Raw genomic sequence first — 144,179 nt, 5'->3', positions numbered from 1 at the left:
TATAAGTTACTTTGCAACTATATGTCAAATAACTTTCATTGGAGTATAAGTAGACTGTCTGCTTAATATCTGCAAACACTTCATTGTGATGGTCCTCCAACAGACACTACTAACTATAAGTAATTTTGCAACTACATGTCAACTTAATCTAACCCTAACCCTACCAGTCTATTAATACTTAACTAACACTTTAATGAGAGTTAGACATGTAGGTGCAACGTTACTTATGGTCAACAGAATGTGTTATAGGGACCATCAAAATAAAGTGAAACCGGATTTCCTTGACCAATGATGAGTGTCATACTTCCTATGAAATGTAAAAGTATTTTTGTGAGCATTCTGTTGGTGGAGTTGATGTTCCTATATTTCGTATGTTCACATTTAGGATAATTACGTGTATTTATAAATGAGGCCCCAGTTTCCTATCTGGTCCCCCAACAGAGATACCCAAACAATAGCAGTTTTTTTTTTTCAACACGTTTTCACCACCATAAAAAGTCTCAAATCTGAAATGCTCTGCATGGACACTATACTTAAAAAAAAAAAAAAAAAAAACGATTTAGGACTTAAAAGCCTCCCATTGTAAATTCACCCTAAAAAGTTGAACTTTGAGCAATATTGATCAAAAATTTGGACTTAAATGTCTATATGTTCATGTTCCTTAGAAATGTGCTACTGTATATATCAGCTATAACAGCTGTAGATCAGTTTTTGGTCCAAAGACCTAGGACCATTCTGAGCTGAGATAATATGGTTTCCGTAAAACATTCGTATAACCTAGATTTGTTGTTGGTCATGACAGCTTCTGTGATAAAATAAAATAAAATGTAAAATAGAAACTTGGTGGTTTTGCAATACCAATACATAGCATTATGCATAGCATTGGTAATCCTAAAAAAAAAAAAAAAAAAATGGTATTATGAACATTTCTTTGTGAACAAGTCCAGGATGTGACCAGTTCAGTACAACGTCTGAGTTGTCATCTTGTGATTATGCTATTTTGACATTACATGGCCTGGGGCATAAGACCTTCAACATAACAGAATAGAGAACTAGGACTAGGGTAAGTTTTGATTTATGTTGACTTAAGGTGTGTGTCTTAAGGTGAAGTTTCTTTAAAGGTTGGAGAGGATACAATTTTATAAATATACGATTTGCTGCTAGTGCAGATGTCTGCAGTTTGCTGTACCTCAGCAAAGGCTGTGTCCTCATTTAGAAAATAGCAAACCTTTTCTCATTGAGGAAAGGGGAGCAGATAGAAGCTACTGGAGGGCTTAGCTCTGAAAATAGATGGCACATTTTTCACTTTGGTTTCCTTTTCGTTCCTTAATGAGCATGTGCTCAAGTGTAACTGTGGAAGTAACTGATTAAAGCCAAATTTTCTTGTGAGAAGTGAATTCTCATAGTGCATCTGTGCAATTTACTTTCATGTTGAAACTGTTCTCAGATCTGTTTCTCGTGAAAGCCGGTAGGAGAAGCCAAGGAGCGAACTGTAAATTCAGCGTTTCTTTGGCGACTAGTCTGAGAAATGGGATGAACTGTGTCGGCAGCCACGTGTCACATGCTTGATAATTGGGTCAAGAGTGCAGAGGACTCAGTCCTTAGTACAGAATGGCACTATTATGAGTACCCTGCAGTTAAACCTCCGAGCACGCTCACATTTCTGTGACAATCGCTTTGGATCTGTCTGAGAATGCATTGGCAACACAGATCTCCTAGATGGATGTCTCTCTCTCATGCAGACACACACAGTAGGAAGCTCCCTTAGGATGAAGACTGTCAGAACTGGGATGTCAACCCCTCAGTCACACTTACAAAATAAAATCTGTGAGATCCCTTAGGCTCAGCTGTGTCAGTAATGGAGGGAGGTCTCGCTAAATATACACATGACCAACCCCTTATCAGACCCCCTCAAACCATGACCTATTTCCCTTAGCTTCTGTCTCTCTTCCCCTTGCTGTCTTTTTTCCCTTTTTTCTCTACTTCCGCTATATCTCTCTTATGCAGTCTCCTTTTTGGGAATGTTTCTGCTGTACAGTGCCCCCCAAAAATATTTTAACTTGTTTACAGCTGTCCAAAACAATATTGGACCACACTGACATGAAAATATACTGTACAGAGACTTTTTTCGAAATAACAAAATATCAAACTAAGTGGCATCATGTTTATCTCTATTATTGCTTATTTAAGAATTTCTTAAGCATAATTGAATTGAAAAATGCTAACATAATAACTGGCCGCCACTCTCATGCAATGATGATGATGTCACGTGACAACAATGTAGCATATAGTATTACTTTTTGAGACTTTTGTTGTTGCATAAGGCAATACTATTTTACATACTATTTGAAAGTAGCAATGAAACGAAAGTGGCGACAGATATTCCGTATTGTGACACAGATTATTGAAAAATAAGTGTAACATTATTGAAAAATTTAAAAATGTTGGGCAGGGACTTTGAGGTTCTGTGAATCGGTTGTTGATTGGATTTTGAGATGTGGGTGTAGCACTCAAAAGTGTGGGATTTAAGAGGCCTAAATTATTTTTAAATGACTAAAAGTCCTGCATATGTCATCAGATCAGAGAGAACAGTTTCACCAGAAGGTCCAGGTAGGACTTTATACAAGGTAAAAAAGCAAATACGTACATGGATGAATCGTTCATAAGAAGATATAATACAATTAGTGTTGTATTATTTTTCAGCATGTTGTGAGCTAATATTCCATGTATACTTCCTCTTTCTCTCTCTTATTATTCATTCCACGAACTCATCTCACATTTATCATATGACTATTTCACACTTTATAATAAGCAGCATCAGACCTCACCATACATGCGCTAAAAAGAAGCAGATGCATTATTAAGCCAGTATTATTAGCTGCTGTCAAAATAACTTCCTCTATAACACTGTGCCTTTGAGAATGCTCTGTCTTTGACTCGGTTTGTATGTTAGAAGCACAGATTGCTCCCTCAGAAACCCTCAGGCTTGCTGTTCTACCCTCACTCTCGCCCTGTTTTCTGGAATTTGCCCGGGCTACTGCAGAAGGGCCATAGGGCAGCATCTGTCCTCCCAGAACTGCTTTTACCCCAGTGATATTGCTATTCCACAGCCATGTGGCCATGCACATGTTTGACTGTGTGTGTGAATACATGTGCGTGTGTTTGGAAATGTGTAAGAAAATAATAGTGCTTGCATGTATTATGCGGTGTTGTTTCTTAAGTGAATTAACACGTGTCTGTGTACGTGGGTCTGACTGTTGGTGTTGCACATCTGCATTGTGCTTGCTAATCCGGTCCACAGAGCTGTGTGGACTCGGGACGGCTTTTGTACCTGGCCAGCACATGCAATGCTTTCTCTCAAGCATTTCACACCTTACGTAACCAACAAATCACACTAAATAGCTAATTCTTTTGTTTGTTGTTTCTGTTTTCTTGGCACATTCACACATATTTAGGATTTTTGTTTTTTTTTGGTATTCAGGTTGCAGTTTGTCTTGCATTTAAGTTGAGCTTGAGATTCAGTATTTTTGCATTTGGCATGAAAGTGTAATCGCGCCATGTCCCGCTCAACCTTCCCCTCCACATCATTTCCCGTCCTGTGTCTACTCTCCTGTCTATAATGGCAAAACGCCAAACCAGAATGTACCTTTTAATGATCTTTTAAGCCTACTGAAACATTTTGTTCATGTCATGCTGTCAAGATAATGGTCCAAGTGTAGGTTTATCCGCGTGCTGTGTGAGTCATCTGTACCTGTCTTAATTGAGTCTCGTATGAAGTGCTTCATTGAGTGCTTCAACCACTGAGTCAGTCAATTAATGTAATTTCCCTTTCTATTTCAAGCCTTGTACTGATTTCTCTTCCACGTCGCTCTCAGGTACTCAGTTGAGGGTTTTCTTGAGAAGAACAAGGATCCGCTTTTCCAAGATTTCAAGCGACTGATGTACAACAGGTTTGTGGACTTTAAACTTTCTTTCAATTAAATAATCAATGTACCCAAAAAAAGAACATTCTATTCTTATTTACTCACCTTTCATGTAATTTAAAATCCATTTGACTTACTTTTTTTTATTTTGTGTGTGGAACAAAACACCAGAACAGTTGCTCATATTATATATTGGGCAGTACACAAGTCTTCTGAGGCCATATGATATTTTTGTGACAAACAGACCAAATTTTTAAGTTTATGTAACTTAGCCTGTAATCAGTCTTTTGAAATAAGAGTAAATGAGTCCTTAAAGGGGGGGTGAAATGCTCATTTTCACTCAATCTCCTGTTAATCTTGAGTACCTATAGAGTAATATTGCATCCTTCATATCTCCAAAAAGTCTTTTGTTTTATTATATTTTTAATTGAAAGATTGGCTGTACCGAGTCTTTCCGGAAAAAAACGAGCGGCTGGGGGCGGGCCGTGTGGGCGAAGCTAAAGCTGTGCTAACGCGCCGAGCTAACAACACACAGAGACATTTGTTCAACAGTTTTACTCACCGTTCCAACGCACGACCGCGAACCTTTATCATTGTGACTGCTCGATCCTTAAGCATTAGACGATCTGGGCTTTGTTTATAAAACAATCATCGTCGAAATGCAGGGAACAACAGTCTTGCACAACTCCGTTTATGCTCAGGAAAACAAACTCCATCCACGGGTGCCTTAACGCTGGGTTCTTTGGGAATCTGTGCAGGGTTGTCTTGCCCTGGCAACCAAAAACACACTTCTTTGGTGACATTGACTTCCCAAAAGCCGGGCAGGGCGCTTTGATGGCGAACTGCTTTCACTCTCTTGCTCTGTTTTACAAGTGCGCGTGCGCCCGCGATCTTACCGGAGAAGTGCCCTTAGGACCCATATAAGGAAATTCCGCCCTCTCTTACGTCAGACAGAGCCATACTCGAAAAAAACTTTCCGAAACTTGTGACAAACCGGAAGGACAATTTTTGGAACAAAAATACTCCTTCAAACGTAAAACTTAACTTTTGAAACTTTGACCATGTTTAGCATGGGAATCCAACTCTTTAACAGTGTAAAAAACTCAGTATGCATGAAACAGTAATTCACCCCCCCTTTAATGATGATAAAATGCTCATTTTATGGTGAACGATTTCTTTAAAATAATGCATAAAGACTGTGTGTTCAAGGACTTGTTAAAGTAGGGCACTTGTTTTAATATTATTTTTTATATTCCTTTTCTGGTTTGTTCTAATTTCTTTTTTACTAGCATGCTCTTGCTTCTTTTCTCCACTTTATCACATTATTTATCTCCCTCTTTTCTAAACCTGTTTTTGTAGTTCTGACCCCGTCCTCAAAGAAATGTGGCCTGATGGGAAAATGAGTATCACAGAGGTGACCAAACGGCCTCTAACTGCAGCTACACTCTTCAAAAACTCTATTATTGCTCTAGTGGACAAATTGGCCTGTAAGGTAAGAAATGACTACTGCAAATGTCATACAGTGACCCCAATGGGAAAAAAAATAAAGAATTTGGACACTTAAGCCACACTTAAATGTATAAATGTCATTGCATTCAATCAAATGTCAAACCAGGTGGCATCTGCACACAAATGGAGAAAACTGGAGCTTTTCTCCAAACTAATTTCACTTTCTGAGCCATTATTACACAGACTTATAAGCAACTAATCTCAGAGTATTTTAATGGCTGTATGAAGTTCAGAAAGGTGTGTTTCCTTTAAAAAAAAGCTTCTTGGTTTGATAATTATTATATATTGCAAAAGCATTCATCTTTTTTTTACAAGTAAAAAAAATCTTTTTGAGGTCACTGTATTTAGATTCCACTTAACCCTTTTCATTCATCTTTTTTATCATAATCCAAGGCAATTATTTTTTATGCACATTCTTATTTTAGGATTTCATCTGAGAACATTGTGTTTGTAGTTTTAAAATCTAATCACAAATTGGTGTAGATAGGGGCCCATTGTGGTACATTATGTCTGCAATAGCATTTGTTTATGTAGAAATAAGCATGAATTTAATCTAGACTTAATCTACACAACTACCATTTAATACTCTTTGCTGTGAAAAGATAAAATAGGGGTCTTTCAGAATAGCTCAGGTAATCTCTTATGTAGAAGTGTTGAAAAATGCAATCTTTCTAATGGAGACGGTCTGTATTTGATAAAAACAGTTAGTTAACAGCAGAGGAACACCTGCTAAATCCTGCTTTAGTTTGGATGGCTCTCCTCTCCTCGTCTCTCCTCTCCTCTAATCTCATCTCCTCTTCTCTGCCATGCTGCACGTGTGTGTGTATACACGTGTGCTTGCGTGGTAAAGTGGGACTGCACTCGGGGCAGCTTCTGTTTTTTTAGGTCACATTAAAGGACTGGCTGCCCTCCCTCTGGTCCTGTGGGGACACCTGTACCTCATCTGACCGTTCACCCCATCCATCCTGTCTTCAAATGCTCTCTACACTGTAAAATAAAAAAAATTGTGCATTTGTTACCTTACAGAGCTGTTTCTGCCTGATTTGAACCTTAAGATTACTTTGTGCTCAATGCAGTCAGTTGATGTAGTCATCATGAAAGACATTTCAAGTTACCTACTCTAAGAATCTCTCGGATGGATGGATGGAGGGAGGGAGGGAGGGAGGGAGGGATGGATGGATGGATGGATGGATGGATGGATGGATGGATGGATGGATGGATGGATGGATGGATGGATGGATGGATGGATGGATGGATGGATGGATGGATAGGTAGATCTAGGCTGTTATGTGAAAGCTCATTGGGTAAAGAAAGGGAACGATGTTGCTCTCAACTCATGGAAAACTCTCAGTTCTGAGAATTGACGTAATCACTGTAACACTCTGCAGTCTTGATGAAGTGAGCTTTATGCTTCCAGGAAAGGTCAGCGAGAAAAGGTCCATTTGATTCATTCTTCTTTCTTCACACAGCAAATTGTGGTGCTTTACATAATGATACTTTATATTATTGCTGCAGTTGGCTTTCTGTTATAATTAGAGCCACTGTCAACGTCAAACCATAATCATAAGCGTTCAAATTGCCTTTATTAAATCTTTTTTGGCCACTAAGCTAACTTATTAGTCAGCGGCAGTTCAATTTCACCAGTTCACCTTTGAGACTTTTGGTAAATGCTTTAATTTAGCAATTTCTGCAATCGAAACTAAATGAAATTGGTCTTACAGGAGCCCTACTATGTGCGCTGTATAAAGCCAAATGAGGTGAAGTCCTCCTTGTTGTTTGATGACGGACGCTGCCAGCACCAAGTGGCGTACCTGGGACTGCTGGAGAATGTCCGTGTTCGCCGAGCTGGATTTGCCTACAGACAGCCTTATGCACGCTTTCTGCAGAGGTGAGAAGTCACATGTACTACTCTTCAATGAACTAAACTTCACTAGTGCTGAAAACCTCAACCTTTTTGATCCCAAGGTCCCATATTGTCCAAGACAATATTCAAAGACTCCCATTTAGGATAAGATATTTCTGATATTTCTGCTGTTATGACAAAGCTGTTTTTTTTTTTTTTCAAACTTTTATTTTACTGATTGGTAATACAATTAAATAAAATTATTTATAATTCAGAGCTTTTTTAAGTGGCCTTTAAAAATTAAATTGTTTCAAGAACAGAATTTTCAGTTTATGAAAGTATTTTTTTATACCAGGGTAATTATAGTTTTAAAAAAAACTTTTTTGTTGCTTGAAATAAAATACTTATGGTGCCCCGCACATAACATGCAGACAAAAATACATATATCTCGTAGCCAGGAATTAAGAATCCTATGTTTTAGTAAATCGTGGCCACAAATTGAAAGTTCGTTCCCATGATTTAATAAATTGTTCCTTTGTTTTAGAAAATCATGGCCAGATTGAACTAATTTGCTCCCTCATTTTGATTTAAAAGGGAATTAATTTGTATAACCTGGCCATAATTTAGTAAATAAAGGAAACAAATTATTATATCATGTGCACGATTTACTTTTAACAAGGGAACCAATTAGTAAAACGTGCTGATGTATTAGTAAGTCGTTTGAACGAATTGTTAATTTGTGACCACAATACACATGTGCTGGGCTCTGTAAATACTAAACATTAAATGAAATAAAATAAAAAACTTAAACTATTTTTTATTTCTCACTTTAATTTAGTTAAACTTGATGTACTAAAATAATAAAACTGAAATAAAAATGTATTAAAGAAATAGATTTTCCCGCATGTCATGTGTGGGGCTCCGTACATACAGTACTAAACATTTAACTGGGGGGAAAAGTAAACTATTTTTTATTTCAGCTAGTTTCAAATCAGCATTTCTCATTTTAATTTAGTTTACCCTGATGTACTAAAATAATAAAGCTAAATGCTAATTTAGTGCTGGTCTGTTTGGTGAACTTAATTAAATTAATAGTTCTATAAAGATTCACTTAAAGGATTAGTTCACCTTTAAAAAAAACTTTTGCTGATAATTTACTCACCCCCATGTCATCCAAGATGTCCATGTCTTTCATTCTTCAGTCGAAAAGAAATTAAGGTTTTTGATGAAAACATTCCAGGATTTTTCGTATTTTTTGGATTTTTTTCAGGATTTTTGCGTATTACATGACGTCACGAACGCGCATCAGAGAACAGAGCAAGGCGAGCATTTGTGCTTATAAAACTTAAACTTTTTTATTTATTTTTGAAATGACCGATCGTTTCGCTAGATAAGACCCTTATTCATCGTCTGGTATCGTTTAAAGCCCTTTGAAGCTGCACTGAAACTGTCGTTTGGACCTTGAACCGTTTGGGTCCCATTCAAGTCCATTATATGTGGAAAAATCCTGGAATGTTTTCATCAAAAACCTTAATTTCTTTTCGACTGAAGAAAGAAAGACATGGACATCTTGGATGACATGGGGGTGAGTAAATTATCAGCAAAAGTTTTTTTAAAAGTGAACTAATCCTTTAACAGTGGTGCCTCATAGCATGTGTAATTTCAGTGTAAACGGCATCATATTCACTAGGCACCTGCAGTCCAAAATGCTTAAAGTGCAAATAAATGACATCAGCAATTCTTTCTTAGTAAATTTTGACTGCATCTTTATGCTCAGGTACAAGATGACCTGTGAGTACACGTGGCCCAATCACCTGATGAGCACTGATCAGGAGGCTGTGGAGGCCATTGTGAACCAACACGGCTTTGAGGATGATGTAGCGTATGGCCACACCAAGCTATTCGTGAGAACGCCTCGCACGCTCTTCACCCTGGAGCAAGAGAGAGCCGCGCTCATCCCCATTTTAGTGCTGTTCTTACAGAAGGTGACAGACACTCTTTTCACTTTTCTCTCTCTATCTGTCAATTTCCTAGGGCACTTTAGGTTTCTGTCTATCAGTATTGTTTATTGTTGTTCCTGAGGCTTTACCTCTTCTGCTTCCTGTCTTTCTCTTCCTTCTCCTCTTTCATTTCTTTGTTTTCTTGCTCTCTAGCTGTCTCACTTAATCATTTTTGACTTGCTCACTTTTTCATGTACGTGTTCAGAGGTGACAAGAAAGCACAGTGGGATCATAACACCTAGACGGTAGATCCCTCTGCAACTCCACTTCAGTCAGTCTTTATAACCTGTTTTGAACTTGCGGAACATAAATCTATATTTGCATTCTCGTCTACATGTTTTATTATTTATCCATTCTCATTTTTCAAAGCAGATGTAAATAAAAATGTATCTGTATATGTAAAACAATGTTTATCTAAACATTTTTAACCAGTATCTATATGTATGTTCCTATTATTTTAAATCTGCTTTGAATGATTAGACTGTGCTCATACGAGGAAATGGACGTAAATATAGGTATGCTCATTATTTCTAGTTAATTATTTCTATTTCCCACTCATTCATCCATTGTGTAGGCTGTCTGAAAACAGTAATTGTGATAATGTTTGTGATTGGTGGATTATTCTAGTTGCATTCAATTATTTATCTGCAGTGCAAGTTGTCCTGATTTAACTTCTGTCCCACTTAATGCTGCCTGACTTAAACTAGAGTCAAAACTCAGCAGGGAAACTCAGTACGGCACAGCAGATGAGAAGACCCAGCAGCTGGCATGATTCTGTCCACCTGACCCTCTGTCACTCACTCGCTCGCTCACTAAATCATTCCATCATTCACTGACTATGTAGTGTGAGGAAATTACCTGAATGAAGAAATTAATCCTCTCTTCTTTCTCTCTCACCCTTGCATGCATCTCATTGCATCTAGAAAACTTCACTCTATCTATTATAGTTGTCATTTGTGTTATATGTCACACTGAAATACTTTCCCACCCAATTCGCATTCTTTTTTCCCCATTTATTTTTTTTACAGTACAAAAAAAATATTACATCCAAAATGTTCATATTTAATATTTATATATGCAAGTATGTAAATTATATTATAAGCAATTCCCTCAACACCATCTGCCACCTTGCATGAACATTTTCTCTTAGCTGCATTCTGGGATTGCCTTATTCATGTATGTTTATTTATTTAATTTTTTTAAAGAAATTATTACTTTAATTCTGCAAGGATCCATTAAAGAGGACCTATTATGGCCCTTTTACAGGATGCAATATAAGTCTCAGATGTCAGCTCAAAATACCCCACAGATCTTTTATTATACAATGTTGTTAATGCCCATTTTTGAGTAAAAACATGCTGTTTTCGTACATGTATCTTTAAATGCAGATGAGCTGCTGCTCCCCACCACGCTTGCCAGAAGTCGGAGCCTTTATAGCTCGTGCCTCAGATACTCTGCCAAAAATCTGTTTGGTTTTGATTGTCCTCTTTATCGTGGTCACACTCAAGTCACATTGCAGTTCTTCGTCATCATGAATTATTTTTATCTGTATGCGTTTTAAAGCCATATCAGTCTAAACTTCTGATATATGGTTTTCCGAGCGCACACATTCAAAGTATGCGCACAGAAAGCCGGCTGTCAGACGGCACGTCCTGCAAGTATTAAACTTTTATAGCTTTAATAAGAATACTTTTCTTACTTGTTAAATGCACTGGCGAGAAGATACTCATGGCGGGGTCTATGCTAATAGGGCAGAGTCCGTCAGCAGTCGTGGGCGGGGCCTAAGCATTTGTGATGTCACAAAAGCTGCATCTGCAAACGGCTTGTTCTGAGACACTACTTATGATTTATGGGGATTAAAAGAAGAAGAGTGGGTGGATTTTTACCATTATAGGGTTGTGTACACACTGACAACACATTTATGTTCGAATTTTGCATAATAGGTGCTCTTTATATTGTTTATATTTTTGTCTATATTGTTGTAGTCACATCACAGTTTACAGTGTTTGGTGTCTTCAAAGGGTTTCCCTCATATTCAACCTGTATTTGTGTCTTTTGTGTCAACTGCAGGTATGGAGAGGTGCATTAGCACGTATGCGCTGTAGGAAAATTAGGGCGATCTATACCATAATGGCATATTATAAATGCTATAAGGTGAAGGCTCACTTCTGGGAAGTGGAGAGACGTTTCGCCAATGTTCGAAACATGGCCGACTATGGGAAGAGTGTAGAGTGGCCGGCACCACCTGCGGCCCTGGTGCAGTTCCACAGAATCACACAACACCTCTACCACCGGTATTACCTTGGCTTCCATCTTCATGTCTTTTTCTTTATTGTTCGGCCTTCCTCTCATGCTTTCACTGCCTGTCTCTTAGATGGTGGGCAAGGCAGCTGATCAAAAACATCCCCCCATCTGACATGGCGGAGGTGAGGGCTAAAGTAGCTGCTCTGTCAGCCCTGAGCGGGGAGAGAGTGGACTGGGGATACAGCCGTGCCTGGGAGAGAGACTACTTGGCCAATGTGAGTTTTTCATTAGGCTACTCATTTAGAACCTTCACTTTTACATTAGATTTTTACATCGATTAAGCTTATTAAAGTTTTCAGTTTAATTAAGCCTTAAGCCCAGTGGTACAGTAAATCCATTGACTCCAGGAATCTTTGACAATCTTAAAGGAATAGTTCACCCACAAATGAAAATGTATAGCTTTCTGTGAGAAACAGACTGATGTTGTTATTTGCTAAAAATCTAATTCGTGTTCATGTATATTCAAATATGAAGAAAATCTGTTTGCTCCCGTTGACCGAAACTTGTAAATTCATGTAATTTGTCAATTTATTTTCGCTGAAATTTTTACTTTTTAAATTCACATAAACAATTTTTTAGCTATTTTTAATGTTCATTATTGTGGTATTTTACAGAGCCACACACGGCATGCCAAAAAAAAAAAAAGAAGTTATTAGTTTACCTCGTTTTAATTTAGTTAATTCATGGCCAAGATTTGGCACCAAATCACGATGTGACCACAATTTACCTAAACCAAGAGAAATAATTGATAAGTCCAGGGAATACATTCTTCTTTTGAGGCCTTTTTTTTTATCCTGGGATTCTTATTTAAAGCCTGCATGAGCATCATGACATTAAGGCTGTAGGAGACATAAAACATTAAGCCCATCATCGTTAAGCACCACTTTATGGTTCAGTCATAATTTTGTTCAAACAAGTCTCTTTTTGTTGTGTGTAAATAAACAGTGGACACCATGCATATGACTGTTGGTGACACCAAAACAGCTGGTCAACAGATCTCAACTACTGTTTGCATCCACTCGCTTTACTTTAGTCAAATCATGGCCAAGATTTTCAATCGTGGCTATGAGGTTATTGTTGGTTATCACTGTCAATCTTCACAGTTTCTGATTTGATCGCGCATTTAAATGCGGCTGTCAATCCAGAAACTTTGTAGTGTACATATCAGAAGATTGTGTTCAGATTGTGGATGGACAATAAACAGAAAGCAAGAGAAGAGCCCTCCCTTTAGATCACTAAAGATCACTGAATTATGCACTTTACATTAGTTAACATGAACTAACAATGCACAATACTTCTACGGCAGTTACTAATCCTAGTTAATGTTAATTTCAGCATTTATAAAAGGTTTTTTAAAATAGTAATTTTTAAAATAGTCACTTATTAGCATATTACTTGGATATTGGCTGTTTATTAGTACTTTTAAAGCACACGTTAATGCCTTATTCTGCATAACAATATTCTACATCCCAATCCTACCCAATTCCTAAACTTAACAACTACCTTACTATTAATAAGCAGTAATTGTAAAATGAGCAAAATGAGACCTTATTGTAAAGTGTTGTTACCAATTTTCTTTTTTCTTTTTTACCAAATCCTTTTTGTGTGTGTGTGTGTGTGTGTGTGTGTGTGTGTGTGTGTGTGTGTGTGTGTGTGTGTGTGTGTGTGTGTGTGTGTGTGTGTGTGTGTGTGTGTGTGTGCTCAAGGACAAGCAAAAAAATATATCTTGAAATAAAGTCAAGAGCCCTGGAGGTTCATCTAATTCTTCCTCCATTGGAGTGAAATGAAGAGAGTGAGTCCTTGAGCTTGTGTTAAATAAAGAAAAATTCTTTTTTTTCTTTTTTTTTAGGAATTCTGTGGAATTTTTCCTCTGCAGCAAGAGATTAATTGTGATTTCTGTATTTCATAACATATTTTTAAAGCTCAAAAGATGCATGCTGAATGCTCGCTCCTGTCACCACAGTGTATATCGGCTATGACAGATGAGCTTTCAAAGACCTTTGAAGTTTTCAGATCATCTAAATGAGTCAAAAGCTTATTCATGAAGCACAGTTGAGAATCTGTTGTTGCAGATAAGGTGTCATATCTGTTTGACGCATTAGTCGAGTGGGCTGGTGACGATGATGACTGTTTTTAAATCCGTCATGGATTGATTTGAATTGTCATCAAGGAAACCATGGAAGCATAAGTGTGCATGTTGTTTGTGTTGCTTGTGTGACTAAGCTTCTCATGTTGTCATAAATCCAACGTGTCTCTCCATTGCAGGCAAAGGACTCTCCCTTGACAAGCACCAACTTTGTGCGCATCACTAAAGAGCTGAAGAACAAAGACCAATACGCCCAGGTCCTCTTTTCATGCTCTGTCAGGATGGTAGGCTTTTTAAAATTATATTTCACTGTTATTAAATGACAAAAACTGTGCATTTGTATTGTCAAAGCATTTGCAGAGAATAGTGCGTAAAAGTAATAATGCGCTTTTAAAAAACAACAGTGCAAAAAAAAAAAAAGCTAACTAATATTAATTAATAACTAATATATATTTTATTAACTAATAAAATAATTAACAATAGTGTTATTAACAGAGTGAACAAACAATATTAGAAAATACAATCAAATAACTTTGAGAAAACAGTTAAATTGAGAAATAATGTAAAATAACAATAGTGCTAAAGGAGTAAACAATGGCATTAAGAATTTAAATAAAATAACCTAAAATAACCAGAGTAAACAAGCAATATTAACAAATAAAGTAAAATTACAATAGCGCAAATGGAGTAAACAAGCTAAATTAAATAATAAAAATAACAATAGTGTGAATGGAGTAAACAAGCAAATTAGCAAATAAAATAAAATAAAAATAGTGTGAATGGAATAAACAAACAATATTAAAATAATTATAATATTGTAATAATGTAGTAGGCATATAATAATGTCATAATAATTATAATAATAAATAAAGTAAAATTACAACAGGCCAGTATTATCAAATAAAATAAAATAACAATAGTGCAAATGGGGTAAACAATATATATTAGCAAATCAATTAAAGTAACAGCAGTGTCAATGGAATACAAGCAATATTTGCAAATAAAATAACAATGGTTACAAAGGAGTAAAAAATGATATTAAAAAAGTAAAATATAAGTGTGAATAGAGTAAATAAGTACTATCAACAAGAAAAACAATAATACAAATAAAAAGTAACAAAAAAGTAACCGTTATTGAACAAGTTTACCGTATTATATGTGACTCTGGACCACAAAACCATGTCACATGGGTCAATTTTTTTAAATTGAGATTCATACATCAACTAAAATCTGAATAAATAAGCTTTCCATTGATGTATGGTTTGTTAGGATAGGACAATATTTTGTCGAGATACAACTATTTGAAAATCTGGAATCTGAGGTTACAAAAAAATCAAAACATTGAGAAAATTGCCTTTAAAGTTGTCCATTTATGTTAGCGATTGTGCTGCATGCACTCACAAAAATAAATGTTTTATATATTTACGTTAGGAAATTTACAAAATCTCTTCGTGGAACATGATCTTTACTTAATATCCTAATGATTTTTGGCATAAAAGAAAAATCGATAATTTTGACCCATACAATGTATTGTTGGCTATTGCCACAAATATGCCCGAGAGACTTATGACTGGTTTTGTGATCCAGGGTCACATATAGGGTAAACATGGCAAAAATATTCTTGGACATGAAAAGTCTTTCTCCAAGTCACCAAGTGTCATTCACTTTCTCATTTTCTCACACCTGAGCTGCTTTGACCGTAGAGCAACGTGGGACAGCACAAGCACAGCAGAGTTCTCAATGTTTTAATGCCTTAAAGGTGCTCTAAGCAATATCATGCGTTTTTTAGGCTGAAGCGTTTTTTAGGCTGAAACATTTTTTGTCACAAACATCTCCTCACTATCCGCTAGCTGCCTGTTCCCTGAACACACTGTAAAAAAATGCGGTCTCTACAAACACCCCAGGCTCCACAAACGGCAACAAAAACAAACTGGCCCAGCCTGGACCACGAAACATAACAGTGTTCCAGCCAATAACCGACAACAAGAATGATTTGGTGGTGGGGGTTGGGGGGTTAGTGCGCGTGCACATGAAGGGGAGTGTGTGGGGAGTGGAGGAGAGAGAAGCATGAAGAGGGAAGTTGGCTAGAGGAGAGATGTCCTAGACAACGACAAACGTTAGAATTATATTCTCTTGAATTTTTATATGGCCGACACACGACCAAAGAAACCGCAAAGAAGAGGGAAAAAGAGAAGGAACACGCAAAGTCCCGAATTTACATCGGAAAAGCCTGTTTCAGGAAGCACGGAAGGGAGGGGCAGGGGACGGGATGAGGAGGAGGGAGGGTCGAGCTAGCCTCCGTTTTGTTTGACAATACTTCGAACGTCAACAAGAAGTGACATCTCCCAACATCGCTTAGAGCACCTTTAAGCAAAGACTGTAAAATACACTCTATCATAGCGCTGCAGCTATGGGTTTTGCTGTCATTGGTCCAGTTTATCTTTCCTTCCCAGCGAGACTCAACCACACCACCAACCCAATTTCACAGGCTATTTTTAAAGGCAGGAACATGCAGTACAATAGTAGAGCAGTACATAAACCTATCAACAGTGCTAATGCAAAGGTTGAATTTCATGAATTTCATTAAGCCCTGAATAAAGTTATTATTGTAGTCAAGCTCAGACAGAGGCAGACAGTTTACCCCATTTCTGCTTTTTCTCTCTCCTGCTCTCTCTTTTCTTCAGCTCAACTGGTTCAACAACACAAAGGACAGAGCTCTACTCATCACTGACAAGCATATTTACAGACTGGAGCCCAAAAAACACTTCAAAGTGCAAAAACGAATATCTCTTGATTCAGTAAGTATTTCACACACATGGTCACCTACACTTCTACATGCATGCAGAAATGCATATAATATAACAGCAAAGACTTAAACGAAGCCCTCAAAAGAAAGCAGACACGTCTTGGTATCTATAATTGTCTGGGTTTTTTTTTTTTTTTATGCAACCGTGCAATGTGGGTCAATGCATCTGTCTGCTGCAGTCACGTTTTCTCTTTGGATTTTTGTTTACATCTACCAACTGGTCTCTCTTATTAGATGACAGCACTAATACTTCATATGACCGGATATGATGTCAGATGGCTTAACAGGGTCATTCGCAAACTTCTGGCTGCGTCTGAGTGAATTCAGGGACCAGAACAGTCTGTGTGTGAGGTGTCTGACCTACATTCTGTCTACGTTCTCAGATGCAATATAGTGAGAGAGGGATTTGGTCACACACTGCAGCACTGCAGTCTAAGCTCCCCTTAGCATAGACTCACAGACACTCACACACACACACATTAAACCTGCTATTTTATCCATATCGGTATGTTTTACACGTCTCTAACGGAAGCAGGGCCAGACGTCTCAGAGAGATAGAGAGAAGCAATTGGGCAGTTCAGCAAGAGCTGCATATAATACTAAATCATGCCAATTATGCACACATACTCTTTAACACACCATTTTCACGTCACAGCTGTTATTGTGATATTTACAGATTTGAATATTCAAAAGATACCAGATCAACACCAGAAAAAAAAATATTGAGTCAAAATAGCCTTTTGTGTACTCAAAAACGTGTGTAGACAACAACATGAATCACATTTCACACCAAATTCTAAAAATCAAAGAAATTATATTTTGCATAAAGAAAGTAAAGTTTATTTTAAGGAGCATTAAGATTGTTATGGGAGTAGACGGGAAATACACTGGTGTATTTTTATTTATAAAGTCCTTTTAGGTCTATTACCCAAATATCTGCAAGATATTTCTGCTCTGCTTTTGCTTTCGCTAGTAATTGAAATTGGAGTCATTTATTTCACTGCATTTAAAAAACTATTAGGGAGTGTTTTTATCACAGCTTGTGAATGTTTAAAATGAATGTATATGTGTGTGTAAATTTTTATATGTAAGTATGTCTTTCAGGAGATTTTAATCCTCCTGTCAGGCTGTCGTTGAAAATAAGAACTCTTTAGTGCTTATAGGTATAGCGGAGGATTTTTTACTTCCGGGTGGATCACCTATACTATTGGTCCTCCTAATTGTCAATCATTCTGGTTAATCAATCAAACTTTTCAAAAAGTGGAGAGGGCGGGTCTTATCTAAAATTCGGAAAGATCCTCCGCTATACCTTTAAATAAAGGTTAATAATAATAATAATAATAATAATTGTTACATTATTTTTATGACTAATGAACACATTTATCCCCCAAATTCTCTTTACTTTAATATGTGTCTGGATTTTTCACTTTTTTGTTTGATGTATGATCATTTTTGATTTCATTTTATTTCAGTTAACATTTATTTTATAAATGAAAATGTTTTTCATTTAGCAATAATAACCCTAATGCTACCACGATGTATAAATGCTTTAATAAGTAATTCAATTTAAATAATTTAAATACAATTTAAATAATGAGACTATGGAAAAGAGTGTGCTTAATTGTCATGAAAATAATGTCACGATCCAAAAGAAATCTTTGCGGCCTAAAAATAGGCTTCAGTTTTGTTAAACAAAATATATTTCTTTCTTTTGATTTTGGACTGCAATATAATGCACATGTCCTGACAGGCTTTATGAGATTTACTCTATTATAATCTCACAGCCTTGCCGGCAGCCCTTCACTTAATGGGTCACCATCCAAGTGCGGTGAACTTTTCCAACCCTCTCCGGTCAGGCCAGACCACACTGGATGGGTTCATGCAGTCCCAGACAAGGATATTGTTTTGTGACAGCCCAGTACATTGTGGTTTTAATCTCATTTCACCATAGACTGACGCACGCACAAGGACTCTGCACAGCACAGGGGCTGATTGTGTCAGATGATATTCTAGAGCAGCAGACACAGACAGGGCAACCTTACGGCCTGTGCACACTTACAGTAATAACTATAATGATAAATAAGCATCTACACCAATGAACAATAACGCTCTGTTTATTATAAGCCTGTCATCTGTCACTTTAAATGCTTCTGTTTACTTAAATTCTGATTGGCTGTCAATATTTTTATCGTTCATCAGCTGGAAAAAAAAAAACATTCTGAAGGTGATTCCAGCGATATTGTTCCTCTGTGTCATTATCGCTATAGTTGTGGTATGGACTCCTATTCTCATTGAATAAGAATTCTCATAGAATAATAATGAAACGATATAGTCAAAAGTTATCGTTAGAGTTTTCATCTTTGGTGTGAATGGGCCTTTACACATCTTATGGTGTTTTTACACATCTTACGGTAATCTGTTATATTCTGTGTGTGTGTGTGTGTCTGTTTGACTTGAACACAGTGCAGTGTTTCCTGGCCCACCCTTATTTCTCAAAATCTCAGACAGCAAGGTCTGCTGCATGTACCACAGGGCACAAAGTGATTAAACCTGTGTTAGTGTGTTTGTGTGTGTACTGTACGCACATGTTTGTGTGTGCTACTGTGTGTTCATCCGAGTGGCAGTAAAGAGGCTTAACGCTGCCTGATCACTCTCTTCCTTTCAGGCACAGCGGTGACGCACCTACTGCTGTTCATAACCACTCATGTTTTTGCACACTTAGAAACACACACTAGCCTTTAATGAACCCAGTGCACACACACACACAAAAAAAGTAATAAAAATGATAAAAGAAATGAAAACAGAAAATATAAAAATGAAAGCTTTTTCAAATTATTCATAAATACTATTGTATATTCATGCTCTCGAACATTCAAACAGCATCCCCAGGACTGTTTCTATTCTCAGAGTCATGCGTACCAGCCAGGCACACACACAGTTTTCTGACGCACAACTTCAATTGGTCACACGTTTTGAGTAATTGAAACAATCAAGTCATTCATTCAGGATTATTTCCAGCACATTACTCATTCTCAAGGTTACTGAGTCAATCACGTGCTGAAGCAGAGGAAGCTTTTTTTTTTTTTTTTTAGCTTTTTACTGTGGGTTTGCAAAGGCAAAGGTTGACTGAATGCCAGTAGTTGGTGGACAAATTAATCTGTTGGACTCAGGAAAGATGGATTTATTGGACACAAATGCTTTGACTTAATTGTGCACCAACGCATGCTATGGAACATGTTAACATGGTTTCATGTGTTTGTATTGCTGTTTTACACTCTCTTCAAACCCACAGGTGGTTAGTGTGAGCGTAACAAGTGGCAGTGACCAGATGGTGGCGCTTCATACTTCCTCTCAGGATGACATTCTGGTGCATTTGCAGAGGGGTCAACTGAACCCAAATCAAGACCGCGTAGGGGAGTTGGTGGGCGCCCTTACAGACCACTTTAAAAGGTAAGAGTCCATGTCAGTAATCTCCACCTTGCACAGTTTGCAAGTGATGTGCAAGTCTTTCTGCGAGCATCACTATAACTATTGCTTATTCTTAGTGTTCAGGATTTAAACAGGGCCAAATCACATGCTGTCACATCACAATTTTTGTAAAGAACCCGTATAAACCGTATAACCGTATATTTTTATTTATTTTATTTATTTATTTATTTTTTTTACCTTGATTTGTATATAATGTAATTGTAATATTATAAAAATTGATTAAGGTATGCATACTCGTACACAAATATTCAAGGTGTAAGGAATATATTTTACTTGATGGTTAAACCACATGAAATCTTTAAACATTTGCATTCAACATTTGCTGAAAATTGTGGCCGAGAGAGCTCAATGCAAATTAATCATGCAAATAGAAAAAACACAAGAAAATTAAGATTTATAAAATGAAAATGTCTCGCTTCCGGCAACGGTCGACGCGCATTCACGGGAGATGGATGCCGGCGTATGACTTGGACGTAGCGTTTGATTTAGCTATACTTCATTCTACGTCACAACGCTTCTTACGCTACGTCCTACGTCATACGCCGGCATCCATCCATCAATAACTGAAAATGTGTTCGTCTGAAAAAAGATTGACATATGCATCTCGAACGGCTTGAGGGTGAGTAAATCATGGGTTAAATATCATTTTTGGCCGAACTATCCCTTTAAGCAAGGACGCATTAAATGAATAATAAAAAATACAATAAAGATTTCTATTTCAAATAAATGCTGTTCTTTTCAACTTTCTATGCATCAAAAAATCCTGAAAATATTTTAATCATGACAACTCCCAGAATGAATTATTTTACCAGAATTTATTGGCGGACAAGATTTGCTATATTGCTGGTGCTGAACAAACGTAAACATGGTTTATGAGGACACTTCCTGTGTCCTCGTGAACCAAATGGCTTAAAAAAACAAAACCATACTAAATGGTGTTTATTGAAATTCAAAAAATGCTGAGAGTTTTTTGTGATGTGTTAAGGAGTAGGGTAGGGTTAGTGTAGGGGAATAGAATGTACAGTATACAGACCATTACGCCTATGGAGAGTAAATCCCCGTAAATCACATATTCAAGTGTGTGTGTGTGTGTGTGTGTGTGTGGCTGGTGTGTAAGTCACTGGGTGTCTGCAATCACTGCTCCTGCACGTCTGCTTTAAACCCATTGTGCTGCCATCTGCGAGTCAATGCATGGGGTCATGCCCCCTTTACGACATCATCAAAAGGAGACGTCAGAGGGGCCTGTGGAAGTGTGGAGGAAGGCAAATAGTGTGTGAGCATGTGTGCGTGGGGGTGGGTGGGAGAACAGATGACCATGCGCACACGTGCGTTTCACTCTATCCCCACTCGCCAAGACCACAGCGGAGATGCAGCACCCAGTACAACTTCCATTGCTTTATAAAATATGTTGGATTTTTCCATTTTCATAAACGTCATAAGGATAAGGAGAATGTTAAGCACAAAAAAGAAGACAAGATGGACTTATCTTCATTTAAAGCATATGTGAGGTTTCTGTTGAACAGATGTAAAAATAACCTTCGCCAGCCCTAAATAGAAAGTAACCATAATTTTCCAAGTAGGAAACAACATTCCTCCAAACTAGCATAGTCCTAACCCAATATATAACCAGATAAAAAGTAGGAATATTATACGAATAATTAGAGGTTAAGTGCATATGTTTAAAAAGACCCAAGATCATTGACATTGTGTCTTCACAGTAAAAATATCCTGTTAATTTTATCGTTTATAGAAACACTAAAATAATGCAAGAAACATTCACTAAACAACAGAAAATGTAACACAAAACACCCTAATGTACATTCTGTTTTTAAAATAATATATATTCATGTGATGTCACTCAGGGACTTCTGGGAGTATCCTTTCACAGTAAATTATGACAATTCATAGATTTTACTTCCAAAACCAGAAAATTGCATTTAATACACATTATGATTTTGACATATTTTATTACATACTACTTGTTTTTCACTACTCAGTTACAGTATGAGGTAAGATAACTTACACTTAACCAATTAAAAAAAATGTTTTTCTGTAAAATTACAAACATTTTTAATGGCTTTATTATTTCAATGCATTTCAGACCAATGTTTCTATAATGTAAAATATGGCAGTGGATTTCAATACTTAATTCTGTTGTTCGTTTAAAGCATTTGTGAAACTGACAAATAAACATAAAGGTTTTGATTAGTATTAATGCATGCGCTATAAAACATAATTTTCGTAACAGTTAACATCCTAATGCTATTTCACTTATTCATGTAATCATTGAGTGAGATGAAGGTAGACATCATTTGCTTGATGAAGAGTACGCTCCACATCTTCCCCCAGACTACTTAATAACGATTATACAATATTTCATATTCAAATATTAATGGAAATGAATATAGATGTAAGTGTTGGGGTGTTGGAGAAATCACAGATGATTTGTCACAAAAGTGACAATAAAAGCTTTGTGACTGACAGGATTAGATGAACATGCTCCTCATTAGCTTTCATCTACAACTCAATTTTAAGAGAACAGACAAATGTGCCAAGACCTGTAGGAGTAATGTAGGCAAATGGGTACACAAAATATGTATGAACTTTAGAAAATTTTCAAAAAGTTTTTAACCAAAACTTTTAACTTGCTGGTCTCAGGGTGATTTTTAGTGGATGTATGAAGTCATGTTCACACAGGTGTCCTATCAGAGTAACCACAGGTGTTGTAGAGAATCGCATTAACTATGAACATCGTCCATTAAAGTTTGATGAAACCTCTCACATGAATTGGGAGTTCGTAAAAATTGAATGAATTTACATTCCACATTCTGCTTTGCATGCATGTTGAGAGCTCTTGTCTGCATCTCAATTCAAACAGTGATTCATTTCTGTTATGATGCCTCTTTAAACTCTGTGACCTTTCCTCTGGGTCATGCACCCTCACCTGACTTAAGCTTTAAGCAGTCAACATTATGACTGTGCCATGTGTGTTTGTTTGTGGATGCGCCAATGTGGATGTGTGTGTGTGTTGGGTAGTTTAAACTCCTTTTTGGCCATCTGCTGAGACAGCTGTGTGTGTGTGTGTGTGTGTGTGTGTGTGTGTGTGTGTGTGTGTGTGTGTGTGTGTGTGTGTGTGTGTGTGTGTGTGTGTGTGTGTGTGTGTGTGTGTGTGTGTGTGTGTGTGTGTGTGTGTGTGTGTGTGTGTGTGTGTGTGTGTGTGTGTGTGTGTGTGTGTGTGTGTGTGTGTGTGTGTGTACATGTTTTTCTACACCGGTGGGGACTTAATCCTGAATGCACACAGACTCATGGGGACTCGTGTCACTGTGGGGACCTAAATTGAGGTCCCCATGGGTACAAAAGCTTATAAATCATACAGAATTAGTTTTTTTGAAAATGTAAAAATGCAGAATGTCTCCTGTGATGGGTAGGTTTAGGGATAGGGGCAGTGTAAGGGGATAGAATATACAGTTTGTACAGTATAAAAACCATTACGTCTATGGAGAGTCCCCACAAAGATAGTGCACCAGACTGTGTGTGTGTGTGTGTGTGTGTGTGTGTGTGTGTGTGTGTGTGTGTGTGTGTGTGTGTGTGTGTGTGTGTGTGTGTGTGTGTGTGTGTGTGTTGGTGACGGCTTGGCCAAAGGCAGTGTTAGGTTGGAGCTTTTTGTAGCTCTGGCGTGTGAGACTGTGAGAGCTTCTGGAGCCAAAGGGGTTAGCAGAGATTGTTTGTCTTCTTAACCACCCTCCAAAAATTACCAGTTGTGAATTTTCTTTCACCTAAATAGATCAACTTTAACAAGCAGTATAGTAGGGTTACTTCGGAATTTGAAGTATTAGTATGATCAGATGATGATGATGGCTGCTTTCATCAGCGGTATAGTCTCAGGTATAGAGGAACGTTATTATAAACAGGGCTTGACATTAACTTTTTTGCTCACCAGCCACTGTGGCTAGTGGTTTTCCAAAGTTAATAGCAACTCAGCATTTTCACTGGCCACAATTTTGACATAGATTCCATGGGGGGAAAACTGTCATATAGATATTTTTAATATGATCTCATAATGCTGCAGCTGGTATATTAGGCTGCTGTCACTTTAAGACCTGACACACAGACCCATTATACTGTTTTATATAACCAATATATTTGGCTTTATGTGCGCACACTTTGGGATGCGTACAATTATGCACAATACGTGCCATCAAATTCAGGCCCTGTAACAGCAACAGTATTCATCAGGAGGCGGAGCAAATGAAACGAGTGAGTGAGAGGAGGCGGGTGTGACAGTTCACTGGCGGAGAGATGAGAGAGCGAGAAAGCGCAGCTGCTATCATGTATCTGTTCTGCGGAATATGAGAGTATTGGGAGTGTTTCAGATATTTCAGTATCGATATGTACAGTACCAGTCAAAAGTTTGGAAACATTACTATTTTTAATGTTTTTGAAAGAAGTCTCTTATGCTCATCAAGCCTGCAGTTAAAAAAAAAACAGTAATATTATGAAATATTATTACAATTTAAAATAATGGTTCTCTTTTTTAATATACTTTAAAATGTAATTTATTTTTGTGATGCAAAGCTGAATTTTCATCAGCAAGTACTCCAGTCTTTGGTGTCTTATGATCCTTCAGAAATCATTCTAATATGCTGATTTATGATCAATGTTGGAAACAGTTGTGCTGCTTAATATTTTTTTTATAACCTGAGATACTTTTTTCAGGATTATTTGATGAATAAAAAGTTAAAAAGAACTGTATTTATTTAGAATAGAAATCTTTTGTAACAATATACACTACCGTTCAAAAGTTTGTGAACAATAACTATTTTTTAAGAAATACTAAAAAATTAGTACTTTAATTCAACAAGGATGCGTTAAATTGATAAAAGGTGATGGTAACGATTTATATTGTTAGAAATGTTTTTATTCTGAATAAATGCTGTTTTTATGAATAAATGCTGTTAACGTTTTACTCATCAATGAATCCTGAAAAAAGTATTCCAAAAAAATATATTAAACAGCACAACTGTTTCCATCATTGATAATAACTGAGTATCAAATCATCATATTAGACTGATTTCTGAAGGATCATAAGACACCAAAGACTGGAGTACTTGCTGATGAAAATTCAGCTTTGCATCACAAAAATAAATTACATTTTAAAATATATTAAAAAAGAGAACCATTATTTTAAATTGTAATAATATTTCATAATATTACTGTTTTTTTACTGCAGGCTTGATGAGCATAAGAGACTTCTTTCAAAGGCATTAAAAATAGTAATGTTTCCAAACTTTTGATTGGTACTGTATAGAAAAATCTATATTTTTGACAACACTATATTGCACTTAGTTTATTATTTCAGAACGAATATTTATTTATTGACTGCGTTACACGGCACTGCTGAAATCCACCCGGATTTGGCGGATTGGCGGGTGTTAATGTCAAGCCCTTGTTATAAATATAAGTATTTTTCGATTGATTGTTTTTCAATAGTGGGGTTTGATACTTGAAGGTACAATAGTCTTTTCTTCCCTAGTGTGATGTACAGTTTATCCGAGTGAAACGGCTTCTCGAACAAGAAAAAATGTAAGACTTGATTTTGTCCATCAGGAATTGATTGGATCATTAGATCATTGTGTTTGCTATTGCTGTAATTGGCAGGTTGGTCCGACCTAGTGCCAGTAAACACATCATCAGAGAAGAGAAAAGATGACGCTGCAAGAGGGAGGGGTAGTGATTTTGTGATGTGGTTAGATGGATAAATCATTTATAATAAATACTGCAATATTTAATAAACTAGAATTTGTCAATTTTAATTTCATAGTGACTTCATCATTCTTATATCATTATTCTTATATCATACCGTAGCACAATTTAAAGAAGACAAATGTGGCATAAAAAAATGCAATTAAATAAATTTACAGTGCTGTATACATTCATATTTTGGAAAATAACATCTTTACAGCCTGACAAATATGTAACTACTTCAAATACACATTAAAATCAATTGCATATTCATATGAATTATTTTAATTATGGTAATAATTGCCATGGTAATAACATTATAATAATAACGACCTAGTTATTTCTTTAAATATTATAGAGCAGTGGTACCCAACCCTGGCCATGAAGGATCCCAGCTCTGCACAGTTTAGTCTGCACAGTCTTCCTAATCTAACATACCCAATTCAATTAATCAGCTTGTTACTAAAGTCTCCAAGACCTCAAAAATGTGTGTTAGAGACATCAAAAATGTGCACCATTGAGGTACCACTGATATAGAGTACTGTTATAAGGTATAACTATGAATATAAGCATTATAATATTGGTCGTTTGTTGATCTGTTGACCAACTCTTCACTCTTCCTGTTACAGTAACAGTTAACAGAGCTGCCTGTGGGCAGTGCTAAAGGCTTAAAAGCTTTTCCCAGGTTTAATCAATCCAGTCAAACTGCAAATTATGGGGGAAATTATGCTTTTCCATTGGTAGGTCATTGTGACCTTCATTAGATACATTTGAGAAGAACATTTTCTTATTTTACCAGAACTGTTTCATTATTTTATGCATCTTCTGAATTTCAAGACTATGATTGATTGATGCAGTTAAACATCTTCTCTCATTCCATCATGTGAACTTACTGTTGATTACAGTAGTTGATTAAAGGCACTTATGTTTGTTAAAGAACTAAGAGTTTGAAAACCTATTAAGTCATTATTTTTGCAATTTTGGAAACACATTACACACTTTACCTTAAATGGCAATCTACCATTCAAAAGTTTTGAGTCTATACGATTTTTTTTAATGTTTTTAAATAAATATTATGCTCACCAAGACTGCATTTAAAAAAAATACAGTAAATACCGTAATATTGTTAAATATTACTGTTTTCTATTTGAATATATTTTAAAATGTCAAAGCTGAATTTTCAGCATCATTACTCCAGTCTACAGATCCTTCAGAAATCATTCAAATATGATTTGCTGCTCAAGGAACATTTCTTATTATCATTGCTGAAAACAGCTTAACTTTTTTTGTCTTTTGTGTCTGTTATCTGTGATACATTTTTTGGATTCTTTGATAAATAAGTTCAAAAGAACAGCATTTATTTACAATACAAATCTTTTGTAACATTATAAATGTCTTCATTATCGCTTTTGATCAATTTTAAATCCTTGCTGAATAGAAGTATTTATAAATAAAAAAAAGTGCTATCTGACCCCAAACTTTTGAATGGTGGTGTAGATGAATTGTCCTCAAAACACCATTTGTTCTGTTGTGTGTGCTTGAGTGTGTGTTTGTGCCCCTCTGCAGGGTTAACTGTGATTGTTTGTGTTTGTGTCATCTGAAGACATTATGACCAGAATAATCAGCTCTATTGTTGCCATGCGTGACATCATCCCTGTTGGGTGTGTGTGTGTCTGTGTGTTGCCCTCCCATAGGAAGGAAAAGCCTGTTGTGTAATCCTCCAATGGTGTGATGCTGTGTATCAATAAGGGAACTATCTTCTCAAGCTGAGTTGATGAGCAGCTTATCTCGTCCTTCATTCCCAAGATGTGCTTTTAGTCTCACAAAGGCTTAATCAGGCTAGAAGTAATCTATGTGATGAAGTATGATTATATAACAGTTACACAAGGTGTGGCTGCATTCATTAAGTCTTGATTTATTGAATACTGGCAGAATAAATTCCATCCTCAAGTTTAGCTAATAGATTTTAAAATCCATCAATGTAGTACTATAATTCCACATAATAACAAAGCATTGCACTTAATGCTGATGAGAGAGTCAGTAGAGCAGCAATAATTTGAGTGGATTTAAAGGGATAATTCATCTAAAAATGAAAATGGTCATTATTAACTCACCCTCATGTCATTCTGAACCTGTATTGCATTTAAAATGGTAATGTTGCTTACAATGAATAATCCATACAATGAAGCATAAAGTGATTAGGAGTTGTCTATGATACATTTTATACGAGGAACAAATTAAATGTAATCATTTATTATTCACTGAAAACTAGGGCTGCATGACTGGAAATTCTAATTATGATTTTATGATAAGAACTCCTGTTGTCCTTTAAAAAAGAATTATATAAAAAAAAATCAAAATTTGCTAAGATTTTTTGCCATAAAAATTCCTAAATAAAACTAAAATAAGAAATATTACTATTGTAAAAACTGAAAAAAAATCTTGTAAAATCTTGTCTAAATGCATGTTTGAGCGACCCAAACCAGCATTTACTGTGAACCGAGACGCTGTAAACACCAGAGGATAATGTGCTGGTCTTGTGTAAATGAACACAGTGCAGCGTTTCACTCTGAAACACACAGCGCATATATTTGTTTAGTTAATTGCAGTTTTTGCATTTTGATAATTGCACTAAGCCATATTGCGATTTCCGTTTTATTTTGATTAATCTTGCAGCCCAACTGAAAACCTTTCTCTTTTTCATTCTTATTTCATTCTTATTTATGCATATTCACACTCCCAAAATGTTTTCCACCAGGTTTGACGTCAGTGAAAGTACGAATACTGTATGTAAAAGTGCATATGAAATTTGAGGGTAGGGTGCAAATTTCAGTGAATAATGATTTAAATTTCAATTAGTTCCTCGCATAAAGTCAAATAATGGCAGATTTTTTTTTTTTTTTTTTTTTGAATTTTACCTTTAATTCTTTTTTTGTTGATAATGATGTTGTCGTTTTTTCACATCACATCAGCATGCGTTTTGGCCCAGCAGTTTAGCCTGCTTTTTCCACGCTCACAGTCAGAAAAACAGCCTGTTCCTCCACACCTCTGTGGGACGCAGATGCTGTTGTTACCCCGACGATAGTTGCCAAGCATCTGAGGAAGTGCTAATTAGGTTTGCAGGAGAGATGATGGGGAGTAGTGGTGATGGAGGAGTGTGTACATGTTTAATTGTGTATTTGGCTGAGTGTGTTTTAAGTGGACTTTAATCTGTGGACTTGTAATGGTCCCTCCTGGTGTCTTATGACTGCTGTGTTTTGTTAGAGGGCCCTGAAGGCTTTTAGTTTGTGCACACAAAGAGCTACATTACAGAAAGAAACACCAGACTGTTTATATGAAACTTTGGTATCCTCGCCCTACAATAATTATGATTATAGAGTAGGTTATTGCACTCAATTTTGGCATAAATAAGTAGAGTTGTATGCAGTATATTAACTATATTGTCATAATTACATACTATATTGTATACACTGTACTGTAGATTTCAGGTTGTAATTTGACTTGGATAATTTAGCAAAAAGTGAGTATTCTCTCATTACCTATTAGCATAGACTACCATCCAAAAATTAAGATTTATTTTTACATAAATCAATGCTTTTATTCAACGAAGGTGAATTAAATTAATCAAAAGTGACAGTAAATACATTTACATTGTTGCAAAAAAAAATGTTTTGAACTTTCTATTCATCAAAGAATCCTGAATTTATTTTATTATGGTTTCCATAAAAATATTAAGCAGCTCAACTGTTTTCAACATTGATAAAAATAAGAAATATTTATTGTGCACCAAATCAGCATATAAGAATGATTTATGAAGGATCATGTGACACTGAAGACTGGAGTAACGGCAGCTGAAAGTTCGTCTTTGACATCACAGGAATAAATTATATTTTGTAATGTGTTAAAATAGAAAACCATTATTTTAATTTTAACTGTATTCTACAATATTACAGGTTTTACTGTATTTCTGATCAAATAAATGCAGCCTTGGTGAGTATAATAGACTACTTTCAAAAACAAAAAGAAATCGTACAGACCCCAAACCTTTGAATGCTAGGTTGCCATTTAAAGGTGAAATGTGTGATTTTCAAAATTGCACGAATAATGATTTAATAGGTTTCCATTATTTGACAAACGTTATTCGAATTATTCAATAACTGAAGAGAGGAGCAGGCTTTCACATTAAAAAATTGTCTCTAAAAATAAGTGGTTTTATGGCTAATCTAAGATTTGGGCTCGAACTAGCCTGACATTGTCCTTCGTTTCAGTTCCTGAAAACATTTCCTGTCCTTTCCTCCCTCTCTCCTAATCTCTCTCTCTCTCTCTCTCTCTCTCTCTCTCTCTCTCTCTCTCTCTCTCTCTCTCTCTCTCTCTCTCTCTCTCTCTCTCTCAATCTCATATCTGTCCCTGTAGTCGTTTTGTATCTATCTGTCTTCCACCTTTTGTCTCTCTAAGAGAGTTTGTCACTTCTGTCTCATTGTTGACAGATGTGCATTCTCAGCTCCTGCACGGAGACCCTTTGCCTTTGGGAAAATGGCTGACTGTTTGAGAGAGAGAGAGAGAGAGAGAGAGAGAGAGAGAAGTGATTTTGTGTTTACTGATATTGCTGAGAGTGATTTTAGCAACAAAGATGCAGAAGTTTGTTTAGTTCAGGATGAAACTAACTGACTAAAAGTGACAGTGGGAAAGGTGGAAGAGAGATTCCACTGACCTCAGATGCCTTTGCAGCACTTTTTATCACTTTATGGTTTATTAATAACGCTATGTCATGGTGAGTCTTCACCAACAAGCATTATATTTACACTATTATATTTTATATTTACACTACTGTTCAAAAGTTTGGCATTGGTACGATTTTTTTACGAAGTCTCTTATATTTACGAGGATGCATTTATTGGATCATAAATACAGTTTAAAAAAAAAAACAGTAGTATAGTAAAATATTGTTGTGATTTAAAAGAATGTAAAAAGAAAATAACTTTTTTAGGGATTCTTTGAAAAACAGAAAGTTTTTTTTTTAAATAGAAATCTTTTGTAACATTCAAAATGAATTTACCGTCACTTTTGATCAATTTAATGTGTCCTTGCTGAATAAAAGTTGGTAACACTTTAGTTTAGGGTCCAATTCTCACTAAGTTGCTTATTAGCATGCATATTACTTGGATATTGGCTGTTTTTTAGTACTTATAAAGCACATATTTAATGCATTATTCTGCAAGATCATATTCTACATCCCTTAATCCCAATTCCTAAACTTAAGAACTACCTTAATAACTATTAATAAGCAGTAATTGAGAGTTTATTGAGGCAAAAGTCATAGTTAATAGTTAGTTATTAGTGAGAATTGGAACCTAATCTAAAGTGACCATAATTTCATCACCATACACTCTTAAAAATAAAGGTTATTTTTTGGCATCTATGGTTCCACAAAGAACATTTAACATCCATGGAACCTTTCCATTGCACAAAAGCTTCTTAATAATGAAAAAAGGTTCTTTAGATTATTAAAATCTTTTTCACACTAAGAAGAAAATGGTTCTTTTAAGAAATGTTCACTGAAAGGTTCTTTCGGAACCATTGAGGGTTCTATGGCACAGCTGCATAAACCTCCTTTTGGAACCTTTATTTTTAAGAGTACAAGGACAAAAACATATTTCTAATAAAAACAATGCAAAATTGAACGTTGTATCTGAATGGGAACATTGTTAGATTGCTACATTGCTTTTGCTGGTGATGTTCTCAACAAGCCATTAGGAGGAGACTGCAAACAAACGCACGCAGTCAGAGCCCACGGGGGCTCAAACTCAAGGTGTGATGGTAAACAAAATTTATGCGCGGTGACAGCCGAGCCCCGGGGACGCAGACTGCCGTGGTTGCATGTGTATTCTTGGGTTGGTTTCCACTCTTAGGGACCGGCTTGCAGGAATAATGGATCTGGAAGGCACTAGAATGTGTAATGAAGTTTTTTTTTTTCAGGCATGGCCCAAAACAAGAGTTGTCAATGATTCACTTTAATAACATGGAGATGTACAGTCACATGTGACAGAAACGAAATAAAAGAAGTTCTCATGAAGGAAGGAAGGCGGGGCACACAAGAACCATACGGAGTTGCTACTGCGTCCCAGTTCTGTCGTATGGTTTCCATGGCAATAAATAATGCAGCCCAACTGCATCATCTTCTCATTGGTTTGGACGCCATGTCCCTGGAAAAAACAGGGCAACTCAAGTGCAAACCTGCACCATTTCGGAAACTCCCAAAGTTTTTAGGGGAATTGCGAAAAGTTCTGCATCACTTATCCAACTAGTCTAAGCCAATAAAAACTGACTCACTCAAGAGTACTTCACCTAAACATTTAAATTCGGTCATCATTTACTACCAGATTCCAGTCCAATATGTTGTTTTTTGTTTAAAGAACATAACCATTTTAAGTTTTGGTTACCTGGACTTTCAATGGAGGGACTTAAACCTCTCAGGTTTCATTAAAAATATCTTAATTTGTGTTTCGAAGATTAACCAAAGTCTTATGTGTTTGGTAAAAAGCTGAAAGTAAAAGCTGACAGAATTTTCATTTGTGGCTAAACTATACCTTTAAGGGCCAGATTTACATCACTTAAGAATCTCATCGGAAGTGGTAGGTCATCCAGGTACTTTTTACCTACTCTTTTATGAGCACTATGAACTCTACTTCTTTTGACGCATACTGTTTTTCGCCTACTAGGAAGTATGCAGTTTCGGATGCAAATGCTTTTTTTCTGTATTAATGGTGCAAATACCAGTAAATTGACTATCGCAAACCACATTAGTAAATTAAGTTGCTTGCTAATTTATTTAGATGCGCTTGTCCCGTAAATGTTGTGTTTGAAAGGGAAACTCCTACAAATGCATATGCGATAAGGTCAGTCGCAAAAATAACTGTCCACGCCTTTTCTTAGCTCATTTTTCACTGCACATCTTTAATGAATCCTGACAGAGGGTTTGTGCTGGCACAAGCTGTGGTAAATCTGGCCCTACGACTTTTCTATACAAACAGCTTGATGATGACGACACAATTTTCATTTTTGGGGTGGGGTGTAAACTGTTTCATTAACTTAAATCTTATCATAGATTCATAGCAGTTAATGCCCTCCAGTGCCATGTTTCACTGACCTTCTTTCGGTGAGTTGGCGAATTAGCAGGTCAGTGGGTTGATGGGTGGGTGCAGAGCATGGCTTTGAGCCCTGATGGGAACAGCTGAGTGGAAAGGGAACAAGAGAAGTGATAAGTTGCGTGACCCACAACCGGCTTTTTCATGGCGGACTGCCGTCCACCTGTTGAAGTTTGAGTTGTTCGCATGGTTTGCAGTGGGTAGGAAACAGAAAACCTGAGACCATCTGATTCTGCTCCATGCTATAGTAGGTGCCAACCAGGAATATATGTTTAAAAAAGACCAAAAACTAAATATAATCCATTTTTAAAGGAAGCTTATCATGGAAAATATGATTATTTTTTTTTATCTTTTGAAATAAATTGTACGTGTTCATTTTGCATAAATGTAAGCTGCAAAATTAGTAATTCAAAAAATCAGCATGGTTATGGTAGCCTGGAAATCCAGACCTAAATCTAAAAGATTAATGGTCTGGCGTCGACTAATGAAACCAAGCATTTGAAAATCTCACTGCACGCAATTGGATAACACTACGACCAATCACAACAAGTTATCACTTAGCTAACAGCTACCAGCGAGCTAACTGGTAGATTCATAGGGTAGATTAGACTCTTACCGTATCCGCTCGGCAAAACAGCAAAAACGCCCTTCTTGCAAAGGAACGATTCGAGCGCCGTCTTCTGTTCCTCTTTTAGAGAAAAAGTCTAAATCTTTCAGTGTAGCGGCCAAAGCCGTTTCAAACAACTGGTGTTCATCCATAGCCATCTTGCAATGTTTACTAATGACTTCGACGTCACAGCGCTGTCATCTTCTGTTTAGCTCACCTCTGGCCCGCCTATATCAGATAACCCGATGTGATTGGTGCAGCTCAGATAGAGGGGCATATTTAATGAGCATCGTTACTCGACACCAGAGTGACTCGCTGAGCAAATTCAATTTGTGCGAGAACTCTGGATTACCAGGGTATGGTTATGGTACATTACTGTTCAAAAGTTGGGATCTGTATTTAAAAAGGGTTAAAAAATAATAATAATATTTTTATTCAGCAAGTGACTTGAGGAAAAATTTGAAATTTGTAATAAATGCTGTCCTATTGAACTTTTTATTAATCAAAAAATCATGAAAAAAAGCATCACTGTTTCTACAAAAATATTAAGCAGCGCAACTGTTTTCAACATTGGAAATTATAAGTAATGTTTCTTGAGCAGCAAATCAACACTCAAGGGTGAAGTAATGGCGGCTGAAAATTCTGCTTTTGCACAATATTACAATTTTACTGTATTTTTGATCAAATAAATGCAGCCTTGGTGAGCATTAGAGACTTCCTTTAAAACATTACAACATCTTACCAACCCCAAAATTCTGAATGGGAATGTATGATGTCACCTTTCAGCTGTGACCAAATTCACAATATATCATTGCCTTTTCTACCTTATTGATTAGTAAAATAACTTTGCAGTATTCATCAAATTGAACAACATTTCAAACTACACTGTTACACAAGGATATCAGAGGTCATTTACTTCTAGAAGTCTTAAAGGTACAATATCAAAAACAGCCTGTTTAATTCTGAGATCAGAGAGAGAGAGTTCAAAATGGGTTAAAAAAAAGTTATAAGTAGACTTGGAAAGTAAGTGGAAAAGATGAAATGCTACAAGTGTGTAATATGGCCCCTTGATAATTTACTATATTAAATTGATGTGCGTTTATGAACCGTTTCATTTGTGTTAATAGACATCTGAATAAAAGAGACTTTGCATGCCATAGCTGTCTTTTCACTCTGAGAATTGGTGATCATTTTTAAATACTCTGAGGAAGTGAGACGTCTGTGCGTTTAGGGAACAGGGACAGGATCAGACAGCGAAGGTGTCCCTTCTCATCTCCTCTGTCCTACATAGAACATTATTTTTGACTCCATCAAATGAAACTTTTTGAGCCCCACTTTACTGCCTCTGAACCACTTATATAATAGCCTGATAAATCCTGGATGTCTTTAAAACAATGTTTTTGGTGTAATTAGCTACAATACATATACTTTTCTTTTATGTATTGCATGCATAATTATTTGTCATTTTTGTCATAGAGCATAAGAAGTTAGTTCTACATTTCATAAAATGTACATTTTGTGAAGGATTAATTTTAGCACACTACCATTCAAAAGTTTTGTTTTTTGGAAATAAATAAATACAAAGTTCCGTCATGAAACTCTAGATGGCAAACAAATTTATATTTCAAATAAATGCTGTTATTTTAAACTGTAATAATAGTTCACAATATTACTATTTTTATTGCATTTTTTGACTAAATAAATGGTGAACATAAGAGACAAAAACATTTTTAAACATCTTACCAACCCTAAACATTTAAATGGTAGTGTACGTTTAAAACTTAATTGTCATTTGTAATATCTATTATCAGAGACCATTTTATTAAGGCATCTGGAGTGATGAGTTGGTTTATTGTTTAATGTGGCAGGGCTGAGTCACTGTATCTGCACAGCTGTGTAACATACTGAACCCATAACAAAGCTCCTACATTGGATTCTCATCATGAACCACTAAAAACCAAGCAGAAACACAACTGAGTGCAAAGCTTTGACTGCTTTTTATAGGCCACAGGGAGCTGTGAGAGCTGTCGCAAGCTATTTTGGGGATGTATTCAGCAGCATTGTCTAGAATCAAGAGTAATTGTGTCATGTCATCTGTTTATTGCAGAGTGAAGAACACCCCTCTGCCAGTGAAAGTGTGCTCCGCAGTCCAGGTACATATGAGCGGCAAACCTAAGAGTATCACCGTAGAGACCAAACCCGGCCAGACCATCGCAGACTTCAAGAAGAGCCGAACAGGATTCACCTTACTGCTGCCCCATCAGTAAAGCCAAGGCTTCACAGGACATGACGTAAAACAGTATTCACCCATTCAGTCAGAGACTCATATCAAAGTATCCATATACAAATCTAGATATTTTGTCTATCAAAGAAGATTGATATCTTTTCCATATCAAAAACTCGTTTCAAAAACTCAAACTCATATATGAAATGATGGATTCCCCATCATATCAAACAGGATTGGATTGATTATTAGGCCTATATGAGTGGAAGAGAATTTCTAGTTAAGCAATGCACTTTGTTGTTTTAATAGAGCGCTGCAGTGACATAAATCACCCTGGTTCCCTCGACAAAAACCGATTTTTTTTATTCGCTTTTGGATTATTGCAGATATAAGCTCTGTGACCAACAAAGGTTTTTGATTCTTGCTCGTATTGTTCATCATGATAATCTTCACAAATGAACTCAAGCTTTATGAATTGTGAAGACTAAATGTAATCTTTTTACTATAGGGTATAAACGAACTACACAGTGGTTGCATGATTTCACCATCAACGCCATTAAGCTTCAGTTAACTCTTTTTGTCTTTGAGTTAGAGTTTGTAAGAACAAGATTATGAACACAACGTGAGTAAATGATTTCATCTCTTTGGCTGATGATGTTTTATGTTCCCGATAATCTCTAGTCCCATTTAGACACTTGTTAGACACATTTAGACACTTGTTAGACAAGTGTCTAAATGGGACTACAGAGATAGACAAGTGAAAGCTTTCAAAAAATCACAAGAGGGATTAGTGTGATCTATTTTATGTCGTAGATTAAAACATGAAAATATCTTGAGCTTGTGTTCACCAAAGACCTCATTTCTGGCATTTAACCAAAAACCCATTGACTTCGGGACGATAGAACCTGAAGCGCAACTTGTTTACAGGTATTGGCCTAAAAAAATCCTGTAGTCCTCTGTGTTAAACAGAAGAAACATCTAAACTAGTTAGACATGTAGTGTGTAGATCATCTGGTTGAAAAGACAATACGCTGCATAAATGATTCTGCCGTCCCTCCTCTATTTTTATTTTTGCACATGAATTAGACATAAAGTGTTGTGTCATGTTTTTTTAATTGTATTTGGATCATATAATAATGCTATTTTATTATTTATGTACATTTCAGAGGGAACGTTCTGTTGATATGGCCTTTGCACTTTTCATGTAGAGTATATTTTTACGTTTATTATGAATTTATTCTATTTTCTCAGGGACAGGGTGTAGGCTACATAACTGTGGAGATGTAACCAAGAGTATTTCATGTGTGAAAATGAATGTATTTTCATTTGAGTTTCAAGGTACACAGACGTATTTAACCAAGGTTTACAACACCTCAGATCAAACCGTACATTTGTTACTGCGCTGTAGTAGTAAATGTATCCACAGAGGAGTGTTTTAATCTTTATCTTCATCTTTAAATTGCTTAAAAAGAGCAAGTATGCTGTAATCAAATCATTTGAGAGCCTTATGATATTGTTATATTAAATGCTACATGCAATGAGTGTGTGTTTTTTTTTATTTGCATTGTTTTTTTTATGCAGTGTGTTTAACTTAATGCAGTTTTTAAACTTATTATGGGTTGGGGGACTCTCATGTGCGTGTGTGTGTGTGCGTGTGTGTGTGTGTGTGTGTGTGTGTGTGTGTGTGTGTGTGTGTGTGTGTGTGTGTGTGTGTGTGTGTGTGTGTGTGTGTGTGTTCTCGGCACTGAAGATTCACAATAGTGACAGGTTGCCTTACTGTCACTGTTTTCTTTGTCCTGCTTTCCACTCCCCTGCTGCGAGCATCTTTCATCCGTTCTGACATCCTTGTGTTTTCATTTTTTGTCTTTGTGATATTTTGTTTTTTGTTTTTTGCATGCACCTGTCTGCTTTTGACACTGAACTCTGATTATTTCTCAATGTGTCATGAGAATCAATGGTTATTGAATGTCTAAAAATGTATTTTTTCACTTTCTCTACTCTGTTGTCCGTTTTCTTTTTGTGTATTTGACATGAAACGTCAAGCAATGGCATTCTGTTACATCTAAAATTATTGCAAATGACAGTTTTATATAATTATCATACATGTCTTCATTTTAATTTAGAAATTGCCTGGGATGTTTGTACTTTAAAAAAAATGATTGAATTAAAGTAATCTTTTTAAGTGAATTGCAAGACAGTTTAATTAAAATTGTGAGGAAGAAAAAAAGAAAGTGGTGAAAGCAATTACAGCACATAAGCTGCATTTAAACCTATGAAGCATGGACATTTTATCTACTGTCAAAAAAAAAAGTTAATGTTCCTATTGGAAACAAAAGCTTGATGTAGAAGAACATTTTGGCAACATGGCAAAACATTTTAGGAAAACTAGTGCTTTAAAGAATCCAATGATCAAGAGTAGTGTGACCGCTTTCTGCTTGAAAACATCTCAAAATGTTCTCTGATGTAAAGTTCTTGATGAAAGTATGTGGTTATCTCTCTCCAAAGATCCACGGAAGAACCCTTAAGAGTGTAGAAAAGTACCCAAAACCAGTGTCAGTCAGAACTATCAAAGTCTGAAAATAAAGCGAAGGGTCTTAGAAGCTCTTTTTTTAGGCCAGTGTTTGTTTTCCTCAATCTCATTAGTCATGTTTCTAGAGCAGATCGAGTCACAGGCAAAAATAACTATTCCCCCGGCAACAACACTCGCCTTCAACCACACCACATGGCAGCAAACTGAGTTTCTCTGATAGCTAATATGAATCAGGTTCATTTGTGACTGGGTCACCGGATTCATCTGGCACGTGGGGGCTTGTTTTTGAAGTTTGTCATCGTGACCTAGTGCATGATTTTCATTCACAAATGTGAACGTAAACAACGGAATTCATGGGAAAATACCCCATCCTTTGTAGATAGAGCTTATTTCCTCCATATAGGCCTGTCCCTCTATAAATACATTTTTTAAGGTGAAATGTGTACTTTTTTATGTTAAAAATGCCATATTATGCCCTACAATGACTTGCTTTTGTTTTGGGGGTCTACTAGAAGAATCATGCTTGAATGTTCAAAAAAACACATTTTTTTTTTATTATTATTTTTTTTTTTACATATTTTACCTTATTGCAGCACCTCTCTTCTCAGTCTGTCAGTAACACTCTTTTGATTTCCTGTCTCAATGAAGCCCCTCCTTCTGAAAAGCGCAATGTGCTCTGATTGGTCGGCTGGATCAGTGTGTTGTGATTGGTCAACCGCTTTGAGCTTGTTTCGGATATGTCACGCCCCTTACCATAACCCTAAGTTTAATGCAACTCAACCATGCCTTGTACTTTTTCATGCTTAAATAACAACATTCCACACTAAAGAAAGTCGAAAAAGTAAAAAACACAATAGATCTCCTTTAATATACCTTTTCTGTCAATGTACATTCTTAATATTTATGGATATTGTTAAAAAATGATGACAGAATTTTCACAGCAAGTCTCTCAGGTAGGATTTCTACTCATGTTTCCATTTCATTTCTTTTGCCACTCTGCCGATTGGATCAAGGCTCATCCAATCATTGTGCAGCTGTGGAGGTCTTGAGCAAAACTTCCAACAATCGTCCATTTTCCTCAGTGACCCCTCCTCCAATCTTCCATTTGTATCTGTGACAGCTCGTCCAATCATATGGCTCGCTGAGTGACGGGCTCTTTTCTGATGAAAGAGTCCTTGTTGTTCTGGTGGACTGACATGGATATTTTCACCCAGCCATGACAAGAAGTCTTGTTATACATGATCCTTGTCCTCTTTTTAAACATTTCTTTGAAGAATGTAAAAGAAAACATGTTTTTTTTAACATTATTTTAATAAGAATAAATATAATAAAACATAAACAAGCTGGCACAAGCCACTCCTAATCTTTGGGTTAAATTTGACTGTGTTGTGCTGTTTGCTCTCATGGTCACATGTAGCTGATTACTGTGGTTGCATGCATGTTTCACTTGTCACAGGACAAATGTCGGAGTTGCACAGCGACAACACTTCACTGTACTTTCAAACCATGAAGAACAACCTTGAGAACATTTCTTTTAACCTGACCTCAGCTAATATGTGTAATCTATTGGTTCCAACAGAGACAGAGAATTGAATGTACCACTGTTCAAAAGTTTGCAGTCAATAAAGTTTAATAAGTTAATAAAATATAATGTTACATTTTTCTTTTTCAAATAAATCCTGTTCTTTTGAACTTTCTAAGAAAACTGAAAAAAAAAAACATGTATCTCCACAAAAATATTAAGCATGACAACTGTTTTCAACACTGATAATAAGAAGAAATGTGCAGCAAATCACATTTTAGAATGATTTCTGAAGGATCATGTGACACTGAAGACTCGAGTAATGATTCTGAATAGTCAGTTTTGCAATTACGGGAATAAACCACAGTCTCTAACGCGCCTCTTAAGGCCAGGGGAGTGAGGTTTACACGCACAGCTCTTGACTTGCTTCCTTTACACTCACCCCTCCTAAACCTCACTCCCATCCGGGTCACGGCACCAAATGTAAACCCCACTCCAAGCGGGATTCGAACCGGCGTCTCCGGCATGGAAGGCAGGCATGATCACAAGGACGCTAAATACCTCTTATATCTACATTTTTTAGATATATGGTTGTGACTAAACATGAGGTAGACCAATACAATTTCATGGTAATATGTAACTATTTTACGTTTTGGTGAATTGGTGGCTTATTCGTATGAATTTGTAGGATCTCATCCATACGTTTTTGTATAACCTGCTTAGAGGTGGTTAGGTTTAGGGGAGGACCTTCATGCTTATTTTTTTTATTTATTTTTTTACGTTTACGTTTAACATCGTATAAATTCATACGAAATCACCACCTTGTAAAATGGTTACATTTTCCAGTGAGATTGGGTTGGATAGACAGAGGAACTAAGTGTCCAGGGATCTGTTACCACTACATAATTTAATACATTGTTGTAAATTAAAAATTCTAAATTGTTAATTTGATTAAACCTTTTAAGCTGCCAGCATTATTTAAATGAGTTGTCATGACAGAATAATGTTGATAATTACATCAACTTAATAATGTATGTAATTTAAACATAAATATATGTGTTGATTAGTTTAAAACAATATTTACGTTGTAGCAACCCAATGAAATTGGCTTGATAACTTAATTTTTCCACACCATTTGAGTTCAGGATTTCAAAACTCCTCCCCCACTTAACGAGCAAGGAGCAAGTTCAGACATGTTTTAGGCTGACCAGTATATGACACAAAGGACATTTCAAGGTGAGTAATCTGAGTTTTATTTCATTTACAAATAAATTCTCTCCATTTAACTAGAGGTTTAGCTACACGTGGTAATACAGTTGATGTTAGCAGTGTCATTTGACCAGGATAGCAGTGGATAAGAATGTAAAAACGGATTCATTGAAAAATATGCTCAGCCAGAGAGGGAATTTCATTTGTGCTGTAAATAGGAAAATAATTTAATGCACAGACACATTTTTAAAAATCTGTCGTCATTCACACAGATAGCATTCAACTTTTATTGTAGGCAGTTTGCTGTTTGACCAACATTAACAGACTTTTGATCTCTAGGCACAGTAGGCAGTTTTTTTTTTTAGGTTTTTTTTTTTATATATACAGCGTGTTTTTGTGTTAGTACACCCTGCAGAAAGAGATATTCTGGATTTTGGTCACTGTTGTTATGCATTTCAGAACTGCAATTTCAGCACTAATATATATGGTACATTTGCTTCCCACAGAAGCCGAGAACATACTCCTCACTCATTGATGGACTTCAAGGAGGACATAATAAAAAGGTTTGTAAGTTCAGCCAACACAGATCAACACAGTGATGTGGAAATTAAAGGCATTTCCTACAGTAGAGTAGAGTTCTTTTTAGAGTGCTGTCAGTACAGAGAACAATGACAAAAATCGGTGTTGCCTACACCGTGTTATCCTCTTTTTAAAATTTGCACCCTGTTGACTTCAATGGGGCAAGTTTTAAACCAGCTTTTAGCCTCTTAACATCCTTGATGTGTCATTACAAGTGCACAGGTCATGTGAGTGATTCCTTCAGAATGAACACGGGTGAATCTGACTGCAGTAGATGTGAAAGATATTAATAAAAATGATGTTATTTCAGCCAGCGCTCATACCTGTATTTACATCCTGTTTTCGGTCGAAGTCCATAGTAATCGATTGTCGAGTTCACACGCATAGGTTTAGTTACCTATGATCACGCGCGTGAACTCGACAATCGATTACTATGGACTTCGACCGAAAACAGGAAGAAAATACAGGTATGTGCGCTGGCTGAAATAACATAATTTTTATTCATATCTTTCACATCTACTGCAGTCAGATTCACTCGTGATCACTCTGAAGGAATCAATCAAGGATGTTAAGAGGCTAAAAGCTGGTTTAAAACTTGCCCCATTGAAGTCAACAGGGTGCAAATTTTAAAAAGAGGATAACACGGTGTAGGCAACACCGATTTTTGTCGTTGTTCTCTGTATTGACAGCACTCCAAGTTTACAAAAAAATTAGCTCAATGTTAAAATTGACCGGAGTTCTCCTTTAATTGGTGTTGCATTGAAAAAGTACTGAGAACAGGGCTGAACACAGTATTATTTAATACATAAGAACATATTACATGTAATTTGATGTTACATATGAAATGTTCTACCATTCCTGTTTTATACAGATAAATGAAGAATTCAAGAGAATAAGCACTGTAAGTCTTGAAGCCACCTTTATGGCCAAACTTGACAAGCCTACCCCAAAACTGATGGACCTGGCCTTATAAAAGGGAGAAGCTAAAGGAGAAAGAATCAGAAAGATCAGGGACATGCTTTTTGAGGTATTGTAAATTATTTAGACCATCACACTAGAATAATTTAGATTTGTGTTTAAAATGTCAAGTTGTTGTCATTCACCTGTTCAGATTAAAGTATATTTATTTACTGTTGGCACTTTCTCTTTATTCTTTTTTTTTTTCATTTTTATTAAATAGAACAATACAGTTGAAGTACGGAGAGAAGTAGCTATCCGCTGCCTTGTTGTCTATCTTGGAGAGAAAGAAGAGGACCTTTTCAAGGAATTTGCTGTGAGTATTACAACATCTTGAAAATAAAATTAAGAAAAGTAAGATTAACTAAAAAAATCAGCAATAATAATCCAATTCATTAGCTCTAACATGCTATTTATATTTTCTCTTGCTTTACAAGAACACACAAGAGTTTGAGGAAGACATTGAAAGGCAAGTGATGACAATTGCCATCATCTGCGATCAACCTACTTCAGGATTTGACCACAAGACGGCAACCATTTTGGTTGAGGGCATCAAAATCCTGAATGGAATGGATATCTCAAGGTGCTGTGCTTGATGGACTGAAACCCAGTGCAAAAGTAATGCGTCTGAAGAACAGTATTTTCTGAAATCTCTACTAATTTTGTTCACTTTTTTTTTTTTTGGTAATTTGAAGTCTTCTGTAGGCTGATCTTTGTGTTGTATTTCATACTGCTTGAACAACTGAGGTTGGTATGAATGTCAGTAGCATTATATGCAATCTTCGATGTTTTAAAAATGGGGTTTACTGTGGAGAAATAGTTTTACAGATTGTTTGACACTGTGGAAAAATATGTAAATGCCAATAACTTTGCTGTGTTGGAATTTATTCATTGTGATGGCATAACTGAGTATGCATACAAATGTTTTAAAGGCAAATCTGTAGGGGCAGTTTGTTTATAATTTGTGGGGAACACACATTTTTGTTTTGTAAATTGTGCAAAGTGCAAAATTTTGAAACTCAATTTTGAAAACTGCAGTTCAAAATAAAAATAAAAAACAGTTAACTAACAAAATTGTTGTTGAATGAATTAATTTCTTAAAAGCAACTAAAACAAGAAAAAAAAGCTAAACAATTAAGGCAACATAACATGTAAAGCAACAAAAAATGTATGTAAAAAAAATAGTTGGAACAACTTAATTTTTTCAAGTACTCAACTTAAAAAATAGAGTTTATGCTACTTAAAAATACCTCTGTCTAAAGAGTAAAAGGTAATTTGCCTAACTCAATATAGTTTGTTGGCTGAACGTAATGTTATTAGAAGTTGTCATAACGCAAATATATTGATGCAAACTGTTGCGTTGATTTTTTTTGCTTGAACTACACAATATTTTTTAGAGTGTACTGCTCATTTCACCTGAAATTTCACATTTCATTTCACCATTGCTTAATAATATACAGCTTGACAGCACAGCAATTCACATTCCATGTGCCTCGAGTGTGAGAAATGGAGAAAAGGCATTGTGCGTTGTCTGTGTGTGGAAGGACTTACATCTGCTGAGCAAAGTGAAAACTTTCAGAGAAACATATGTATTTTATTACAAGTTTAGTTTTGATTATGAGCTGTACACACACGTCCATAATATGATGCATTTCTGAGTAAAACAGGATGTTTGGCAAGAAAACAACTGCTTACCTGAAAAGGGAAGTTGTTTCAAAGGCAGAAGTTATTCCATTTTGATGGCAAAGTTTTGTTTTGCTTCTTTGAATTAATGGAAAAAATCTGATAGGTGTACTGATAAATAATTCACAATAAGATCAGGAATGTCTTTTCAGAAAGCTAATAGGGTTTATTTTAGTTTCACGTTGAGGGTTTGAAGTCTTTGGGTTTTGAATTGAATTAAAAATATTTCTCGTCTCTAACCTTCAAATTTTTGTGAAAATACAAAGATTCATCATTTTTCTTTCAATGTCAAGCGCTAGAGCAAACCCAAAAACAAAGCAAGAAAAACAAAAACACGTTAACAGATGTCTAGCAGGAGAGTATCCGCGTCTGTCTAGAAGCTTCAAAGACTGTAAAAAATTTGTGAGATTTATCTGTGGGTGGATAAAAAGAAAGACCTTAGTGTCAGAGCATCTATACACCATCACACAAAAGATGAGACTGACACAGGACGACAGGGAGATTTGTGTCGGTAGAAGCAAAAGAACAACCATCTGCACAAAATCCTCATTCTCTGTTTCAATTCCACCTCAATAACATTCACACCACTGCCCTCCTCCTCTCCGTGGAGTTCTTTAAGAGCCCTGTCAGAATTTCTGACCTCGGTCAAAGCCATAAGCTCGTATCTTAATCTCTCACACTGCATGTGATGACCAGAGGAATTAGGGCAAATTAGAGACATATGATGAATGTGACTAAGCCTAAGCAGAGTTCACACAAAGCATGTTCGAAATGCATTTTTGGTTGGATTCTGTTTTGTTCAAGTTCAATACCTCTTACATTCTCAGAAGTGATTAAATACTTTTTAAAATACAGATCTACAGGGGTTGGACAATGAAACTGAAACAACTTTGGAGGTTTCACGCCTACATATGCGTGGCCTCGTGGCCAATCTTCACTGATTTTACATTCCATCAGTAAGAGCAGATTGAGAAGGATGTATAAGCTGGGCAACAGCACAGCTGTACATAAAATATTGCAATCCACACAACATAATAGGAGAAATATCAGAGTTCAAAAGAGGACAAATTGTCTCGCTGACTCATCTGTGACTAGGACAGCGAGTCTTTGGTGCATCGAGAACTATGGTATATATATCGGGAGTAATGTCAGCACACCACCATGAAGGACGAACCAGATTCATCAGGAGTGACTGTCGACGCAAGAGGAAGAAAGGGAGTTAGGAAAGGGATGTAACCCGGATTAAATCCAAAAAAAAACATAAAACCACAGCTGCCCAACTCACGCACCTGGACGCTCCTGTTTCCATCAGAGCTGTTTGTCGGGAACTCAATATTCATGGTCGTGCTGCTATATAGTCAAACCTTTAGTTACTCGTGCCAATGCCAAATGTTGGTTTAATTGGTGCCAACAGTGCAAATCTTGGGCAATGCGAAACATCTCGGTTACGTATGTAACCCTCGTACGTTCTGTACGTTCGTTCTTTGAATCACACATACGCACATTGGAGAAACAATCATAAGATCAAATGTAGGACGGTTTCTGGTTGCAAAATTGGTCGCAACAGGAGGCTCTACTACACCATACAGCAGTTATTGTGGTCTAACCAAGTGTTTCAGTTTGATTGTCCAACCCCTGTACATACTGATACTGTAATGATTAAAGTTTCATTACACTCATTGCTTTTGGTCTGTTACTCTCTCGATAAGAAAATAAAGCAGTTGAATGCATAACCTTGCCTCTTTTGTAGGCACTATAGATGAAGTTCTGTTTTTAGCACTGTATAATCTCGACCTTGAGGTGTGAATGTAGGTGTAATGGTTTTATTCTCTTCATTTCTCAAAAAAATCTAAAACCAAGCACAGATAAGAGGACAATAACACATTTTTAATACTCATATGAGAGAGAGAAAGTCAAGGTAAAGGCAAAGTAGGAAGCAGAAAGAATTTACCCAATAATTAACAACCCTTGGCTCAAAATGTTCTAAGATTATATTATTTGTTTTTTTCCCACATTTTCTTAAGAAAACATAAAACTGCAACACTGGCAGGGTGTTGCTATGCAGTTACAAAGGTTTTGTGAGTGCCTCATATTTTGCTATATGTCTGTCTCAGTTGTGGTTGCTATGTCATTGCTATTTGGTGGTTGTTAGGATGTTCTAGGAGGTTTCTTGGACGTTGCTAGGTGGTTGCTAGGGCGTTCTGGGTTTTTGGGTGCACTAATGGTTACTATAGTAGCCTACTATAGCGCTCTGGGTGGTTGCTAGGGCACTGCTAATTAATTAATGCTAATTAAATACTATAATTTCTAAATGTTTGCTAGGACGTCACTATGCAGTTGCCAAGATGTTTTGAATGCTCCTTGTTTTGCTACATGGTTACAGCATGTTTTTAATGTGGGTTGCATAGTTACTAGGGCATTGCAAGATGGTTGCTAGGGTATTGCTAATTATTGCTAGGGTGTTCTGGGTTGGTGCTAGGGCATTGCTAATGGGTTACCAGGGTTTTCTGGATGGTTGCTATAGCATTGTTATTGGTTGCTAGGGTGTTTATTTGCTAAGTGTTCTTGGTGGTTGCCAGGGTGTTTTGGGTGGTTGCTAGGGCATTGCTAATTGGTTGCTAGGGTGTTGGTTAGACAGAGTGTTCTTGGTGGTTCCTAGAATGTTCTGAATATTTGGTCTTCTGGATGATTAACTCGTAGTTTGAGATATCCTTCATATATCATAAGAGTTTAATACTCAGGATCAGGGGTTTGTTCAAATCCATATTTCTGTATGAACAATAATCATTGTGATACTTGCCTTAGCAACCAACTTGCCCAACCAGTCCCATCTAAGTGCATTTTCAACCACATCAGAAGGCAGTGGGCTTCTGCAGCCGTCACGGAAGTGAATATGTGAACAAGTAGGTGATTGCTGAGGGACCTGCTTTGATTCAGAGCAGCTCCCTGCACATATAACCATCTGCGGCCCAGTGAATCGAGGGGGTTTGATTCTCAGACTAGATTTACGGCATCACACGCTCACTTCACAGACTGCTGGGCTGGGCTGCGTATATCATATGGAGCAGGGACACAATAGTGCTGTGTATCTTGCACATGCCGTGAAGAGTCAAAGTTAAAGCTTTCAAAAATGAACAATAAACAAACCCAAACAGGTGCACAGAATTGTTACTGTGTAGAATATACGAGCCTGTCTGTGAATACCAGTAATAAATTTGCTTTTATGTTCCAACCAAAAAAAGAGAGAGAAACGTTCATGCTCGACCAAACAATGTTATCATTAACAATGTCATCAGCAAGCATAGTTTTTAACCCACTTCACAACAACCTCAACGTTAAAAGTAATTACATTTTGCTTGAAGAAAGCAGGGTTTTTTTTCCTATTCTAACCTTTTCATGACTATTTAACCTCTAGATTTTCATTAGAGGACATTGCAGCCATTTTACTTGATTTTGATATATTTGATTGTATTTCCATTACTTTAAATTATTCTTATTATATTTGCATAAATAAATTAGTGCTGTCAAATCACTAAGATATCTTAAAAGTGTGTGTGTGTATATATATATTTATATACACAAACAAACACACACGTGTATATATATTTACAAACTTATGTTAGATGCGATTAATCGTGATTAATCGATTTCACAGCACTAAATATAAGAAATATTAATAAATATTATTTTTTCACATAAGAAGAAATGTCTTGATGCAAAAAAGTGTAATAGTCATAAAAACAGACTTAATTTTCTTTATTCAAAATAAATTTGATGACTTGACTAGTTTCATGAGATACAGTGCTATGCATAAGTTTAGACACCCATGCTAAAGTTGACTAAAAAGAGGAATAAAAAATCATCTTTTGGAAATTGAACTTAATGCCTTAATTTAAAAAAATAGGAAAAATCCAACCTTTAAGGACACAAATTTTCTTTGTGAATGAATAATGTATCATAAATAAATAAATGTTCTTCCTTAAAATACAGGGTGCATAAGTTTGGACACCCCTATGTTAAATTCCCATAGAGGCAGGCAGATTTTTATTTTTAAAGGCCAGTTACTTCATGGATCCAGGATAATATGCATCCTGATAAAGTTCCCTTGGCCTTTGGAATTAAAATAGCCCCACATCATCACATAGCCTTCACCATACCTAGAGATTGGCATGGAGTACTTTCCATAAGATCATCTCTCAATGCAAATCAAACTAGCTATTAGGCTAACTGAAATAAAACCATGCCAATCTCTAGGTATGGTGAAGGCTATGTGATGATGTGGGGCTATTTTAATTCCAAAGGCCAAGGGAACTTTATCAGGATGCATAGTATCCTAAAAAAAAAATTAAAAAAATACTTAAAAATAAAAATCTGCCTGCCTCTATGGGAATTTAACATAGGGGTGTCCAAACTTATGCACCCTGTATTTTAAGGAAGAATATTTATTTATTTACGATACATTATTCATTCAGAAAGAAAATTGGTGTCCTTAAAGGTTGGATTTTTCCTAATTTTTTAAATTAAGGCATTAAGTTCAATTTCCAAAAGATGATTTTTTATTCCTCTTTTTAGTCAGCTTTAGTATGGGTGTCTAAACGTATGCATAGCACTGTATATGCAGTATCAAGGCAAGGGACAAAATATCATTTGAATACTTTATTAAATAATTATAATCATACTGAAAAAAGAAATTCCACTATCAGAAGTCACATTTTGCACAACTTTTTTTCTTTTCAAGTTTTAGAAACAACAACAGCATCACTCTGTGAGCTACAATATATGAGTGTGTACTACTTCCAGAGAAAAGAAGCACAACCCTCTGGACTGCGCTGTGCCAACATGAGCACAGGAGGTTTCAGAAGCTACACCCAGGCTGATTTAAGAAGGAAAGCTCAGGAGCTACATAACCACAGTCCAGAGAGCTTTTGTGCACAATCAATGAGCTCAGTCCAAAATAATCCAGATTGGCTTGCTCTTTGAAAGGCCTTTGTGGCACAGCATACTGTTTGTCTGTTTGAAGATGTCAAAGAAAGCTGATAGATAGTAGAAATAAATGATGTCTACCAAGACCAGAATACCATTTGTGCTGAAATAGAGGTGAAGGCAGGGGTGGAGAGATGATTATTGAGACTGCGTCACAGTCTTTCTGATGAATTGGTTAAAGCTGATGTGCGTATATAGTTTAATGGGCAAGTTGATTCCCCCAAAAACCACAGTAACATTGACTTAACCAATGGTTAGAGGTGGACTAAATGCTTGTCAGATATTTTTATATTACCGTAAATTCCATTTGGTGGAGATTGGTGCAGAAATTACACACAGCAGCTTTCAACCATGAGTTAGTGACTGAGTGATAGCCTCTATTTCATGATCGCCACAGAGGAAATGACAACAGCAAAATGTTTGTCGCTTCCTGTTTGGCGAAAGCATGTTTGTCTGACTCTCTTCACCCTGACCCTCACATTTCAACAGCCCAGGCTGTAGTGTATGATGCCTTAGCACTATCAAAGCTGGATTTCTTTTATATAAATATCAGTATTCAGAGCAAAGGTACCCAGTATAATTGCCAAAGTGCACAGAACAAGCTGTCACTGAAACAACCACATCAAAAAACGACAATGCAAAACAGAAGTGTGAAATTAACATTCTAATACTGTTGACATATTTCCCAAACCTGGGATGAGCTGATAGGATCTTTTTCAGTAAAAATAATAATTATCATTATAATAAGAACACAAACAAAACATTCTGGAATTTCCTTTTAACCTTAAACTGAAATACAAAATGAAAAAAAAAAAAAACGGATTAAAAAAGTGTCAAGTTTACATGTACACCACCACAGCAGCAATTCCCGAATGACATACATGCAGTTTTTTTCAGTAATTTCACATTGATACAAGCAACATATTTACACCACACTGGTTATGCGTCTGTCTCTGCGGTGAGAGACTCTACATGGCGTTCCTTTTGTATTCTACATACATTTAGCAGCATAGAAAACATTGATAAAGTAGCCATAACTCATAGAGTAACGGCGAAGCCTACTCAACATCCAGATCCTGAGTGTCCAAATAAAGAGCCACGTGTTGTATAGTGTCTTAATTCAGTAGACTTAAACTTGAGAATCACATGACAGTCATTCCCATCCATAAGTTTCTCTCTGTCTAATGACAGAAGTTTTCTTCATTGGAAAATCCATAGAGATTCGAGGTCTCTGTGTGCTTGTCACATTAAAAATCTCCACGTACAGCAGTCGATGAAGTGTTTGAGGTGTAATGAGGACGTTTGTGCAAGCGCGTCCTTCAAAGGTTGTTTGCACGTGGTTTCAGGTCCATTTGATTGACTGGCAACAGAAGAAATGATTCTGCCAAACAGTAGCATTGATGGAGTGGAAAATGGCTCATGAGATATGATTATTCTAGCCTGAGTAAATGAAAGTTTCTCTCTCTATAATCAATCCTTTTTTGAGCCATGGCTTTCCTTGGGGCTCGTGTTTCTGCGCGTGTTGTTAACAAAGCGATATTCAATATCTCTAATCTTTAGGTAGACAGTTTCTATCCAAAACAAGGCACAAACGTTTCACATCAGAAATATTTAACACCATTCATTAGAAGTTCAGAGCAAGTATGGAAACTAGAATACTTGCTGCCTTCAAACCAGCTCACAGGAACGCCACTACAATGCCGGAATTATGAGTAACAACCCGTTGCTTTCCAAGTTAGGGTCGTATCAATGAAAGAATCATGACTATATTTATCATAATACGCTGTAATTTTGAATATACAATGCATTTTGTGTAATGATGATGAGGATTAGCAATAAAGCCAATGAGTTACACATTTTGTGCTTTCTTTATATTGTCAGGAAGTGGGAAAAAAGGAAATAAATATGCGTAAAACATCCATTTTATTCTAACCAAAATCACTTGAACATACACCATGTCATAAAACTTCATAATTAGGAACTTCCCGGGAGAAGTTGAAGGCAGCAAATATTCCAGAGAGATCCCAGAGCTTCAGTACACATGGGACAGAATCAAGGGAGAAAGAGTCCAGCAGAGGAGCATGGAGACGAGCCAGACACGAGTGTGTGAGGGCAAACAGTCCTAGTTGGAAACACAGCAGACAACACATCGCACAAGCCCATAGCCCATGCGCACACTAGCAATACAACAATGGCGCTCTGTCAACGCTCTCTGTACACAATAGGGGCAAACTAAATCATTTTAACCAGGACGAGGAAAACAAGTGATATGTTTGTGAAAGGCGAGAAGGATGGGGGAATCACAGCGGATCAGGAGGGATATTTACACCCTATAGTATGCCAATCTTTTGTCTATGGCCACAAGTTCCTGTAAATAACATCATCCCCTGAGGCTGAAATGGATATGGAGATCTGTAGATACATCAACTCTCTGTAGGTTTGAACCTCTTCCTCTATGCAACTGTGTTTAGCATGGAATAATTACTGTGACCATAAAGCAGCCTTTGGGGTCACAAATTAAGACTGCTACAAATTGAGGAAAACAACTCATGCTTAGAGTGTACGTGGTCATATTTCAAATTGTGTTCTCATAATAGCTGTATCTTCCTATAGTATTACACCATGCAAATGCACTTAAAAAATAAATAAAAAAAAAGTTATTTTGCCCATTTATTGGAGAACATTAGCTTATAGATGCTTCAAAGCTAACAAAAATGAAATCAATGCCACAAAAACTCTAATCTGGATTTTATGAGGTCTCTACCCTTGTGAAAAGGAAGTACACTTTAGCATTTTAAATTAAAATGTATTACAGTCTGATATACTGTATGTATATATATATATATATATATTTAAATACACACATGCAAGGTTTATAAATGCTTGTCAATACAGTTGGTAGTGCTCTTTAAGCATAATTCAGTTTACTGTTTGTATGTGACCCTGGATCACAAAACCAGTCACAAGTCGCACGGGTAAATTTGTGGCAATAACCAACAATACATTGTATGGGTCAAAATTAAAGATTTTTCTTTTATGCCAAAAATCATTAGGATATTAAGTAAAGATCATGTTCCATGAAGATATTTTGTAAATTTCCTACCGTAAATATATAAAACATTTATATTTGTGAGTGAATGCAGCACAATCGCCAACATAAATGGACAACTTTAAAGGTGATTTTCTCAATGTTTTGATTTTTTTGCACCCTCAGATTCCAGATTTTCAAATCTCGACCAAATATTATCCTATCCTAACAAACCATACATCAATGGAAAGCTTATTTATCAGCTTTCAGATGATGTATAAACCTCAATTTTAAAAAAATGACCTATGGTTTTGTGGTCCAGGGTCACATATGTACTTGTACACTTAAACATATTTGTAATTATACATTACAGAAGTGTACTTCTTTGAAGCGTGGTAGAAGATTGTTAAAACAAATTTATTTAAAATATACTTTAAAGTAAAACGTTTAATTTAGCGTTTAATAGTGTAAGAAAGTGTACACTTGTGGCCTTTTATTCTATTAATATTAAATTATATTATCTGCAAGAACAATAAAAACATAATATTTTTAGATTTTAAGTACACTACAATTGTGCATTCAACAAAATTAAGCACACTTCTTTTTCACAAGGGTAAACCATTTTAAAGTGAAACTTTGTATTTTCTTTCAATCCCTCGTAATTAAGCGTGTATTTAAGTACTTGTTAAAAGTTCACTATTCTGTTTTGCCTTGTTTGTTGCATAACATCAGTGCAACGCACAGTATTTTTTGTTAGTTTCAGGAAGAGAAATCTCTTCTGATCAGAATGGGATTTTGTTGTTGTGGCATTTTCAGCTCACTCTGCCTAATTGCTGGCAAGGATCAAGAGCGGATTAACGCTTAGGTGTGTGGGAGAAGTTGCATGCATGTACACATGCGTATCAGTGCGTTTGCGATTACTAGCCTGAAAATGAATGCTTAGTGGTTACAGGTCGTTTGAGTGAGCATGTGCTCATATATGAGAGCATGTGTGGGCTGAAGTATGCGTTTAGAGTTGACTTTTGCAGGGGAGTTGGAGTATGGCACCCATGATCCTGCCTTAAAACTCTACAATAAGATTAGCGAGTGCTTGCCGTGCCACATGCTGCTCTCCCTGCTCTTCTGTCTGAGCGCTGACACCTGAAACCCTGACCCAGAGACGATGACATCTGTTGCATGTTTTATCTATTACATGTTTTAATATTTTTGCAAGTAGCTTCAGAGGCAGAGGTGCCTTTGATGGACGATTACAAACTTTTTTTGGACTTAGGAATAATGTGCTCTGATGAATCTGGCAAAAATAAGACCAGGAGTGTATGTTAGGAAAGTAAATAGGGTCAATTTTGATTTCATGTTGACCTTAGAGCATAGAAATCTGATATTTCAAAGAAACTGAAAAACTCTAAAGAGAGAAGATGCAGACACAAGTAAACAACAGTGGCCTGACACTGAGACTAAATCTATCTTTAGTGAATCCAGGCTTCTTTGTTCATATATTTCTTGCTCTAGAGGGATAGGAGTGTATCTCTGTATACTCTTATAGACTCCGGATACAACCGGATACAAATTTTCAATGACACTGTACTGCTAAGTATGCCAAGACATGCAAGACAGAACATATACTAGTGTGTACGGCCTACATGGATTAGCCATTCAACCTATAGAGCTGGTAAGCAAAGAGAGGCATTGAGAACTCTCTCTCTCTCTCTCTCTCTCTCTCTCTCTGTGTGTGTGTGTGTGTGTGTGTGTGACACTAATCTGTTAATCTTGTTAATGCCTTTGCAGTTGGTGCCCTAACGTCCAGCACATGAAATAAAGGAAGGACAACACGATCACCAACAGCTGTTGACTGTTTGCTGCCCATCACACACACACACACACACACACACACACACACACATACACGTGCACTCCCACTAAAGGTTCCGCTGTTGTATGGTTTCTGTTGCAGTTTATCTCAGACAAGATGTTGGAAAGGTAGAGGAAGCGAAATTTTTAGCAAAGGAATCGTAACTACATCTGAAAAAGGCTGGTTTTGACAAAAGCATAACTAACAAACATAATCTGTAGATGGACAATTACTCCCTTCAACTTGATGCTCATCCCTAAATTATTAGTATGTGTATTTTTTAAAGATAGGGGAGTTGAATGAGAAAAATAAGTTGGGAACAGCCTTTGTGAAAGTAAAGGTGCCAAAAGGGGGTTTTCGTAGTGATGCCATAGAAGAAGTATTTTTGGTTCCTCAAAGAACCTTTCAGGGAACAGTTCTTAAAAGCACCAATTGTGTGAAGTGTGAAGAACTTATTAATAATCTAAAGAACCTTTTGTGGAATGGAAAAGTCCCATGGATGTTAAAGGTTCTCCATCAATGCCAACAATGAACCTTCATTGTATGAGTGTATGTTATTTTCATGTTGTCTCCATTTACTTTCTTCTCCTGCTGAAAAGACCATCACAGATAGTCATAAGCATGCTTCCCACTAGCAAAACCACCAAAAGACTGTGCAGTTTACCAGCTAGACCAGCAACCCAACCAACATTAACCAGCCTGGACATTTATACAGGTCTAAGCTAGTCTTTTCAGCGGGAATATGTTGCATCCTTTCTGTTTCTTGCAGAATTTTCAGTAAAAGTGAGTTCCACTGTTTTGTGACAAGGCATTTGGGGGGGGGGGCAGAATGAAGGTGAGGGACGCTGACGGAGTCACTTTCGCAGAGAAAATCTGTCATGTCCTCTTTTCACCGATCCAGAACTCTAGCGTAGTCCTGCAAAGGGCAACCTCCTTCGCTCTTCAGATCGGCAAAGATCTGCGTGAAGAAATGCGGGTCTGCGTTGATGCGCAGCATCTTGGCACTGGTGACGTCGATAATGGCCAGACAACGGTCCCAGAATGCCTCTTTACCCGACTCCACCAGGAAGGGCTTGAGCGGGTACGAGATCTCGTTCCCCATGTAGGAGTAGGACAGGTACAGACAGGTTAGTAGAATTGCTTGGAGCTCATGCTCTGAAGACACCACGTCGCCATCCACCACGTCACGGCACAGCATGTACACGAACACCACGTTGGCTGGGGTCACAAAGGCCTGGTCCTGCCAGCCCTGGAGCAAGAGTGAGCGGTCCACAGCCCGCAGCCACAGTATCGGATCTGCGGGGGAAAGGTGCTTGAGCCGATAGCAGCGGCCACACAGAAAATCGCCCAGGCAGCGAAGCAGCTCACTAGTCGAGGCCTGGACGATCACACGCTTGGGTGTGGAAGTGCATGTAGGTGCAATCTTCTTAACAGAGGAAATCTGCTGCGGTTTTACGTAACCCAAGCCCAGGCCTAGACCCGCTGGACCCTCATAGCTAGTGAGATTGGCGCAGGACAGAGACTTTTTCACATTTTCGTGGTTTAGGTGCAAGACCGGATCCTTTTGGTAGATGTTATTGTTGTTGAGAGGAGCCCCAAAGGCGCCATGACCTCCAGGATAGGCTTTTTTGGACTCACCCCGCTTCTTGGTGGAGGCCACCAGTCGTTTCCAGGTGAGAGCGGGGAGGAAAATGGAATGGCGTTTGAGGTTGCGGTCCTTTTGAGTGTTCAGCGAGCGGCTGCTCAGGCTCGGGTAATGGCTTAGAGAACCGGGCCGGTCGTCATAATAACCAGGTTTTCGAGTACCCGGCGAGAGGGATAGTACGGTACCCATGAGTCCACTGAGGTGGTGAAGCGACCGGCAGTGTGGGTTAATGTGGCTCAAAAATAAAGTGCTTGTGCCTCACTGTTTGAATGCTGGAAGGTCAAGACTGGGCTGGTGAGGGGCATGGATGAGTTCCTGAGAAGATTACATGCAGAGCATTATAATACATTTTTTAAATGACAGATACAAATTCATGTAAATAAAGAGAGAACACTATGACATGCAGTTTTGGGAAACACAATATTCTGTATTTTCAGCTTCAGAATTATGAATATTTTTACTCTGGTGTCACCATTTCATTTACCAAATTTAGCATTTTAATCAACAGTAAAAATTTTGTTAACCTATTATCAAATGTCTTGGAGTATCGCAATAATATCGGATTGCGAGTTCAGTATGGTAATATGTATCGAATTGTGACATGAGGGTATCGTTACACCCCCAATAATTATGCATCAGTTCTGATTCTCAAACTTGATTGGCTTCTTTTGGAACGGTTTACATTGACAGAGAAAAATACATAAACTTAAAGGCATTTTTTTTTGTTGCTTTATATTAAGTTGCTTTATATTAATTCAAATCTAGTCAAATAAAATGTATTTGTATAAAGCGCATTTCACAATGCTTGTTATAAAGCAGCTTTACAGAAAATCATGATGCAATGCTTATAATATCTTAACATCTTTATGCCTTACAGTTGCCTTTAGCAGATTAGAGATGGGCAATAATATAGTTTACATTTTGTAAGGATACAAGCAATTATGCAGTAGAGATATGCTATAGATAATGCATGCCATAGACATATACACCTACTTAAAGAGTTGTATATAAAAAGCTGAACAATAATATATTTTTTTGCAATGAAAAAAAAATAAAAAATCAGGCAACTGTTTACCACCATGTATAAAATAATGACAAATATTTAAGATTCTCCACTAATTCTTTCGGTCACTAATAAAGTCATTTTGTTCTGACCTTGTTAATTGATTTATTTGACCCCAAATTAAAAAATATGTTATCATTTACTTATCCTCATGTTGTTTCAAACCTTTCTCTTTATCTGTGGAAGATTGAAAATGTAGCCTAATGATGCATTCAAGATTCAAAAAGACCAAAATATGCATAAAAACATTGTAAATGTTTCCAAAGAGTGGTCCACGCGATGTGTTTTATCGGACTCCTCTGAAGCAATGCAATAGTTTTGTGTGCCAAAAAGACTGAAATTTGAAACAATCTTGATATTTGTCCCGTGTGGCTCTCCTTGGTGTTCTCATAACCATTTATTATTTGAGTCGTGAATGAATCCTTTTCAATGGATCAGTTGACCAGTTCACAAGTTCACAAAACTGATCTGAATGATTCGTTCACAAATCAGACTGACTTAATCATCCAGTCGTAGCAGTTACAGCTCAATGGAGGCAGGGGGATATTATCAGTATATAATTACTTAAATTTCGGTATATGTATATGAACCAGGTTTGTTAATTTTATTATTAGGCTAGATTATTTTATGATGTTTTTGTGTCCGCTTTGAAGCTTGAAATCTCGGCAGTCCCCATTCAGTTGCAAGAAAATAAGAAAGAAAAAGACATAGGCTACGGTTTGGATCAACATGAGAGAGAAATCTGTATTAAATTATAAAAATCGATCTGTTCTCAGACTTTTTGTAGATATTTGTTAGTACTCAGAACAGCAACTGTTGAGAGAACAGGCAAAATTTGACCCACTTGACTATATGTGAACCACAACTAAACATGTAAAAGCAAACCATAAACAGCACAATTTTCTGTGTTAGGCTATTTCTACACACACCTTTATTTTGTACTTGATTTTAGGTCATGTTCCTATAATTACATCAGAGTAATTAATTTGTAGAGCTGTATGCATAATGCTATTGTATTAATGTTGTGAAAATAGCAACATTAAAGTACGGTATACCTGAATAGCCTACTTGAACCAAATTGTTGTAATTAGTAAAGTTATTGTTACTGCAATAAAACTGGTAATTTGTTATTAGCTGCCTCTGTCATTAAGAAAGTTTAAATGACAGAAGGATTCTCACCCTGAGATCCAATTTTAATCTATTGTGGTTTTACATTTACATTAGTAGCAATGGTCACTGTACTATTTAGGTTATCACTATTAGGTTCCAGTGTTTTGCTCACCTGTTCGGAGGACATCAGTGGATCGCATCAGCTCAACCCTGCGTCTTGACTGCGTCCTGCACATCACACGCACGCGCTAAAACGCGCCGCACGCGCTTACTGCATTAATGTTTGCATTAAATCCTTCCCTCGCGCAACTAAACCTGAATCTGACAACATAGTAAACTTAAGCGCATCCAACAGGAGCTGTTCTCTGTGTCCGCTCCAGTTAGAAACAAAGTCGTTCAGGTTCACTGATGCCGTTCCAGTTCAAATATGTCCATTATCCAGAAACGCTGCTTGTTAAGTGTCCTCATTTGAAGTTGCGCGAATTAATTTGAAGAAGAGGATTTATTACACCACATAACACTTTCACGACATTCCAGTTCCATCTCTTATGCACTATGAACAAACAGCTGATGAATCCGAGTAGCCTATGTTTGGGCCAGTTACAGAAAATCCGCCAAAAATATATCCTATATATGCAAAGGCGCACGCATATAAGTCTTTATAATAGAGCCTCCAGTCCTGGTATTGACAGCAGGAGTTTGTGCTCTGGTCCCCTTTGCCGCACATCAGGCTTTCTGTTTTCAGCGGAGACTCCTCCTCGAGACATGTGACCTCCTCCTCCTCCGCTAATATCGTCCGATTGACTGACTGACTGACTGACTGACTGGCACACAACAGCTCTGTAGATACTCATGATGAACACGCGTAGAGACCAATAGGTATACAGAAATACATCGGCCGCAAAAAGCGTTAGAATTAATTATTTTTACTTTTATTTGGAATGTTGCAGTTTTTATTATAGACTATTTCTAAAGTATTTAAGATTTATCCGTGCACATAATTATTATTATTTTATTTTTTTTAATTCATGTACCCTCGTAATTTTTTAGCAAAATAACTACCCATCCATCTTGCAGCGTCATCTTCTCTTCTCAGATGACGTGTTTACCGGCGTGAGGGCGGGGCAACCTGTCACTCACATGACATCACATAGCAAACCACAACCATCCAATCAATTCCTTATGGACAAAATCAAATCCGAATCTACATTTTTTACTGGTTCGAGAAGCCTTTTCACTCACCATAATATAGGGAAGAAAAGATTATCGCAACTTCCATTTCATGTCAACTTTATTTATTTAATTTTTTTGTTGTTTCGTTTTTTTTTTAGGCTACTTTCTATGAATCAAATAATCCTGATTATTTTTTATAAAAAAAAAAACAAGCAATTCAATTTAATATAAAAAATTAAGCAGCACAACTATTTTCAACATTGAAAATAATAAGAAATGTTTCTTGAGCAGCAAATCAGCATTATTAGACTGATTTCTGAAGGATCATGTGACACTTAAGACTGGAGTAATGATGCTGAAAATTCAACTTTGCTATCACAGATATACAAATATATTAAAATAGATTTAATAATAATAATAATATTTCTCAATTTTTTGATGAGGAAAAACTCGATGAGGCTTAACACACACACACACACACACACACACACACACACACACACACACACACACACACACAGGTAGGTTAGGTTTAGGGGATAGAATATACAGTTTGTACAGTATAAAAATCATGTTTATCGTGGAATGTCTTCATAAAACATGTAAACCCAGCATGTGTGTGTGTGTGTGTAGTAGAACTATGCCCACTAAAGCTAAAATGCAAGACCCATTTAGCCTATAACCTACTTACTGACATATATAGGCTACTGTATACTGTATCATAATTAATTGAAAGGCCTGTACAATTGTGAGCTTTTCATATATAAAAGTGAACAAATATCTTTCTACGGTTTCGCGTCTTCCGGCATAGAGAGAACAATTGCCCCTTGTTGAGTAATAACAGCATGGAGCTGATAAGATCACAGTAGCACAGGAACTTTATATCACTTGATTACAAAGCGGCTCAGCAAATACAACAAAGTGTTCCTCAGAAAGAGTGAGTTGGAACTCAAGCTAACAGGTGCCCATGAGTGGTTTTTTGTCAGAGTAGACATTTTCACCATTCAGAAAACAAGTAATTCTGTGTGGCTGCTGCTGCACATGCTTCCTCTTCTGCTTAAGAAGGATTTATGACCAGGGTTCAGCACATGGCGCTTCATGTATTGTTATTCACTGAATGGGGATGGAATGTGCAGTTTGCAATGATGAAGCTGTGAAGAAATCTCTCTTGTTGTCTTTTTTTCTTCTTCATACTGTACCTGTTGTCATGCCATTTCACCTTCTGTTGGTGTTGGAGCGGTAGAACGCAAGAGAGATATACTACCGTTGTAAAAAAAAATAAAAAATTATAAAAAAAAAATAGTGTGCTTAATTGTACTGACTATGTACTTTGTTGTGCTTTAAAGAAATTGTAAGAGTATGTATAGTACTTGATTACCATTTTAACATTAAACATTATTCAATGTTCAAAGATAATATATTTTAAAAGTACTAAAATTCAACATCACGTGTAAGTACTAATATATTTAAATATATGAGAGACACGTTTTAGTAGAAATTACATTATATTTTAGTTTACCATAAATGCTGGCAAGCATATACTGTACTTCAACCATATTTAAAAACAATCAAATTATGAAATTTCATATAAAGATGTAATTTATTAAGTCCAACTTAAATATGTCAAATAGCACTTTAAAGATTAAATAATTGCATTTAAAACAAATTTAATACATTTTAATGTAATTGCACTTAACATGCAATGCAGTTCTAAAACATTACATTCAGTTTGCACTTAAGTATAATCTTTTAAAATATAATATTTCCGTGATAAATACTCTTTATAAAGGTATGCTAAAAATGTTTTACTTCCTTTTCAAAAAGGTAGACTTGGTAATGGGGTAAATAATAGTAACTTTGAAAATGGAGCTACTGCAATTCCAGTCCTTCAACACTACAGCACATTTGAGTGAGACTGACTGATAGTGAACATGAATAGTGACTTGTGACCACTGAATTTGCAATCTCAAAGACAGTGAAATCAAGTGAGTAACAAACAGACTGCCAGAGATTTGTTTGTTTTCTACACTGTTATATTTTACATGCAGGTATATGCTGCCCTCTAGTGGTCTAAAGCAAGAAAGCCTAAACGTCTATAGACTGACTTGAACTTTAACATCTGGTATATATTTTTTTGACATTACATCTGACATCATATACCATGGCCAAACATTTGAATGATTGCCTTGGCAAATATGTAAAAAAAAAAAAAAAAAAAAAAAATATATATAATAATAATAATAATAATAATAATAAATATATATATATATATATATATATATATATATATATATATATATATATATATATATATATATATATATATATATACACATACATACTACGTGACCCTTTTTTCAAAATCTGGGACACTCATTCAGAAAAGCCTGTATTACTGTAATTTATGCAGTTCAAGCCTGTTTGACCAAAAGTGATAGAGTGAATAAGTGAAAGAGGAGAAAGAAGGACATTAAAATGACACTGTAGTATGTTGTATGCAGAGGTGTAAAATACTTGAGTAATTTTACTTGATTACTGTACTTAAGTATTATTTTGGGGGATTTTTACTTTACTTGAGTACAATTAAAAATCAGTACTTTTACTTTTACTTAATTACATTTTTTAAGAAAAAAAGTACTTTTTACTCCTTACAATTTTATTTACAGTCAAAAAGTACTTCTTTTTTGGAGATCACTTCATTCTATTTTTCCTTGCTATTGCCAAACCAATTGAATTGCGCTGATGCCTAGTTTAATTAAGTTTAGTGTCTAGTCTAATTTAATGAGATTTTTTTTCACATTTCACCAAATTGGTCAGACATATTCATTGGTCCTTTGGAAGTGACGTCATGTCGCATCTATTACCACAATGCACAGCACGTTGACCTATAAATTAGAGAAATTATTACAGTCATTCTCAGGGGGACAATCCAGCAGCCGAAGAGCGTACCACCCCCAGGGGCCGCCATTGGCTAACAAGCCATCACCTGCTGTTAGCATTCCATTGACTTCCATTCATTTTGGTAGGAGTGTAACAGTTCACAAAATTCACGGTTCGGTTCGATACGATACACTTGTGTCACGGTTCGGTTCGGTACGGTTCGATACAGCAAAAAGAAAGAAATGCCAGAGAAATTTCCTTGATTCAATTTTTTTTTTTTTTATTAAAACTAACATCATAAAGTATGATTTTTTTTTTTTACTTTGAGCAATTCTGGAGCTATAATTGACTGTTCTTAGGAGCATATAAAACCAAACAGCTCCTTGGAAAAAATGAAATTTAATATTGTAGTAGTTATAAACAAAGGTTTATTTTAGTTCAGATTAACATTTGAGGGCAGCAATTGTATTCATAATGTCAAAATAAAACCGACGTAATGGCATTGACTGGCATTCAATGGCATTGAAGGCATTGTAGCCTACTATTCCTGCCAAACTTCCATGGTTGCAGTTAGTGTTACTACAGTAAATCCATGGTAAATGTTGCAGATCTGTGGACACTGGATAGTTCATTCATGGCACAATGTTTCTTCCTGGTTTCCACATCAGCGCTGTTTGATCCGTTAATAACGGAGAAATGTGAATGTTTCTCACTAGATCTCGCAGCGATGTTATTACTTCTGTGGCGATTTTAAATGCTTTCTTTACTGGATCTCTTATTAGCGCTGTGTAGTAACAGTGTCGCATGATCACGATTGGCTCGCGCTGCTTTGGTCCAAACTGATAAACGGTCCTTCAACCACACAATAACAAGCAGTTTCGTTCCTCTTGCATTACGTTTGCCATTTGATGTTGGGAATTGTTGTGGTCGCGCCGGCGTCTCTTACATTATGAGCGCGCTTGCCACGTGCAACACGCCTACATTTGAAATAACGAAATTTTGGTCGGCAGGAAAAATGGTCCAACGAACCGAACCATTCTACGAATACGTGTATCGTTACACCCCTACATTTTGGCGTCACTTTGACAGCGAATAACTTTACATCTGAGGCGTTTGAAGACTCCATTTGTCCATTGTTTATGGTCCAAAATCAGCCACAGGATCAAGAGCACCAGTGGCTGTACCTTAGCGAATTCTTTTCTTTTAGTGGTAAAAGCATGTTTAGTTGATTGTTTAAAGAATGTTGCATATAGGCATTAGATAGTAGTCTTATAGTTTGATAAATAAATACAATTAAATACAAACAGTTCTAAAGCAGGATAAAACCTTGTATGTGGTTCATTCACTTCATGATTTTAGAGATTAAAAGCTTAAATAAGAATCTCTAGTTTTCATTCTTGCTATTACTTTTACTTCTTTAATACTCAAGTACAATTTTAATGTGGTACTTTTTTACTTTTACTCGAGTACGATTCTGGCCAGATACTTTTACTTTTAATTGAGTAAAATTTTCCCTCAGTACTTGTACTTTCACTTGAGTAACATTTTTTAGTACTTTTTACACCTCTGGTTGTATGCTATTGTGATGGCTGAATATTGCAATAATATGAAATACAGAGGTTATTTAAAAATAAAAATATATAAAAATTCCTTTTTTTTCTAAGTATTGAATAAATGTATGTAGGGGAAAACCTAGATGTCTCAAAATGTCTAAAACATGCTCTCCCACTTTTCTTTAAATTTGTATTATAGCCTATGTACATCATAAACATACAGCAATATCTGAATATCTGAATCAGAAATAAGAAATATTTATGCTCTTGTTTTTTCTCCTGTCTCAGTGACATCAGACCCATACATCAAGCGATCTGAGTCAAACGGTAACCCAGTTATAATATAGAAATGTTTACATAGACTAAATAGAGCAAAAATGTTCCACATGACCCAATTTCCAAGATTAACCTCATTCAGCATGTGATCACGCTTCTCTTTCATTGGTTGAAAATCTAAAAGAGATAGAAACCTTGCATGAGTTTTGCATTTAAAAAAACTCTTGCTAGTATTGCAAGAAACATTTGTACAGGGACAAATGGAATATTTTAATAATCAAACACAGAAGAACACATACTGGTTGATCTGAACATTGATATATATTTTTTTTTTTGTCCTAAAATGGCCTTTTATTTTTGTTTTTGCTGCATCCACTGCGTGACAGAAGGAGGCAAAACTAAAAATTTACTGTTAAATGTTATTTTTTTAGCATAATTTTTCTTTATTCATTTTCATAATAGTTTCATAATGTATTTTGTGAAGTCAGAGTATGTTGTACCATGTGTAAGCATGAGGTATACGTTCCTTTTTAAACATAAGCAACGTGTTTTGCTACCTTACAAGGAAGTTGTAAGTCCCAGAGTGGTGTGTATAAGCTCAATCCTAACTGTATTGAGAAACAGGGGTATGACGGGGTGAGAAAAGGAGAAACACAGAGAAACCATATACAGCTGGCATGATGGGGTGAGGGGATAGAGAAATGGGGAACAGAGAAATTTAGAATGAAGATCACCTCGCATGTAGCCTTATTCTTCTATCCCTGTTTTTCTCATATGTCTGATATATGTATAAAAATAATAAACGAGATCTCTTGGCAAAGTAACTGGTGCAGCTTCCATGATTCAACCATAATGGGGAAAACCATGGTTTTCAAATCCACACTTTGATCTATTCTATCATAACTGGTTTGTATCTTATATAACATTATTTTACTTTTTTTTTTTAACTAAATTATTCTCATAACATTTTTAACTGTGGAGTTCATTTCTATTTTTACATGAATATTTGAAATATCGCTCATGTCCACACCTTGACCCTTGACAGGTTTTAATCAATATAATATCAACGCGTGTGGGTCGAGAGGTCAGATGTTACATTTTGTGACAGCTTACATTTAGGAACCAGAACCCTGTCCCCTGTTTCACAGACAAGACTTTAGTCTAGTCCCAGACTAAAATGCACGTTTGAGCTGTTTTACCCTAAAAAAAACTTGCACTGACAATCTTAAAATATACCAGCACTATTGATTTGTCCCAAGAAGCACAACAGTAATGTTTTTTCCTAGAGCACATTTATTAAAGATACTTAAATGTCCTAATTGAACTAAAGCTAATCCTGGCTTAATCTAAGAACTGTCTGTGAAACCAGGCCTATTCCAACCGACACACATCGATATTAAATTAATACACTGGATAGCATGATTTAAAGTGCATGAATCATAACAGTACAGATGTCTGGCTTAGATTTATTTTATTCTGTTAATATATTTGAAATGTAAAATGCTAGATCAGTGAATTTGTTTAGCTTATTGCTGGCGTGCCCTTGTCTTGCTTATACTGCCATGGCTTCCAATCTCACACCGAATGGCTTATGTCTGGGATAAATCATACAAATACACCTGTTATGCAGTTTTGTAAATGTCCTTATTCATTTTCTTCACTAAATTCTTGCAGCACACTGAATAACAAGTACATAGACCACTGTCCATGGTGCTGAAATGAACAAAATAAGCTCACAATCACAGCCTCTTTGGATGAAAAACAGGCGGGGAAAACCATTAGAAAAGCACAATTACTGAATTGAATAACACATTATGGGGTTTTATAATGAAACACAACTGTGCGTATTTTTAAATGTATGTAAATGTAGTTTAACTACATAAGGATCTTTTTATTAGCATTTTTTTGCAAGACGCCAAATTCACAGTCAACCTATTTAGTTACATGTATTGCCTTTTTTTATTTACAACCTTATTAATAGCTTTTAAAACTTAAGGACATTTATTCCATTTGGTTTGCTGATTCTCATCCAAATAGCACACAGATACCACACTCATATTTCAAGCATACGTGATGGTGCACGATGCGAACTTGTGCAGTGTAGTGTATCATTTTGATTGACAATATTTCTACCCTTCAAAATTTTACAATATAAAAAACTCATTTTAATCATGATCTCCTCCTACCTCTCTGAACACACACCTATACACAAACACACAGGTAGACATGATGAGGGGATGCAGCGCGATGCTTATGTCCTCAGATTCATCTGCTTTTGGTACAGCATAAAGTCATCTGGTATGGAATCTGTGCAAAATACCAGAAGAAAAAAAAGTCACTCTGAGACTAAAACACTGTATCGACTATCGAGATGTACACGCTTTCAATTTGAAGCTCACAGTACACTGAACCATTACAATTCCGATTTTATATTTCTATATATAGTCTATAATTTTCAAATTGACCCTCAGATACTGAGATTCCATTTAGAATGCATCTCAGATCATGTTACTTACCATTGCATCTATAGCCGAGATTAGACCATATGACGTTCTCCTGGGAGAAGCAGAAGACGCCCAACCGCCCTCCTCTCATAGTGGTGTCTATCACGACTCCTGAATCGGCCACCAGGGCTGTACCTTCATACAGTCTTAATCTGTCCCATAGATATAAAGAACCCAGTCAAACTCTACAAAACTAAATATTTCAAGTTCTAATAGTAAGAGATACGATTGTGTGAGTCCTCATTCATAGAAAAATGTTTTGTGTATCTCTTAAAGTTAAATCAGATCAGCTCTTACCTTATGTAGCCCACCTGTGGGCGGTGAGAGAGGTGCCAGCGATAGGACGTTCTGTCCTTCCAACCCACATTTCTTGGGTCCTTCCAAAGCAAAGTAACTTCCCCTGATGTGTCTCCTGTGTGCCACAGGGCATTACGCAGATACTCACCAGGGCCGGTACGAGACTTCACTGCCTGGAAGAGTGAGGTAAAAAGAGACTTCTGAGCAATGTTAATAAAAGGCATTTAAACATGAATATATGCACTACTGTTTCAAAGTTTCTTGTGAGATTTTTAAAAAGAAATTAATACTTTTAATTAGCAAGGACGCATTAAATTGATCACAAGTGGCAGCAAATAATTTTACATTGTTAAGGAAAAATTCTATTTCAAATAAATGCTGTTCTTTTGAACTTTCTATTCATCAAAGAATCCTGAAAAAAAAAATTCAACATAAAATAATAATAAATAATAATAATAAATGTTTCTTGAGCAGCAAATGAGAATATTAGAATGATTTCTGAAGGAGCAAGAATGTAACACTGAATACTGGAGTAATGGTGCTGAAAATTCAGCTTTGCTATCACAGGAATAAATTACATTTTAAAATATATTCAGATAGAAAACATTTCACAACAATAATATTTTTACTGTATTTTTTGATTAAAGGTCCCATTCTATGCCCCTTTTCACAAGATGTAAAATAAGTCTCTGATGTCCCCAGAGTGTGTATGTGAAGTTTGAGCTCAAAATACCCAACAGATCATTTTTTACAGCATGTTTAAATTGACATTTTTTGGGGCTCAGAAAAACGAGCCGTTTCAGTGTGTCCCCTTTAAATGCAAATGAGCTGCTGCTGGACGACCCAGGGGGCGGAGCTTCATGAGCTCGCGCTCAGTCTGTCAGGAAAAATTCATCTCACGGAATGATGATAATATAAGAAACTCTCAGTAACGGCGTTCATTTCGAGTCGGACAATAATGCCTACAGAGTCAGATTGCTGTATAGAGATGAAACAGGTATAGTTTAGTAGTTTAATTACGGTTATTATAACGTATTTGTCATCTGCTTGTAGGCTATGTATCCATTATTTATTAATAGCCTACAAGTCTGCTGTCTGAATGATGATCAAACATATACTGATGAGTTTAATAAAGTTTATTGTACATCACACAAAAGATGAAGCGTCAGTTTTACTTCAGAAAATCACCGTAAGAGCTGAGTAAACACAGTAGGCTAAGTTATAAGAAGTGCGCAAGTAGCCAGTAGAGTTGAGGGAGCATTCCTGTGGGCGGAGGTTAGTCAAGAAACGGTTCTGGTGATGTCACTAATGCAGGATGTAGAGGGGTGTAGTCCAATCGAGCCGTTTTTTGTAGTCAACCTCTGTTAAATAAAATATCTCGCTTGGCATTGAACTTTGAGCTTTATAATTTTACAGATATTATTTATGCTCTAACAGCAACATTACACACTAACTAAAGTTTGAAACATGGAATCGCATGCAACGGGACCTTTAAATAAATGCTGCCTTGGTGAGCATAAGCATAATCATTTTTGAATCAGGCCTACATTATGTCCCAAATGTTCTCCTTTCTCCCTCCAGATTCCTTTCTCGCATTCGTAAAAATGCAATACTGGTGAATTTTTGTGTATTCAATGCTTTATTTATCTGCCACAATAATTTACTACATTTGTTTTGCTTTTCTCAGCAAATATTCACATTCAGTTAATTCATTAACATTAATCTGCATATCAGGTTCCTTACAAAAAATAAGTATACTTTAAGTATACTTAAGTAAAGTTCAAGTATATTTTGGCTACTTTATGTATTATACTAATATCAATGTACTAGTAGTATCCTTGTAAGTGTACTATTTCAATACTACTTGGGACTAAACTGACCCACTTTTTAGTGTATAAAAGTATACTTTTAAGCATACTTTAAGTGTAACAGTAGTAAACTTTGAGTGCACAACTAGTTTACAACTGCGTTTTTCATTTATACTGAAACTATACTACAAGTGAACTTATAGGTGTACTGATAGTTTACTAGTCAAATACTTATAGCACATTTCTTAGTAGTTTTATACTGCAAGTATACTTCTATCTTTAAGTGAACTTAACGTCATACATATAGTTTACTATTTATATATAATTTTTACACTTTAATATACTACTATATTTCTATTTAGGTATTAATTTTTATAGTTTAAATATACTTTTCACTGTACTTTAAGTAAATTTGAAGTCAATTCCTATGTACACTACCAGTGGACAAAAAAATTAAAATACTCAGAATTAGGAACATATGGGCGATTCCACAGTTTAGGGCTAACTGCAAGGACAACAGCCTCCAAAAATCAATCTTCATGGAGAAAGCCATTCTCCTCAGGTTAACATCCTGAGAAAACCTGGGGTACAGCTGTGTGAAAGGCAGGATAAATCTGGCAATGGTAAACTAGTAAACTTTGATCAAAGTTGAGTTGATGTCAAATTTAACGTATGTAACATGGACGGAAAAAAAATGTAAGTTCAAGCAGAAAGTGTACTTAATCTAATTCAGTTTAATAAAATCTGGTTGAATCCCAGTTCATGTTTTACTTTGTTCCTAATTTGGTATAGTTATGAGTCATGCGTTGTGTATGGTTCACAAAACTGGTAATAGGACTTCCATGCAGGCAGGGTGGCCATCTAATATTATCTGTTCTATAAACTTAAAGGTGCATTTTTGAGTCTGGTATGTTCATAAACTGAAAGCCAGCAAAATTACTAACAAATACCACAGGTATATTTTTCTAATTTATTTGCCAAATGTAGAAGACAAAGGAACTCCAACAAGTGTGCTAAGTTATAACGTGTGTAACGTGGACGGAAAAAAATTAAACAATCCTGCAAGATTGCCTTTGTAACACAAAATAATACCATTTCATGAAAACTGGCATAGAATAGAACAAGAATAGAACAAGTTCATAACACATTAAAATAACCTGTCATCATACTATCAAATTTAAAGATCATACAGATTGTGTTAACGCACTATTAACGTGTTAACTTCGTCAGCCTAAGCTATCAAAAAAAAAAAAAAAAAAAAAAAACAGAAAAATGTCATTGACGATGTTGACTTTCATGAACAGCTTATTGAGTCAAAAATACGCCGAAAACAACGTTGGAAGTTGGACAGACTGAAAATTTCCGTCTAAGTTACGAACAAGATGTGCAGAATCTGTCAAAATGTATAAAACCACCATTCATGCACGCTCTTTCACGATGAACGACGCTTTCGGTCCGAAACCACTCGCAATCATCCGACTTGCACACTCTTTTATCCTTTCTCACCACAATGATCCTATTTAATGTTTACTTAACCAAAGTTTACCACGTTCGTATCATTTTAACGTTCGTAACCTTTTGGACAGAATCCACAAACTTACCCACATTCGTCGAAATCCGTGAAATCCTGTTAACCCTTTCTCACACGCAGAGCGACCGTGACCTAGACAATCTTATTTCTTTGAGAACCGTTGAGACATTAGGAGATGGAAATTCAGCGTCAGAATAAAATGTTCGAGCGTTATGATTTTTGGACAGAAAATCTCGGCCCCTGTTTTATCCCGATTTATTAACAATTTATCATGTAGCAACGCATATGAGAATTTAACCCACACAAGATGGTTTTATCGTTATGCTACTGATAGAATTACATGGAAAAATTATATCTCCGCTTCCTTTAGAATCATATTTTAACGTGCGTAACTGCTTGGACAGAAAGTGTAACGAACGTTAGTAAATGTTTCCATTGCATCGTGGTGGATTAAGGGAATTCTACTTTCAGTGTTAGTAGTAGTATTTTGTAGAAGACACACCAAAATAAATGTTTTGCGCCAAAATTCAGGATTTTATTAAAGGAAATGAAAGAAATGACTTAGGAAAAATCCAGATGCACTGAATGTCCCACCGTGACATCCGCAATTTATGGGGACGGAAATAAAATAAAGTCTCATTACACGATAATGCCAAGGCCTAGTGGGATAAAAGTAACTTTATTATTTCTTACATCTATCTTTAACAAAATAGTGAACTAAAAATAAAAAAATGACAACAACTCGGTATTATTCAATCTATATTGTTCATTACACCCCTTGTGGACAGATACTGTGGAATCGCCCATATCTGTTCTCTTTTTAAATCAATATTTTTTAAACAATGTAAAACTATGGGAAAATACTAATTAATAGGTTACTCAATCAAAAGAGTAAACAACTACAATCCAATTATACTTAGAATACTTAATTATACTTTTAAGTACATCTCGATCAAAAGATTGAGTACAAGTATAAGCCAAATATACTTAGACATTTAGATTTCAAGTATACTTAAGTGTAATTTTAAGTATATTTCTGAGAAGTACAAAAAAAGTAGACTGAAAGTTTTATTTTTAGTTTAAAAGAAGTATACTAGTAGCACACATAAACTTCTTTTTTTGTAAGGGGTGCATAATATCAATTGACAGCCCTAATTTGAATGCATATTTTAAATTGACTTTACCTTAAGCTGTAGTCCAGGCTGAGCTGAGGCTTTAAAGGGTAAATTCTGCCAGTATGTCTGTTCTGTCTGTTTCCACATCACCACATAGAAGCTGGAAGAGTCCTGATAGCCAAAGATGAAGCCCACGTAATCATCATCAGTGGCCGTGTTCACATGGATCGTGCCCTCAAAATCAACACCATTAAATGCTGTGTAACCTAAATAAAAAAACAAAGAGGTTAGGCTAATAGTTGTTGAGACACAGAAATGTCAATTAATCTGTTGAAAGTGAAGTAAATGAACTGTAAAAGTCACAAAACAAAATGTACGAAAATGTAAAAGAGTTTTATGTACACTATTAAAACATGTTAAAACAATGTTTTACAAGAAAATACTATTTCAGTCTTTCTACTTCAAATTTTCACATTTAATTCAATGTATTACTTGCCATTTCTTTTTAATTATTTGTGACTTTTACAAGTAATTTCTGAGTATAAATTGTTATAAAGTAGGCCTAAACCTTACACAAATTTTTGTTCAGTGTACATACCCACAGCCAAACCAGGGTCGCTATTCATGGTCTGCACAATCTCCATTCCCTAAAAAAACACCAAAGTTGTTTTTATAATACTTTGTCTACAATAAGCACAACAATATAGGAAAAGCTAGCTGATCAAATAAAAGCCATTTTAATCAATAATCACCTTATTTAGTACCAGCCAATTGGGGTCGATCTGAGCATCTCCTTCAGGGTCAAGAATGACTGTCTGGAACGCCCTGAAATCTGTCATAGTGACCTCAGCACTTTCAGGGCACGCATCCAACAAGTCATTCACCTTATCGTTGTCGAAGTCTGTCTCACACATGTCACCAACTCCATTGGCTGAAAGGAGAGAAGGTACAAAACAAATATGTTAATTTCTAGACTGTGTCAATAAGACAATAAGTGTATGTGTATATATGTGACAGGTATCTTTGGAAAAGTATACTAGCATACTGGTTACCAGGGTGCATCATATTTTTACAATCTGAAAAGTCTGTGAAACAGCACATGTTGTTTTTTAAAATGTTATACTATACTACACTACATTGTTGTCACATAATCTCATTACTTCAGAAGTTTAGTTCAGTGAATGTTGGTCCAGATATCATCTCAGAAATAAAAAATAAAATTTTGTGTAAAATGTCCCACTCCAATAAAACATTATGACCTCCAGTTAAGCAAATATGTTTAAAGTTGTGGTTGATATTACTTTGAGTTCCTTCGTCACATTGGAAATAGAAAGCCAAGTTGAATAGATAGCATTGTGGAATATAGCATTTCGTGCAATGCGCTCTTCTTACTGCACATTCTGGCAAAAATAGTATGAAATTTAAAATTGACATACTGTGCACTGAATATATACTGCAGAAACAGTAAGTGTAGTATGCTTTTACAAAATACAGAATTAAGAATCAGACCATCAGTGTCTTTTTGACTGGGGTTAGGAACAAGTCTGCAGTTATCTGGACCAGGAGGGAGGATATCTGGAATTCCATCGTTATCATCATCATCGTCACACTCATCCCCAATGCCGTCATTATCCGAGTCCAGCTGAGAACTGTTGGGCACTTCAGGGCAGTTATCCCTCGTGTCCTGATATCCATCATCATCCCTACACACAGAGAATCATTTTCAGGTCTTTAAACACTAAATAAGCAGATATTTCTGAATAATGAATTATACCACATAAGAAATTGAACTGACTTATATTAAAGGGGTGGTTCGGGATTTTTGACATCGGACCTAATTTTTAAGTCAGCCTGGTTGTTATTCATCAGTGGAGACATTTTTTTTTAAAAATTATCCAGTCCTTATATTTTGGATAGTTAGCCGATGCTAGGCTAGCGCGAGTCAAGGGTAGATGTTAGCCAGCCATTAAAAACCGTTTTACCCACTCCACAGTGCACCAAACGCAAATCAATTATAACACTAGACTATCGATGCAAATGTCCGTTGAGAGAATAATGTTAGAAATCAAACTTACCTTTCATCACATTGCATTAGTTATAATTTGTTCCCTGTAATCATAAGCCTTGTCTACAGCAGCAGCGGAGTGATATTGATTACCTAGGCAACCGAGTGAGCCGGTACACACATGTACTGCACTCACTAGGTGTTTCTCAATGTCAAGGATACTTCCTTGGCAGGACTGGTCCTTCCAAGTCACTTCCTTCAAAGGCAAGACGAGGCTCCTCTTTAGCATTCTACTGTCTATGGTTTTTCAACGGCTCTGGAACAGGCTAGCAAGTGCACGTCAGTGCGTCATTACGTCAGTGAAAATGAAAAACAGAGCGTTGCTATGGACGCAGTTCTGTTCACTCGGGCAATATAATCGTTTTTAAATCAATAAACTCCTTTTTAATCATATTGATTCTTTGACTGTCAAGTGTGTTTATAAACAGTGCGGGTCAATTTGACTCATAACATAATGGATGTAATTATTTTTTTAAACAAATGTTTGGTAACGTAAATATACTTATATTTGAAAGCATATTGCGCCGTTAACGATCCGACTCCCTTAACGTCCGAAATTTTGAATTTTTTGAACAAGATAGCAAAGCTGTGCGCATAGGATTGTGGGTGATTTGAGAGCGTGAAGAGCGCGAAGGCTACACGCATCCTTTCCTGTATATGGGATATTTTTCGAACGGAGGACTCAGTCCTTGGTGGAAATTCCGAGGATCCTCGACATTGGAACAGTCCTTCGACGGATGTCGATGACGTAGCATCCTCGAAATTCTGGCTTCCGAGGATCCTTCCTTGACATTGAGAAACGGCTACTGTAGTGCGCTTCTTTTCTGTGTTTACTTTTTGCCGCATTACTAACTGGAGCAAAGTAAAATTCCGCAGCTGCTGAGAAACTAGTTCCTTTGGGATCATTGAGATGAAAGGTAAGTTTGATTTCTAACATTATTCTCTCAACGTACATTTGCATCGATAGTCTAGTGTTATAATTGATTTGCGTTTGGTGCACTGTAGAGTGGGTAAAACGGTTTTTAATGGCTGGCTAACATCTACCCTTGACTCGCGCTAGCCTAGCATCGGCTAACTATCCAAATATAAGGACTGGATAATTTTTTTTAAAAAATGTCTCCACTGATGAATAACAACCAGGCTGACTTAAAAATGAGGTCCGATGTCAAAAATCACGAACCACCCCTTTAAAAGAAAACAAACTTAAAACAACTATTACACTTTAATAGAACTGTAAAAATCCCCTGTTCTTGGGTAAAATAAACATTTATCAACACAAGTACTTACATGTCCTTGTTTGTATCACACACATCTCCCACCAAATCGTTATCCATATCTGACTGCAAAAAAAGCAAAATATGAGAATAAATCATTGCATTCATATTTAAAAAGCAGGGTGGCCATAGTCCCTGCTCCATTGCCTTCAGTGGATTAAGTGCCACTATTTGTTCACAAAATCTAACCAATTTAATTTTATTTATTATTTATATGCCTCTTTAATAATTATGGAAGAAATGTTGATACGTTCAACTAATGTCATTGAAGCGCTCACCTCTTGTAAATTAACAGAAGTTAACCCAAACATAAGCTACTGTTTCTATAGTTATCAACAGTTCTGAACTAGTGATGGGTTGATCATGTTCATTTTTAATCTATTTTTAGGAATATGATACAAGTTTGCTTAAAGGGTTAGGTCACCCAAAAATGAAAATTATGGCATTAATGACTCACCCTCATGTCGTTCCAAGCCCGTAAGACCTCCGTTCATCTTCGGAACACAGTTTAAGATATTTTAGATTTAGTCCGAGAGCTTTCTGTTCCTCCATTGAAAGTCAATGGACGGCATACTGTCCATGTCCAGAAAGGCAGTACAGACATCATCAAAGTAGTCCATGTGACATCAGTGGCTCAATCTTAAGTTTATCAAGCGAAGAGAATACTTTATGTGCGCAAAAAGTAAACAAAAATAACGACTTTATTCCACTATTCATTTCCTTCTCTCTGAAGTTCACGTAGTGTTTTTTGCGTAGCGCGTCTGTGTTGTACATCACACACATCACACATGACCAGCGTCGGCCAATAGTGATCCTATGTGTGACGTAGAACATAGACGCGCTGCGCCAAAACACTACGTGAAATAGCTCGAGGCCCAGAGAGAAGGAAATGAATTGAAAATTTTAAATTTTTGGGTGAACTAACCCTTTAAGTAGTCATGTTGTGGAATTTGGCTATTGAAAATGCAACATTTTAATTTGACTGTTCAAATGAGCAGAGTTAAATTAAATCAATGGGTGAGCAATGAGCAGTAAACAATTTATGCAAAATATTTTGTCAGGCAACCTAAAAACCCTGGGGTGCCTCAAGGTTCAGTGTTTGGACCTCTACTCTTCTCGATATACACAACCTCACTGGGCACTAACTTAAAAGCACACTACTTCTATGATTCTACACAAATGATAGACAGTTTTACATCATTCCGGCCTAATGTCCCCACTATCTCAGCTGTAGCTCTGCCTCCATTTTTTAGACATCTCAACCTGAGATGAAGAACCTTCAGCTTCATCTCTGGATGGTGCCCCCTCTTCCCTTCCTTTTACCATTATATTGATCCCTTTGTCAAACCTGCAAAGGATCGTTGACCTCAGGACAGCTGTCACACGCGTCACCCACACCATCTCCGTCTCTGTCTGTCTGCATGGGATTGGGTATTTTAGGACAGTTATCCAAAACGTTAGGGATGCCTGCACAGAGAATACAGTGGCAGGAGTAGATGATGTACAATGCTGTAAAACTACAGAACAGTTAAAAGTGAGTAGGCCAGTACCATCTCCATCAATATCATTGTCACAGATATCTCCTTTGCCATTGCCATCCGTATCAAGCTGATCTCCATTGGGAACGTTAGGACAGTTGTCGCAAGCATCGCCATACGAATCTGTGTCAGAGTTCTGCTGGTCCTTATTGGGCACTAGACGACAGTTGTCCTAGAAACATGCAATTAGAATAGCTACTGCTTAGGATCTGTCCTACAGACAATTGGTTTCAAAATAATAAATAAATAAATAAATAAATAAATCAGGACATCAGCCAATATGAAACCGGTGTGGTATCTAATTATTGCTCAATATTTCAACAATCCTTAGCCACTTGATCAGAAACCTCAACATTTTTGATTCCATCTCCATCTGCATCCTCATCACATTGATCACCAATCCCATCTCCATCTGTATCTTCTTGTCCAGAGTTTGGGGTATTCGCACAGTTATCCTGCACAGGGATATTCAAATTATTAATACTCATATTATACCAAAAAGCATGATTAAAAAATCACAACAGTGATGTTAAGCAGAAATCTGTTCACAGGATAGTAAACAATGAATAGGACAGAATGTGGCAAATTCAATACAGTTTCGGCTAATTTAACCAGGTGATATTTGGACTGGTGTTGCGATGCAATAAGCATGTTAAATTAAGTAATACTCTGATGGCAAATGTAATTTTGTTTAAACAAGATTTTGTACACTTTGTATCAATCGATGGTAGTTATTCATCAATTGATAAAGAAGAGTGCTATAACCAGTGTTTCTCAGTATTTTAGACATTATGATCTGGCCAGTGCAATTCGGCATGGATATTTTATTCAGCACAAGTATTTGTCTTCTGATTATTAATTTCTTTAGTGAATTGGGTGATTAAACAAGGCAGATGAGCAATTTAAAGAACTATCAGTGGGTGCAATTTATTCTTTGTGAATGAGTATGTACCGCTCTGCAGTGTTGGTCATTGTCAATGCATGGAAGTGGTTCATCAGGGTAACCATCAATGTCTGAGTCTGGACCACAAATGTTCCCATTACCTGCCCAGCCAACGTTACACTGCAGGACACAAAATGAAGAGAAGGATCAGCCATTTGGACAATTCTGTCTTTTTGAGTTAAAAGAAGCAAAGAAGTAATCCAAAACATTAAAGAATTTGTCATCTCACTTAAGAGCAGCATGTGCTTCAATTACAAATGAAGATTTTATATTCAGGATTTCCAGGTAGAAAAATTAATTTCTAGATTCTCACCAAGCATGAAATGTCATTATTGCGGCCCATCGCACAGTGTGCATTTACATCACAGGGGTTATAGCCCAGAGTTTCACACGTCCTCCTTGCAAAACAGCCAGCAGTCTGATTACCCACAAATCCTGCTTTACACTGGCCACACTTGAACGATCCCTATGAAAAGAGAGAAATCAGTTTGATAGTGCTACGTTTATGTTTCACCAATTATGGCTACTCTGTTTGACTTGCGAATTCTGGTGTTAACTTATTTAAAGTGCAAATTTTGAGAGTTTACTCACCGCTGTATTTATACAGACTGAGTTGGGCACACAGGCACTTGAGTGCACAGCACACTCATCAATATCAACACATTCCTGAAAAATTTTTACAATATTCTCACAGTAAAAGCCTGTTCACACCAAGAACATTAAACAGTAAAGCTAATCGCAGACATAATGTCTGTTCAGTAAAATAAAAAATACTGGGGTCTGAATAGGCCATATCTTTACATTTTGTTATCCTCACTATTTTTGGTTGTAGTTGGATTTTTGGCACATTTTTACCTGCTTGTGGCTCTTGGCAAACTCCAAACCAACCCCCCTGAGTGTTGTACCGGTGAATCCTATGGGACAGGGCTCACAGGTGAAGCCTTTAGCTGTGTTCACACACAACTCTGCAGAAAAACAGGGCTGAGCAGTACACTATAACAAAGGGAGATATTGAGAGAAAAAAGAAAAGTATGGCGAAAAACTAATTGTTAAAACTGTAACTTCCATTTTCTGCTGCAGAACAAATTAAATATCTCAATATGCTATGTATTTACCAAGATGTCCTGAGTGTGGCTATGGGGTTACTAGCTGCTTGCTTACTGGGCATATGTATATATATATATATTTTTTTTTTTTTTTTTTTTCTCACAAGGGTATCTAGAGATCAGAACACTGTAGAAACCTGGGGGTTGGTCAATTTGAGTTTGCTCAGTAAGCAAGCAGCTAGCAACTACAGTTTATATAAATAAATAAATAAATAAATAAATAAATAAATAAATAAATAAATAAATAAATAAATATATATATATATATATATATATATATATATATATATATATATATACAAAATATATATATATATATATATATATATATATATATATATACAATATATATATATATATATATATATATATATATATATATATATATATATATATATATATATATATATATATATATATATACAGTGCAATGCATAAGTGAATACACCCATGCTAAAGTTGACTAAAAAGAGGAATAAAAAATCATCTTTTGGAAATTGAACTTAATGCCTTAATTTAAAAAATGAGGAAAAATCCAACCTTTAAGGACACCAATTTTCTTTGTGAATGAATAATATATCGTAAATAAATAAATGTTCTTCCTTAAAATACATGGTGCATAAGTGAGTACACCCCTAAGTTAAATTCCCATAGAGGCAGGCAGATTTTTATTTTTAAGTTTTTTTTTTTTTTTAGGATACTATGCATCCTGATAAAGTTCCCTTGGCCTTTGGAATTAAAATAGCCCCACATCATCACATAGCCTTCACCATACCTAGAGATTGGCATGGTTTTATTTCAGTTAGCTTAATAGCTGGTTTGATTTGCATTGAGAGATGATCTTATGGAAAATACTCCATGCCAATCTCTAGGTATGGTGAAGGCTATGTGATGATGTGGGGCTATTTTAATTCCAAAGGCCAAGGGAACTTTATCAGGATGCATATTATCCTGGATCCATGAAGTAACTGGCCTTTAAAAATAAAAATCTGCCTGCCTCTATGGGAATTTAACATAGGGGTGTCCAAACTTATGCACCCTGTATTTTAAGGAAGAACATTTATTTATTTATGATACATTATTCATTCACAAAGAAAATTGGTGTCCTTAAAGGTTGGATTTTTCCTAATTTTTTAAATTAAGGCATTAAGTTCAATTTCCAAAAGATGATTTTTTATTCCACTTTTTAGTCAACTTTAGCATGGGTGTCTAAACTTATGCATAGCACTGTATATATATATATATATATATATATATATATATATATATATATATATATATATATATAAACTGTACTTATAGAATATATTACATCAATGATATAAAAGTCCACTTAAGAGTAAAGAGTGTACATTTTTGTTTCTTAAAGTACTTATGTACACTTTTAAAAAGTACAATTCTTAATGTCAAATTACGTTTTACTTTAAAGTACATTTTAAAACATTTTAATCATATTTTGCTGTGCTTTAAAGAAATACATATATTTTGATGTGTTGAGTAACATTCTAATTTGATTGATTCTACTTTTAACTGTAGTCTGTAATTTAATATTACAATATTATGTTAAGTCATGTTTAGTTTCATGGTGTTTTGGTTTAGTTTTCCCTGTTCTTGGTCATTGTTAGTTTCTGTGGTTGTCAATTAAGTTACACACCTGTTCCCTGTTCTGTTGATTATCCTCCCTTGTGTATTTAAGCCCTCAGTTCTCCCTGTTTTTTGCTCGGTGTCGTCGTTGTTTTAAAATGAGCGAACTAAGGAACGACTGCGCAAAGATGGTCCTCAAGGGACATTTTTGCCAAATTTGTGGAGTGGGAGCTGGCTAATAACAATTCGCTGTTGACTGTCTGCCTCACGGGTGAGCCAGAGTTGACGCCTGAGCCCAACTTCATCCCGGAGTCTGATCAGTTGCGTGAGCAAGCAACACCGTCCGTCCCAGTGGGTGTCCTCGTGGAGTACGAGTGCATGGATTGAAACCCTGACCATACTCCAGATACTGAGGGTGAGATGTGTCTGGCCTCTGTAAATGTTTGTGAGGAAAGTGGTTATTCCCCAAAGCCTCCAACTCCGCCTTGGCACGTGGATCCCCTGGTTCCGCCTTAGGCTGCCAAGCCCGTCACTCCACTTCGGCCCGTTGACCAGTCGGCTCCACCTTGGTTCCTCACCCCCTCGGCTCCACCTGGGACCATCGTCGTCACGGCTTCACCAGGCTCCCTCGTCACTCCGGTTCCGCCTTGGTCAGTCATCACTGCCTACACCACAGGACTTCCGGGCTTTTGGCTGCACCTTGTCCCTCCACCCCTTCAGCTCTGTCCGGCTCCTCCTTACCTTCAGCTCCACCTTGGGCCTCAGTCCCACCGGCTCTGCCTCAATCCTCTGACACCCTGGCTCCTTCTGCCCGCTCGTCACCACGGTTCCACCTTGGCCTCCACTACCTATGGTGTCACTCAGTCTCTGTGTCTCCTCCTTTGCCTGGGTCTCCAGCTATCCTGGCTCCACCGGTGGGTCCACCTCCTAGTGTCCGTCTGTCTCCAGCTTTTCGACCACCTCCAGAGCCGCCACCCTTCCTCATATGCACAATGATGCACCTTATGGAGGTGGGTGTTTTGTCAGAGTTATGTTTAGTAATGTTTAGTTTCATGGTGTTTTTATTTTGTTTTCGCTTTTCCCGTTTTGCCTGTGTTCCTGGTCATTGTTAGTTTCCATGGTTGTTAATTAAGTTACACACCTGTTCCCTGTTTTGTTGATTATCCTCCCTTGTGTATATTATTTCTGTAATAAGTACTAATAAGTAATAAGTGACTTTCAAAGTATATGACTCTGGTATTTTTGGAGCAATATGAAAAATACTTGATGCCTTAGCAAACACTAATAATAAACTATGCGATATTAGCAGGAACCTCATCAATGTCCTGGCAGTGTGTTCCGTTGCCTGTCATGCCCTCTGGGCAGGGGCCACATTGATATCCTGGGTACGCCAAACTCTCCATGCAGCTTACGCCGTTATAGCAGGGGTTAGGATGACACCGTGATTGAGGCTCATGGAATCCTGATAAACAGAGAGAGAGCAACATACAGGTTACCTCTCTCCACCTAATTTTTCATGAAAGAAAGGGCACGGCCATTTGTAAATTTCATAAATTGTAAATTTCTTCATGTGTCTTGGCTTCTGGTGTCATCCGCTTCCAGTTATTATTAGCTGTACAAAACAGCTTTTTATGCTGCTTGATATTGCAAACTGGTTATTTCTTACCACATTATTTTAATGTATTGTCAAAATTATAAACCCACTGGTTTGTAGCGCAAATAGTTTTACCATTTCCTGCACTTTGATATTATTTTCGTTATTTCCCTATAACGGCTAAGGAATTGGAAGCCTCACATATTCACAGAAAACAGCTTACTTCCGTGTTGAAAAATAAGGTGAATACCATGACAATCTTCAGACATTATCAGATCCATTATCCAGATCCATTATCCTTCCACTACTTACCACACACTTGACATTCAAGGATGGTGTTTCGTATGAGAGACATCTCTTTAGTCTAAAAACACAGAAAAGCAGAGAGAATTTGATTTGATTAAAATCCCATACCCCAATTAAAAACAGAAATGTGTATAATACCTGTTCTCTGATATCCTCTCTCAGCTCTCCCATGATCTGGTTAAAGATTATCAGCTGTCCAATCAGAGCTTTGGTTTGATCACCTGGCCATATGAGAGGGTATTTTTATTATCACAGAAAAGCATTACAGGCATGGAGATAATTCAATTGTGATAGTACATTCACATGATTTGATAATATTTGATATTTACCAAGGATGGCGTTGATGTCACTGGCTACTGTAAAGAAACAGTATCAACATTTTATATATGAAAAACAAATCTTGTTCTAAAACAAAATAATATACAGACAAATATTTTTGAAGTCTGTAATTTTTTTATGTTGTTTTTTTTTATTTAAAAATCTTTAATTAAAAAATGTGTGTGATGTTATTTTTAATGATTTTTAAAAATTGTAATGCATATATCTCATGCTCACAAAATTACAGTACAAAGAGTACTGTGAAATTGTCTTACAATTTATACTTTTCTATTTGAATATATTTTAAAATGTATTTTATTCCTGTGATGTCAAAGCTGAATTTTCAGCTTAATATTATCAATTTTAAAAACAGTTGTGCTGCCTAATATTTTTGTGGAAATTGTTTACATTTTTTTCAGGATTCTTTGATGAATTGAATGTTTATAAGGACACCGTTTATTTTAATTTGAAATTCATTCAGTTAAAATCATAAAATTATAAATGCCAGGTGTCAGATAATGACAGTTCTACAGCGATAAGTCTATGGAAGCCATGGAATAAAAAAAATAAAAAGGTAATTTTGAGTTTATATCTCACAATTATGAGAAGAATGAGTGAATACATTAATGTTTTTGACATGACTGTGATATGAAGCAGGTTGCGATTGCTAATGAGAGAAAGATATCAGCGCTACACGCGAGTCCCGCGGATATAAAGGAATAAGGACATTACATTCTATCGAAATACACGCAAGTGCAGAATTACTACTCACACAGGTCAGTTTATTAGATGAATGAAGCTTGTGAGGTAACGCAGTGCTGTTTCACTTGGTCTACACTATCACACTAAACTGCATTTGAGTATGTTGACAGTTATAATGTTATTCTGTGTGTTAGTTTGTTGGCTGTATGAGACTAGCAGTAAGCTAGATCAACATTAGAATAACATACTGATCATATTCTCTAACATTTCATCATGTTGAGCTATATAACATTGATTAGTTTTATGTACATTTGCTCACCTGTCTAATAAAGTACATGCAAGAGCGGCGTCTCTGTCAAGTCGAAGTTAGTCGCGGACGTGGAGCTCTTGGCATTCCGAAAACGCCACGCTGATATTGATCCTTGTTTTAGTTCCCTTTTGTCTCAAAGTCTCCTTGCCATGGTCCATAATGTTTGAATGGAACAACAACAGTGTGAGCGTGCCGCTAGACGTAACGCAGTTGTCCATGTCTGTCGCCATGGTTACTATGGCAGTACAAGCGGAAACCATGGGATAACGCGGATATTACGTCATTGACAGGCGACAATGACCAGGGACGAGCCATTATTTAAAATAGGAATTTCTCTGAAATTAAAATTCTTTGGGAACTTTTGGGATATTGTAAGTACACAACTGCAGGAAATATATCACACTGTGCGAGTGATTTTTGGATATTTTATTACAAAAATCTTACATATTGTACCTTTAACTGTAGGCCCAATACATTGTGTCCCATTTGAACTACATTGTGAAAATTAAGTAAACTTATTCATGCTTTAATAGTAGACTAATCATTTCACCAGTCCAGTCTGTGGCTTGTAACATAAATGTCTTTGTATAGTTTTAAAGGGCGTATTTGATGACGGAATTCTATACATCTATACATATGACATCCTAAGGCACTATAAATATAAAAAAAAATTTGTCAGTTATCTCCAATTGTTACCAATGTTTTTCTGCCACCATAATGCGCATGCAGGTGCAAGTGACGTAATTGTTACGTCTGCTCCCAAAGGGTCTATCTATAATGGGCATCATTTCTGCATTGCCACAAGAGGGCAGTATGATGACATGATAATGGAATACTATACCGCCTATGGTATACTATGCAGTATGTACTATCCTACCTAATATTTAAAAACAATTGTCTGAAAAAACATTATAGTATGTATTAATAAAGGTCTGACAAAAAGTAGCATGCTTTAGTGCTGTCACATTAATTGAGTGCACTGTTGGACATTGAGTGCCCAGTGTGCTCTGCTGTAAATTGTGTATTTTTTAAGATGTCTTGTAAGTTACCACATAGTCAAGTTTCTCTGATGCTGTAAGAAGTCATTACCTGCATTGTTAATAGCTGAATCTCCTTGAAATGGACAGTCAATGAGAAGACCAGCTGTAGCCAGAGAGCCTCCGAGAGCCAGTTTGACAGACTCTACTGAGCCCTAAAATGTATACAGCACATATATATATATGAAACATACTCATTACTGGCATATTTACACATGTATTCTTCTTATCTCTCTTCTTCCAGACTTCATAATTTAACACACTGATCTTCATCCTGTGCACACAGGAAAATGTATAAAATATCTGTCAGAGCAGTATTTAAGTCACTTGAAAAGTACAAACCACACAATTTGAAATATCATTTATGAGCTGTGCATTATGTGTGCTCGTGTAAAGGATAAAATCATCAAAAAAACAAAATTCTGTCATCATTTACTTCAAACTTACTTTCATTCATCTTACTTTCATGTAATTCATGAAAGTATTGGGAGGTTTAACCCAAGTTTTATACATGTATGTATAAGAGCCTAAAATAAATCTGTTCATCATATAAAGTGATTGTGTCTCTCTTCAGAGGACAATTCATATGGATTATCTTTACAATGCCACATGTTGAAGCATCCGAGTTTTGGTTGCATGGATTTGAAGGGACAGAAATCTCTCAGGTTTTATTAAAAATATCTTCATTTGCGTTTTCGAAAATGAAAAAAGTTTTATGGGTTTGGTACTTTGGTACAACATACATTTGAGTAAATGACAAAAAAAATATTTTTTCCTTCAAGTTTTCTGAACAGTTACTTTGATGTGAATTAATTGTTGACCTAAATGAATCACCTGTATCCTGGCATAAGACTTCTGTCCAGTGCGAACATCCACAGATTCTGCCTCTGATGGAAGCCCGACAAAGGAAGGGAGACCCTGAGCAGAGTCGACCAATCGGCAGTTTACATAAAGCTCTAGGTTTATGTGACTCCGTCTAAGTCCACCCATTCTGAGAATAAGTGATTGGGTGCGTCCCTCAGCGAGGACAGGATTTTGTAAATTGACAGCATGAGCTTTTCCATCAGAGCGCAAGTATCGCACCAGTACTGAGGAGAGAAAGGAGAATTGATCTTTCCAATGACAGGAATCATAAACAAAGACTTATTTTAAACTATTGAGAACCTTTTGAAACACAAATGACATTTGGGGGAATGTTTGCAAAGGTATTTGGAAAAAGCACTTACTTTTGTTGATCTTGCCTACAGCAGCAATCTCCAGGTACTTCTTGTTGTCCTCCTTATCATAGAGGCCGAACAAAACGCCGCCGAGTTTGGGTGGCAGCATGAAGGTGGAGGTGATGTACAGATCTCCCACTGTCTGCAGAGATCCAGACAGATTCTCTATAGCTGCGGCTGTCTGACGTGGATCACGGAGCTCCAAAATATTTATCACTGAGAGAGAGACAGATTTTAAGAGATTTGTTTGCTTCAGGCAGGTATTATGCAGATCATTTTGCTGAATATACACTATATTTTTATTTAACCTGTTGTATTCATTTTTTAAAGAGGACATGTTATGCCCCTTTTCAGTCTTGATTTTGGTTTTGGGGTCTACTAGACTAGGTTTTAATGCTTGAATGTTCAAAAGACACATTATTTGTCACATATTTTGACATTGTTGCAGCACACTCTCTGCCCAGTCCATCAGTAACGCTCTGTTTAGTTTCTGCCTCTATGAAGCCCCTCCTTCCAAAAAGCACAAAGGGTTCTTATTGGTCAGCTGGACCAGTGTGCTGTGATTGGTCATAGTGTGTTTGGAAATGTCACGCTCACGCCCCTTACCAAAACCACGACTTTCAACACCCAAGTGTGCCACACACTACCTGAAAAGTGAAGCCAAAGCATTTCGATCGCCCCCTGGTGGCTGCATGCAGTATAGGTCATAAACCCCTCTCCATGTAATTGAATGGGACAAGAGTCAAACTAAAAAATCCAATTACACGTCAATTATTTATTTTTTCACAAAAATGGTTTCTGTCATTTTAGGTAGTTCTTATCACACAGACGTATGTTCAGGTGTTCGTTTTAGCAATAAGTTTGTATTCAGCTAATGGGGTGTAACGTCATGATTGACAGAAGTGTCTGCGGGAGTATAGGCAGGACCTTGATACCACAACTCCACCTCAGGATCACTACTGAAAAGACTCAATAACTGAATGACGTAATTGGCAACAACCGTTTCTGGGATATTTTGGCTTCATTTCCCTATACAGTGGAAGGAAGCGGAGATGCGCTGTCCATCTTTTTTTTCAACATAGGGCCCTGTTCCAAATGGAACCCTAAGCCCTCGCGATCTTCCTCCGAGTCCACACTTTCGTGATGTAATGCTGCTTTGACCGACAGGTAGAAGTCTTCTGCGGAGCTCGCAGGCTTGTGGGCTCGGTAAAAGTGCGCATCGAAGGCGCATAACAACCAAAAAGAGCCCCCTTCTGAAACCTAAAATGACAAGTGGGACACCCTATGGTCTTGTCAAAGTCCCTTTCAAGGAAAGCCTGTTCACTCGGCAGCCATATTTGCAACGCCTCATGGCAGCGAGGCATCCAAGACCAAGTCCTATCTATTTGAGAGGGGGGATCCTGAAGTCTCAAAAACTACTTGCAACAAAATCTTTCATGAACTGTCCCATAAATGTTGTTTCTTATTACTCAAATAGTGTTTAAAAAAAGCTCATTTTTCAGGCTAGACCAGAATGCATGTGCATTCCTAAGCGCGAGTCTCAGGTTTCTATGGGAACCGGCCCTCCCTCTACGCTTCCGGCTCATGGGACCTTATTTCAGAAAAAAATATGTATGGTAGTCAATGGCGAGAGACAACTTATCTTTTTATTTCATCTGAACTGTGCCCTGAATTACACATATGATGTTTGTCAATTTAAAAGATAATTATGAAAGTCAAGAAAGATGCAGTTTGTCATAAAACAGAAGAGTAACATTTAGTTATGTGAAAGTCGCTCAATGAACTACATCTCTCGCCTAACACTACATACGTCACCAACATGCATCGTATATGTGCAGTCTACAAAACACTCAGGCATGACGGCGTAACGTTACGATTATAACGTAAGACTATAGAAAAAATGACAGACGTTAGCGTCAGTAAAGTTAGCTTCATTCATTGAGAGAAAAGGTACTGTATGACGTCACATGTGCGCCTTTTGGGTTTATAGTCTTTGTAATTACGTATTTTCACAGTCTTATACCTCAACAGTTTTACATCAAACTGTGACTTTCTTGACTTTAAAATGCATCTTTTAAATTGACAAACATCATATATGTAATTCAGGGCACAATTCAAATGAGATCAAAATATTTGTTGTCTCTCGCCATTGACTTCCATACAATATTTTTCCGAAATAAGGTCCCATGGTGGTCCACCGGAAGGGGAGGGACTTAGGCTCTCTATGGCAGCTGCAGTGACGCAATGACTTTACCAATCAGCAATTGGCTCTTTTACTTATATTATTACGCCATATTGCGCGTTGCAGTTTCACCAAGTCATAAGTATTAGGAGTGAACTGGTTTCCTATATCGATAGTCTTTGGTCTTGTGAACTTAACGGAAACGTGCACACTGCAGAAATCGTAAGTTCAAAAGACTGCAAGTGCACATGAAGTGAGCCATTTGGGACAGGGCCACACTACTAACGCAAATCAATCAGGCCTTGTCCATTTTTTTTTTTTTTTTTTTTTTTGCGTATGCCTAGGAATTATTTAGATGAGGAATATTGTGACGTGGATATTCACGGAAGAAAACTCAAGACTATAATCGAGGCATTTCAGGGTGTTCAGAAACAGTGCTCACTACTACAGAGTATAACTCCCTTTGGAGTGGACTTTGTAACTTTGCAGTCCTTTTTCATGTTCAGACAGCAACAATACAGATTAAAGTAAGTTGAAAACGTAAAATAAGTTTGAATAAATCTGTCATGAAAACAGACACCTTTTAAATACCTTTTAATCCATCAAGAATCAATTTTCCCAACCATGTTTTTCTCTTATCCTGAATCACTACTGAACTTCTATAATAAGTGTTTATATTCAGACTATTTTAGACTGGTACGGGTCGTACCACTGCAGATAGCACCCATTACACGCTTACAGTCAAGTGTAAATATTGAATGAAAACCTGTGCACACAAGTAAGCACTTGTATGAGATTGAGTATAATTGGCCAAGTAAGTGGTGTCTGACCAATATGTAAAATGACCAGCCAAATGCTTTTGGTCAGTCATTATGGGTGCAGGTGCACCAATACATTTAGGCGCAGGTAAGCCTGAAATGCCTGAGACCAAAATAATAGACTGGCATGCAGCAAATTATTGATCCATTCAAATAATGATGGAACTCCATAGGCTGTACAGACAACACAGAAGAGTTTGGAAAATACAGTTGCAATTGAAATTATTCAACTCCCATTGCAAATCAGGTTCATTGTCAAAATGTACAGACTTTCAGCTGTTCACACTGCAACGGTCACAATATGACCACACTCTGCACTCATGGATTAAAAAACATAATTCAACAAATAAACAACACTTTTTTAATAGCCTACTTAAAGTGTTTATTACAAATAAATCGTTAAATGTTAGAAATTAATAAATGTAAATAAATGAACAAACCTGTGAAAACCAATTACTGGTTGTTCAACTGAGTTGATTTTGTTAATAATTACATTTTCCATTTAAAATAAATGTATTTAGCAGACACTTTTATTCAAAGCAGAATGTGCTTTAATGCAGAACATTGCAGAAATAAACTAGAGCTTTTAAACAATATGCCACAAAGACAAAGAAGGCCCGTGAAAATCAATTATAAGGGGCAAAAGGTTATTGCCCCTCAATAGAAATGTATTTTATTTCTAGAGTCAGATTTTGTTTGTACTGGTTAACAGCTTCCACTTATTTGCATGATATTACCTCATTGTTTGGGGACATTGTCTGACCACTATAGGACTGGGTCACTAGGGGGAAGCATTAAGTGAGCCAATAAAGAACAGTTTTAAATGAGGAATTAACGGTTTAACAACCCTTCATGAATGTGAAGTTTTATAGCACTGAACGTGCACCATCACTTGTTATTTTCATATTGAACATAGTGGGGGATAAATAATCAGTATCCAAGTCCAATGGAAGAAAAAGTTTTCCACACAAATTAGTGTTTCTATTACATTTTAAGATGTATAAAAAACCCACCTTTAATTTCCGATGATTCGGAGAAGTGGCCAAACGCAACATACAGGACAAGCAGGTTTGACACAATTTTCCTCAACTCCATCCTCTTAAACAAAGTCCAGCAAATATTGTTTAATAAAACGATTCGAATATATTCCAGTTTACAGTCCTGTTTCCCAAAGACACGAACAGCTCAAAGCGCCCAAGATCTTCAAAACATCACATAAACCCGCTGACCGGAGAGTCGCTGTGACCTGAACGGGCCGGGGTTCAAAGTGTCTGAGCGGGTGCCGGGTGAGTCTGACTCTGCGGGTCCTCTGAGACTCTGCGGCGCTCAACACTTTCTATCCCAAATGAGAAACAGAAGTTGAGCTGTAGGACGGCAGGGGGAGAGATAACGAGCCTTGTCAATCAACTTACAAGTATTTATTGCGGGTCTCTCCCGCTGCGACTTCAGCTTACCGCACTGAGCTCGTCTCAGACTATTGCATTTCATCCCATTTCATCGTGCAAATGAAAATCTATGAAAGTTTTTGTTTCGGTGAACTAAAAATAGATATTTGAGTTTGGGTTCAACAATACATAAAGCATAGACGACAGAGTGCATATTAAAGCTACGGCAACGGTTTGATAATTTTGAGGGCGGAATTCGAAGCTCACTAGTTCGCTTGTCTTAATTTAGAGAGAAAAAAAAACTTTAGTTATGATAAATGACATAAGTGTTTTTTTAATGTTTTTGCCACAAGTGCCTGGCTCTGGCACTGGCAGCCGGAAACTAGCGGAAAGCACTAACTAGTAACTAGGCTACTAGTGTAGTTCACTGTTGCTATGGCTAACGTCCACGAGCGTTTGTTTGGCGCTTTTACCACAAAAAGAAGAAGAGAAAAAAAAACACACACACAACATCTTTGGTTAGCCTACACGTTGATTTTGTATTATAACTTTTTTTTTTAAACAAACAAATATGTAGATATAAGGGCTTAATGCAAACGGTACAAAGGGCCCAGAAAACCGAGCAAAACCACTGCATTTTAAGATCCACAAACCTTTTATCTTAGGGTATGGGCCGGAGGCAAATGTGTCTTGTCACATAAAATGAGAGCATCATTTCATTGTATAACAATACGAAGTCACATCTGAACAAATTATGCTCAGCTAACTTTTTTCATGATGGATGTACTGGTGGTGTCCTATTAGTCACTACAACAAGTCCATCACATTAACTATGATTATGAACATGTTCATAATCAGCAAAGCTTGAAATGTTATCTTTTGTTAAAACACATGCCACGTGCGTTTGCACAACAGTGATGTACTAGAAATGGAAAGGTTGCGTTTTTCATGTGGCAATGCTGTCGGAAAAAAAGAATCCACGCCTATTGACTGAACACATGATGCGCATGACGTCATATTTTTTACGATTTCGTGTTTTTGTAGCAACGATAACGTTTTCAAAAACTTGCACTTTGAAACCTGTTTTCAAATGTTTGCGCTTTCAGTAAAGATATATATATATATTTAATATTTACCATTTAATATTAAATATTTAATATTTTTATATTTACCAAATATATATATATATAAATAAACGCTAAAACAGATAAAAAGTTTGCTTTTTTTTGTTGAAAATAGTGTAGTGTAAACAGCCTCTGAGATTCTATGGATTATAACTTTATGATTGTGTCAAAAATAGTTTCAAACGCAAACCCTATGGCACTCTTTGCAATTGACTGGTTTAACCAAACTGGGATTTGAAACACTCTCACATTACATTTAAAACACAAACACCTCAAATCCCATGGGAAGTAGGAGGCAGAAATTTTCAACTAAATCTTTGACTTGATGCTAAACAGCAGCATAATTGGAACAAGACTACTGAAAGAATTTTGATCAAGATATGTCTGAAGATCATAAAACAAATGATAAAGTTAAACACATGCAAGCTGTGTAAACAACCATCTACATTCTATGTTAATCTCGACCGATGATGACCTAATAATACTTAATGCTGAAAGAATTCAAAAAACAAAAATAAAAAACGCCCTTAAAACTGTCTACTTTGTTGTTATAACCATTAAACGCTGCTTTAAAGTACACTTATGTTGATTTTTTATTATTATTATTTATGGACCAGCATTATACAGAAAATGCATAGCAGCCTGTATTTGTTTTAAACAAAACATTGTGTCATTAAATGTGGAATCCTCTCATGATTACACAGTTGCACAAGTTACTGACAGTAAAATACATTTGTAGGAACTTTGAGAAGGTTTAACCCTGTGAGGTACAGCATAGGTCTGGCCTCAGAGCAACAAAACGGATGAGCCCACTGTGCTTTGGGTTTCCGGTGAGAGATTGGGATGGAGAAGACCAGCTGTATAATGTGGCCACAGACTCCAACTTAACTGCAGTGTTTGGCATGTAATAATAAAGTTCTCGTCAGCAGTTCTCTGGGGAGCTCTAAAATCTGGCTGATTTATAAAGCTTAGCATCTTGAGTGGTCAAAGAGCTCCAAGATGGTTGGTTTAAGATAAGAAGTCTCTGACAAGCTTACTCTGCAATGTGTTGGAAATGTTAATAGTTTGACAGTATGTTTAGTCTGCAGGACAGCATATTAGGTCACTGCACCATATAAATGTAATATTTATAGCGTAAAAAAGTGATGAAGCATTACAATGCAGCTGTTAATGTTAACAACCTTTCTTCTGTATGATGTATGATGTACAGTATACGAGCATACGGATTGCTACGTTGTACAGTTAAAACGGAGCATAGACCGATTTGCTCATATTAATGTGTTTAAAACTCACCAATATGCCGATAACTCCCAAAAAGCAGTTTATTGAATTAACCCGTTGACCCGGTTAACATGCAAACCAATAACCCTGTAATTGAAGTGAACCACGTTTACAAGATTTTATAAAAAAATCAGGTTATTCCCCGGTAAACCTAATCATTAGTTTATCAGACTCTGAGGGCCCTATCATACACCAGATGCAGCGCCAGGCAAGACGCAAGTGTTTTTTGCTAGTTTCAGCCCAACGCAGTTATCATTTTCAAGTCCTGCGCCAAGTTGTTTAAATAGCAAATGCATTTGTGCCCATTTGTGCGCCCATGGGGTTGCTGGTCTGAAAACGAGGTGTGTTCAGGCGCATTGTTGGCGCGTTGCTATTTTGAGGCAACTGAAATAGACTGCGCCATTGACCAAATGAAAGTAATATGTTAGTAATATGCGCCTATTGGCGGGTGCACAACGCACATACACTTTGTCCCTTAGAAGGTCAGTTTGCGCGCTTTAAGTTCACGCATGAGCAGATCTGTTTCCTCCTGTGAGAAACGTTCAGTTTTTCCGCTTGCAAAATCTGCAATGTAAATAGCGAATCCGCCCTGGCACGAGCGCAAATGGCTTTTAAAGGGAATGGGAGATAAGACTCTGATTGGTTTATTGCACGTTACACCCAAAACACACCCATTACTCATTAAGAGAATAGGGACAACCCTTTTAGACCATGCGCACCAACCATTTTTCCTGTCGTTAAACTAGCAAAAGTGGATTCGGACACGCCCTAAGTGCACTTGCGCCATGCACTTTAGACCATGCACTTAGATCGTTAAAATAGGGCCCTGAGTATTCCATTTGTTATGTGAAAATGAATGCTTAATAAATAAGCAGTATTTTGACTACCATTTCTACTTCGGCTGCATGGGATGAGAACCCCTTTTTTTATAATTTCTTGGAAAAAGAAAGAGTCTAGTTTAGTGATGCATTTCCTCCTCCCCTATCATGAAACGCTCGCTCTGTCTGGATGTGCTTAAATCCGCAGTAAGAACACTTTCCAGTTACATATCACATGTTTGCACTTCAATAGGCTGACAGAACCAGGTTAATGTGTTTACATGCCAGGCGAAATCAGGATATGGTGTAAAAATCTAGCTGTGTCGATCGGTTTATAACCTTACTCCGATAAAGGAAAAAGGGTAAAAGACTTTACATGACCACATGCATTGTCGACTTAACATAATCGGGTTAAGATCATACATGTAAACGTGCTTAATATTTCCCAGGTTGAGAGTTTTTTGAAGTGGCATGTTTACGTGAATGCAGACCAGGAGATAAAACTGTGAGATATCTTTTAATGACCTAAAAAACCAGTTAGAATTCCTGCCTGTGTGAGACCTGACAAAATTACAGACCACTGAAGAATCACAAGTATAACAATTATATTAACAATAATTAAAATAAAAGGAAAAGCACCAATATAGGGCTCGCTTGAGGCTACATCAAGTGAGCGATTCTGGCAGAGCACACTCGTGCATGATGTAAAAAGAACTGAGGTAATAGTATGTGCAGCTCTGCTCTCAATGGCTGGTGAGCTAGAATGTGCGCCACTTGTCCCTAGTGGCACCCATCCCACTTTTCCTTTTGCATTTAGTCCTCGTCTTCTTCATCCTCGTCATCGTGGCTAGAGTTGTTCAGCTGTGGCTGCTCACGCTTGATCTTAACAATCCCAGTGAAGATGGCGTAACCCAGCATGGCTCCCACAGCGAACAAAACAGAAAGAATCTGGTTACGGCGCTTGTGGGGCTCATTGTCGAAGTCGCCGCTATGAGGTTGAACATGAATCTTGTGACCTGGTGCCTCTGAAAAGGGGGGGAAGGTAAAGTTTAATTAAGTTAGTTTCAGCAAAAATGTCAAGGGTTATTTGAGTCCTCTTTAACTGAACCAAACTCAGACCCCTTTAAATGGACCAAAAAGTGACCAGAAATAAAAAGTTCTCTGCATTTACACTATCTTATATTAGTGTAATTTTATTTTTTAGAACCTTATTAAAATAAGTTCAAATATTCATTGATTAGTAATAATAATAAAGCATTACATTAAATTAACTTTTTTGGTATTATTATTTATATAATATTCATACTACTACTACTACTAATAATAATAATAATAATACTTAAAATAATAAAATAAAATAATTATTATTTTTTTTATTAATTTAAATGAACCTTTTTAAAATTAAATGATTAAGTTTTAATATCATTATTATTATTATTATTATTATGATTATGAATAATAGTACTTATTAAATTAAGGAAAGGTTTTTCGTAATATTATTCATATAAAATTCATATGACAATTAATAATATTAATAATTATCATCATTATTATTATTATCAGTAGTAGTAGTAGTAGTAGTAGTATTGTTTTTATGAATAATACTTATTAAATTAATATAACATACATAATGTTTATATTAGGCCTACTACTACTAATGATAAAAATGAAAAAGAAAAATTATAAATTTTACTAGTAGTAGTAAAATACTACTAAAATTAAATGATAATTTAATTAATAAGGTTAATTTAAATTAATAATAATAAAATGTATTAATAATCGTCTAAATATTATATAGTAATAATTAAATTATATAATTAATAATACCAAAAACTTTCCTTAATTTAATATTCATATGATTATTATTAATAATAATAATTTGTATTATTATTAACTTAACCTTTTACATTAAATTATTATTGTTGTTGTTGTTAATACTTATTACATTAATATAATGTACATAATATTTGTATTATGCCTACTACTAGTCCTCCTACCACCAATACTACTACTACTACTAATATTATTAATAATGCATTATTAATCATTTAATTTAAACATTAAATTAAATAATAATTTAATATTTTTGGTATTATTATTAGTATTAGCTTCATAATATTTATTAACTACTACTACTAATAAAAATAATGATGCTACTTACTACTACCAAGATCAAAATCTTTAATAAAATATAATACAGCAATATCCACCTCGTGCATCAGAGGGGAAGTAGAGTTCTAGGATGGTGGAGCAGTACTGCTGCAGGTTGTTCAGAGAGTTGAGGTGCTGCTGAAGCTTTCCATTAGGCAGTTTGATCTTCAACAGAGGAGCCAGGTGTGCAAACACATACGCGTCCAGCGACGAGGGACTGGAAGCACATGAAACATCATGGTCACATACGCACGTTCTCACACAAACACATACATACACAAATTATGCAATTACACACAATTGGTGTTGCTTACGAGTCTCCAAAGAAGAATTTTTGTGAGCCCAGTCTCTGCGACAGGAGGGTCATACATTCAAATGCGTCACGATAAAGCTACAGAGCAGAAACACAAACACAAAGATTAAGTTAAAAGATAAAACTGCTGCCAATTTTTTTTGTAAAAAAGGACATGTACATCTGTCTTTGCTCATAACTCAAAATTAAATCACACTCTTTTCCAAAGCCTTCCTCTAAACCCAACAAAGCAGTGATAACATGAAGACATGTTGCCATGGCAATGAGTCATCTGACCCAATTCTTTCTATGTTGTGTAAACATATGACGGAGATCCTGCAGAATGGTCCAGGACTCAGGAGTGTCTTTGAAACAAATGTAGACCACCAAGAGACTGTCAAGAACAAAGCCCACATATAGAAATGCTCATGGTTTGAATGTAGCAGCTTATATTGAGATACGGTAAAAGAATTTCTTCCCCCTGGTTTCACAAACAAGGCTTAAGCATAGTCTCAGACTAAAATGCATGTTTGAGCTGTTAAGCAACTTGCACTGTCATATCTTAAAATATGTCAGTGCCATTCTTTTGTCTTGAGATAGACACCAGTAATGTTTATAAAAGCCACTTACATGTCCTAATTAAAATGAAGGCCTAATCCTGCCTTGATCTAAGCCCTGACTGTGAAACCAGGCCTTAATGACATGAATTTGGATGAGATTTTACTTTAGCAGATTACACCTTTATTGTATCGATTAGCGTTAAACTACACTTAAATAGTGAAAGCTTTTTAGAAAGGGTGTCTAACCTGTTACAGTCACCTAAAACAACGCTTAAATTGCTTTCGGAAAGCTCGGAGAGCTTCCTGTCCCTCCATTTATTTCTCTAAAGCGTGTTGTCTCTCCAACATGCTTTAGAGATAATTTTATGATGGCTTTACCTTTCTGGGGCTTGAAAGTGGTAGTTGCATAGGCTATCAATGGTAAAATAACAGTAAAATACCATTATTTGTGTTCCAAAGATGAACGAAAGTCTTATGGGTTTGGAATGACATGAAAGCGAGTAATTAATGACAGAATTTTCATTTTTGGGTGAACTAACCCATTCATTTCTTAATTTTTTATTTTTTAAATCTAACTTGATCCCAAACTTTAGAACAGTAGCGCAGATTGTATGTTTTTTCATGTCATATATTTCTTCAAAGCATTTCCTTTAAATTTACATTTTAAATCATTGAAGGAGAACATTGTAACAGAACTAAAATCTTCAGCATTTGTTCCTCCCATCTCACCTCTTTCTCCAGCTGTTCACCGGGCTCCAGGACTGTGTCTCCCCTCACGAGTCTCAACTTCTCCAGCTGCTGGCTGTGCATGCGGTTGGGTAGCAGGAAGTTGAGAGGGAAGGGGATGTTTTCTGCATACCAGCCCCGTGTAACATCCACATAATTTTTCGAATCTATCCACAGTGTGTAGACCTACCCAGACAGAATGGTTCAGAGACATATGAAGTTTCTCAGAACTCCAATTAAGTTCCACTAAGACTGTTAATGTCTCCGTTTTACAGTTTTAAAGGGGAAAACAGGATGTGCGGCACATCAGTAAACATGACGGATGTCCGCAGGGGGACAGTGAAAGATCAAACATCAGCATTTGAATGGTGTCATCATGCAGAGAGTACAAATAACTGTACAAAGAGAAATAGCTTTGCAATGAACAGAAAACACTGGATACAATATAAAGGCTTTGAATATGTTTTTTCCAGACAAAGGTATCTTTTTTAGGGAGTTTTCAGACCTGTAGATCGTTTGCTTAGTTCAAATAGTTACAATGTTGCAACTTCTTCATGGTTTGGTTTGCTATCTCAAGGCAGCATTTCTAAACAGACCCAAATTTGTTTATACAAGTCACGTGCGAGTAAACTGTCCTCTCGTTGGTCAGAGTGCACCTGACAAACTTATCTATTTCATCTCCTGGACTCACAATCTTGCAAAGTGAATCTCAAACTTTTATGTATGTATTGTTGACAAAGTTTTTTTAGCCTACGCACGACTGTTCCACGGAGCGATTAAAGCACATCTCGCTAAACACCTTGTCTGTGTTTCCATGCGTTTTGGACAGTTGTTCATCCGACCAAATTTAAATTAGGCTTTTCACTTCGTCTTCGCTCTCTAGGAGGTTAACCCACGATTCATTTCGAGTGGCATTAGCAATACAAACACTGCTGCTTTTTATGCAACTCGCTAATTACTCGTAAATAATTTGTGATACAGCCTGGTTCGTTGGGTCGGATTGCTTTCTTACCACAAGCTAACCAATCCAGTTTTAGTTTTTTTAAGTGGGCCGAGACTACGGCAGCGTTTCTCAAAAGCATCATAAGCCAAAGCTGATAATAGAACCATTGCCACCAATGCTCTCTACGATCAACTTAGCTCACAACACTTTTGATAAACGCAGCCTATCTCAGACCGATTTCTTCAGTGCGGATGTGGCAATGTTCATATATGCCTAAACGAACTGAACTAAGGGAGAAAACGCGCCAGGTTCACTAACAGGTGTGAAAACGCCCTTGTCTTTTGCTGCTCACTCCTCACCAGTGCAGGTAGCAGTTTCTCCTCCAGTAGAGAGACAAAGGCAAGCGTATCGGCACCCTCCTTTGCTGAAAGGTCATAGTCTGCATTGTACTTCTGAAACAAGAGACAGACAATTATTTAACTGTAACTTTCAAAAGCACTCATCACATTTGGATTGCACTGCATTCTTCATCTACTGTAAGAGTCAAAGCAGCAGCTGCAGTATGCCAGCAGTTGTTAATGTGAATGTTAGCAGTGAATGTAACTGACCATGATGTGTTTAGACATCTCTGAATGTCTACCGCATTGCCAAAAAAAAAAACTCAAGGATTAATGGATATAATAAGGAAAGGTTAAGCAATAAAATAAGTCAATTTCCAGAGTTCTTTCATGGGAGTAACTCGGACATGCTGTGCATGCTTGTTCACCACTAACAAGCCATAAATGCTCATGCCATACCCACCGCCTTTAAAACACAAACCGGAAGCTGTTATTGGGAAACCGCTCTCAGTCTCATGACAGCTACAACAACCAATATGACCAACAAAGTCAAGAATACTGTCGTACTCTTTTAAAATGTCCTGCAAATATTCCATTAGGATTGTACAATAATAATTTTACTGAGATTTCTGGGTGGATTTCCATTTGTATGTCAGGTAACAGTCTTTTGAATTTTATTTTATTATTAGCATACAGATTTTCAATAGTTTAAAAAATCGGATGGTGTTATATTATGAAATAAGACCGTCAGTGGATCGACTTATTATTCTAGGTTTTTCTCTACATAAACTAGCAGTAATGAATTATGCAGTATCATTTGAGATTAGTAAGATGTTTTTCTCCTATGCTCACCAAGGATTAATATATTTGATATAAATACAGAAAAAATATATATTATTAAAATTTTAAATAAAAGTTCCCTATTTGAATATAGTGTAAAAATTTTATATATTTTTGTGACGGCAAAGCTGAATTTTAAGCCGCCATTATTCTAGTTTAGTGTCATATGATTCTCGAAAAATTATTCAATATGCTGATTTGCTGCTTAAGAAACATGTCTTATTATTAATATTGAAAACAATTGTGCTGCTAAATATTTTTGTGGAAACTGACTTTTTATTTCTTCCTTTTTTCTTCATAAAGTTCAATAGAAAAAAAAAATTGAAATAGAATATTTTAATATTTTAAATATCTTAACTATCATTAACAACTTCCTTTTAAAAGAGCTTCAGAACAGCTGTCTTTACATCACTCAACACCCTTTCACAATCTACTTAGCATCTGCTCATAAACTGGTTTAAGGAAAATCCTTCACCTGTTTTCTAAGGATGCAGATCTTGATTTAGATGCTGAGAAGCTTTAAAGTCTAATCCTCACCTGTTGAGAGAGAGTGTGTGTGTGTGTGTGTGTGTGTGTGTGTGTGTGTGTGTGTGTGTGTGTGTGTGTGTGTGTGTGTGTGTGTGTGTGTGTGTGTGTGTGTGTGTGTGTGTGTGTGTGTGTGTGTGTGTGTGTGTGTGTGTGTGTGTGTGTGTGTGTGTGTGTGTGTGTGTGTGTGTGTGTGTGTGAGAGAGAGTTCATCTTGCCCCCAAAGGTTGTTAGCCTCTGATGGTCGTTCACCTGTTTCCGGAGATGAATGATGATCTTACTGGGTTGGGAGATGCTTCCTTCTTCCCTAGTCTTCAGAGCAGGCAGAGTACCTGTTGGAGGAGGAAACAACTCACATGTTAACCCCTGCAGCAGAAAATTTTAGAAAAATTTAACACACTGCCTTAAGTGCACGTGTATTCAAATCAAACACACTCCGCGCAGGGTTCTAGAAGTCAGTGGAGGCTTGACACATTGACCATTGACCTATGACCTGTTGAACTCAGCTCATTACACCCTCTTTCAGTTTGGGTCACTCTAAGGTTCCCTCATACAAGCTGTCATTCAGTCTTCAGTCCTTGGCAGTAGCTCACTTTTACAGCTTGATGTATCAGATAACCACTGAACCATTATTCTGGCAGAATTTAGGTTTCTGCACTGCAGTGGAAAACTCACCTGTAGGACTTCTCCATGGGTTGGTGATTTTGTGAACTTTGAGAGGAGCTCCAGCAAACTTGGCATAGGCCTTAATAGAAAAAAAGAAAGAGAAAACATGGAATAAACTCAGTTATTTATTCCCAAGATGCAAACAAAACAATGGAGCGCAACAGTTGAGTTCTGGAAGTAAATTTCCAATAATTTATCCAGTTTTTCATATAAACATGAGTAGTTCTTACAAAGTATGACAACAACTTGTAAAGTATCTGGACCCTGGAGAAGCAATCAAACAAGTCAAACATTGTTAAAATTGTTCATATAAACATACAAGATGCTATAGCTATAATAATAATAACATTACAGGCTATATATGAACATGTTTTTTTAGTAAAAGTCTTTTTCTGTACTTTTTGGCCTTAAATATATATATATATATATATATATATATATATATATATATATATATATATATATATATATATATATATATATATATATATATATATATATATATATATATATATATATATATATATATATATATATATATATATATATATATATATTTATTTATTTATTTATTTATTTATTTATTTTTTTTACATTAAGAACTAACAATAATGCAAAATTACTTAAGTCACTCTTATAATGAGGCTTTTTTTTTCTTCCTTTTAATGTCAGGAAAGTTGTATCACCCTAACATTTTTTTAATCTTCACTTTAAAAAAAGTAATTTTATGTGTGAATCAGTGCTATTTTAGGATACTATAATAGTTTTTATTAATATTCTGAATTAGTTTTTAATTTTTATATTTTTCATTTTAGTTAAAAGTTTTATTATTTTTGTTGTGTTTTTGTATTTTTTTAATTGTCTATATAGTTTTTATTAATTTCTATTTCAGTTTTATTTTTAGTGTTATTAAAGTTTTACTCAATGAAAATGAGAAGTGTTGCCATGACAACTAGTTAACAAAATAAGTTTAATTCTGTTTAATTATATTTGGTCTCGGATAATGTTTATTTCATTTCAGTTACACAGTTTTTTAATGGTTTAGTTTACTACAATAACCTTGGTGTGTGAATTGCATTTGTAATGTATTGAGCATAAAAATGAAAGTCATGTCATTGACCCTAATATAATATGAATTATGACACAGGTGGAACGCTGTAATGACGATTCAGCATCTAAGACTAGAGCTATGCATTTTATGAAGAAAAAATATATATACTTAGGAAAAAAAAGTTAAGTTAATTTATAATAAAAATAAAAAGTCCGTCATTACTCCTCAAAGGAGTTAAAATTTCACACGGATGAGTAATAGTAGGGCTGGATCATCGTAGCATTGCTACATTGCTATTGAGACATTTCTGCGGGGGCTCAACGGGTAAGTCACTAATTGTGCCGTCCAAAAATGTGCTGACTTGAGTTAGTGCCTGGGAGGGTTTTATGTTTGCCAATGGGGGAGATCAAATTCTGGACTCACTCCAAGTCCGGATAGTAAACAACATTTTGCAGTCAGCTCTGTAGTAAATTGAACATGAAGACGCCAATCATAGCTCTCACACTTAGTGGAATTTATGAAAGTCACTGAACATATACGAAGGTAAGTAGGAAAGATCAGATGAGAGAGACCTGATGTAGTCTCTTTATTTCCAACCCATCACGAATGTACTACTAAAGAACATCAAACAACAGCGCTGTCGCTCTGTAAATTCCAGTGTGGTTTGCGGCTCTTGACTGCTGTGCTGAGAAGGCATTTAACAGGAAAATAATTCATAGAGTTATGTTTTCTTTGTTTATGGAAAACTAAGAGAGTGAGTATAATAGCATGTTTGTAACAGAAATTAATCATGTATCCAAAATACAAGATGAGATCATGGGACACAGTAAAAATCTTAAGCAGTAATAATAGACAGGCTCACATAAATACAACATCTTTAAGATTACGAGTTGAATGGCAGCAAGCACAGCTGGTAACCTGAGAAGTGCCCTGAGAAACGTCTGGATGCAGTTAAAGTAATGCTTATGTTTTTCAATCTCACACACAAGCCAATGTGCTACTGGTCTTAAAACCTTCATTCATGTTTTTCTAACATCGACTGCACATTATGTTGCGGTCTGAGCAGCTCGAAAGGGTGCTTTTGAAATCGTCTAGCCTACTCTCTAAATAAGTTCTTCTTTTAACTACTTCACGGACGCTAAAAAAAAAGATGTTCTATTCAGTATATCAATGTGTGAACTCATTTTAAGGTTTCAAGTCTGTCTGTGTGTATCAATAATTTATTTTTTTTAATGTCTTATGCCTATATACATTTTTTTTTTTTTTTTGAGTTTCATTTTTAGTCATTTTGGTACATCAAGTCAAACTGTTGCCTTGGCAAGGTTTTTTTTTTCTTTTCAGTTTACCCAAGTAAAGTGACCAATCACAGTTTTTTTTGTGTTTTATGTGGTGTTTAGAGGGTTATGCTATAAAATATATTATAATAGTCTGGCATAGGCAGGGAAAGATGCATTTTTGTATTCAAAAACAGCTGGATGGAGTGCAACGGAATATAACAGAATGCAGCGGTCTCGAAGCATGTTTTACAGTTTTAGTCAGCTAGTCAACCATTGTGACCCATCCCTGCAAAAGACTTGTCAACAACCTATCACAGGAATCTGACACTATTTTAAGTTTTGGTGAATTGGTGGTGAATTTCTATAATCTAATTTGTACGCATCCGTACAAACTGCTTACGTCCGACTGAGGGTTAGGTTTTGCGGTGGACCTTCATGCTTATTTTTTAAACATAAAAGTTAGCCTATGTTTTCTCATGAGATCGGGTTGGACTTGTTAAGGCCAATAAAAAAAAAACAATTTCACTGGAAAATATTATTTATATTAACTAGACGCTTAAAGGGATAGTTCACTTTGAAATGAATTTTTGATATGTTTTAGCTTACCTCAAGGGCATCCAAGATGTAGGTGTCTTTGTTTCCGCAGTAGTTTCAATTTTGATATTTTTAGGTCAAACCGTTCTTGTCTGTCGGTCATATAATGCAGGTCGATGGTCACTGTCTCAAAACACAAGCACAGAGTCCAAATTAAAACAATTCCCTATCGTCCAAATGAAACAATTCCCCATCATAAGTACACATTGATGGCCTAAGACACGAAACGAGCGGTTTGTGTGAGAAAACGAACAGTATTTATATCGTTGTTATCTCTTGAAAACAGCACACGTCCAAATGATCTGACGGCGCGGGCGGGTATAGATATATACATAGATGTCGCCTTGGCTACGGTTTCGTTCCAATGAACTGCAGTAGCGAAGGTGACATCTAGTGTATACATCTATACCAGCCCGCGGGCGGGTATAGATATATACACTAGATGTCGCTTGGCTACGGTTTCGTTCCAATGAACTGCAGTAGCCAAGGCGACATCTATGTATATATCTATACCCGCCCGCGCCGTCAGACCATTTGGACGTGTGCTGTTTTCAAGAGATAACAACGATGTAAATACTGTTTTTGTTTTCTCACACAAAACGCTTGTTTCGTGTCTTAGGCCATCAATGTGTACTCATGATGGGGAATTGTTTCATTTGGACGATGGGGAATTGTTTTAATTTGGTGTTTTGAGACAGTGACCATCGACCTGCATTATATAACTGACAGACAAGAACGGTTTGACCTAAAAATATCAAAATTGAAACTACTGCGGAAACAAAGACACCTACATCTTGGATGCCCTTGAGGTAAGCTAAAACATATCAAAAATTAATTTCAAAGTGTTCCTGTAGCTCCAACAGTAGAGCATGGGGCTAATGCATGAACTAATGAAAAAAAGCATAGGCTATATTTAATGCAATACAAAACGCTTATGATAAAAACGTCTGACAAATGCATAAATTAATGTGTCAAACTTCAGAAAATAAGAAAAAGCAGTACCAGCGCAATTGACTGAACTCACCCCTGCTTTAAATCTAAATCCAGATGATTTTTTTACACATTGTTTTATCTAACCAATTGAACCAAAGCAATTTTGTGATAGTGATCCATCCACATTTTTCAATAAATATAGCTCCTTTTCCCAGCATCTGCTTATATAGCTTTAATCTACTCAACATAAGAGCAGCTGGAGACTCTAGCCTCTGTGATGACTTTTCTGTAGACATAGAAACCATAAACCACCCATTCTCCATGAGAATGTTTAGGCTAGACAAAACAGGAAAGTCGTCACCATTGCAAAAACCTCTGCTGCCTATATCATTTCTACCACAGAGCAAAAAAAAAATCATGTTTTTCAGAAAAAAAGTGACACTTTTCACACTAAAAATAGTTATCCCTGGGTTATTCTAAACCCCAGGTAACCGGAATCCTGGGTTATCTTCCTTCATGTTTCACATTGCTCACTGTACATTCCTAAACCCTGGGTTAACATTCTTATTTCAAATAAGTTATTTGCGTTGTCAGTGTCACTGATCGGACAAACGCTGTATGTGATACATAAATGTTTACAAAAAGGCTCTACCATTGCATATCCTAATATAATATATGACTGACTGTATTAAGTTTATCCTCAATGGACTTTTCAGACTATAAGGGTAAAGGCCCATTCACACCAAGAAAGATAACTATAACGATAACTATATTAGTGTATACAACACACAATACTGTTCTGTTTATTCTAATAAATTATTATTCTGCCGCTTTAAATGCCCGAGCTCTATAAAGAATGATTGATTCCGACAGAATGTCAATCTTTTTATTGTATCCGCTAGAAAAAATTATTCTAAAAGTGATTCCAACAATATCATTTCTCTGTGCCGTTATCGTAAAGGTTGTGGTATGGACTCTGCTATTCTTTTATATTTAGAACGATCTTTAGAACTATATTTTTATGGTTATGCTACAGCAGCATGATCAATTCCTTATTAACAATTGTGCCGCTGCTGACCCAGAAAGAGCAGTTGTCAGGTATGAAATGGCTTCACAAACAGTTTTTTCAACCACACAGCACACACTATCATTATTTCTGTTACAATATTCAAATAATCTCAGAAGTACTGAGATAAACGTTTGGATATAAAACAGTGATGTCTAACAGTAGCCATCAAAAAAAAAAAAAAAAAAAAAAAAGAGTAGGCTAAAATCACCTTTTGAAAGTAACTTGATGCTTCAAATAAAGATTGTATCATTACATTAATTGTTACACCAGTATGTGCACCAAGTGACTGTTAGAAAAATGCATTTGTCAATTAGGCTAATCATTCATTCAAGAGATTTGTTCAAAAATGCTGATTCTTCAATAATGAAAAAAGAGGTCTTTGTGAGTAAGTCATAGATCAATCATTCAACTTTAAAAAAATTTTAATAGACTGCAACAATTAACATTTTGTCAGAACCTCTAGTAAATTGCATGTTATTGTGTTGAGTTGTCTATTCAGAATCTTGGGAGAATCTCTATTTAAAAACAATTGTGATTCTCAATTTATCCAGAATCAAGCAGCTCTACATTATAGGATTATAGGACAGTATACAGGGCGGAAATATGCTAATAAAAATATGCTAATACGGGACAGTCCGTCAGCGGTTGTGGGCGGAGCCTGAGCATTATGACAACATATTGCTTCAGAAAATCCAAACGGCTTAATTATTGCGAGTGTTTAGGCTTTAGACAGGTGTTTAGGCTTTTATACTGTCTGTCTGTCTTACTGTTGAGACTGACTAGTGACTACATTTGTGCCATTACCTGATTTGTATAATTCCCTAGTTACATAAAAGCAATCGATTCATAGTGAAACACTCGGTTACACGGTCAAAAAGAAACTCAGACTGAATAAATAGCTGGATCACTGCATGTCCATTCATGTTGAAAAGTTTATGTTATTATCCTTGTCCTGAAGTTTTTTTTATCATTGTCGAGAAACATGAGAACCTCTCGATTACACTGTTTGTTTTTGTGTTTGGGGAGTTTGGATATCTACACTAAGGGACCCTTCACTCCCTAGCATACACAAACTGTTGGTTGTTTAGACAGCTGTGGCGGACAGGCAGATAATCCTGTCTTTCTCTACTGTCATCCACAATGAGTAGTATACACAAACAAAGACAAGTGATAATAGACACACATGGCCACTTCACACTATTATTGATGTCTTCGTTCTTTCTAGAAAAACAACGGAAGTTGTATAGTAGATCTGAAAACCAACCATCTCTGCTTTAAAGGGAGGGGTGTAACTTAAATGATGCTTAAAAAATAGTAAAAAATTCTGTCATTTACTCACCCTCAAGTTGTTGTAAACTTATATGGATTTCTGCTGAACACAAAAGAAGATATTTTGAAGAATATGGGTAACCAAACAGTATGGGAAAAATCTATGGAAGTCAATGGGGTCCATCAACTGTTTGGTTTGCCAACATTCTTCAAAATATCTTCTTTAGTGTTTAGCAGAAGAAATAAATTCATACAGGTTTAGAACAAATTGAGGGTGAGAAAATGATGACATAATTTTTCATTTTTGGGTGAACTATACCTTTAAATACTGTAGGCTAATTGACGTACCCCATCCACCGAACCAAAAGGACGACCGCTCAGTATATTATCAGAAATACAACGGTTTGACATATGAGAGTTTGAAGTTTGAACCCATAGACATGTATGTGCGATTCTGGCACCATCAATAACGCGTGCAGGAAGTCACCTCCCATCTTTCCTGACAACCGACACACTAACTTACATCACATTTATGACAAATACCGCAAAGCATAAAACATAAACTAATGTGATAACCAACCAACCGATGTGTTTTTCTTACCAGCACAGTTAAACAGTCGATATCTACTGAAGGTAATCCATAGTCGCCTTTCCAACAGAACAACTCCAAGGGAGCAGCCATATTTGAGTGACTTTTCACCTGGAAGTACTGCGCTCTGTGGTTCCTACTGGCAACCTGGCAACTGTCAGTTGTGTGGTAACCTTTTTTTCCCAGTTTATGGAATACCCATGTTTCTATAAAAATTATGTATTTTGTATGATGTCTTTTCAACCACTTATTAAAGGAATAAACGCTAAAACACTCAACGGCATAGTGACACTGACACTAATATAATTCAAATAGACTGTAGCCTACATGTGACAGTTATACCTCAACCTTTTAATGATATTATTACAAACATTTCAACGGTGGTTTGCAAACATGAAAGATGTATTACTTGCATGTTGTAATGTAAAATGTAGTAGATTTTTATCACACCACATTATAGAGTGTCAAATAATTATTAGTAGTATTATTAATTTTAAATTTTTAGTTTCCTGAGTTTGAAAGCACAGCTGTCTCATTAATATGCCCTGAAACACTGGATAGGTTTTGAGAATACATTTTTAAAATGGAATGGACACATACAGAAAGATTATCATTGGAGTATATACACCATTAAACATTACTATTTTTAATGTTTTTGAAAGAAGTCTCATATGCTCATCAAGCCTGCATTTATTTTATCAAAAATATAGGGGGGGGGGGAACTAATATTGTAAAATATTATTACAATTAAAAATAATGGTTTTCTGTTTTAATATAGGCTAGGCCTACTTTGTAATTTATGTGATGCAAAGCTGAATTTTCAGACTCATTTCTCCAGTCTTCAGTGTCACATGATCCTTCAGAAATGATTTGAATGTGCTGAAAAACAATAAAACGTTAAAAAATAGTAGTTTCCAAAAATCAGACATGCATTCTGTTGATTGTGCTATAAACGAGGATGAAAAGCAGAGGGAGCCAGTGTTTCATTCAACCCAAAAAATCTCTTGATCTCTTGTTCCAGTAGGAGGCGCTGTGGTTCTCTGTGGCAGCAGCGGATCAACTGCCCAACGAACATCACATTCACATTTTATAGAATGTGATTACATGTGTTTCACAGTTAATTCTGCAAGTTACACATCAAATCCATATTCTGGAGAAAAACAAGAAAGAAAAAAACAGTATTTGAAAAATAAATAAATGAAGATTTGCTTCTCAAAAGTTTTGAAAAACATTCTAATGTTGTAGTATATTTCTTTGAACACTAGATGGAGTCAGAGCAATCCCTACATGTGTTTAGAGGTCCAAGCTCCAGGTGCTGTATGCATTTGCCTTTTGTGATCCAAAGATAACACATGGCACGTTTTTATATAATTATTTTTTTACAAAAAAGTAAATTAAGAAAAAAAACTCAAGAAATGTAATTTATGCTATTTTACTTAAACAACAACAACAACAACAACAACAACAACAAAAAGTCCCCTCTGTGATGCCATGTCATATCATATACAGTAGTATGTATCAAAACCATGCAGAATCTCTCTCCCAAGGCTAAGGTAGGGGTGCACTTCGTCTAGGACCTATGACAAACATGTTGATAATTGTAAAAGTGCATTCAATTGTTCACACAGGACAAATGCATAATAAATCATACATAAATGTGCTAAATTCGTAACCACATACATATTCAGCCCTAATTCTGTAAACATAGTCAAGTGCCTTTTATTCATTGGATGTTAACCTAGTTTGTACCAGCAGGGGCATCAGTTTCCTTCAACACACCCAATTTTATTTTTTGTTTTTCAAGGGAAACCGCCTTTTTCTCTCTCCTCCCTGTGTCCTGGTACTCATCAACAACCAAACGTTGCACGTAGCTCACATTTAAGGTTTCAGTTGAATTTATCATTGGTTCTCCAAACTGTTGGGCATGCCCTTGCAACATCGCACCGCATTGTTCAGAAACGTCTCATCATCAGGTTCACTCCTCCTCCTCAGTGCCTCCTCCCTTCCCGCAGCTGCTGTGCACTCGCTCGGCGCTCTCAGCCACGAGGTGTCCACGCGCCACTTCTGGCCGCTGATTGGCCAGTGACGACATAAACACCTAATTTCGACCAATGGGAGCGCTGTGCATGCGCTGAGCCATCCAGTGCATTCCACTTCCACATGAACAGCTGAAATGGTAAACAATCCTACTGAGTCACTGGCAGAAGTGTCTGAGTATAAAACCCTAGCCTAGCCCAGCGTGCTCAAAGCTTCTATACTAACCATGCGAGCCGGCAGTGTGAATTGTGAATTAGCATAAATCACTAATTTTCTGCAATTCATTCCCTACCAAACTTTAATTCGTTTGGACTGAAGACTGGATGCACTTTTGAAGGACTACTAAATATCTGGCTGATTTACCAACTTTTAGTAGCTTAGAGACGCGTATCTTCCTTCTTCTTTTTAGCTTGTAAATCACTATGGTAGCAATGACAAAAAGAGTCAAGGCCTTTGAGATCGTTTTCAACGATCCATCCAAGACATTTTACTGCAGTGGAGATAAAGTGGCTGGGAAGATCTTGGTGGAGGTTTCGGAGGTGACCAAGGTGATGGCCATGAGGGTCGTGGGAGTTGGATGCGCTAAAGTGGAGTACGCGAAAGGCAAACAGAGATGTCGTGAAGAAATTGACTATCTGAAGTATGAAGAGGTTGTCTACTTGGACGACCATCCCGCAGGTGATTTACAACGGTTTATCTTGCTTTTAATGTTGTCTTTGCTCTGGTAACGTTAGATGCATTTGCTAGGATGATGCTGATGGTGGAATGTGGCAGTTCATTGTGAAATACTGTATATTCTAAAATAAGACACTTTGTCTTCAACTACTAGCCTGTGTACTTACATTTAAGTGATTGCACTTTATTTTACAGTACGTGTACTTACAGTGTACTTTCCTAAGAAAGTACTGGGTAATTTAAGGTAACATAAGTTAAGGTTAGGTTTAAAGGATAGGCTCAGTGACAGAGTTAGGACCTAGAATTACCCAGTTACAGTATGTACATGGATAATAGGTCTGTAAAATAAAGTGCTACCATTTAAGTGAAACATTTGATACAATAAACTTATTGTGTACAAGCATATGTTTTACATTGTACTGATCTTCAATAATTACACTGTTGAAAGTGGTCCTAAATGTCATGTCAGATGCAAAACATATAAACAATAGCTCCTAACTGAAAGTAAGATTTATAATGAGGGGATTCTTTTGCTAAAGTTTTTAATGGGTTTGTTTTGTTTGATCTCTTGAAACTGTCCAAAACTAATATGCTAATCTTTGCTTCTCACAGACACAGATGGTTCGGTTGTTCTCCGTCCTGGCAACAAATACGAATACTCCTTTGGATTTGAGCTTCCTCAACAAGGGTAAGCATTCTAATTGACAAGCTTTAGGCATTCATTTCCGTTTAAGTCACATTTGCCTGTAAATTAATACAAATGTAATTTTCCCAACAGGCAACTGGTGTCTTCCTACAAGGGCAAATTTGGGTTTGTTCAATACTTTGTGAAGGCTCTGATGGAAAGACCCTCTCAGCCCGCCCTGGAGTGTAAGAAACACTTTGAAGTTGAAGAGCCCTTGGATGTCAACACTCCAGACTTGCTGGTGAGTTCCTCATATTAATATATTTTATTAGACTGATATCAAAACAGATGAGCTTTAGGCCATAGTTCATCACTTTTGGTTGGGCTTATCCAAATTCTAGAGGCTGCTGTTCTGTTAATCAAGTTAATCATATCTGTTTTTCCATCAATCACCAGTCTCCTACTGGAGGCATGAAGGAGAAGAAGGTCACCTGCATGTTCATCCCCGATGGCCAAGTTTCTCTGAACGCCAAGATTGACAGGCGTGGCTTCTGCGAGGGCGAAGAGATCTGCATTGATGCCAAATTTGAGAACACCTGCTCTCGCATCGTGGTACCAAAAGCGGCAATCATCGCCAAGCACACCTACCAGGCCAATAACCGCACCAAAGTCTTCAGGCAAAAACTCTCCTCAGTGCGTGGCAACCATATCATCTCTGGCATGTGCGACGCCTGGCAGGGGAAGAGCATTCGTGTGCCTAAGATCAAGCCCTCCATCTTAGGCTGCAACATCATTCGAGTGGAATATGCACTCATGGTGAGTTATTATTATTTTTTTTTTTATTTTTTATTTTTTTTTTTTTGCATATTGCAGTTACTGTAGTTGCATTATGTTGTGTTTTTCATCTACTAAGTAGGCACTTATTGAAATCTCTTTGTTTTCCTTTATCTACAGATTTATATGCACATTCCTGGCAGTGATAAGTTGATTCTGGAGTTGCCTCTGGTTATTGGGACCGTTCCCTACAATGGCTTTGGTAGCCGCACCAACAGTATGAGCAGCCAGGATGGTTCCGTCAGCACAGCGTCGGCGAGCTGGGTGTCCCTGCGAATGCCGTCATCCGCCCCACCAAGCTACTGCGACATTAGACGGGACTGCAGCCTAGATCAACCTCTCACACCTCTATTGGATGACTATGATGGAGGAGACAGTCCCATCTTCATGAACGCACCCCAATTCCAGTTCCCCCACTCCCCACTTATTCTGAGGTGAGTGTAAAGTATATTCGCCTAAGGTGCGGTCACATTTACCTTTGCTTGGCAAAATTTTAATAAGAATTTGCATGTTTGGGAGTTTGATATGAGGGCGGAAAAGTTCTCCAGGCAGATTTTGCTCATGGTTTAGTTGGTCACGTGGCAACGTGATGCTGACCAACCATCGAAATTTTACCAAAATAGGACTAATGTGATTGCACCTTTAGTGTATACAATATGAATACCAGTCGCTATTGAATATCAACATAAAAACTGATCTAATTTCTTGTTTTTCTGTCGTTTAGGTGGAGGAGGAATTCAATGGAAACGCCCGCATGCTTCCTGTCTGCTGAACCTACCCAGCAGCTCTAGAACTGAACTGAATGCCCATCATAAAAGGGTTTTTTCCCACTTTAAGCACTCCGGCCTTTCACCATGCCGATCAGAGGTGGTTTGAGAAGTGTCGTATGGATGTTTGAGAGTGAAGATGGAGCGGAGGATTTTGGGACCCGAGTGGCCCCTCTGCAGGATGAGCTAGTCGAAGTTCAGAGGAAAAAGGAGTGAAGTCCGAGCTCACTTGTGCCTGCATTGCTGACAGCCATCTTATATAATGCATCATTTAAGTTAAACATGTTTCTGTCATACTTTTGATGCTGTTTCAGAGTCTGAAAGAGGGCGCACAGACTGTTTGGCGATTCGAGATTACTGAGGTGCAAACTGATTGTGCCGCATTATAGCCATTTAAGCACACATAGACTTTCCTCATTGGTGTTCATGTACTTTCCAATAGTCCCCAACATATCATTCAATAGCAATCAGCTTATTTTCGTTATCATTCCATTACAACCCAATGGTTTTGTTTTGTTTTTTTGTGGGGACGAAAGATTTCATTTGTAGAAATGCATTTGTTTTTTTTGTTTGTTTTTTTTATGTTGGTTGTGATGTTAAGTCAATGTGCTAGGCAGAGATATATTATTCTAAGTAACTGAAATGTAAAGAAGAAATGTAGTATATCGATATTTTCATCAAGGAAAATCATGCAGTGTCAGTCTATAATGAACCAGTGTTTTGTTTTTCATTTGAATGCACTTTTTATGGATGCAAGTTACTGTATAACTTACTCGCAGGGAGATTTCCTTTGTTTTTCGTTTTGTTTTTCTCTTGTCTTCCAAAATTGTTCGCTGAGGGATCAGGCATTGCATGTTTTATTAAAGATTATGTACTGTAATGCGTTCAAAACCTCGTCCTAAGAAAGGGCTCCACTGATGTTGCCTTTTCCACTGTGGACTTGAACATTTGGCCAAAAAAGAACTTAATACTTCCAAGTGCCAAAATTAGAGTCTGCTTGGACTTCGAGCCCTGACCATGTTCATATGCGAGACCAGAACCTGCACTGTGTGTAGACATATCCTGAAGACATTTTAATCAACATTTTCACTTGTGGATATCTTCCTTAACTTCTCGTGTGTGTCTGTGTGCTGTTTTGTTTCTTGTAAAGTGTAAGATGACTGTTACTGTTATTTTAAATCGTGCAAAGTATCCTTTTTGTATCTAAATTAAAGTGTTTTTTTTTGTATGAGCATTTTCAATAAAAGTTTTAAGATGATATAATTTCTGCGTTCTTTTGTTCAGTTGAAGTATTCATAAATTAAAACCACAAACAGGCTGTAAGACATTTTATGAATCACTATCAGAGATCAAATGCTTATTGTAACAGATGACTAATTAGTGGTGTATTCTTAGGAAATTGGAATTTTATTTATTTATTCGGGACAGTGCACATTAACGAACAATCTTGCACTTCTGTTCACACTTTAAATGAGCCAGATTATAGCATAAATGCTAATTTTCATCTGTAGTCCCGAGGCTTTTTGAAGTATTAAACTTTAAAACTCGTCCAGTTTGTGCTATGGACATTAATCACACCTCAAATCGTGTGACTTATTGAGTGGAAGATTTATTTTCTAAACAATCAGACTTGTGATTTCCGCCTAGCTCATCAAACGAGCAAAACAATCCCATGTACTTGCGTTGAAGGTCTATCTAGAGACCCGTATGTCAGAACATGAAAGTGAGCTCTTGACTTGGGCCAGTAATTGACCATTCAAACATCTATTTGCAAAAATTCATTTGTTACTGATATAGACTGTGTCAGATGGAGAAGATAGCAACACATTACACAAACCCTTAAAAGCTCTCTTTCTCCAATCCAAAACAATCCTGCTGATAGACAATTCATCGTTTCGCGGTCACAGATCATTGTTTATTTTCAGTGCTTGGCTAAAGAGAAGATTTAAAGGCATAGTTCACCCAAAAATACAAAATACTGTCATTGTTTACTCTCAAATTGTTCCAAATCTGTATAAATGTCTTTGCTCTGCTGTACTCAAAAAGGAAGATCTTTGTAACCAAGCAGATCTCGGGTCCCATTGACTTCCATATTGTTGGTAGTCAATGGGGAAAGAGATCTGTTTGGTTACCAACATTCTTTCAAATATCTTCCCTTGTGTTCAGCCGAGCAAAGAAATTTATTCAGGTTTGAAACAACTTGAGGGTGAGAAAATGGTGACAGAATTTACATTTTTGGACGAACTATCCCTTTAAATGTGGAAACAGGAGACCAAAAGTGAATTTTGAATCAATGCAAGGTAAACAGACATGGATGTTCATGTTGGTTCAAGGCAAACATCAGGATCTGATCGATGACAGAAAACAAGGCTTATTCAATAAAACCAGGGATGTTGCTTGGGATTCAAGGACCCTGGACTGGTAAAACGCATCTAAATTACCCATAATGTTGGTGTTTTTATTTGTGATTAGTGATTTGTATATGTAGTTTACAGTCTCTTGCGAGAAAAATGGCAAAACACTCAACACTGTTGGTCTGAATTTTGAAAACTGTTTTAAATTTGATCCAAATTTGATTCCAAGTAGACACCCTGCACAATTTTTTATCAGATCCAGCCTTCATAACCTGTTTTTCTTTGCTTAAGCAGTTTTTCTTACAGTTTTAGAGTTGGAGAGGGGTCAAGTCATTAACGTCATTTTTGTGCTGCTTTCTCTCTTCTGCGCATGAAGTATTTGTTGAGACGTGCGCTGCTGTCGCAGAGCAATAAGCGATAAGGGCAAAACTGTTTATCTTGTGCAAAACACTTGCTGAATGAGCCCCTCTCTGTCCTCTCCTTCGTATGCTTAGGTCATTTTTAATGCACTTGCCCAATCTGCAATCCCTCTCCCAACATGGCTGCTTTAATACTAATATTAAATCTAAATCTTCCTCTCTTATATCTGTATAAAATGTGGTTCCCAGCAGATTAATTCAGCCCATATTACACATACGCTGGTTTGACAGGAGAAATCTCTTGTCTTGACATGGTTAAACTGACAAATCAAGTGTTTCTTGTATTTTAGTACACTCTAGAATGCAAACAACAGTGTGTTTTTTCCCCCCAGATTGTGTAACTGACATTAGGTTATTTCAGAGATGTTTATTTGTTCTTTTCTGAATTGCATAATATATTGTTGTACATTGCAGATGCAATACAGCCTCATCAAGGGCAAGTGGATGTACCGAGTGTTTGAGATTTTGACTTTTAAGTTCACAGATTTCACAAAAAATTTGTATTATTTTTAGGAGCTGGTGCTGTTGATGGACCCCAATGAATGAATGAAAAAAAAAAAACTGTGGAAGTCAATGGGGCCCATCAACTCTTTGGTTACTGACATTCTTCAAAATACCTTCTTTTGTGTTCAGCAGAAGAAAGAAATTCATACAGGTTTAGAACAACTTGAGGGTGAGTAAATGATGACAGAATTTTCATTTTTGGGTGAACTATCCCTTTAAGTGCACTTAAAGATGCATTGCGCAAGTCTCTGAGTTTTTGCAGAACTATGCCCCCTCTGGCGATAAGCGAAACTGCAACACTGCAACTGAACGTGCATGACGTCACGCCCAGTCTCAAATTCCGTCCCGAATCCCTCTTATTTATTTTATTGTACAGGATTATAGAGGCAATCGCAGTGATCAGAGAAGGGCTCATTCAGCCCATCAGGCAATTGTTTAAGCATGTATGGGTTAGAAAAACGGGTATTTTAAACATGAAATGTTGCTTAATGCACCTTTAAAGAAAGTACACTTTCATGACTGTTTCTTAACACACTTAAGTACACTAAAAAATCATTCTTAGGTGGGTCAAAAAGCACTCTAAAGTTCAGCTTATTTCATTCAATATAAATGTCAACTATAATCCATTTTAAATTTTAATTTAAATTAACATACATTAAAGTCCCTGTAAAGGCAATTCTAAAAAAAAAATCTAAACACATTATAACTGTTAGAAATGTATTGCTAAATCATATTACAAAGACTGTGCACTTTGAAGTACTGAATTGTGGAGTTAGACCGTTAAACAGTTTTTCATCGTTGCTGTGTTCTGGATTTTTTGGGGCGGGGCTAAAACGGGGGTTTTATGACGCACTGGAGCCCCTGAGCTCCTGGACACGCCCCTACTTGATGAGGCACTGAAGCCCATTCACATCAGATTGCAACTCAATCGCAAGTTACTGTCAGTATTAGTTACTACATCCCACAGTTTGCTAGCTAGCTATGCCTTCGTCACGGAAATGCGTATTACCTGGATGCGATCACGATCTGAAAACATCCAGTTCACCCTCAAGCATTATTTTAAAGTATATTATTTCATTTTAAAAGTAGTCATTCTTTTTCAGAAGGGTATATGGGACTGTGATCTTGATATACCATGACCAGCAGGTCTACAGATGTGCTAAACACATGGGGAGGTATTGGTGTCATTGATAATTACCCATGCATAATGACCAGGTGACCAGGCAGACCAGACAAGGCACGTCTTATGTTCAATTATATGCTGGATGCCTTTTACATGCCTTTTGGGAAATGCTTAGCATTATTTTCTAAAACTACTCCTCTGAAATAGCCTCAGGAGTAGAGGTACATGTGCTACGTGCTCAGTGGCATACAGCCTACGTGAAAACACTGAAGATTCACTGTTTCTACGGACCCAAATTCCTAATTCGGAAACAGATAATGGCTTCAAAATGAATAACGAATTCTACCGCATAATAAGAAAAAATATTCGGCAGACCCATTCAATCCTTGTGCCGTTTAGGCCTACTGATACTACACAAACCAAATCACTATGCAATGATGAGTGCGTGTCAAGTGATTATAAGATTCTACAAGATCATACATATTACGGACATACTTAATATGTTTATTTAAACCTTGTTTTAAACCTTGTATGATATGTTAGGCAAATATGTTTCTCGCTGTCTCGCTCTCTCCTGGAGACAGCGCGCCTTTAGGCCTATACTTGTTCACATTTTAATTTACAAGCATAGTAAAAGTTGTTTTAGCAATTTTCAATCACTGAATATTTCCTTTCAACTTGAATTTCTCTTAGCACTTTTTTTTAAATAGAATCCTCGGTTACACTTTATTTTAAGGTGTCATTATTACAGTGTAAGTAAGTACTAATATTTAGCAACTACATGTACTTACTATAGGGTTAGGATAGGATTGGGGTTTGGTTGAGTGTTAGTTGCATGTAATTATGCATAATTTACTGTTATTACTATGGTAAGTACATGTAACATATGTAACAAGGACACTGTAAAATTAAGTGTTACCGAATCCTCTATTATCTTCTTATTTGAGCTTGTGGCTTTATTGTGTGCATTTAATTTTATAATAAAGAAAATTATTTTATGTGCTGGAATATTTGTTTTTTTATGAGCTGGAATATGAAAACTATGAAGGGAACAGAATTACATTTAAAATGTACTTTTCTACTGTCATTTCACGAACAGAGAAAAATATATAATATAAAGATATAAAAAGATTTAAATATAAGATATTAAAGATATAAATAGATATCAATTTATAATAACGGCTGTGAGCTAAACACACATTCTTTCTGCATGTCTTTTATGTGTTTGCTAGAGGTTGAATTCAAATCAAATAATGTCAAACTGCCCATATTACTTCTGTCTACTTCATAAATAGTATGAAAATTATGGAAATATATGGTTCAGATCAATCAAACCATATATGGAAATGAAAGAGTCATTATATGGCCAGCAATTGAGTCTGGATGTAATCTAGTGGAAAACTTTTGATGTAGATTTGCACCTATTGCCGAAAAGCAAACAGATCAATTGTTTCATGCCTGAAAATAGTTCAGTGGGAATATTTAGACAGACAGGTTAGACACTCTTGACCTCTGACTTCAAACAAATATTTCCTTGACCTCTGGGAGGAAACAAGCCCTTTCTTGCCATTTAAAGCTTCACAAATAAGTCAATGACCGTAAGAAGCATTTGGAAAAGTTTTTCAGAATATTTTAAACAATGTGAAAGTTCATCTACTGGTGATAACAATCCCTTCCTCTGCTCTCTCAAACCAGCAGTTTCACATCTAAAAATGTAAATAAAAGCCACTTATACTTTTTAAAACTATACGTTTTTATAGATTATCATTATCTTTAACACCAGATAAGCACATTAACCTTTTAAACTTGCCTTGAATAAAATTGTAGAGCCATGAGACAGTTTCAGTTCAGGATTACTGGTGTGCTTACTATGGATTAATAGCTTCATATAGTTTCACACTGCCTGAAGCATACCGTGGGTTACAGACCAGACATGTCAAAACCATTAGCACTAAGTCTATAGTACTCAGCCAGAGGTTATAGATTTTTCTATACCTGAGAAATGTCACTTGCTTAACCTATATACTGTAGTGTGCCGGAGAAAGCAGGCGGAAGCGAGGATCTATTAGCAGGGTTTTAATGAAGAAACACGTAGTATAAATAATAAAGAACACGAAGGACAAAGAAACAAAACCACGAGAAGGACCAAACTAGAAGCACCCCTACACGTACAACAACTGACAAGGTAACAAGTGAAACACAAGGGCTATAAATACACAGAGACAAACAAGCTTAAGTAACAAGGGGGCGTGGTTAATAAGAAACACCTGGGGAGATTAATAAACAAGAAAGACTACAAAGGACTACAAAACATGGCACAGAACAGGAAATAACAAAAGTGCACACAAGACAAGGGAAACACAGGACAGGAATCATATACATAAACTATAGATTTATTTTTAAAGAAAATGTGAGTAACACAAATAGTTGATGAGTTATGTTTGTTCAAATTCATAGGAGCTAATAGTGATGCTTACATTAGCAAAAAACATTAATCAATAAATTAAATAAGAATAAAAAAATCATTATTCTTAATGTATATTATTTATTTATTCAAATGTATTTCATGAATGTATATTAAATGGAATAATGTTATTTAATTTTATTTACTTAGAAATCATTGTATGTAATTTGTAAATAAAATTAAATAAATAGAAATACATTAAATAATAATTAAATGAATGAATTTAGTATGCTTAAGTATCAAATAGATTTCAGAATATTTGACCACACCCATTTCTTTCTATTATTTGGCTATAGCTACTGTAGTATTATTGGCTCTTTCTTGGTTGGTTAGCATATGCATGATTAAATGTTCTGTATAGTCAGGGGTACAGGGGTAAATATGTTTCCTCATGGAGGGACCTTCTCTTGTGTCATTGTCAATTCTTGGAAATGCAGCACTTGGTTGCAGACAGTGATGATTTGTTATGGCCAAACTGGACAGGCGTATTTTCTCAAACTTTATGACTGTCAAATATTCTGGAGATTTGGGAGAATATCTTTGATGTAGCCTAAACTAATCAGCCTAAATGTTTTGTACACACACAGTCTCTTATCCATTTTTTCTCTTTACTTACCAGCATTGTTGCTCCATCCATTTCCCATAATGGAAATGCTATTCATGGAGTCATTAAGCCAAACTGAGAATGGAAAATTAGTTCTGCCCTTCTTCGAAACTTTAGGGCGAGCAAATAAACGACGCAGCACACACAAACACACACACGCACGCACGCACGCACGCACGCAGCACACACACACGCACACGCACGCAAACACACACACGCACACGCACGCACACTCGGTTTCCTGGTTTTATGGGTACTTTCCGTAGACGTAATGATTTATATACTGTACAAACTGTATCTTCTATCCACTAACCCGAACCCTACCCCAAAACCAATCACAAAAAAACTTTCTGCATTTTTACATTTTCAAAAAAAAAAAACATCAATTAGTGCGAATTATAAGATGACCAAAAATAAAGTCTCCACTAGGTCAAAATGTACTGGTATTAATATCCTTGTGGGGACATTTGGTCCTCAACCTCCTTTCCACAGAGAGTCTTATCAGTTAACTACAGGCATGAGAGATACCCAGGGGCGTAGTTTGTGGCGGGGATGGGGGGGAGATAACCCCCCCAATATTTAAATCTATGCATTACAACCCCCCCCCCCCCCCCAATATTAATAACATGATCACAATATCAGGAGACATACCCAAACTTCAACCCCCCCAAAGTTCAAACCAAATCTACGCCCTTGGAGATACCTCAAATCATGCTCACAGAAGATGTTTACGTGATTGGACTTGTGTGAAGGGACAAAGGAAAGCGCTCTGTTGATTGATTATTAACCACCAATAACACCCAAACAATGTACCTAAAACATTTTTAAAAACTTAATTGCATAGAAATGACTTGAAAAGCACCCAAGACGTTGCCATTGCATTGAGTTTTGCATGGGTAAGCACCACACTACTAAAAATCATCAAGCCATCAATTTATGATTACATCCTCAAATTATCCCATACACATTCTTAAAAAGAAAGGTTCCAAAAGGTTTTTTTTTCACAGCGATGCAGAAGAAGAACCTTTTTTGGGGGCGGGTTCCCAAAAGAACCTTTCAGTGAACAGTTCTTAAAATAACTGTGTGGAGAAATACCCATAAAGAACCTTTATTTTGAATGGTATATATTACTCCAGTCAGTCCATCAGAAACCCGAACTTGCTGTATGACAGGGCTGCCAGCTGCTTCTAAAAACAGGAAGTCACACGTGACAGCCTCAAAAACTGCTCTCTTCCGTTCACCTTTCCCCTAATTCTTACTGCTTTAGTCAATCCTTAATCTGCCATTCATGAGTGGGAAAATCAAGTCATTTCCTAAACAGTAACAGCACCCCACTTGACTTTTCATTCTTTTCTGCTTTATAAATACATAGCCTCTTCAACAGTTTCACGCAAAGGACTTCCCATAATTTAATAATAACTAATGATGTATGTACACAGTATGTTTATCATCAGACGCTCAGACTTTTTAGTGCTGAACGTCATATGCGCCTGTTTGAACAATGTTCTATTAGAGAGCTCAAAAATAAATTGTGCAACAAACGACTCTTGAGTTCTGTCACCTGTCACCCAGGACAGCTCAGACGTCTGTCTGATACAGTACAATGCTTGTTTGTTTTGTTTCCATCATTAGCATGCCATGCCAGCCAGTCTGGGAATAGTACAAGAGATATTTATAGACTGTATTGATCTTTATAGACATAGTAAACTGACTGCACACTTGTCTGTTCAAAACAAACAAACAATGATGTTAGTATTAAAGTGCAGATATTATGCTCATTTACAAGTTCATAATTTTATTTTTGGAGTCTGGAAATATACATGATTTAAAAACCCATTATTTATGTACATTGCTGCAGCACCTCTGTTTTAGCTCTTTTCTCTTTATATCCCACCTTTCCAAATACAGTCCTGAAAGGCCTGTGAGGGGTCAATTTTTGTTATATAAAAAAACATAAGTGGCATTTTTTTTTTTTTTTTTTTTACATTTTAGATGTAGAGTCAGGTGCTGAGCGGGTAGGGACATTGCAAGGTTGGCATCTCTGTCTTGATGTCATATTATGCAAGCTTGGCATCAAGCCATGTGGAACAAAGGTGATTCTCCATTGTACAGTAATGGAAACTCATCTCATATTCCTGTTCGGTAATGGAACGCCGGCTGTTCTTTTTCCTCTGCTTGTTTGTAGCTCCTCATCATAGCATATGCTTTATTGGAGCTTCTGTATATAAGCATGTGATGCACATCATATGAGAAACAAAGAATGCTGACCTTGTTACGTGAATACATTCTACCACATGGAACCGCACATTCCAGTTTTATTGCAGGGCCCTCTCTTACTGCAACAGTGGAGAAAGGTTTGCTACATTTTGATTGGATCTAGGTGGACTTAGCGGCCCAACACCATCATATAAGGATGCTAGGACAACTGACAGACACCTCAAGCACGGGAAGGACAGGACTTCTCATTGGTCCACAGACAGTTTCTGCCCTGCATTCATCATGAGACTAATCCCTGGTTGAAGATAACTGCATAAAAATTCTTTAGGACTTTTTGGATGCAAGAGCAATGGCTGAAATAAAGGGAGGCCACAATGATCCATCCAATCCATTCCAAACAATGTTTGGAAACCGTAAAACTGTAAACTACACACATCCATTTCATGCTTATTTAGAGGAATAAGTATTCTCAGTGACAGCTATTTGTAGTACAACATCTTACACAAATTCAGCTGTTAATCTACAAATGAATGAATGCAAGACAGGTCAAACTTTTTCCATCTTGTTTGGACTCTATTTGTTTAGAATATTGCTAAAGGTATGGAAAGTGAGAAATGCATTGTTAAAACTTAAAAAAGTGCTTTAGAGCAGGGTTTCTCAAACTCTGTCCTGGAGGGCCACTGTCCTGATCAAACACATGCAAACAATGTCTTCAGGATCACTAGAAACTCACAGCTAGGTGTGTTTGATCAGGGTTGGAGCTAAACTGTGCAGGACAGTGGCCCTCCAGGACCGAGTTTGAGAAACCCTGCTTTAGATTGTACAAATGAGTTCCACAGGGGAAAGAAGGTGTAAGGTCCACCCAATCGGCCCAACGATGTTTGCGATAAGCAGGTGAAGGATTACTTCACGTTCGGTCATTTCCGTAAGTAGTTTAATTCCAGTTTACTTTTATCTGACTCCATTTTATCATGACCTTGAATGTAGGTTGGAATGCCAATTAGTTATTGGTCATTTATATGATAATTTATCTAAACATTTGATTATTATTATTTGATTATTCCATTTTACTCTTTACTCATATTTTACTCGCTCCATAAATGATGTTTTATTAACAAAGTTCGGGAGGAGCACGTTCAAATAATCAAGTAATCAATCAACTCATCAAACAATTACCATGTCTACCCTATCAGCATGAGAGGAAGCATATATATTCACTCTGTCAACTCACCTAACTTCCTTGACAGTTTTCAGCATCCCTCCACCACCCCGACTCCTCACTCTTGGCTTGTTCTTTCACAGCCAGGAATACGGGGGGAGTACTCTGGGTTCGGGCCGAATACCGAGCCCGGAGCCCTCTCCTCGGACAGCACGCCAAATACGCATTTATTCTATCTGACTTATTTGTAAGTGTGAACTCGTGAAAAGGGTATTGCGGCGGCCGTTTAACGGGGACCCCACAATCACAAACTCACGAGTCTTCGTCACTGGACAGATGTAATTTACTGTCTTATTTAGAGGCCTGCTCTCATGCTTACTCTCTCTAAAAGTATTTTGTTTAGTTTCCATAGATATGTATACACTTGAATTAAAGCAATACTATCTCTAGTCAGAGGTTATGAATCCTGCTATATATATAGGCCGACCAACATTACTTTCTCTGATAGTATTTTTGTTTCGTTATTTCATGGTTCCCCATGTACACTAGCTAGGGTAATATTACAATAATAAAACGTAGCTTCAGTTCTGGCAGGTCACATTAGTCAAGCTGGCATCAGCTGACTCTCAGCTGAATCACGTCTACCTATAGGAATATGATGCCTATCACTGTATACATATAAGCTCCTTCAGTATTATCAACATCTATCGTGTTTCTCAGTAGTTACCCTCCTCCATCCCCAGCTCCTCCTCTTGTCAGCATTCTGATTCCCCTTTGAATCAGACTAAATTCTCATTTGTACTTTAAAATCTTGAATTAATGATGTCTGCAATACATTCATGTTGGTTCTGTTCTGTTTACCCTAAGGGGGGTTATTGCTGCTCTCCCTGCTCTTATCCATGCTAGGCTGCACGGATGCGCAGTGAGTTCTCGCCCAGAACAGAACCATACCGCCTTCCTAAATGCTAACTGTCAATCGTGTTTGATGATAGTGGTCCTGACAGAAAACAGGGGTAAGGCTCACTCTATTTAGGTTGGTCGCGCAACATTCTGTTGTCCTAAATGGAAATTCTCTTTATTAGCCTTTACAGTATAAGTACACTTGGACTAGCACCAAAATTTACCCGGAACTCTAAAATCTCAGTTGGCGTGCCCTATGCTCCACTCAAAACTGGACTTTAGTCTGTTACTAACCTGACACAGATTTGCGTTAATAATGGATACAATGTAATAAAAGTAGTCAGAATAAAATCAAATGTAACAATTTATTATTAGTTAACAAGTAATTGTTTATTATTTAGCAGACGACACCCTGGGGACGACCGATGGAGATGCAGCTACAGGAGATGGAGACCAAGGTGTAGCAGACGAGCCGAAGAGCCCATCACTGGCACCGGAGACAGAGGTGGAGCCGCGGCGACGAGCTTCCGAGGAGTGAGCTTCCGACTCACGCAACTTGGTCAGACTATCAGGCTCCGGGTCGATGTCCTCTCCTGTCCTCTCTGTTGGATTAGGCTCATCGATTGCGGCAGGCAGGTCTCCCTTGCCTGTGGTGGACTCTCTTATCTCCATTGTGCCAGTCGTCGACAGATGACAGGTCTCTGGATATGGAGTGGGGCTGGTGTGGTCCTCTGCCAAGCCAACGGTGAACAGGGAGTTGATGTTCACCAGCACCAGCACCCTCTCCATGAATGCGGCAAAGTTTAAACTGGGTCACAGGGAAAAAACACAGTGAAACATAGGAACCCTGACATTTAGACCAAATCCTTACATGTATGATGCCCATTTTAAGCATAAATCACAACACACCATTTTCCCTTTTAAAACTTGTATACACAGGCATCTCAATACTACAAGGGGGACCATCACAAAAACATGTCCAGGTCACATTTTGAAAATTGTATTTTTATGCTTAATTTTATGTTGTGACATTATTTCCTTAATTATAATTATATAATTTTTTTTTTACTGAATGACAATACAGTATGAAAAATGTCCAATTCCGATTAAACTCTGCACCCCTGATCCAAAGACAAAATGTAAAGACATGTCAGCAAATACTACCATATCATAAAATACTTACATTCAGTTTCTCACACAAAACTATCATATGGATTCAGAATAGTACTTTTATGGTGATTTTGTGTCGTAAAGCTCCAGTTATGTATTCCACTGTGGGGGGGGGGGGAAACAAATGTCATATGGGTTTGGAATGACAGAACGACGGTTGAGGAAATGATTGCAGAATTAAAAATTTTTGGTGATCTACTGCTGCTTTTTCAGTTTTATGTTTTCAATTAAATGAATTTACTGTAAATGTACCTTTTATCACTTGGCCTATTTTATTGTATTCTCTTTATTCTGTCATGTAAAATACTGATTGACTACACTTAATTGGAAGCAACTTGCATGATTAACTGCTGCTTGTTCTTCACTGAAGGTGAAACATATCCAGTTCAGTAACCTGTTTCTGCAGCTTAACTGGTAGAGCATGACACCAGTAAACTGACATTCGTGGATTCAGTCACCAGAAAACACGGAACATACTGATCAAATGCAAGCCTTAAAATGCACTGTAAAATGTTTTGGATAAAAGCGTAACATAACATATAAGATACACATATACAAAATCATGTATCTGACATGTGAGATTAGGATGTTTCTCTCTCCCTCTCTCTGTCCACACATTTTATAAGAGTTACCATGAGTTAATTCTAGCTATAGCCTTCTAGCTAAAGCTATACACTGTAAAAAATTTGCTGTAGTTTTGCAGCTGTTTGCCAGTAACTTACTGTAGATTTAAATTTATGTTATTTACTGGCCACAGTTTGTTCAAAGTTAAATGAACATTAAACATTAACAAGTCTTTGTCTTTAAAGAATAAAATTATAAAATAACAATCTAATGCAAAGCATTCTGGGAACCAGAAATCTTCATCAACCTTTTTCTGTTTTTTTTCCTTCATATTTTGGTTCCCAGAATGCTTTGCATGAGGATGTTATTTTAGTTTTATTCTGTAAAGATAAAGACTTGTTAATGTTTAATATTCATTTAATTTTGAACAAATTGTTGCCAGTAAATAACATCAATTTAAATCTACAGTAAGTTACTGGCAAGTAGCTGCCAGTAATACTGTAATTTCTACAGATTTTTCTAACAGTGTAGAGTTCTAGTTTCTAGCTAAAAACACCCCTCTAAATAGTGTGGTTTTTTAACTAGTTTGGGTATTTGGTATTTTAGTTGATGATTAATGTATATATTTAATTTAGTAATATAGTTTAACTAAACTGAAGAATGCCTCTCAGGCTAATTAATCTGTCAATTAATTATATAGATGTCAAAAAATATATTTCCAATCAGTAAATTATATTTGAAGCTATTTTTATACCTGCTTCCCATAGCTGGTGTAGTTTCACTGTGCTAGTGCGTCATCATGTAATGTTACACCTAAGAGAGTATTCTCTTTCCTAAGATTCTGACTAAACCTAACCACTGCATTAATAATTCATCACCAGTAAGTGTGAACTATGGGCTGGAACTAAACATGAGTACAGAGTAACCATCCATGTGCAAACTAATAAGGATATGAAGGCAATATTCCTTCCAGCCAATCAGGGAGAAATTAGTCAGCTGCAATGTAAAAACTCCTTCATTTATGAAAATGGAAATAGCCTAGTTGTTTAAGTCATGAATTCCTCAGATACAATAAAAACTGTATTACACTGGTCATTCTTAAATTGCGTTAGATTTCAGAGAATGTACACTCCCATTTACTAAGCTGATAGATTGAACTTTCAAAGAAAAACTAATGTTGTGGTTACCGTGTTAATGTGTTACATGTCATTCGGTATGTGTAATCATCATATTACATATACACTGTAATATTTTGACCTCATAGCATATAGTATTTAGAGTCTGCCATCTTATCTCTTATAACTTTTATACATTAGCATTAGCTCAGGACTGACCTAAAACCATAAAATGCTTTTGAAAAAGGTTATCTGGTTAAATCTAGAGCAGATCATTGTAATAAGTTTAATCCAGACTAAAAATATTCACAGGGATTTGGGGACAATTAGGGAGAATTTGAGTATAGTTATTGTCATAAACCAAGCATTAGGTGCATTGTGTAGTCCAAACGGTAAACTGAAAAATCCTAAAAACAATCCGTGTTCATTTCGCATAGCATACAGAGGCCAGATATGGCTTTCCCAGCCTCCCAACACAAAACGCCTCTGGTATGCTTGAACTCTGGGCTTACTTGGCAGTACTAGTAACAAAAAAACAAAAACAGCTCCACTGTTCACATGCATGAAATGGTTTCAAGGAGAAGGGGAAATAATTTGTACTAATGCCAACTCTCTGAGCTCAGAAGCAGAATCTGAGGTTAAGTGAGTCAGGGGGTGATAGACAGAATAAACAATTTCAACCACAATTTCAGTTAAATATGATCTGCTATGCTCCAGCCTGTCGCAAACGATGACTAAACTTAGATGGGAATTCTGAGTACTCTTCAGAGACAACTCATTTTCACTTAACTTGCTGTGATCAAAAAGTCCCGCTATAAAGTTACATGTGTTCAGGTTCAAAATTTCCTCATAGTAAGCCCATGACATCAACTTTCTTGTCTGGCTGCATAACTGTGCCTTCCTTTGATTGGCTAAACATACATAATCATGCATGTCATTGGTTGAGCACAGTGTTTCATTCACCTAATGCATGCTCGGTATTTCCCAGATTTTTTGTCTTCCTTCTTTATCTTTTGGTTTCTCTCACACACACCCTTTTTCTGTTTGGCTACTGCATTTTCTAACAAATATAGTACAATAAGAACAGTCAGTACAGATTAGAAGGTCATATTCTAATATGAATCTTATTTTGAAGAAGGAATCCCAAATGTTTATTCTTTTCCAACATCATTATGTGGGATAAAATGATGTTCTGTTGTGCTTATGTATATAAGCTTCAGCTGAAACGGACTGTTCCTCTGGCTTACAACTATCACGGTGTACAGTTTAATTCCTGCAATAGATACTTTCAAAGTGGCCCCATTCAAAGTATTTCAACACTTACAAAAATGTAAAACTTTCACAGCATTAGATAAAGTATCATCAATCCAAGTGGCTAGCAAAGAATAAATTACATATAATGTTCTAAATGTCCCTTTGTGGTTGTCATATGTTAGTGATCATGATCATATTAATTTATGATGAACTACTGTGTGAAATTGAGGCACTGACTTTACATCATACACTATAATATAAAAAATCATACAATACAATAAAAATAATATAATAAAATCTATTGTATTAAATATTTTATAAATACTTTTTTTTTTCTGAACTATAAAACATCAATGATTTTAGAGGACAAACATTATGCTAAATTCCAAAAAATGTAAAGAGCAGGCAGAAGTCAAACTCTATTTATGAGGTCGCTCTTTTGACCCATGCACATGTGGATACCCCCACAGATTCCTCTAAATGTTCCATTTCCTCACTTCGTTCTGCCAAGTTGCAGTTTTTTTCCCCCACCCACGTCATCCTTCCCTGGCTTGAGGCTGAGAACATTACTTCCCCTATAGTTGTGTACACTCAGTCTCAACTGTAGCTGAAATGTCTCTGACTTCTGATTGGTGGTTGACTCTGATCACGCTCCACCTCATTGGTTGGATGGCTTGAGCATGCTGTGATCACGCTGTGAATTCATGTCAGCATCCCCTGTTGGCTGATGTGTCTTGACTCTTCCCTGTTCTGTGTAAAATGCAGGTGTCAGCCCTTTTATGGACCGTGGCAATGTCTTGGGCTTGTGAAGATTGGGTAAGACATAAACACGGAGAGAGCAAATCTAAACCTGGACACTCCAACAGCTCCTTATTTATCTAATTTATTTGTATACAAGCAGAGATGTACTGAACTTTCTGGTGTCTTGTGGGTCACAGTTAGTAAAGCACTACCTATAAGTATTAGAAAAGGCTTATGTGTAATATGGATGAATGTGATTTCACCAAGTTTGTGTTCCTGGATCACAATGATTTGATTTTTTTTTTTTTTTTTGATTTGAGATGATTTCTGAAGGATTGTGTGACACTGAAGCCTGGGGTAATTGAGTAATATATATTTATATACGTTTTAAAATGAGTGTAAAAAAAGTTTTGTGAGTAAAAACCAACAGTATGTCGAAATCTGTTCTGCACAGCAACCCTAAAGTTGTTGAATGTTTTAAAAGGGGAACTGAAGGTCACATTACATGTTGTTAATTTTAAATAGCTGTCTCAACAAATTCAGGCACAGAGAACCGAAACAAGGCAGAGAAATTGATTAAAAATAGGGAAATGGGATTTGTCCAGAACATCACATTTAGTGTTCATTTTTCAAAACAAGGTAATCTTAGCATACGTGTTACATTCAATTAGTAGATAAAAAAAAACAAAACAAAAAAAAAAACGTTTTGGCTGCTGCACTGCAGGCTCACATTATTACATCACTGGGGAAGTGTTGTTTCTCATCCATTGACACATTGTGCCAGATTTCATGTGCGATATGATCAAAATAACCTCAGGGCTCAGCACGAGCTGCAGAAATGTACACAGATATGTTTTCTAATTTTCTGTGCTGTGTGCTGCTGAACGCTTCTATTGGTATAGCAAAAGCAGCAGACACACTCCTCCCATGCTGCCTCTGGATGAGATCGGAATGTTCTGTTTACAGTGAGCGGAGCAAAAACACTTTTCACAAGAGGAAATATCTTTTCAGCTAACCTTGACTTGTGCTGTAATGCCTACACCGATATATCATGATGCACAGGAACAGAAAATGCATTTTTGCTTAATTGTAACTGTACACAAACTTCATAATGAGTTGATATGTAATAGAAAGCACCAACTCTTAGGCTCAGTAGCAGTTAGGCTTTTAAATGAAGATCTCTTCATTGAAAGTAACTCATGATCAGGGATTCCGAAATGAGGGTTTGTGAACCCCTAGAGGTTTATCGCGGAACTGCAGAGAGTTTGAGGAATTAAAATAATGCCTTTGTTAAATTGAACTAAATTACATTACATTAAATGAACAATGGTAAGCATTGAAAAGTACACAGCTGTTCATAAGTTGGGAGTAAGATTTTTTAGCGCAATTTTCCACCGGACAAAATTGCGATTGTTAACTCATGATTTCTGTTCTGTCTGTGCGCACCAATCTTGCACTTCTATCTACTCCTCAACCAGACCACCTAGAGACTTCGGGTTTTCGGCATTATGTTAAGGAAGGTCTAATCTCGGGAACGCACAAAAAAAATCCAGGAAAAGATTTACTATCTCTTAGTGTTGTGATCCCATGAGGTCAGAAAATTGCGCTAAAACACTCACCGAGTTTTTATTACTTGTTTTAAAATGCATATTTATATTTTTGTTCAAATTTCAGTAAAGATGAATTAACCCATAAATGCATGAATGTTTCGCCAGTCATTAATACATATTCGGAACTTAGCGACGCGGATCTATATCTAAAACGGATGGAACTCTACCGATAATACAACTCTCCTGATATTAGAGTAACAATTACATAAGAATAAAATAAAGCATAATTTGTTACCTTTTGGAGCTTGGAAGGGTTCTGTTTGAGCAGATGTTTTATATCATCATCACTGTCCTCGTCAGAGCTCATTTCCCAGTACATTCAACATATATCCGCCATTTCAAACATATTCTCAAACTATCATTTTCAACATCTTCAAAATCAATATTTTGATCGCTGACAGCTTCTTCACCAGATCCACCATCAAGTGACAGTGACACTAATGTTTGATTGTGTTCAGTATTTGCTCTGCAGTAAATCACTGAGCCATTTCAAGTTTTGCTGATGATACTTCCTATTCTTTTGTTTTCTGCCTGCAGTAACTATGAATGAAACATCACATCACTGTGTATCAGACATTGCCACCTTGTGGAATAAAGGTGAATTGCACTTTTTCAGTCATCAAAGATTCAACCATTATTGTGCAGAATAAAATATACTTTCACTGTTACACACCTCGGGTTATTAGCGACCCAATACAATTTTTTTATTATTTTTTTATTCTGGGAAAAAAAAGGTATTCTTTTATAAAAACAAAAACAAATTCTTGTTATATTGTTAATAATTAATTAATTGAGGAATACTAAAAAGGTCGATGTCTAACTTTAAATAATGAATGAGGACGAGGGTAGTGTCACTAAAGACCCGATGTATGCGTTTAAGGGTTAAATTGATCGAAAAGTTTTAGTTTTCAGAGGTGTATAAAGACCTTACTTAATGAACCGCTATGTTTTTATTACCCTAGAATGAGCCATTTCTATCTACATACACTGCGGGTTGCCTTACATTGAAATGCGCCGACATTATTTCGTCACTATGTTGTTCTTCGTGCAAGGAAGCAAGCTAAAGTCAGCGAATAAAACTCTGACACAATGATGAACAAGTAACAATAATATTCGCAATAACATATTGTTTTACTGAATAATAAAGTGAACATCATTTCTTAATTTATCTTTGTAAAGATGAACTGAACTGGCTACTCTCCGCTGTCTCAGACGACGACATCTTTTCCTGTCGGCCACCGTAACTTTTGTTGGTTGCAATTCATAACCTCACCACTAGATGCCGCTAAAAATCACACACTGCACCTTTAAGCACAGCAGCTTTCAACATTGATAATAAGAAGAAATGTTTCATGAAAATCACCTCTAGACCAAATTGTAATAAAAAAAACATACATTTTTGATTGTTATCAAATGCATTTTTCAATGTATCCCTTAAAAAGGTCAGAACATAGGGTGTTCCAAATACCAGGGACTTCATCAATCATTTGTCAAAGGGTTTCAGCAGATGGTGGGGGGAATCCTTGCTGGCAAAGGTTAAGTGGCTCAAGTGAGCATTGTTGAGACAGCAAGAGTGTGATATCAACTCTGCAGTTTCTGGGTCACTCTGTCTAAGAGCATCCTTTTCTATTAGTAGCACATGATTATAACCACTAAGGCTGTTTGTCCGTGTGCATAAATTCATTAACATGACCCCACTGAAGTCAGCATTAAACAGAAGTTGCAAAAGATTTTTTTTTTCCATGTGACGTATGAGTGAAATATACATTCATTTAAATAATCTAATATGAAATCTCCTTGACATGCACAAATCAGTGAAGCTCAAACTTGGTCACACAGTCCCCTCAGCCGCTGAATGAGCCATGACTCAGTCCTTCAAGCCAATATTAAAAGGATCAGCAACACCTGCGGCTTCATTTAGTGACGCCGCAGACTGATGAGCTGCTGACAAGCCTTGGCGTGAAGACAGTGTCATGATATATCACAGCCCTAGCGTCAGTAAGACCTAAGCTGACAGTGACACAACGAGGAAGTCAAGGCACTGAACATGCTTTATGTTTGACCCAAAGCAATGATTTGGTACTGGCACTGATATTACGGGCAGTGCTAGTCAGCCTACATTATGTCAGCATTTCAGCAGTGCAGCTTTAATTAAGATTCTGGAAGGACAAAAACATTAGTAAGAAAGCCAGAGATAATGTTCAGTGTAATGCCCTTGATTACGTCTGTCTCCTGTTTAGTCTAAAAATCTTCTGATTCCCATTTAGCGCCCTAATCAGAGAACTCTACGCAAACAATAAGCACACTTGCCTGCTTTCACGTGGTTTCCCAGAACTAATATTATTGTTGTGTTTTTGAACATGGGAATTGCTATACCAGTGTGTTGGAGGAAGAGCCTTCATCCATGCAGATTGCAGGGTCCATATCAAAGCAACTAAACAGGTCAATTGCAACATTCAACGTTTAACATTATTCTATGCATTAATACTAGCAAGTGATTTCTTATAACTTTGATATTTTTGTGTCTCTTGTGTGCTCTTTTTCTTCTTGCGTTATGAAGTTATTTCAACTCATAGCAACATTTTAAGTTCATTTATTTATGTCCATTTATGCTTCATGTCTGGGATCAAATGTTGGAATTTGTTTTCCAATAATGATGGGCTGTTTATTGTACATTATCGCAGACAGACTGTTTTATATACCGTTTCCCTGGAACAACCAAGAGTTTAAAGGGTTAGTTCACCCAAAAATGAAAATTCTGTCAGTAATTACTCACCCTCATGTTGTTCCAACCATGTAAGTCTTTCGTTCATCTTCGGAACACAAATGAAGATATTTTTGATGAAATCTGACAGAATTTTGACTCCTCCATAGGCTTCCAGTGTGACCGAAACTCACCGGCCCAGAATAGTTATTAAAACATCGTTAAAATAGTCCAAGTAACTACAGTGGCACTACATTAAGTTTATCATGCGACGACAATACTTTTTGTGCGGAAAAACAACAAAAATAACGACTTTATCCAACTATTAGTGTTCCTCAATGTGGGCCTCTGACGAGAGTTCACGGGAGCGCCAGGATGCATGCGCGAGAACTGAGCTTACGGCGTTCTTCTTCTACTACTACTTGTTACTGACTGCTCACTCCTTGGGAGTATTTAAGCTCAGTTCTCGCGCATGCATCCTGGCGCTCCCGTGAACTCTCGTCAGAGGCCCACATTGAGGAACACTAATAGTTGGATAAAGTCGTTATTTTTGTTGTTTTTCCGCACAAAAAGTATTGTCGTCGCATGATAAACTTAATGTAGTGCCACTGTAGTTACTTGGACTATTTTAACGATGTTTTAATAACTATTCTGGGCCAGTGAGTTTCGGTCACACTGGAAGCCTATGGAGGAGTCAAAATTCTGTCAGATTTCATCAAAAATATCTTAATTTGTGTTCCGAAGATGAACGAAAGACTTACATGGTTGGAACAACATGAGGGTGAGTAATTACTGACAGAATTTTCATTTTTGGGTGAACTAACCCTTTAATGTCTTTCTCAAAAACACAATTGTGAAAACACATACATGTCTATATGTGATTGTTTAAGGCCAAAAGAACTAAGTTAAGTTCAGAACAGAGTTCAGTGCAAGTGCACTTTAGTCAAATGAAAGGTTTTACTTTAAAGTACATTGTACAGTAAACACATTGTTTTAATAATCTTTTGTTGAGCTTTAAAGAAGTACACATTTTTTGATGTGTTGACCAACTTACTAAAGCACATGTAAAGTATTTGAATTCAGTGTTAACTTGTGTTATTTGATATTGTATTTAAAGTTAATATTTACATAATACATTAATAATATGAGTTAAAGGAATAGAATTCCAACTTTTTAATTGTGTAATTACAAATATATTAAAATAATTACATTTTAATATAAATGACCTTAGTTCACCATAAGTGCTTGACAGTATGTTTTAAAGACAATATGACTAATATTAACAATATGCATATTAATATGTACTTAAGTTCTACTTAAGTGGGTGAAAAAGCACTCTAATGTTCAGCTAATTGCATTTAATATAAATATAATCTATAATACATTTCAATTTAATTGCAATTATCATGCAATTAAAGGAACACTCCGACTTTTTGGGACTTTAGCTTATTCACAGTATCCCCCAGAGTTAGATAAGTCCATACATACCTTTTTCATTTCTGTGCGTTCTGTAAGTGTTATTTGACGCACCCACCGCTAGCCTAGCTTAGCACAAAGACTGGATGTAAATGGAAAAGGTAGCATACTAATCCCAATAAGTGACAAAATAATGCAAACATTTTCCTATTTACATGTTGTGATCTGTATAGTCACAGCGTGTACAAATAACAAGGCTATATGAGACAGAGACCATTTTTAATCGTATAAATACTGGGAACTATATTCTCACTAGGCGTAGGAGCACAGCTACTTGGGCGGAGTGGCTACTTGGGCGGAGTGATTAGCGCAGCACACGAGACGCCCTGTTGATGGTTCCGTAAACAAAACAAACGTGACTAACTAGCTAGTAGCGAACGTGACTCGTGATCATGGCTGACTTTGAGGAATTGTCAGAGGAATTTTGCTGGGTATCAAACCAAGATCCAGAACCATATAGTTTTGAGCCAGAATACACAGACGAGGAGTTACAAACTTTGGAAGCTGTAAGACAAGATACAGCGAACACCCATGATTGTAAACTATAAATTTACTATCTAGTAATTGCTGACTCTATTACTCCAACTCTGAGCGAACTCTCTGCTCCTCACCACAGGGCGTCTCGTGTGCTGCGCTAATCACTCCGCCCAAGTAGCTGTGCTCCTACGCCTAGTGAGAATATAGTTCCCAGTATTTGTACGATTAAAAATGGTCTCTGTCTCATATAGCCTTGTTATTTGTACACACTGTGACTATACAGATCACAACATGTAAATAGGAAAATGTTTGCATTATTTTGTCACTTATTGGGATTAGTATGCTACCTTATCCATTTACATCCAGTCTTTGTGCTAAGCTAGGCTAGCGGTGGGTGCGTCAAATAACACTCACAGAACGCACAGAAATGAAAAAGGTATGTATGGACTTATCCAACCCTGGGGGATACTGTGAATAAGCTAAAGTCCCAAAAAGTCGGAGTGTTCCTTTAAGTGTCCAGAAACATTATTGTTATAATGCACTTGAAGTATATTCTTTTAAAGTATAAAGTATTTTCTCCTTGTAAAAATAAGCACTAAGGATAGATAATGTAGATTTGAACAAACTGCCTAATCCTAAGTATTGAACTTTAGTGCCTAAGTTGTCATGTACCATTTGTGCTATGATCATTAAACAAAATATGAGGTACAATGAAGTACATACTACTATGTCACGACTTCAGTTTAGTACAAATTTACCTGTTAATGTTGCAAACAAGTAATGAAAAAAGCAATGCAAAGCGTTGCTCACACTGTGACTGTTTATTGCTTTACTTCAGTTTCATTAACTGGACTGTTTATTGCAGTAACAAGAACATTGTGTCATTGAATAACAGATCACGAGTGATGAGGAAGTAAGAACTGTTAACTAAGCAAACAGAGGAAGCATACTGCAGTATACTACACGATCCATGAGAGCACAATAGAGAGGTTGATTCAGGAGTTGAGATGACCCTGAATATGAGGAAACAGGAAAAGGGTGGCGTTGATTCAGTTCTCCCATGGGATTAAGGAGTAAGAGGTTTCTGAGAATCAGCAAAGAAATGTAGATAAGCGATTGCTGTATATAAACATAAATCTTTTTTGGTTTGGTGGAGTTTACTTGTTTCTGCTAAATGGAAAGCAAATTCAAGCAATTACTGGGGTAATGAAAGGATGCAGCACATGACTAACATGTGATCAGCAGAAGGGAGGATTTCATTACCGAGAGATCTTTGCAAAATCACTGACACAGCATTGTCCTTGAATTTGATCATTCTTGTGAAAAATATAATTGCTCTTAATAGTTTTGAATTTGCATTTATATTGTACTTCAAATCTAAAAAGTATATTTTAAAAAACTATACTTGCAGATAATATAATATGAATGAAATAAAAGACCACTTAATTGACATTTCGTAATAGTCTAATTAAAAGTTTTACTTTAAATTACATTTCTGGTCTTTGATAATTAGAACCAACCACATTCAAGTAAAAATATTTTATATATCAGTCAATAATCACATGCTCCATTAAAAACCTATAAGTAAACATAAATCTAGGAACTGGGATGTCAATTTGTAGTTGCCAGACAGTAACCATATATAAAACCGTTAACATTTATTGAAAAAGTAACAAACTCAAAAGAGGCGGAAATAATAATAATAATAAATAAATAAAAAAACGTTTACATCGAGAAGCTATAGTGGATATTGGTTGAAATCCATGTTTCCTTTGGGTCTTAACTAAGACTGACCTCTTGTGTTTTGACTGACCTCTTGTGTTTTCTCTGTTATAGAAACACACTGTAAACACAATATATATATATATATATATATATATATATATATATATATATATATATATATATATATATATATATATATATATATATATATATATCTGATCTATATATATATATCTGATCTATATTATATATATCTATCAGATCAGATATAAACAACATCTATATATATAAATTAGGATCTGATTTATAATTGTATCTTTATTTTTTTAAGAATCATGTTGCACTGAGACTGTAATGAGATTGGATGGCAATACTGGTTAATGAACAACATTTGTTGCCTGATGTGCCAAATCACCTTCCATTTTTATCTCCATTTGTTGGTTGTGGGAGTAATTTTTTTTGTTAATAAAATGTATATTTTGAGTATTTTTATATGTTTTTGTCATGTACAGACTCAGACTGAAATGACCAGGAAATAAGGTGAAACTCAGCAAGGTGTTTATTAAAGGTTTTGGGCAGGAACACTCGGGAGGGAATAAGGGAAGAAGTTCTTCCCTCCCTGCAATTTCTTCCAAGAAGAAGACATTTAAAACCTACCCATACCACCACACCTCTCCCTAACCTTAACCGTATCACACCTCAATAGCAGCAAAAGTGTTTTACAATACAACATGAACACATTAAGTACCTTGTACTTATTTATCTATGTAAGTACATAAAGCCACTTAATATAAAGTGGGACCAAAAAACCTTTAAATAATGTTCTAATAATACGTTTAATTACATTTGGGCTATATTTTAGCTTACCATCTTTCAAAGACAACAGAATTATGAAATTACATATAAAGATGTATGTATCAAAAAAGCACTTTTAAGGTCTCAATTTAATTGAATATAAACTATAATACATTTTAATTGAATTATAAATAAATAACATGCAGTTGACTATCTTCTAATATAGAAAGATGTATTACATTTGTTTGAAGCCAGAAACTACTTTTTTATTTCATATTTGTGTTGTATACCCTATCAGAACAAAAATTCATGATGCAAACAAGTATGCGGAGCATTTTCATTATTGCCTGTATAGTGCACATTAACATAAACTGTGTTCTTCTTCAGTCAAAGTTAAACTAGTTTACAACATGTCTATCATAGACTACCTGAATAAAATCTGCATTAGTGTACTTGGGTGGAGTATGCTTCTTGCTCAAGTCTTTTCAGGGTAAAACTCAAGCCAGATGAAGCAACAAACCCAGACAGTGATGTCACTTTGTTTTGATCTTGTCACTTGCCTTAAAGTATATTAAAGTGCATTAAAGGACATTTAATCTCAGCACAAACCTGTTCAGGCATTCACACAGTTGTGTTGGCTGTACCACACGTGAGAGGGCCTGTTTCCAAGGCCTTTCTCCTTCTTGCCACAGCAGAATCCTCTTTTTTTTTAGTTCCCTAACTGGATTGATGCAGCACAGCATGAAAGTCTAAATCTACCGTTCTTAACCTCATTTTGGCATCTTTCCTGAAACTGACTTGTGCATGTGTGAAGTTCACCAAACAGACCTTCAGGCAAGAATATCAGGTGATGACAAAAAGTGACAAAACAGACACCGAAGCAACTGACAAAGGGAGTTTTATTTTATTTTTTTTTATTCTCATGTACAGCACTTTGGGACCCACTGTGGTTTTTGAAAGTGCTCTAGAAATAAAGTTGAATTGAGAAAACAGGAAGCTGCAAGCACATATGACTAGCTGTATGCTACAGCAAACATATATGTTGGAAATAACTAAACTTAGTGTTTTCAGACGCTTTATTGCATGTTAATTAAATGAAAATGTATTATAGTTTAAATCTATGCAGTTAAATTTGATAGTGCTTTTTGACCCTGGACTTAGGACTTAAAGGGCTAGTTTACACAAAAAATGAAAATTATCCCATAATTTACTCACCCTCAATCCATGTGCATATGACTTTCTTGTTTCAGCCAAACACAATTAGAGTTATATTAAAAAATATCCTGGCTCTTCCAAGCTTTATAATGAGGGCCTGAGATTGTGAAGCCCAAAAAGCTCATCCATCCATCATAAAAGTAATCCATACGGCTACAGGGGGTTAATAAAGTGACCTTCTGAAGTGAAGCCATGCATTTTTGTAAGAAAAAATATCCATACTTACAACTTTATAAACTATAAACACTGGCTCCCGGTAACGGCCGTTCACGAGTCTAATTCCGGTGGAAGAGTGACCTTTGACCTGACGCTCCCGGACGTTGGAGTAGCCTAAGCTTAATTGAGAGTAGACACCTCAAGCTTTTCAAACAAATGGTCTGGGCAACAAACTCAAGCTCCGACATTTCAGTTAAGAAATTCTCATTTTAAACTTCTAATTCGTGAGTCGTGACTGATGTTTTGTTTTGCTCTATCTTCTACGCTTCCGCGTTCGTCAATACGTCATGCGTCGGGTCAGAGGTCACTCTTCCATCGCGTACAGCTATTACCGGAAGCCAGTGCTTATAGTTTATGAAGTTATAAATATGGATATTTTTCTTACAAAAACGCATCACTTCACTTCAGCAGGACTTTATTAACCCCCAGGAGCCGGATTTACTTAAGTGGCTTTTTTTTCATTAATATTATATTATCTGCAAGTACGGTTGTCACGATACGGTCAAGAAACATAAACGAGGACTCAAATGCAGCAAAACAAGATAAGACTTTAATTAACAAAACAAGCAAAAAGGTACAAACAAAACTCCCACGTGGGGGAAAACACTAGAACAAAACTTAAACAGATCAAAACACTGGGAACAAAACACAAGAACATTAGACAATGAACCGACACAGACTGCAAACAAGAGGGGACTTATAAAGGGAACTAATCAAGAGGGAACAGGTGGAAAAACTCAAACAATAATCAGATAACAAGTGGGAGGGATCAGACAATGACATGAGCACATGGCCCAAAATAACAAAACACCCATGTGCAGCACAAGACAGGACAGGCATGTGACATTACCCCCTCCCTACAGAGCGACTACCAGACGCTCCATCAGACCAGGGCGGGGCGGGAGGAACAGACCAGGGCGGGACGGGAGGAACAGACCAGGGCGGGACGGGAGGAACAGACCAGGGCGGGACGGGAGGAACAGACCAGGGCGGGACGGGAGGAACAGACCAGGGCGGGACGGGAGGAACAGACCAGGGTGGAGACTCTCCTTCGGGCGGCCAGGGCGGAGCAGACTGTCCATCGGGCGGCCAGGGCGGAGACTTCCCCTCGGGCGGCCAGGGCGGAGCAGACTTCCCCTCGGGCGGCCAGGGCGGAGACTTCCCCTCGGGCGGCCAGGGCGGAGACTTCCCCTCGGGCGGCCAGGGCGGAGACTTCCCCTCGGGCGGCCAGGGCGGAGACTTCCCCTCGGGCGGCCAGGGCGGAGACTTCCCCTCGGGCGGCCAGGGCGGAGACTTCCCCTCGGGCGGCCAGGGCGGAGACTTCCCCTCGGGCGGCCAGGGCGGAGACTTCCCCTCGGGCGGCCAGGGCGGAGACTTCCCCTCGGGCGGCCAGGGCGGAGACTTCCCCTCGGGCGGCCAGGGCGGAGACCTCCCCTCGGGCGGCCAGGGCGGAGACCTCCCCTCGGGCGGCCAGGGCGGAGACGACCCCTCGGGCGGCCAGGGCGGAGACGACCCCTCGGGCGGCCAGGGCGGAGACGACCCCTCGGGCGGCCACGGCGGAGACGACACCACCGGCTCAGGAACAGGAACAGACACCACCGGCTCAGGAACTGGAACAGACACCACCGGCTCAGGAACTGGAACCACTGGCTCAGGCACTAGAACAGACACCACCGGCTCAGGCACTGGAACAGACACCGGCTCAGGAACTGGAACCACTGGCTCAGGAACTGGAACAGACACCACCGGCTCAGGAACTGGAACAGACACCACCGGCTCAGGAACAGACACCACCGGCTCAGGAACTGGAACAGACACCGGCGGCTCAGGAACTGGAACCACCGGCTCAGGAACTGGAACAGACACCACCGGCTCAGGAACTGGAACAGACACCGGCGGCTCAGGAACTGGAACCACCGGCTCAGGAACTGGAACAGACACCGGCGGCTCAGGAACTGGAACCACCGGCTCAGGAACTGGAACAGACACCACCGGCTCAGGAACTGGAACAGACACCACCGGCTCAGGAACTGACACCACCGGCTCAGGAACTGACACCACCGGCTCAGGAACTGACACCACCGGCTCAGGAACTGACACCACCGGCTCAGGAACTGACACCACCGGCTCAGGAACTGACACCACCGGCTCAGGAACTGACACCACCGGCTCAGGAACTGACACCACCGGCTCAGGAACTGACACCACCGGCTCAGGAACTGACACCACCGGCTCAGGAACTGACACCACCGGCTCAGGAACTGACACCACCGGCTCAGGAACTGGAACTGACACCACCGGCTCAGGCACTGGAACTGGCACCACCGGCTCAGGCACTGGAACTGGCACCACCGGCTCAGGCACTGGAACTGGCACCACCGGCTCAGGCACTGGAACTGGCACCACCGGCTCAGGCACTGGAACTGGCACCACTGGCTCAGGCACTGGAACTGGCACCACTGGCTCAGGCACCACCAGCTCAGGCACTGGAACTGGTACCACCGGAACTGGTACTGGAACTGGCACCACCGGCTCAGGCACTGGAACTAGCACCACTGGAACTGGCACTGGAACTGGCACCACCGGCTCAGGCACTGGAACTGGCACCACCGGCTCAGGTCCTGGAACTGGCACCACCGGCTCAGGCTCAGGAACAGACACCGGCTCGACGGCGGCCATCTTGTCAGGGGACACAGGCTCGGCAGGCGTGATGTGAACAGGCTCGGCGGCGGCCATCTTGTCCAAAGACACAGGCTCGGCAGGCGTGACGTGAACAGGCTCGGCGGCGGCCATCTTGTCCGAAGACACAGGTTCAGCAGGCGTGACGTGAACAGGCTCGGCGGCGGCCATCTTGTCCGAAGACACAGGCTCGGCAGGCGTGACGTGAACAGGCTCGGCGGCGGCCATCTTGTCCGAAGACACAGGCTCGGCAGGCGTGACGTGAAAAGGCTCGGCGGCGGCCATCTTGTCCGAAGACACAGGCTCGGCAGGCGTGACGCTCACTGTCTCAGGCGCGGCGGGCATGACGCATACTGCCTTGGCTTCGGCAGATCTGGCGTGAAGTGCAGGCTCAGCTGGACTGGCGTGACGTGCTGGCTCGGCTGGACTGGCGTGAAGTGCAGGCTCGGCTGGACTGATGAGAGGAGGGAGATCAGAGAAGTCATCATCTCTGGAGATGTGTTTGATTCTGCAGACGACTGGCTCAGGTTCTGGTTGGACGTGGGGATGTTGGTGCTGAAAAAAGTGTCTGGCCCCATATCGCCCATATCCTCCCCTGTGACCTCCACGGATCCCCCTGAACACAGCTTGGCGGGTTCCCACAAAGGCCTGCTTCCAGATCTCCATCTTCTTTTCTTTTTATTTAGGGTCGGTTCATTCTGTCACGATACGGTCAAGAAACATAAACGAGGACTCAAATGCAGCAAAACAAGATAAGACTTTAATTAACAAAACAAGCAAAAAGGTACAAACAAAACTCCCACGTGGGGGAAAACACTAGAACAAAACTTAAACAGATCAAAACACTGGGAACAAAACACAAGAACATTAGACAATGAACCGACACAGACTGCAAACAAGAGGGGACTTATAAAGGGAACTAATCAAGAGGGAACAGGTGGAAAAACTCAAACAATAATCAGATAACAAGTGGGAGGGATCAGACAATGACATGAGCACATGGCCCAAAATAACAAAACACCCATGTGCAGCACAAGACAGGACAGGCATGTGACAACGGTTTAATAAACGGTTTAAATACGGTTCGTTTTGAAGTACATTGTGAGCACATTCAATATGTGCACTTATTCACAAGGGATGGTAATAATTTAGCATATTGTTGTGCTATCATTGTAATAGTAATAAATGACATGTTTGATTTTAAGGATATTTTTATTTATGCACGGTAAACAATTTTGGTACAGTGTTGGGTCGACAAAACCATGGCTTCATCTTTAGCATCAGCATCCAGCTTGATTCTGATCTGGAGAGTATGTTATAATAGTTTATCTTACTATTATTTGCATTCTGCTTGTCATTTCTGACATTCAAAATAAATAAATAAATAAATAAATAAATTCAGTCAAAATCAGGTCAGTTGTATCATTTGTAAGCGAGCTGGACAAAGCGAAAATGACTTGTTCCAAATGAAGCACATGCATAAGGTCTGTGGGTGTACACTGTGTTCTTGTTGTCTCACCACAAAGGCACGCTGAGTACAGAAAGTACAGAAGGAAGTCACACGTATGTACACGTTTACACATGTTGTCAACATGCAGCATCACCTATTTATGCAACCAAATGGCCCACAAAGAATCATAAATTACTATTCTGAGTCTTACTAATAGAGAAACTCTACAGTTCTTGCTTGTTAAAGCCGCCTGCAGTACGTGTGCTTATGTTTGTGCAATGCAGGGCATACCGAGACATTTTCGGGATCCTCCACACGTTAAGCTTGCTGACAGGGTGAATATATGGTGCTGCTCAAAGTTATAAGTTCACAGACCCCGGCCTTCACACTGACACGCGATCCCTCCATGCAGCACAAACAACAGGCTGTTTAAAAAAAATAAAATACTAATGTTATATCCCATGTACTACAGTTTTGTTGAATGTGCATTTATCACCATCAGGACTGCATGCATTTAACATTGCTGTAAGCAATGCTCCATGTTTATTCAACATAGCCACATGCTGGTCCAAATACATACAATAAGTGAACCAGGTCTTTTCATGTTTCTAGACTTTAGCATTTGTATATTGGGGGTTGGGGGGGGGGGGAGTTCTTCAGGTGAGTTTGCTTCTGTTTGTTGACTTACATTTCACATCCTTGTCCTTCACAGCGCGTGATATATGTTGTAAAACATGTTTTTCCTCAGGCCCTGGTGGAAAATTCTGCATGCAAGTTGTGTAAGTTCAGCACCTTATGAAAAGAAGTAGCCTATAGCCTACTTCAGCAGGCTTAGTTAAATAGTAAATAGTAGCTAAGTAGTTATATAGCACACCTGATTTTAAATTAGATGTTCGAGGTTTGTTAGCTTAATTGTTAGCACTGCAAAATGTCGCTGCAAGAAATCCTTGCAGTAAAACAAGATGAATATCAAGACTCGCTGTGCTCAACACACGTCAAAGCATGAATTTCAAAACTGTAGAATGAAAAGACAGGGCTTACAGAAAAATATTTAACACAAAAGAAAAAAACAGCATACAAAACTGATGTGTATACTGTCTCTTGAAATTTATTTTCTTTTTTTTAAGTACTGATATTGCTTTTGTGAAGTATTTCCTGCACTGCAAAACAACATGGGGATGTTAAAGCTCAAATCAGGTGACTTATAAGAACTCATAATATTTCGTTTATACACTGAAGGGAAATATCGCCATCTGCCGGCTGACTAGTGATGCCATTTCTCAGACAGTTTCTGCTCTCATTGACTTCCATAGTATATTTTTTTCCTTCTGTGGAAGTCAACGAGACCAGAAACTGTCTGGTTACTGACATTCTTCTAAATATCTTCCTTTCTGTTCAGCAGAAGAAAGAAATTCATACAGGTTTGAAACAACATGAGGTTGAGAATATGATGACAGAATTTTCATTTTAAAGTGGAGTATCCCTTTAAAGAAATAGCTAACATGAAAATGTAATCATTTACTCACATTCAAGTCATTACAAACCTACATGATTTTCTTTCTTCTGTGGAACACAACAGAAGACATTTTGTAAGAATGTCCACTCTTAGCCACTCATTTCCTTATACCGTTAATGGGAGTGAATAAAGACTGGGAATGTCAAACTCCAGAATAAAAAAGAAATAAATCATTAAAAAGTAGTCCCGATGTTTTTTTGTCACACACTCAAAACCACTCAGACAAAAAACAAAACAGATGAAGTTTCTCGTACAGTTTTAATTTGCAATTCAAGGCATTATCAGGTGTAAACATGAGATGCATGATATATGGTCTGTAGTGTCCGCTCCTATATGACAAAAAGGAATCCTGGCTTCTGTGTGTTCCCTTTTTAAGTAGAGCTTTCCAATTA

General features: G+C 37.0%; 5 protein-coding genes across 6 annotated transcripts in view; 2 read left to right on the top strand and 3 right to left on the bottom strand.

Annotated features, from left to right (window-relative positions):
- myo1g (myosin IG) overlaps positions 1–37,863 on the top strand; it is a 52,086-nt gene extending 14,223 nt beyond the window's left edge. The window contains exons 13-22 of the mRNA XM_081377124.1: positions 3,876–3,950; positions 5,283–5,415; positions 7,154–7,320; positions 9,053–9,260; positions 11,346–11,569; positions 11,650–11,794; positions 13,845–13,949; positions 16,350–16,463; positions 19,764–19,921; positions 35,562–37,863. Of these exons, the coding sequence (XP_081233250.1) occupies positions 3,876–3,950; positions 5,283–5,415; positions 7,154–7,320; positions 9,053–9,260; positions 11,346–11,569; positions 11,650–11,794; positions 13,845–13,949; positions 16,350–16,463; positions 19,764–19,921; positions 35,562–35,721 (1,489 nt within the window). The 3' untranslated portion in view covers positions 35,722–37,863. The remainder of the gene's footprint in view (positions 1–3,875; positions 3,951–5,282; positions 5,416–7,153; positions 7,321–9,052; positions 9,261–11,345; positions 11,570–11,649; positions 11,795–13,844; positions 13,950–16,349; positions 16,464–19,763; positions 19,922–35,561) is intronic.
- Positions 37,864–54,104: 16,241 nt separating this feature from the next.
- LOC308696990 (cyclin-dependent kinase 5 activator 1) lies at positions 54,105–58,544 on the bottom strand. The gene is made up of 2 exons (XM_081376005.1): positions 58,009–58,544; positions 54,105–55,978 (listed from the first exon to the last, which is right to left on the bottom strand). The coding sequence occupies exon 2, from the start codon at positions 55,850–55,852 to the stop codon at positions 54,908–54,910; it is 945 nt and encodes a 314-aa protein (XP_081232131.1). The 5' UTR covers positions 55,853–55,978; positions 58,009–58,544; the 3' UTR covers positions 54,105–54,907.
- Positions 58,545–64,999: 6,455 nt separating this feature from the next.
- Positions 65,000–106,610, bottom strand: thbs3b (thrombospondin 3b). 2 transcript variants are annotated; one of them, XM_081376959.1, is made up of 29 exons: positions 106,411–106,610; positions 99,626–99,695; positions 99,203–99,282; positions 97,607–97,699; positions 96,308–96,490; positions 95,041–95,117; positions 94,786–94,943; positions 84,977–85,183; positions 84,585–84,838; positions 83,803–83,905; positions 81,713–81,739; positions 81,522–81,604; positions 81,390–81,441; positions 80,797–80,945; positions 77,649–77,786; positions 77,385–77,459; positions 77,107–77,259; positions 76,803–76,913; positions 76,198–76,305; positions 75,863–76,022; positions 75,661–75,779; positions 74,326–74,378; positions 72,483–72,676; positions 71,726–71,904; positions 71,572–71,620; positions 71,043–71,239; positions 66,520–66,692; positions 66,235–66,374; positions 65,000–66,025 (listed from the first exon to the last, which is right to left on the bottom strand). In XM_081376959.1, the coding sequence occupies exons 1-29, from the start codon at positions 106,489–106,491 to the stop codon at positions 65,970–65,972; spliced, it is 3,522 nt and encodes a 1,173-aa protein (XP_081233085.1). In that variant the 5' UTR covers positions 106,492–106,610; the 3' UTR covers positions 65,000–65,969. The 2 variants fall into 2 exon arrangements, with proteins under 2 accessions (XP_081233085.1, XP_081233084.1); XM_081376958.1 differs by lacking the exons at positions 94,786–94,943; positions 95,041–95,117; positions 96,308–96,490; ... (2 more) ...; positions 99,626–99,695; positions 106,411–106,610 and adding an exon at positions 88,981–89,310.
- A 1,662-nt stretch (positions 106,611–108,272) lies between these two features.
- txnipa (thioredoxin interacting protein a) lies at positions 108,273–112,599 on the top strand. Its single transcript, XM_081377132.1, has 6 exons — positions 108,273–109,113; positions 109,723–109,798; positions 109,889–110,036; positions 110,192–110,551; positions 110,690–111,003; positions 111,294–112,599. The coding sequence occupies exons 1-6, from the start codon at positions 108,858–108,860 to the stop codon at positions 111,358–111,360; spliced, it is 1,221 nt and encodes a 406-aa protein (XP_081233258.1). The 5' UTR covers positions 108,273–108,857; the 3' UTR covers positions 111,361–112,599.
- A 31,428-nt stretch (positions 112,600–144,027) lies between these two features.
- Positions 144,028–144,179, bottom strand: part of polr3gla (RNA polymerase III subunit GL a) — a 5,141-nt gene continuing 4,989 nt past the window's right edge. The window contains exon 8 of the mRNA XM_081375939.1: positions 144,028–144,179. This exon is cut by the window's right edge and continues 378 nt beyond it. The gene's annotated coding sequence lies outside the window, so the exon portion shown is untranslated.

Source organism: Scardinius erythrophthalmus (genome assembly GCF_964197995.2).
Source record: "Scardinius erythrophthalmus genome assembly, chromosome: 10".
Taxonomy (NCBI): Eukaryota; Metazoa; Chordata; class Actinopteri; order Cypriniformes; family Leuciscidae; genus Scardinius; species Scardinius erythrophthalmus.
Note: the sequence above shows the minus strand (reverse complement) of the source record. Positions and strands in the feature narration are given on the sequence as shown.

Excerpts from the sequence above, each read along its gene's own strand:
- LOC308696990 (XM_081376005.1), bottom strand. The coding sequence starts at position 55,852 with ATGGGTACCGTACTATCCCTCTCGCCGGGTACTCGAAAACCTGGTTAT.
- thbs3b (XM_081376959.1), bottom strand. The coding sequence starts at position 106,491 with ATGGCTGCTCCCTTGGAGTTGTTCTGTTGGAAAGGCGACTATGGATTA. Across the intron at positions 99,696-106,410 it reads TCGACTGTTTAACTGTGCTG|GCCTATGCCAAGTTTGCTGG; the intron begins GTAAGAAAAACA and ends TTTTCTATTAAG. Across the intron at positions 96,491-97,606 it reads AGAAACTGCTACCTGCACTG|GTCTACACACTGTGGATAGA; the intron begins GTGAGGAGTGAG and ends CTGTCTGGGTAG.
- txnipa (XM_081377132.1), top strand. The coding sequence starts at position 108,858 with ATGGTAGCAATGACAAAAAGAGTCAAGGCCTTTGAGATCGTTTTCAAC. Across the intron at positions 110,037-110,191 it reads TCAACACTCCAGACTTGCTG|TCTCCTACTGGAGGCATGAA; the intron begins GTGAGTTCCTCA and ends ATCAATCACCAG. Across the intron at positions 110,552-110,689 it reads GAGTGGAATATGCACTCATG|ATTTATATGCACATTCCTGG; the intron begins GTGAGTTATTAT and ends CTTTATCTACAG.